At 36.3% G+C, this 144,179-nt stretch overlaps 2 protein-coding genes across 4 annotated transcripts; both read left to right on the top strand.

Annotated features, from left to right (window-relative positions):
• The first annotated feature begins 15,306 nt into the window (after window positions 1–15,306).
• Window positions 15,307–18,123, top strand: CER1 (cerberus 1, DAN family BMP antagonist). Its single transcript, XM_059072959.2, has 2 exons — window positions 15,307–15,966; window positions 17,806–18,123. The coding sequence occupies exons 1-2, from the start codon at window positions 15,307–15,309 to the stop codon at window positions 18,121–18,123; spliced, it is 978 nt and encodes a 325-aa protein (XP_058928942.2).
• Window positions 18,124–31,512: 13,389 nt separating this feature from the next.
• Window positions 31,513–93,595, top strand: ZDHHC21 (zinc finger DHHC-type palmitoyltransferase 21). Of its 3 annotated transcripts, XR_009336856.2 has the most exons (10): window positions 31,514–31,736; window positions 38,997–39,131; window positions 45,182–45,380; window positions 46,649–46,747; window positions 51,411–51,522; window positions 54,568–54,706; window positions 79,366–79,482; window positions 88,387–88,535; window positions 91,720–91,763; window positions 92,316–92,974. XR_009336856.2 is itself a non-coding variant. In XM_059071088.2 (9 exons), the coding sequence occupies exons 3-9, from the start codon at window positions 45,227–45,229 to the stop codon at window positions 92,446–92,448; spliced, it is 798 nt and encodes a 265-aa protein (XP_058927071.1). In that variant the 5' UTR covers window positions 31,513–31,736; window positions 38,997–39,131; window positions 45,182–45,226; the 3' UTR covers window positions 92,449–93,595. The 3 variants fall into 3 exon arrangements, 2 of the variants coding, with proteins under 2 accessions (XP_058927071.1, XP_066897582.1); XM_059071088.2 differs by lacking the exon at window positions 88,387–88,535 and having other exon boundaries at window positions 31,513–31,736; window positions 92,316–93,595; XM_067041481.1 differs by lacking the exons at window positions 31,514–31,736; window positions 88,387–88,535 and having other exon boundaries at window positions 39,048–39,131; window positions 45,182–45,263.
• The last annotated feature ends 50,584 nt before the right edge of the window (window positions 93,596–144,179 follow it).

Raw genomic sequence — 144,179 nt, forward strand, 5'->3', positions numbered from 1 at the left:
AATCTTCCAACAAACAAAAGCCCAGGGCCAGTCTTCACAGGTGAATTCTATCAAACATTTAGAGAAGAGATAACACCTATCCTTCTCAAACTCTTCCAAAATATAGCAGAGGGAGGAACACTCCCAAACTCATTCTCTGAGGCCACCATCACGCTGATACCAAAACCAGACAAAGATGTCACAAAAAAGGAAAACTACAGACCAATATCACTGATGAACATAGATGCAAAAATCCTCAACAAAATGATAGCAAACAGAATCAAACAGCACATTAAAAAGATCATACACCATGCTCAAGTGGGGTTTATCACAGGAATGCAAGGATTCTTTGATATACGCAAATCAATCATTGTGATACACCATATTAACAAATTGAAGGATAAAAACCATATGATCTTCTCAATAGATGCAGCAAAAGTTTTAACAAAATTCAACACCCATTTATGATTAAAAAATTCTCCAGAAAGTAGGCATAGAGGGAACTTACCTCAACATAATAAAGGCCATATATGACAAACCCACAGCCAACATCATTGTTAATGGTGAAAAACTGAAAAACCATTTCCTCTAAAATCAGGAAAAAGTCCAGGATGCCCACTCTTACCTCTATTGTTCAACATAGTTTTGGAAGTTTTACCCACAGCAATCAGAGAAGAAAAATAAATAAAAGGAATCCAAATCAGAAAAGAAGTAAAGCTGTCACTTTTTGCAGATAACATGATACTATATATATAGGATCCTAAAGATGCTACCGGAAAACTACTAGAACTAATCAATGAATTTGATAAAGTAGCAGGATACGAAATTAATGCACAGAAATCTCTTGCATTCCTATAAACTAATGATGAAAAATCTGAAAGGGAAATTAAGGAAACACTCCCCTTTACCACTGCAACAAAAAGAATAAAATACCTAGGAATAAACCTACCTAAGGAGAAAAATGACCTGCATGCAGAAAACTATTAGATGCTGATGAAAGAAATTAAAGATGATACCAACAGATTGAGAGATATACCATGTTCTTAGATTGGAAGAATCAACATTGTGAAAATGACTATAACCCAAGGCAGTCTATAGATTCAATGCATTCCCTATCAAACTACCAGTGGCATTTTTCACAGACATAGAACAAAAAATTTCACTGTTTGTATGGAAATACAAAAGACCCTGAATAGCCAAAGCAATCTTGAGAAAGAAAACCGTAGCTGGAGGAATCAGGCTTCCTGAGTTCAGACTATACTACAAAGCTACAGTAATCAAGACAGTATGGTACTGGCACAAAAACAGAAATATAGACCTATGGAACAGGATAGAAAGCCCAGAGATAAACCTATGCACATATGGTCACCTTATCTTTGATAAAGGAGGCAAGAATATACAATGGAGAGAAGACAGCCTCTTCAATAAGTGGTGCTGGGAAAACTGGAGAGCCACATGTAAAAGAATGAAATTAGAACACTCCCTAACACCATACACAAAAAAAACCTCAAAATGGATTAAAGACCTAAATGTAAGGTCAGACACTATAAAACTCTTAGAGGAAAACATAGGCAGCACACTCTGACATAAATCACAGCAAGATCCTTTTTGACCCACCTCCTAGAGTAATGGAAATAAAAACAAAAATAAACAAGTGGGACCTAATGAAACTTAAAAGCTTTTGCATAGCAAAGGAAACCACAAGCAAGACAAAAAGACAACCCTCAGAATGGGAGAAAATATTTGCAAATGAAGCAACTGACAAAGGATTAATCTCCAAAATGTACAAGCAGCTCATGCAGCTCAATATCCAAAAAACAAACAACCCAATACAAAAATGGGTAGAAGATCTAAATAGACATTTCTCCAAAGAAGATATACAGATGGTTAACAAGCACATGAAAGAATGCTCAGCATCACTAATCATTAGAGAAATGCAAATCAAAACTACATTGAGATATCACCTCCCACCAGTCAGAATGGCCATCATCCAAAAATCTACAAACAATAAATGGTGGAGAGGGTGTGGAGAAAAGGGAACCATCTTGCACTGTTGGTTGGAATGTAATTTGATACAACTACTATGGAGAACAGTATGAAGGTTCCTTAAAAAACTAAAAATAGAACTGCCATACCACCCAGCAATCTCACTATTAGGCATATATCCTGAGAAAATCATAATTCAAAAAGAGACATGTACCACAATGTTCACTGCAGCACTATTTACAATAGCCAGGACATGGAAGCAACCTTAGTGTCCATCAACAGATGAATAGGTAAAGAAGATGTGACCCATATATACAATGGAATATTACTCAGCCATAAAAGGAAACGAAATTGGGTTATTTGTAGTGAGGTGAATGGACCTAGAGTCTGTCATACAGAGTGAAGCAAGTCAGAAAGATTAAAACAAATACCGTATGCTAACACATATATATGGAATCTAAAAAAAAAAAAAAAAAAAAAAAAAAAAAAAAGGTTCTGACGAACCTAGCAGCAGGACAGGAATAAAGATGCAGACGCAGAGAATGGACTTGACACGGGGAGGGGGAAGTGTAAACTGGGACGAAGTGAGAGAGTGGCATGGACATATATACACTACCAAATGTAAAATGGATAGCTAGTAGGAAGCAGCCGCATAGCACAGGGAGATCAGCGCGGTGCTTTGTGACCACCTAGAGGGGTGGGATAGGGAGGGTGGGAGGGAAACACAAGAGGGAAGGAATATCGGCATATATGTATACATATAGCTGATTCACTTTGTTATATAACAGAAAGTAACACACCATTGTAAAGCAGTTATACTCCAATAAAGATGTTAAAAAAAAAAGGTAAGTTGTATGTTATAGGAAATATTTCTGAATAAAAAACGCTAGTAAAACTCAGCACATAAAAATGTATTTTAGAAAGCTATAAGTGTGTTGATGTATTAGCTGTGTGTTTACTTAATTCATCCAAAATACTTTTTCCAGTCTTTGCCCCAAGTCTCTCTCAGGTTTTTTATTTGTTAATACAGTTGGTTAAGGGAAAGACAATACTGATTCGACATATTTTAAAATTTAAGGTACTGCTTTATTGATTTTCCTCCTCTTTCCCCCTATGAATCATGGGACAACAGTTACTGATGGTGGAGTGTGTCTGGATGTCTGTAATATCCAGAGTGCCATGATTTTCTTAAAATTAATTTTATAAGTCTTAAGAAAGGATTGCACAGGAAATGAATAGACTATCCTCATAACTTACACATATAACTGTTCATTTTGAAGAGTTTTCATGGGTCTTATATTCTGCTAGGCAATAAAATTTAGTTTATCCTAAGACGGAAAGGAACAAAAATCAACCAACTCTTCCATTAAAGGTCTTATGGTAACCTGCAGTACTTTTTCCAAGCAATGAAGTATGAGTTCACCTTTCACTTCTATCCCCATCTGTATTTTTGCTTCCCACAGGTAATTACTGCCAACTTATCCTACAGAAGAAAAATGGAAAACGATACACTGTCCTAAAACTAGTCAAAAAGGAAGCTGCAGTGGCTATGTTATCAGAGAAAATTTTAGAGCAAAGAGTATTTACCAAGCATAAATAAGGTTATTTTATAATTTAAAGGAGTCAGTACATGAACGAAACATAATAATCCTAAATAGTCATGCAGCTAATAACAGAATTTAAAAATAGAGGTGTAAGGAGACATAGACAAATCTCTAATTATAGTCAGTAATGTTAATACCCCTCTCTCGATGATTGATAGAACAAGTAGGCAGAAAATCTGTAAGGATAGAGAAGTATGGATACTGTTAACCAAATTAACGTAGTAGATATTTATAGAACACTCTACCCACAGACAGCAACATATACATTGTTTGCAAGTGCACATGGAACATTTACCAGGGCAGACCGTATTCTGGGACATAAAATGATTCTCGATATACAAAATATGTTCACTGGCCACAATGGAATTAAATTAGAATTCAGTAACAGAAATATCTCTGGAAAACCAGTAAGTGTTTGGAAACTAAATTATAAACTTCTTTAATGCTGGATTAAAGAAGAAATCAAAGGGGAGCTTAAAAATTATGGTGAACTGAATAAAAATGGAAACACATCAACGATTGTAGGATACCATGCAGTACTTACAGGGAATTTTATAGTACTAAATGCCTATATTGGAAAGGAAGAAATGTATTACCCTCAGCTTCCACTTTAAGAAAATAGAAAAAGAAGAAAACATAAATAAGGAAATGAAAAATACCAGATCAGAAGCTAATGAAATAGCAAAACAGGAAATCAATAGGGAAAATCAGTGAAACCAAAATCTGATTCTCTGAGAATATCAATGAAATTGGTAAATCTCTAACCAGACTGATCAGGAAAAGATGAGAAGAGGACACATATTGCTAATATCAGGAATGAGAAGTGACATCAGGTGACAGCACTACATATTCTATAGCTACTAAAAGAAAAATAAGGGACTATCGTAAACAACTTGTATCAATAGACAGCTTAAATGGTCAAATTCCTTGAAAGAGACAACCAAAGCTCAATCAAGAAAAAATAGATAACTTGAAAAAACCCTAGAACTCTTACAGAAGTTGAATTTGTAGTTTCTCACAAAGAAATTTCCAGGCTCAGATAGCTTCACTATTGAATTCTGCAAATATTTAAGGAAGAAATAGTCCCAAATCTATAAAACTCAGAAAATCACAGAGGAATGAATACTTTCTAACTCATTCTGAGACCAGTATTACTCTGACAGCAAACCATACAAAAGTATTGTAAGAAAAGAAAACTTCAGACCAACATCCCTCATGAATATAGATGGAAAAATTCGAAAAAATTTTTTACCAGTTAAAGTCAACAATACATACAAAAGGATAATACATCTTGACCAAGACACTTAAGAAAATGACAAGCTACAGACTAGGAGAAAATATTTACTATGCATATATCTGATAAAGGACTTGTATCCAAACCATATTTTTAAAAAACTCCAATATAGAGAATATGACTATATTATATTTCTATAATAACTAGTGATGTTGAGCATCTTTTCATATGCCTCTTGGCCATCCGTATGTCTTCCATGGTGAAATGTCTATTTAGGTCTTCAACCCATTTTTTAATTGGATTGTTCGGTTTGTTTTTTATTGAGCTCCATGAGCTGTTTGTATATTTTGGAGATCAATCCTTTGTCATTTCATTTGCAAAAACTTTCTCCCATTCTGAGGGTTGTCTTTTTGTCTTGTTTATGGTTTCATTTGCTGTGCATATGGCTGATTCACTTTGGTATACAACAGAAACTAACACAGTATTGTGAAGCAATTATAGTCCAATAAAGATCTATTAAAAGACTATATTATATTATTAAGAAAACAATAATAAATTTTTTAAATGGGCAGAAGATTTGAACAGATACTTCACTAAAGAAGATATATGGATGGCACATAAATACATGAAAATATGTTCTATTGTTCAGTCATTAAGGAATTATAAACTAAAGCCACAATGAGGTAGTATTACACTCCTACTGGAATAGCTAAAATTAAAAAGGCTGACTGTACTAAGTGATGGTGAGGATGTGAAGGAACTGGAGCTCTAATAGACTGCTGGTGGAAATATAAAATAGCCCCACCACTTTGGAAAACAATTTGGTGGTTTCTTTAAAAGTTAAACTGTATATGATCCAACCATTCCATTCCTACATATTTATACAAGAGAAGAAAATACATATCTCCATTCTAAGACTTGTACATAAATGTTCATAGCAACTTTATTTGTAACAGCCAAAACTGTCAACAGCCAATTTTCTATTATGAGAATGGATAAATAAATTATAGCATATCCCTACAATGAAATACTATTCAGGAATAAAAACAAATGAGACATTGCTACAACATGGATGATTGTTAAAATACTTATGCTGAGTGAAAGAAGTGTTTATGTACTCCATTTATAGAAAATTCTGGAATGTGCAAACTAATCTATGTTGACAAAAGGCAAATCAGGTGTTATCTGGGAATAAATGAGGAGGACAGGAAATGGCAGAGGAAGGGATTGCCAAGGGACAGAAGGAAAGTTTTAGGAGTGATGGATATGTTCACTATTTTGATTGCAGTGATAGTTTCACAGATATGCATGTGTATACATATATGCACATATATGTCAAATCTAACCAGCTGTACACTTTAAGTACATTTTAGTTTTTGTTTATCATTTATTCTTCAATAAAGCAGTATAAAGGAAGAGAAACAATGAAATAATCTCTACAACACAGTGGAAATTTTTCAAAAGACAATGAAAGCTATATGCATGAGGATATATTTATTTCAGGACAATAAAAAATTTGGAGCAAAGTTATATGATTTAAATGTCCAATGACAGAAGAATGCCTAATGAAATATTATATTGCCTCCATTAAAATAATTCTATCCCATAATGTTAATTTAAAGTAGCAGAATTTAAAATAATGTATGCACAAGTTTAATAGCTATATTGCAATAGGCAAACTGACAACGGAGAAAAGCATGAGGTAGGTTTAGATCTCAATCCCACCGCTGACTAGCTATGTATCCTAAACTTAGGTTTCTTATCTAGAAAGTGGGAGTAATAATAACTTCCTAAAAAATTGTGAGAATTAAATGTGAAACTATGAAGAATATGCCTAGGACAGAGTAGGCATTCAATAAAAGATACCTTTGTAAAAGTTGAAGAGCTATAAAGTGTGTGTGTGTGTGTGTGTGTGTGTGTGTGTGTGTGTGTGTGTGTGTGTGTGTGTGTGTGTAATGCACAGTACTTGGAAGAGGGTGACAACTTCAAGCAGTGTTGTCCTTACCAGTAAGCAGGGAAGGAGGAGCTGGGGAGTAAGACAGTTGGGGTTTTAAAGTTGCATATTACTGGTAAGAACTTACGCATGTATTAGGATATTTTGTTGAATATAGAAATGTTTCTATTTGTTGGAAAAATCCAGAAGACTGATTTCTTCCTTTTTTAAAACCTCAATATGCCTCGCTTTCAGGCATGATCTATGATACACAAGTCTCATTGTAAAGAGAGACAAGTTATGGGATAGTTCTTCCCCTGACAGAAAGGATTGTTTGTTTTGCTAAAGGACTGTTTGTTGCTGAGGACTTGGATGATAGTTATTTTCTAAGAATGGCTCTGCAGTGCAGCCATATTTTCAAAATTCCCTTTTACATACAGAAGTAACGCACTTGCTGCATATACTGAGTATTCATCAGGCCTCCAAATGAACATGTAAATGGTGCTAGATGGAGAAAAAGGTGGTTTGGGGTGTACAGGAGTCAGGGAGGATTCAGACTAAAAGCTGAAGGACAGAGAAAGCCAGCTGAGACTGGCTCCCAGTAAATCACCTTCTTGCCTACAGATTTCCCACCCAGCAGAATCCTTAGGTCATTTTGGCGACTAGCTGCGAATAACAGGCTTCTAAGTGTTTCAGATTTGAATCAAGAGTCACATTTGAACTTTTGCAAATGTGACTAAGGTGTGCCCAATTTTATAGCAAACTTGGACCCAGGGTCAGGTACACAATAGAAGGCAAGCCTTACTGGAAGGTTCTGCTTTACTTTTGCATTTTATTGTCATGATTTTTCACAGTTTGTCTTATACCACCTTGTTACTTAATTCCCACACCTTGGAGGGAAAAATGTGTAATATTTTAATATTTATGTTACAGATGCTTAACATTATGTTTCTGCATAGGTGTTGCCAAGATAGCAAAGCCAACCTCTATTTATAGAGGGTAGAAAATATAAATCTGTCTAAAATCTTTCATGAAATAAAGGTCTTAATATTTCCAGAGTTGATTTTGGTGCCTACTCTTGGAGAGGCTTAGAGAAGCGTTGTCAATACAATGTGCCATTGTTTTAGGTTTCCTATCCATGACTTGCATTTTCCCCCAACTTCCCTCTCTTTTGGCAACTTCTCCTCGCATTCTGTCCTACATTTGGCCCCGAGACAGTTGAAAGCTTTGCAAGTTGCTTTTCCATTCCCATCTGAATTTTAGCTTAGCCGTGGAACTGTTTTCCATGTGTTTTTAATCATTTGTCCATGTGTTATGAGCTTATAGGGACAATATGTTTCCCCCAATCTGCCTGCATTGTATAAGCAGAAACTGGCAAGGTGGCCAATGGGGGAACAGTTTTCAGAAGTTGCCCCCTACATTCATTTCTGTTGGTGATACACCATCCCCATCTTCCAACTGGAGGGAAACAATTTACAAGCTGCATAAAGTTAACTAACACAGAGTCCACTGGCCTGAGTTGCCTTTTTTCAAAGTATAATTATCTTTCAGAAGAGATTTGCCTGGGAACTGTGGCTGGTATGACAAAATTCAAAGACCTACTCTGAGACTGTGGCCAGGCTGGGAAATAAAGTTTTATTCTGAGTCTTCTGAGATTCAGTGGAAATTTGATTTTTATTTATTTATTTATTTTTTGTGGTACGCGGGCCTCTCACTGTTGTGGCCTCTCCCGTTGCTGAGCACAGGCTCTGGACGTGCAGGATCAGCGGCCATGGCTCACGGGCCCAGCCGCTTCAAGGCATGTGGGATCCTCCCAGACCGGGGCACGAACCCGCGTCCCCTGCATCGGCAGGCGGACTCTCAACCACTGAGGCACCAGGGAAGCCCTAGAAATTTGATTTTTAAATAGGGTCTAAACACAGAGAATTAAGGATAAGTTCTCCAGGACAAAGAGATAACTCGTAGAAAGTAAAGCACAACAAGGACCCATGTCAGAAGTTGCTGTCCAAAATTTTTACTGGATTTGGTATGTTAAAGCAAACATTCATTTAAAAAAAAAAAAAGCAAACATTCATTAACCTAAGTGTAGAGCAAGGAGCCAGGAACAGGAAAGAAACAAAAATACATTAAACAAAACCCCTGTTCTCAAAGTCTGTGTCAGAGTGCTGTCAATGCAATCTCCGGCAAACACAGACCTTGCCTCCAAGGAGCCTTCTCCCCCGGTTGGGAAGACACACACACATCCAAATTAAGTCAATGCTGAGGAATTGCTAAATGGCAGAGTAAAGAAGGGACTTGGCTTCTGGAGCCCCAAATAAATCCTGGTGTTATGAGAGAGGTGACTCCCTGTAAATCCTCTACTCCCCAGAAAGCTGGCTGGATGACAGGTCTGCTCTTAGAGGTTAAAATTTCAGATTTCTCATAGCTCTTTTGCCTACTCTGACCTCCCTTTCTTTCTCCATTTTATTTAGGACCAAATTCGTGAGAAGTGAGTTTCATGTTGCAGAGAGTTCCAATAGCTACATGGAGGCTTGGGTGATCCTGGGAAGAAAGATTTAAAGGAGGGCTGCAGCAAAAAGCTAGACTTCAGTAGGTTGATATGTCAGTGGACGTGAGAAAGTAGAGTTTGAGTTTGGACAATTCTTTCCAAAGTTTTCCTGGGAAAGCAGAAGACAATACTGAAGAACAGAACCTGTAAACATTTATGAAATCAAAGAGACATTTTTAAAACAAGCACACACTATATAAATGCTAATAAGAGGCAGCCAATGGAGTGAAGGGAGTTTGATGATATGGGATGAGACTATTAATAAAGTAGGTTGGAAAGGGTGGATTTCAAGAGCAGAGTGGAAAGGAGGAATGAATTGTTGTGGTTTGATGATCAAGTCAAAGGAAACACTCCCATCTGATGGCTTCTATCCTTCTCTGTGGAAGAAGGGGTGAGTTCATTTGCTGAAAACGTTGAAAGAGGCAGAGCAGTCAAAGGTTTGAGATTATCAGAGAAGATTTTTTAAATCTACCTGGAAAATGAAGAGAGAGTTGACTAGAGTCATACAAAAGACTGCTGGGCAGAATTGAGGCTTCAGTTAAGATGGGAGATAATTTATATAGAATCACTTTTCACCATTTTGTAACTGTCTCTGCCAGCATTCCAGAGCCCAGAAGTGGTCCAGGAAAGGGGGACAGCTGGGTGTTTCCAGGGTTGGAATTTTACTAGATCATGCAAGAGAAAGAAAAAGGGACAAGGAAGTTGGGAATATTGCAAAAATTTGAAGTGATGGGCCATGGATACGAGCTGGATAGGGAAGGAAGTGAAGACCAGAGGATTTATATTCATTCATTCACAAATATTTTGAGCATCTATTACACAGAAGGAACTATTTCAGGCCCTGAGATGGTGACTAAGAAAGGCAGAGCCCCCACTTTCATGGACTTTAAAATCTAAAGTGGAGACAAATGTTAAACAAATGTTCCTACAAGTAATTATTTAACTGCAATTGTGGTAGCACTATTATAAGGATAAAGCAGAAAACAGATGCTGTGGAAACAACTGAGAGAACGGAAACAGCAGAAGGTTGTCCTGAGAGAGCGGAATGTGAAATTTACAGTTTAGAGGTGGAGCAATTCCTGGGAATAACAGGGGTCAGAATGTAAAGGGGATGGAGAGGCCAAGTGGAGTGGAATCATCAGATTTCAGCCAGGGTACTGAATAGGACATCATGAAATACTGATGGCATGTTATTGGTCAGACCCATCCATGTGGATCCTGAAGTTACCCAGGGTAATAACAGGACCTGGGGTGAAAAGAAAGGCAATGAGCCAGATGAGGAAAGCATGGCAGGTGGTATTTATTCTGGCAAGGTTTAGGGACATGAAGATAAGTACCTGAGATCATGCGGCTTAATAAACTGTAAGGCCGAGCCAGATAAAGTTTTTTTGGCTTCAAATCTGGAGTTACTTCCACTTACATTACTCTTTCTGAAAGGAGCTTTCTGCAAAATGAAAAATGATCCAGGTAAATTTTAAGGATTAAGAAGATGGAGCATGACAGATGTTTAGCATCAGTGAAGGCATCCTGGACTAGCTGTAAATAGAGGCTGTAGGCAGTGGGGGATGGATGGATGGTGGATGGTGGAGCACATAGTGAAGTCGCCTTGGCTGCCTTGGCCTACTTCTCAGATTTGTAGGAGCCCTCTATGCAATCTTGGTAAGTAGCTTATTTGTCAAATTTAGGTAGGTATTGTCCATGACTTGTGCATAGTAATAGATACATCCCCAGTTGCAAAAAGTAAAATGCTTCTTTACGGTGTGGGAGTGTTTTGGACAGAGAGCAATAAGATCACTGAAACTGCTAACAGAATAATCTGACCTTAAAATGTAACGCTGAGATCAGTGCCAAAGAGTGGAAATGGGGAAATTTTATAATATGGTACACCATTTGGTATTTGTCCTTTTCTTTTGTCTACATATTTTTTCTCTTTGAGTGATGTATTAGTTTGCTATGGCTGCCATAACAAAGTACTACAGACTTGGTGGCTTAAACAATAGAAATTTATTTTTTCACAGTTCTAGAGGCTGGAAGTCCAAAGTCAAGGTGTGGGTAAGGTTGTTTCCTTCTGAGGGCTCTCTTCTGGGAATGTAGACAGCCATCTTCTCCTTATGTCTTTACATGGTCTTTCCTCTGTGTGTGTCTTTGTTTCAATCTCTTTTTCTTATGAGGACATCAGCCTTATTGGATGAAGCCCCACCCTAACGGCCTCATTTAAATTTAATTACCTCTCTAAAGGCCCTATCTTCAAATACAGTCACATTCTGAGGTACTGGGGCTTATGACTTCAACATGTAAATTAGGGGGAAGACACAATTCAGCCCATAAGCGGTAACAATTTTAAACGATTGAATATAAATAAGTTGACAATACTGATGGCCTCCATGGCAGGACAGGAAGCCTGGGAGTTCAGAGGAAGATTTACTTTTTACCATACAATTTTTTGTATAATCTTAATTTTGTTGCTACACCTATTTATTACCTAATCAAAAATAAAAGAAAAAAATTCCATGACATCTATTGCACTACCTTGTGCAATATTTATTTGCAAATGTTTATTGAATAAAATTAGCAGAAACTCAGTGTGACAGTCCACCGTGCCTTTGGGATTTGGATCTACCTGAAAGTCCCTGATTAGTACTAGGAATGTCGTCTGCCTAGGTTTTCCTTGTGTAACTCATTTTGAATAAACTATACTCTCCCTCTAGAGTGCAACCTTCATTAGGCCTGGACAAGGACAGCCTCACTATTTTATCCTCAGGACCTAGCACAGAGTTGGCACTCAAATATATGCTGTATGAATGAGTGTATCTGTGAGTTCAACAAGTGAAGTAGCTTTGGAGAGGGAGGGCTTGCTAATGTTTTCTTTCCATAGAAAGTAGAAAGGAGGGGAGTAAAGAGGGAGAGAGAACTATGTTTTAAATAATTTACTCAACTAAATCATGATAAAGGGTTTAAGGGGAAACCACATACCCTAATTTGCTGTCTTCCGTGTCCTTTGGAAAAGAAGAGAAAGATTTTGCCTTCTTTTGAGTTCTTTTTAAATAATCTAAACTCCCATGGTCCTGTGGCTATTCTCTATTTTGAAAAGAGAAAGAGTTTTGAGGCAATGGCATGTACCCTAGACAGATTTCTTCCACAAAGCCATCAGCCCAAATTCCCCTTTCTGTCTCTCAGTTTTAACTCTAATGCCTATCTCCTACCCCAATGCTGCCTCTCACCTTTTGTTGATTTAGGTCTGGGGTTTTTACAAAAGAACTGAGTTTCTCTGTTTCTCCTTAGAGAGCACTGGACTGCTTTTAGCTCCTTTCTGAGAGTCTGTAAGAGGGACAGGAAAACATAGCTGTTACTGTTCTCTCACAGGCACACTGGGAGCTCCACCCAGTCCTGAAGACATCCTAGTACCTAGGAAGCCAGGTCAAGTTGAACTTAGAGTTCAGATCATGCCGAGCATGAGTTGTAAATTGGAAAGAATGAAGGATGAGATTGGACCCTCTGGCTCGCACAAAGGCTTGAGGTGGTCCCAGAAAGTGGATTTAGGCAGCCTTGGTCTCATGAAAGCTCAGGTCTGCCTTCTGCTGTGGCATTTGGTACTAAGGACACCAGCAATTTGCGGTGCTCTCTCCACACAGCGGCTCCCTGCTGTGTCTGGAGACCCCCTCCACACCTATATCTCCATTTGGCTTCATCCAAATTGGGAGGTCACTGTGTGCTTGTATTACTGAAGACCCACACCAAAATGTTTATGTTTTTAAGTGTAAACTATAATGTACCACATACACAGCTTTAGAACTAATGTAAGGACACAGTGGTGAAAGGAGAATGTCATCTGCCCTTAACTGTAAAAGACAGGGGTTGAAGATAGACTTCTGTACCATAGTACTCGTCACAGAAGGCTTTACTTTGCTAGATTTACCCTTCAAGATATTTGCACATTTTCTCAACAGGAATGACAGAACAGCAAAAGGAAATGCTCCATGAGGAATTTTAAATGACATTTATAAACACCAAAATCAGTATCCGAAGAAGAGGGGTTTAGGACTAAGGAAAGGAGAAATATGCATAACTGACATCCCTACAGCTAATATAATAAAGTTATAAAATGTGTGATACCACTAGACTACTTGAGGGCAGGAAGTAAGTTTTCATCATTTTCTATCATATTCTAGTATCTAATATGATGCTTGGCCCACAAAGTGAGTCTTCTACAAATTTTAATTCAAAAGAAATTATTTGAATTGTACCCTATGTTTGGAGACAAGCAACCTGAGACCCCGAGTAGAATTTCTGGAATAGTCTTCAGTCTGAGGAAAAACTGTGATTGATGGCAATGGAACTTCAGGCACGAAAAAGTAAAGTCTAAAAGGAATCAAGAAACATATCATAGTTAGCTCCCACACCATATTTATAATTAAGTGATCAGCTAATAGAAATTATGTAATTTATATTTAGAGTGGCTAGCTCTGGAAGGCCTATTGCATTGGATGGCTGAGGGGAATTAAGAAATTCAAACAGCAGGCAATTTTTAAAAAACACTTTAAAAGAAATGGCAAATACTAATGTTCATTTAGTGTGAATCAGCTGTACCTTAAGTAATACTAGCACAGGTTCTATGGGTACTTGGTACAAGTAAAATATATCTCTTCTGATAGATTTCTGGAAAAATGATGGTTCATTTAAAAATAATTCGTTATTGTAGGTAAAAGGACTTGATGCTTTGTCTCACAGAAATCATGCCTGACTATTAAGAAGAACACTAGTGTCTGAAAAAAATATTCAGATGGGTCACTTCTTGGAAAGAAAGACTAATCCGTACTGAAAAAAAGGAAGGGGCATGTTCCAGGCTTATGTGTGTTACTGAAAGCAAACAATGTGGTGATTAAATTAAAAGGGGAGAATTACAAGCAAGTACTGAGTCAATTCCCAATGGAAATACTGTTCAGTTAGTGTAGAGGGTAGATTGAACTCAATTCTGGGGTTCCATTTTTGTGGATATGTTCCTTTCTCATACCCTCATCTGATTTATAACATTTTTTGAATGATAGTCATCTAACAAATTTTCCTTTGATCCCTGAAGAGGCATATTTGCCTTCCTCCTTATTTAACCTGGTCATCAATTACTGCAGAATAAAGATGATGTGGATTCTGTAAGGTAAAGAAGGGACCAGCCAGCTTCATGCCCAGAGCTATCAAACCTGGTTCTTAGAATCCACGTTCTCAAGTCTGGCTCTTTGTTTAGAGAAATTTAAAAAAAAAAAAAGTCAATAGAGTGGCTTGAGGGAAAGACACTTCCCCATGCTCAGTGAGGGCTAATGAGTTGTCAGTCTATTACTTAGGATCCTGTTGAGAAATTTGTGAACAATTGAAAAGCTTATCTGATGACTGACCAGTTGTGAAATTTAGCACCAAGTATTTGATTCTTAAGGTGAAGGGGTTTACTTGGGAATTGTGAGTTTCCATGTGTGGAAAAGGAGAATATACTCCCTTTACTGTTACCATGCAAAAATCAACAACCCTAACCACATCTCAGTAACAGGAAGTGTCCTCTGCTCAACGAACTTAACATCCCTCTATTTCTTCCTTCCCCTTTCTTACAACGTTTATATACTTCTTTGGCTGCTTCTGTGTGTGTGTGTGTGTGTGTGTGTGTGTGTGTGTGTGTGTGTGTGTGTGCGCGCACGCGCATGTGTGTGTGTAGAGCCTAACAGCCTGATCTTTGGCTAAATGTATGCGTTAATTTTTATCTGATATACTTCTCTCTTTAAAACATGTCTGTTCTATCCCAGCACAAAGCAGATGCACCACAAATGTTACCTTACTCTCTGGTCCTTCTAACAACAGTGATGGGAAATCTGGGCAAAGAATATGTTGTTTTCACTAATACTGCTCTTTAAATATCAGACGATAAAGTGTCAGTTAATTACCCCCTGGGTCCCCGGCTTTCACTGAGGCCTTCTAAAATACACAAAACCAAAATGAAGGCAGGACACCATTAGCACTACATAATTCAAGCAAACAAGGAATGTGTTTACTCTGCCTGGCTACCGACCACCTGCCTTCCCACCCCACAAGGCAGGTATCTATATATAGCATCTCTCTGTCCACAGTCGTGCAGAGAGTGAACCTCTTTTGGGGCCTCCCCATCTGTGAATCTGCAAGAAGCTTCAGCCTCGACAGCATGCATCTTCTCTTTCTTCAGCTGCTCCTCCTGCCTCTAGGGAGAGCTGCAAGGCATGGGGACGGCCGCCAGGGTCACAATTCTGTTTCTCTCTTGCTCCTAGAAAGGCATCGTAGAGAGCTCTCCTTGGGCAACCATGAGGAAGCTGAGGAGAAGCCAGATCTGTTTGTGGCAGTGCCACACCTAATAGGTGCCAGCACTGCAGGGGAAGGCCAGAGGCAGAGAGAAAAGATGCTGTCCAGGTTTGGGAGATTCTGGAAGAAGCCTGAGAGAGAGCTGCACCCACCCCAGGGCTCAGTCAGTGAGCAATTCTTCCCTGGGACCCAGGGTCTCACTCAGCCAAAGGATGGTATGCCCGCGGAGAAATCTCCTCTTCGGGAAGAAGCCAAGAAATTCTGGCACCATTTCATGTTCAGAATGAGTCCAGTTTCTCAGGGGATCATCCTGCCCATAAAAAGCCATGAAGTGCATCGGGAGACCTGTAGGACGGTGCCCTTCAGCCAGGTATCTGTTCTGGGTGGGGAAGGGGATCCATGTTTTCAGGAGCGGGTGGATAGCTGGGATGGGTGGAAAGTAGGGGACGGATGTGCCAGGAGCCTGAGTCTCACCTCATCCCCAGATTTGGTCCTTGGGCCTTCATCAGTGGATTTGGCAAAGTATGATCATACTCCCTAAATTTCCTTCCAACCTTGGAAATGCTACAAGAATGGTATGATGGTACTGCTAATAATAGTAATCATTCATATTGATGGCATAGAGCTTTGTTTTATGGGGTTTTATTTATTTACTTTTACATCGGGGTGGTCTTATCTGGAGAGATAATTGACTGTACCCCCAGTTAGGAAATTGGAATTTAGAGCAATCACTAGAACTTCTCTCTAGCTACCTCTCTACACTCTATTAGGATATGGACGAGCAGGTGTATTCCATCTGTAGATAAGATGGGATACATTGGACTCCTCCCCAGACACGCATGTATGATGGTCTTAACCCCTGTATTTCACGCCTAACTACTTCATAGGTCTGTAAAACATGTTGAGATTGTCAGGCAGAAGTTGCCATATTAGTTCTAGCATTACCATCACAAAAATGATTTAATTTAACATATTTTCTCATAAGCTTTCAAAAAGTAATGTTGATGTGAAATCACATTTCCTGCTCTTAGAAACGCCTGTTTCCCAGTTCATGTTGTGTTGGCTGATTTGCAGTGATTATGATTGATTCCACACTATTTAAGACAAAAGAGCATTCTACTATCTACTGCCTCCAGTCAGTCCTGGCAAAGCCCACACTCCAAATGTTAAATTAAAATTGAGAAATTGCATCAGGTCCTTAAACACAAAGATACTGAACCAAAAGCAATGCAGCATAGAGTAAAATTTCACAGTCCAGTAAAGCTACCCAATTAAGCAGGCAGTATTATAAGGTAATTGACTGTGCAAGGCAGTTAAGTATTCTGAAAAGGCAAGGATATGTAACAAGTCAATGATCAAATAATAATGATTGCTTTGTTGGCCCATGTATAATTAGAAAATTGCTCCTAAGAATTGGGCAATCAAATTTCCTTTGAAGTCTTATTTTGAATTCTATCGCTAATCAATTTAAAAATGAGGTGTTTGGCTCATATATTTTGAAGGGCACATAAAACTAGGTGTATGGGGTTATGGAAGAGGCAAAGATGATGTCACACATGATGATTTAGAGGCACAGGTGCTGCAACTTTGCTCCATGCAACTTACTAGATTTGAATGTACTATGGGACAGAATTAAACTCTGGATGTTCTGATCGATTCTGAGTCATTGAACAAACATGTATTGAGAATTTATTTTGTACAATGCACTGTGAAGAGTAGAGGGGTACGACACATTACTTATAAGAAGCTAGCCATTAGAATTTTCAGACAGGTAACACCGAATTAGACAAAATTTCTTAGAGTTTGGCATTTAAGTGTAGAGTAAAATATTTTCATATTACCTTAGTTATTTCTTACAGGCTAATTTATTAATGTATCCAATAAAAAATTTAGTTAAGGTAGCTCCATGCTCTTAAGATACCATCACTTGATTATTGCAAACTGTATCCAACATTGGAAAGATTTTGAAATCTTTTTATATTTTTGGCCGCTGCACTGCACATGGGATCTTAGTTCCCTGACCAGGGATTGAACCTGTGCCCCCTGTAGTGGGGGTGTGAAGTGTTAACCCCTGGCCCGCCAGGGAAGTTCCTGGAAAGACTTTTAAATTTTAGTCTAAGTTATCCTTGCTTATAGTCTATAGCTTCAGCATCATGTATGGTAAAGAAATGACTCAAGGTAATTTAATGGAGATGTGTTTGCCTTTTAGACTATCACCCATGAAGACTGCGAGAAAGCGGTTGTACAGAACAACCTTTGCTTTGGAAAATGCGGCTCTGTTCGTTTTCCTGGGGACGCTGCGCAGCAACCCCCCACCTTCTGCTCTCACTGCCTGCCTGCCAAGTTCACCACGATGCACTTGCAGCTCACCTGCGCCGGCCTGGCCCCCGTGGTCAAGCTGGTGATGCTGGTGGAGGAGTGTCAGTGCAAGGTGAAGACAGAGCAACAACACCGCCACCCTGAACAGGCTGGCTTTCAGGCAGAATTTCACGTCCAGGATTCCTTTATCCCAGGACTTTCAACATAAAAACAAGCCATCCCACTATTATCAGCGAAAAGTTGCTGATTATTCAGTCTGAAATGTTAAGTGGGTATGTAATATTTTAAGAGAAATGTGGTTTACAAAGTAAGAACGATTCAGAGGTCATGGCATTCATCTAGTTCTCGGTGCCCATTTGGGATCTGGTCTTGACTCTGCCTCTAACTGGCTGTAGGATGTTAACAAGTTGCAGAAGCTTTCTCCCCCTTAAATTTTTCATCTATAAAGGAGGGACTTGAACTAGATGATTGCTAAGGTCCTTTCCGCTCCTAATATTACAGGATCTATTGTCTACAAGTTTTGGTAAAAGCCTTCCATCTGAAGAAGGGAAAGAAACTAGGCCATAAAAATGGGTTTCTTTAATAGCTTACCACAGCATTACCAAAAAACTATATGTATATATTTATACATATATGTATATATGCATGTATATATACATATCTGTATGGTATTTGTAGAAAGGATTCCTCATACTTATAGCTGCCTTTGCCCTCAGGCCATGTTTTATTTGACTTCTATCAGATGATTAAGTAGTTCCATAGATAGAAGGAGTAACTTGTTTGGTTGCCTCCTTATCTTTTTTTTTTTTGCCTCCTTATTTTTGATACTCTCCATATAAAATTCTTGATGTCAGATCTCCAGCTTTGAAGAAGGAACATTGACGTTACTTTTAGTGGTTTACATAGGGATAAGGAACAATCACTAGTAGCCAAACTAGTACTTAAATTATGGGGAAGGAAAAATATATGACCAGTACCAGGTTTAAAGGTTAATCCAGAAATGCTAATGCAAGTGACCAAGGAATTCCAGTAGATGTCAAATTAAATAAATTGCAGGGCTTCCCTGGTGGCGCAGTGGTTGAGAATCTGCCTGCCGATGCAGGGGACACGGGTTCATGCCCCGGTCCGGGAAGATCCCACATGCTGCGGAGCGGCTGGGCCCCTGAGCCATGGCAGGTGAGCCTGTGCATCTGGAGCCTGTGCTCCGCAATGGGAGAGGCCACGACAGTGAGAGGCCTGCGTACCACTAAAAAAAATAATAATAATAAATAAATAAATTGCAAATGATTTAAAATTTAAAAAACAATTTACAGGTGAAATCCTTATCCACATGCATTTTGGATTAGGTAGTTTAGTAAGGGTTCTGTGTTTGGAAGACTGTGTTTTTGCTACTGTATAAAAACTCCGTATTACAAATTTTATTTGCCAATGTCGCAGTTGCAAATTCTGAAAATATTCCAAATATTTTAACGTATTAAATTTTAGTGTATGAAGCATTCTGGGAAATGTTGTGGCATTCAGTTGTCTTATATTTTGTCCTTATTTGTTTTGCCTGTCCCATAATTTAAAGACACTTGGGAAATTACCTAGTAAGAGCATTTCTGAAATGGCTTCATAGGCTAATGATATTGGTCCAAGTGTTTCTTTTAACACTGAAAACAGCTTTCTGTTAAGGTCCTTCAATCACTGTCTTTTAGTCATTACATTTCTCCTGTCTGTATTTATTTGTATGAAAAATGTGCAGAACTGGTTTTCCTTACCCATATTTCTTTTTCTAAAATCATTCTCTAAAAATTCATCTTCAAAATAATTTTATTTGAATCCCTTTATTTTCAGAATATGCAAAAAAAGTATTTCTCAGAATAATAATTGTTTTTTAAAAGAAATTAATGCCTATTTAAATTCTATTCCTCTTTAATCACACCATTTAACCTTGTGTTCTGAAGAAACGAATGCATTTATATTTAGTGTATATTCTACAACACATCAAAGCAACAGGATATGTGCTACACAGATACACATGTGGCATTTACATCAGAATATATCATACCCTTTGGTGGTCAAAGACAACCTAATTGGTCAAGGTATGGTCATGAGGATAAAACTGTTAAGCATTAATGATATCCCAGCTGGTCAATATATTTTGGTGCCAAAAGCTATTGAGCAGCTGTCTAGCTTGCAATTGCCTAACCCTGATTATGTAAACCCTTCTCTGCCAATTGGACTATCCTTCTCCTCCTTACACTCTTGCAAATCCCTTTTATCTATCCTTGCAAATAGACTCCCCAGCCCAAGCCCCAAACAATCATCAGTTTTATTCAAACTCTGCTCTGCCCTTCCCTCATGTGTGAATTCAAGATGAGGTAGCTGATGGTTGTTATCAGAGGTCACATTCAAAGAGTAGCAGCATGAACCTCACAAAATTGTCCATATTCAATGATTTTTATTTAAAAAAAAGGCAATTTCTAACTGTTCAACATAACACATGACAGCATAAGAAACTGAGAGGAAACACACAAATACTGAACAATCTATTAAGTGCCAGATACTACGCTGCATCTTTTATATATATATTATATAATTTATGTCATACATAAATGCATAAATTATACAATGCTCACAAGAAGCAAATGAGGTAATGGGACTTCCCCAGTGGGGTAGTGGATAAGACTCCACGCTCCCAATGCAGGGGGTTGGGTTCGATCCCTGGTCAGGGAACTAGATCCCACACGCATGCTGCAACTAAGACTTCTCATGCCACAACTAAGGAGCTGGCAAGCCACAACTAAGGAGCCCTGGAGCCGCAACTAAGGAGCCTGCCTGCTGCAACTAAGGAGCCCATGTACTGCAACTAAGGAGCCGGCGAGCCACAACTAAGGAGCCTGCGAGCCTCAACTAACACCCAGTGCAAAAAAAAAAGAATCAAATGAGGTAAGTAAATACCCTATTTTATAGGAGAGGAAAACAAGCCTTAAAATTTTAAGCAACTTGCCTAAGATCATGTGAGGCATATTTTCTATTTGTATTAAAACATTTACCTATTTGTTATTCATCAATTTAGCTTTTCTAGATCTCTTGCCTATTGGCCTCAAAGCTAATTTTTTTTTTTTTTTTTTTACCTCTGGTCTAGCCCTCATGTTTGATGGGGCAGCGATGTTATCTCTTGAAAGAGAAATCAACCCTAGGTCAGGTTCTCAGCCAAGCATTGCCCTTATCGGCAAGCCCCCTTATCAAGCTTGGTCTCATTTTCCTCCTGTATAAAACAAGGCTGGTAATAATTAGTTCAGAATTACTGTGATGATCAAGTATAGGTAACAGCACATCAGAGAGCTTTAGATCCTGTAAAGCTAGGATAAATTTACTCTTCTCTATTCAGACCTTTAAAAAAATTGTTTTGAGAAATGTAAAAGATAGAGAAAAGTACAGAAAGCAATATAACAGACACTCAGATTCTCACCACCAGAATAGTTAATGTTTGTCATCTCGTGCTTCTTGTCTATTTTCTTAAAGAAATAAACCATTTCTCATGTAAGTAAAGTCTCCTTTAACTACCATGCTGAGTTCTATCCTCCAAGACTTTGACCGCTCAATACTTACCCCACCCCCAAAGATTCTTGTTTACACTTCCAATACCTTTTATATTTTTGCAAAGGTACATAAACATCCATAGATAATACATAGTATTATTTTTGTGAATGTGTTCCTTTATTTGGCAGGTATTTATTTGTCCACCAGCTTTGTGCAAGATATAGCTCTAGGTGTATAGTTGTGTCTATAGCAAGGAAACAAGTCACACAAGGTCCCTGGTCCTCTAGAGCTCACATTCTGGTGGGAGGAGACAAGCAATTTGAAAATCAATCAATTCATCAATAAGTCAGCTGAAAAGGAAAAATATGAGATGGTTATAAGTGATATGCAAAGAATGAAAATAGAGGAGCGTGCTAGAAATTAGTTACCTTAGACCGAATAGTTACTGAAAGGGTGACAATAAAGCTGAGTTTTTAATTACAAGCATGATATTCTATATAAATTGCTCTATGGTTACTCTTCTCTCCATATAGGATTCTGGTTTGTTTTTACAAAAGTTTTTAGAGCTGTTTTTTCCCATATATTTTACCTCTATTCTAGGAAGTTGGCATTAAGTATTCCCTTCAGAGGGTGGTTAACTTAGCTTTGATAATTTATCAAAGCTATTGGTGTACACAGTCTCCTTAACCTGTCAATTTAATTCCTAATTAAGAATGTTATGTGTTCTCTGAATTTTTACTGATCGTTTATTCTACACATGACACTATTCTGAGGACCCTCAGATAACCAAAGATAGATAAAACACATTTCCCCCTACCTTGTAGCTTATAATATAGTAGCAGAGATAATATATGCAAATTATAAAGCAATAATAGTGAGCAAGTCCTGTATATTATACATCTTTGTTATTCTTCCATTTCTAATATGTTTTATATTTTATATATTACATTATTGTAATGTATTATTAGATATATCAGATATATTTCTGTATAAACTATAATATTATGTATTTATATATTTTGAGATTTATATATTTGCATGTATACATGAACATACACCTATGCCTACAATGTATAATTTTAATGTTTTGTAAGGAATAGATGTTTAATACCTGTAAAGCTAAATAGATGAATTTTGGGAGATGCTCCTGAAAGGATAGGTAGAGTACATAGCGTGGGGCGCTTTGAAAGGCAGCCAACAGGTCTTAAGCATGTATTTGGTAGGCCATGGGGAGTTTTTGAAGGTTTTTGAGCAGATTAGATGGTAAGGATTTACAACAGTGGCTTCAGAGGGGCTCACGACCCACCTGAAGTGTGCACAAATATTGTGGATATGGATATACTTCAGGGGAGATCTCCAGAATTTTCCTCAGCTTCTACAAGATTTCCATGAGCCAAAAATGCTAACAGTGGGGCTGGTCAATTGGAATGGAGAGAAAGCATGGAGGCCAGAAGAGCTGGAAGAAAGCTTGGAAATCATGTGCACAAACCTCTTCTGCCTGAATCTCAAGAAAGTCACATTTCCATGTCAGGAACAGAGGACAAGTTTTAAGTATACGTCAGTGGGTCCTCTTCACCTTGTTTAATCTACTGTTCACATTCAGGAGTTGGCAATGGTGAAGTGGGTGAGTAATAATACCTTGAGCAAACGAATGGACTTTCCTGAAATACTTGTTTTCCAAAGCCAGGCCCCACTTATCCACCCACATATCTGGGAGAGAGCTCAGATTTTCATTTTATTGCCTTCCTCTCTCCTATTTTGTTTTGTTCCTCCTCCTTTCATCCAAAAGAAACAGTCACCAGTGACCCATCTCTGGGTGGGGAGTTGGGTTAATGTTTCTCAAGGAAATGATCACAACTTCCTCTTGTCTACCAGCTAAGGGAAACACACCTATTTATGTTCAATATACAAAGAACAAGAGTTTCCAGTACATGCTTCTTTATAAGTCACAATTCCATTACTAAAGGAAACCTGCATCCTGACCAAACCTCAGGCAAGAAATAGATAAATATTTAAATGGATACACAGATTTTACATCTTACAGCAGTTCAAGTAAGACACTAAAAGGATGCCTCCATCAGGGGCCCTGGGATCCATGGGATTTAGCAATCTTTGACCATTAAAAAAATAATATCCTGGAGCTTTTCAGGACCATGAGAACACAGTGTGAGCCTATCATGGAAGGGGCTCCCCCATGTGCAGAGATTGAAAAAAGAGGCTTTATGTCCCTCACTCTCCTGTTCGTCTGCAAAGGAGATCAGGAGTCCTGGCATAGCTCTAAGGAAGATGGCAAAGCAGGTGGAATTTTCTTTGGTGTCTACTTTTCCTCCTTGCTGCCTCACCCTTGAGCTCCCTTCCTTCTCTCACCTTGACTTTAGGATATTCAAATTATCTACAATTGCCCACGGCTCCTAATTCATGTCCATTCATCTATGTAGCTCATCAGTGTATTCATCCAGTTGACATCTATTTAGAATGGATTAAGCGTCAGGCACTGGGCTGACCCACTGGGGTACCAAGATGGCTCTGACAGTTTCCCATCCTTGAGGAGACAGAATTTACTGAATAGAGAGTTCGGGTTTCATTGTACAGCTAACTAGTTCTTAACCTTGGCTGTGTATTAGAATTATCCATGAGCATTTTAAATACAGAAATTCTGTTCTAATAGTTGGAGGTGCAGCAGGTAACACTCGATATATTTTTTAAAGCTCCACTGGTGATTTTGCCTCCAGGGCAGATAATGAGTAGGTGGGAGCCACTGCAGAATTCTGGTCACAGGAATTCTGAACACTTGCTCAGACTTCTTCTAGATACAAGAACATCATACTGTTCTCCCAGACCTTCTTGATCCTCCTGTTGTTCTCCACCAAAGCTCTCTTTTAAGTTCTTTAAATTTCATTTTCATGCAATTTATGAGTAGCATTACTCTCGTCCAGTTAACTAAATTGCACTTTTTTGCCCACAGGAAATAGAGGTGTTTAATTGAGTTGATTTTTCTCCCCCAAATCATTTCCTCTTTTTCTCATATACCTATTGCATATATACTTCCATTAGCATTTAGCACTGTAATTCAATAACTCATATTTTAGTGTACCTAAAACTTACTTTGGGTGCTCACAAGCAATGCGTTTCTCGTTTCACACCCAGGGCATCCGATTCACTGGGTCTGAGATATGTTTGGGAGCCTGCATTTTTCCCACTTTTTCATTATGAAGGTTTTCAAACATACCAAAAAGTTGGACAAAATAGATCCAAGAATACCTCCATAGCCTCCACCTTAATTCAACAATTGTTGTTTGCCATATTTGCTTTATCTCTCTGTTTGTATGAATGTGTGTATATGTGTGCTCACTACATATTTTTATATTGTTGAACCGTTCAAAAGTAAATCACAGATATCATGACATTTCACCCTTAATACTCCAGTATGCATCTCCCAAGAATGAGGATGTTTTCCTATGTAATAAAGATAATGATATCGTTATCACTCCTAAGGAAATTAGCAATATTTCCAACATGTTACCAAGTTGTTTGCATTTTAACTGATGTCTCCTGGATCTAGCTCACTCTCTCAAGTATAGAGGTGGGAATTCCTAACTTTATGGTGGGCTAGTGGGGGAGATCCCAGGGGAGCAAGCAGGACTTATGAGACAACCCAAATAAGTCTTGAGTTAGCTCTGAGTAGATTTCACAAATCAGGACACACCAATGTCCCAGCTGGCCAGAAGACCCATTCCACTTGACACAAAGCCTAAAAGAAGCCAGACAGGTCATACAACTCCTAGGGTGCACTCCCTCACACTGGCTTGAACTATAAGAAAGGCGAAATGTTTCCTGCCTTGGGGAACTTCAAAGAAAATCCTCCTGCCCTTATGTTTAAAATAGAAAGTCGGGTGGTGAGTGTACAAAAAGGTATCTACAATCATTAACTACAACCCTAGTTTAAGGGATAAGATTGGTTCCGTGGAAATGATGTTGAATGATTCTCTGCTGTGATTAAAGAGTTAAAATTGTGGTCCAGCATCAGGCTTCAGGGGAGCTGTAAGGAACAGGGATGGTGGGAGTGGTAGCGTGATACTTTTGCATGCTTGCTAATATCGTCTCCATAAAACAGCATCAACTGCTGCTGCTGTACACAGTGTAAGTTTAACATGCTCCTATAATATTTACAGCTGCCCGTAAAAGATTTCAGTGATGACTGTTGGTAATTTCTGTGGCAAGTAATGAATGACAGCACAACCATGATCAGACAGCTTCAGGAAAAAGTCTCTCAGAATGCTGGTATTCACAAATCCAGACCCGAGGATGATTCCTGGCTTCAGGATTTTCTGAACCTAAGGTTGGCACCATTTCATTATTGCCTACATGGTTCTGTAGGGTCGTATCTCCAGGTTCCCCCCAAACAGCAAAAATGGACTAGGAAAAGGTGAGGGGAAAAAGGGGGTCACTTGCTAAAACAGGTATCAGCTTGGGACAGACTTTTTGTTTTTGTAATGCAGTTACAGTGAAAGTTACTCCTTGACTAAGAGAGCAAAGAACAAAGATATCAACAGAAGTGTGTGTGTGTGTGTGTGTGTGTGTGTGTGTGTGTGTGTGTGGTGTGCATGTCTATCAGTTAGGCAGGTATTGCTATCCAAAGCAGCACAGGTATTTAATAAACCCAAGATGTGGTCAGTGCATTCTAACAGTTCATCAGTCTTTCAGATTTGCTTGCACTGAATTCCTCAATTATGCATTTGCTTGCCTCCTGCTTTTCTCCACGGTGACCCTCTGCGCCTGCATTACCTATGGAATTTTCCCAGGCATCTCTATTTGGTGGTGCACCCATGTCAATTACTTTTTTTTTTTTTAACCACCTAAGGCTACAGCTTCCTGCTGTGGCACTGCAGGGTGTCAAAAGGTGAAATGCCTCGTGGCCTCAATTTTTTCATCTATATTAGATGTAGATTCCATGAATCCAAAGTAGGTCTGTTGAGTTAGTGTATGTGGAAACCAACAAAAGTTAATCCTCTAAAGTGTTTTACAGCCATAAGTACTATTATGCAGAGCAGCAGAAAGTACTATTTTTATTATCTCTGGCATCTGGGTTTTCTTTGAAGGACGTAGAAATGGTTTTATCCCCCTAGTCAGCATTATCTCTACATGAGCCACGTGGGCTGTCCCATTTAGTCTCCTCATCCCCTGTCCTAGTGCTGAACATTCCCCTATTTTCTTTCCCTTTCAGAAAGCCCAGCACCTCCTGTTCTTGTGTCTGCACAAAGATGGAAGCCATTGAATTTTAACTCTTAGCCTCCCTCCTCTCCCCTTCAAGATTTCCCACTTGGTCACCTTCTGGCTCTTCTTTGCTCTGACTTTGAGAATTAAGTAGCTGTTTCTTCTCTACCAAACGAAACCCTCCTATTTGGACTCTTGATTCTACTGGTGCTCTGCCCTTCACTTTGTTTAAGCTCCCAATTCTAAATTGTCTTCGTCTTCTCTGTTTTTATGGTCTTGTCTTGTCTTGGAGGTTTTCTCCATCTCTTTTTGCTGTTTTCTTTATAATAACATTTCTCGATGAAAATCTCACTCAATCTTTCTCTGTCATGCAAAGAGGTCGGCATCATCAAAATTGCCCTATTTTTAATAAGTTGTTTGCATTGAATCAGGGCAGAACTTGCCATCATCTTTCTAGACCCATTTTATTTCTGTCTTGGAATTCCGTTAATTCCATTTACTTAGAATAAGCTGTTTTCTGAAAATACCACTCACAAAAATAGTTTTTAAAAGCATTTAAAAACCTTCTATTTCAATCCATATTTCTCTAAGGGATGAGGGAGATCTGCCCAAGGCATCACTTCCTCCCATGTTGGAAGAGTCCACGTGTGAAACTGCTGAGTCTCATTGCTGAGAATGGCAGCTACTTTGCTGTGCCTTTGACACAGAAAGGGAGACCTCTTTCATGAAGAACCTTGACTTTTGAGTCCTGACAACAGGTACCTTTCATTATCAAATGGGTTCTTAAAACTTACTCAGCCAAAGACTACCAGGAACAAGTCTGTAGCATGAAAAAAAGCAGATTTATTGCCTTGGAAAAAGGGAGGCACATCAGAGGAGTGCCTGCTGCTAGACAAGCAGGAAGAGGTAGGCATCTTTGGTGAACTGGGCTCTCACTGAAGGACTTTGAAGATGGTCTAAGAGAAGCAGGGATCAGTTTTGCATTGGTTGTTGTTTTGAGGTACGATTAGAAAAAGAGGCAATTAACTAGGAACTGGGTGTTGTCATGAAGTGAAGGTGTCAAAATGACTGAGCAATTGGGTATCCCTAGTACGAAAAGAAAATAGCACGTGGTCTGGGGCATCACTGGTCAGTAACCACCCAAAGAGAGGGTCGTTATTGTAATTTCTAACTGCTGCTTGATCTTGGCAGAAACAGTGTTTTCTACTAATGTTGCAGCTGCCTTCATCTGTGTCTGTCCTCCCAGCCTGATTAGTGGCAGGGCTTTTTTCTTTTTTTCTCTTTTCAGTCCAAGTTGGTTTTCCCTCTTTCAATTCCAAACAGATTTTAACTCTTTCAGCATCCCAGACTCTAAACTCACTGAAACACATTTCCCCACCTAACCAATTGTAAGTATTTGGGTTCATCTTGATTTAACTCAATAGAAAACTCTAGAGCAAACATCAAGCAACCTTAAAAAGTTGAGGCAAAGCCACGTGGTTTCACTCACAGGTTCCAATTTAGGATATTTAGAACTTTTCCAAATGCCCCACCGCTCTGCCTTTTGATGATGCCACTGTCCTCACAAATAGTCTTTCCAGATTAGAGTAGGTCTATTACCCTACTCCGAAAGCTTAATGGCTCCTCATTGGAAATCTCATTGTCTTTGAAGATCACCATGGTTTAGCTCTGTTCTACCTTTCCATTCACCTCTCTTTCTATGTGTTTCACATTTGAGCCACATCAGAGCGACACTTGTACTTCTACACTTCCATGCCTTAGCTTACACCTTCCCTCATCCTGGAGGGATCCTCTGTCCCAATCAAAATCCTATTCTCACTTATCTGATGCAAGAACTTTCTCCAGAAGCCACTCCTGAATCACCCTGTTGACACTACCAGCTGCTTCTTTAGCATTCCCATAGCACTTTGTTTACGCCTCTGGTTAGCATTGCTTTTCTTCGGTCTCCTAAGAATGCAGTGTTTTTTAGAGTTATCCTTGATATTTGTGGGGGGAAAGTGTTATTTCACAGACTCTCTACGTCCTGGGGACCATAGAACTGTCTACATTCTTAACCTGAAGTTCATGACTTCATCTCTGGGGACATGGGAAGGTGAAGTATCTTGTGAAACTTTATGTATACATCTGTATGTACATGTTATATAATTGTGTAACTTGTTGGGAAGAGGGTCTACAACTTTCAGCAGATGCTCAAAGAGATGTGTAACCCCAAAGAGGTTAAGAATAACTATTAGAATATTAGACTGTTGTGGAATGGGCACTCTGCCACTCAAACAGATGGGGGAGAGGACTACAAGCAACCCAGAAATCATGGATGTGCATCAAATGTGGGTGCTTAGGGCATGGTACCCAGCTGGGCAGGTGGAGAACGCTATCCACCCAAAGCTGCCAAGGGCTACTTGCCAGTACTGATTAAACTCTGGACTGTACTTTCACTGACTTTAGGAAATTGCAATAAAATTCTATCTTCCCCAGTCAAGGCATAGCAACACAGTCATTGGCTGAGTTTGTCCACATAGATGCCCTGACCGTGCCTTTGTTGAGAAGCCAAATTGGCAGTGGCAGCAATGCTACTTGTCCTCATCTACTTTTTCTATTCCCAGATAAATATTAGTTTGATTAATAATCACATTTCATTCAGTCACAGGCACCATGAAGACTAAAATTCTGGAGGAAAAAAATAGTGCATGACATATATCTTTTCTCCATCCTTAGACTAAATAGAAAATCTCCTCAAAAGGATTATATGATGCCATGTCTTCCTATTCTCTCACTTTAACACAGGTGTCTAAGTATATGGGTTGTGAGACAATACAGTCAATGTTGAGCATGAATGATAGAACTATGAATTGACCTTCAGTGCAAGGGATAGGCTCTTGATGATACTGCCCATGAGAAAAAGACTCATGATTTTGAGAATGTTTTTCTTGCCACTTCTCTCCTTCCATGCCTTTCTTAGAAAATTCCCTGTGGAACTGATTTTGCTAATAATAGGTTGGCATTAGAAAAAGGCATGAAAAATATGTACACTTCCAATAGTCATGTGCATTCACATGCCCATCAGCTAAGTCTCATTTTGGCACCTGTTGAGATGACACAGCTTATTCTCTCTCACAAGGGTATGCTAAGAGAGAGCAAGAGCATATGCTATTCAGTACCAGGGTTTAGGGTGCAAAACTCCATGTTTCCTCTTCCTCAAAGTGACTAGTTATCATTATTACTTCTTTCTTTTCAAACAAACCCAGTTACAAAATCCTACTACAGCAAAAGCATTATGAAAATCAATGATAATTCTTCCAAAAGCAAGTGTGACTACCTTCAAACCTAGCTATTCGTGAAGGAGCTTAGTTCTCAATCTGAAAAGCAATAAAACTTGCATATAGCCAGATCAACCCCTACCAATGAGTTCCTTTGGAATTAACAGATAATATTTTAACTCAGTAATTTTAAAATGAGCATGCATTAGAATCATCTAAAAGGCCTGTTAAAATACAGATTGCTGGGCTTCACCCCCAAAGTTTCTGATCCAGTAGATCTGGGGTGGAGCTGGAGAATGTGGCTTTCTCATGAGTTCTGAGGTGATTCTGATGCTACTGGTGTGGGAACCACACGCTGATAACCACTGATGTAGTACTTTAAAGTTGCGAGGTATTGGTAATTAATTCAGAAACCAGGACATATAACATGTTTTAAACTACCTAGTAATACAAGGTAACATAAGGGTCCAAAATAAGCTACAGTGTGTGTGTGATATTGAGAAAGAGGGAACTCTGGGCTGGCAGGATTTGAGCTGACTCCCAAGTCCAGATGAAATTAAGATCATCAGAGAGGAAGGTGGAGGGCACTGTAGGATGGGCAAAATAATCAAGTTAGTTCGAGGTAAGACTGGAGGGGTAGGTAGGGACCAGTTTGTGGAGAACGGCTTTCCATGCCATTCTATAAAGAGTTCAGATTTTATGTAGCAGGTAATATTTCTTCCGTTCCCACATTATTCCTCCCATGGCATGCAGTCACAAAGCTCTAGTTGCAGGTTACTGCAAACATTTTAACTTTCCCAAAGTACTGTTCAGCTGAGGTGAGTGGGGAGAGGGAAGGTTTTAGCATATCTCTGATGTTTGATGAAGATACGAATTGATATTGGGAGGTGGATTATTTGCAGTGTAGAGTCAATTTATTTTTCCTAGGTTGCAGGGATGGGAAAGCCAGCAACTTTTGGATGGCATCTGAAACACTAAGTAAAGCTTGTTTCAGTATGAATTTTGGTTGCCAACAGGAATAGGAAAAAATCATGGATGCCTTGGGCAACTGTGGGTCTTGAAGTGGGAACGACCATTCACTAGAGGCCAGTGCTTTTCAAACTTTAAGGTGCACGTGTAGGAATCATTTGTAGATCTTGTTAAAATACAGATACTGATTCAGCAGGCCTGAAATGGTGCATTTCTAACAAGTTCCCAGAGGATGCTGATGCTGGGGACTGCAATTTGAAGCAAGGTACCAGAGGACATCCAGAGCGCGTTAGGGGTAGAGAGGCCCGTGGGGCATCTCTCCCGAAGTACGGAAGGAGGATAAATGCGATCCTTACAGAAGGGCCCTTCTCTAGTCACTCAGGAGAGCAGGGACAATGGTGTGGAAGGAGGAGAGCGTGGGCAGAGCTGGGAAGGTGGCAGCCGGGGAAGGCGGCGGCGCCGAGGTGCGTCAGGTACGGGTGTTCGGGTGATGGCTGTCCGACAGGGCACGCTGCTGCGGCGCGTCTTCGTGCGCTCGAGGCGCGATTTCTGGTGTTTAGGCCCTCAGCGGCTCCCATCGCGGCTCCCGGGCGCCCAGCTGGGACCGCGGCGGCGGCGGCGGCGGCGGCGGAGGCAGCTGGTCACTCCACCGCGCGGGCGGCGCACACCTAACCCGCCGGCCCCGGCGCTCTGGCTCCCGGAAGCGGAAGGGGAGCGAAGCCCGGCTTGGGCGGTGGCGGCGGGACTAGAAGAGGAGGAGGAGGAGGCGGAGGGGGAAGAAGCGGAGGTGGAGGGGGAAGAGCCGTCGGCGGCCGCGAGAACAGCGGCGGGGAGAGGCGAGCCCCCGGCGCCGGTGAGTGTGTGCAGGCGCGAGAACGCCACGGCCGCCCCCGGCCCCTGCAGCCCGGCGCCCGGCCGCCCGCCCCTGGCTGCGCTCCTGTTCCCTGCCCGCACCTGCCCTCGCTCCCGCTCAGAACCCCGGGTCTTCTGCGTGCCCTGCCCGCCTGGGGCCTGGCCTTTCTCCCAGCATCTTCAGCCAGAGCTGCAGCCGCCCGCCAACTGCCCCTCCTATAACTGGTGGTGGGTGGGTTCGTGCTCCATTCAAGATGATTTGGGGTAGTTTTTCGTGTGTGTGTGTGTGTGTGTGTGTGTGTGTGTTTAATTTTTAAAAAAACCTGTGCCCTGAGCTTCTCTCGTGTGAACTGTAGTTTCCCTCTCTGTACCCGCGCCCGGAGACCTGCGTAGGGATCTGGGATTTATCCTTGCCATCACAGCCTTTCATTCATTTCCAGATCGCTGGGTGAGGCTTCAGAAGGCTTACAGGAGGAGAAATAGTTTGCTCCTTTACTGACCTTCTGCCTCCCTCCCCCAGATTCAAGTGTGGTTTTAAGAAAATGGCTTATGGATGGCAGCAGTTTGCACTTGTTACCATTCACTGTAATAGACCGCTAGATTTTAACTGGAGAGTCCATTTAAAGTTGTGGTCTTTCTCAAGCTGTATTTGGGGCGTATTTTAAGATCCCTTGTGAGTCAGTGGAGGATGTCTGTATCTCTAGGGCTAAGAGAACCTGACCAGTTTATTACTTGAAAATATTGCAATATAACAGTCTATAAAAGTACAAGAGGAAAAAAAAATCAAGGTAGTTGTGAGCGGGTCATAAATCATAGTGTAAAGTTACAGTGAAAAATCATGACGACTAACGATAATTAAGCACGCAGCTTAAAAATATTTGTCAAATGGATCCAAGGCCTAATATGTGTACTTTAAAAAATTCACTGCCTTCCTTGTAGTAAAAAGTAATAATAATTATCATCTGATGATTGCTTAGTATATGCCATTCCTGGACTAAAAGGCTTTTGGTGTAATAGCTTGTTAAATCCTTCCAACTCTTTAGATTTTATTTATTTTAAAGATAAAATCCAGAGAGATGCTTTATTTTGCCGTAGGTGTGCTAAGTTGTCACATTTCAAAAAAGGGTTTTGAAGAGATGAGAAATCAGTTGGAAAGAAGGAACCAAATGATTTGGTGTCCTGGAAAGAAAAACTAGATTTTAGTTCCATTGCTGTCACAATTTAGCTGTGGGGTCATGGGTAGGTTAGTGACCCATGCCATTTTTCATCTATACAACCAGGAAGTCAGGATAAATTCTTTAAGGCTTATTTTAGCTTTCCCATCCTTACTTGGTATATGCTAAGTTTGTAAATAATTTAAGAACTTTTAACATGTTAAAGTTACTTTTAAAACATTTACCTGAAGAAGTATTAGTAAAATTATATCAAAATATAACCAAAAAATGTATAATTCCATACTTTTAGAATAATATTTGGTGTAGTACTATTCCAGAATTCCTCATTTCGGAGGTAAAACAATAGGATTATATTAAGTCCCTTCAAACTGTTGTGACTTCTGTTAAATTTAATGTACTTTCGAAGCCGTAGTTGGAATAAATGAACTAGAGCATATTTTAAATAAAACGGTGTCACACTGCCTATCTCTGGGGTGTTTTACTTAATAAAAAGAAATTTAAGCATTTAAAAATGCAAACATGTAACCATCAGCTTAACAGATATGTTCTAAAGAAGTAACCAGTGAACCATAAAATTTTTTACTTCTTATTTACTCACTGCCTGATTTCTCTAATTCATAGAGACTGATTCAGAACGTGTGGAAAAGCACATGGATAAAATAATGTCGTGTATTAGTGAAGAAATGAATTTAGAAGTCTATTAATGTCTCCATGGAGCTTTTTTTTCAGGAATTGTGATTGAATGTGAGTCAATAAATCTTTTTCAGTGTAGAAGGCTACATAGTGGCATTATCAATACTACCAGGCACAACATGGAAGGTGGAGGAAAAGGTATTTTTATTACCAGGAAGTTGTTCCTTAAGCTCAGTTTTACTTTTATATTAAGGAATGAAGACATTGCAATATAGCAGTCTATAAAAGTACAAGAGGAAAAAAAAATCAAGGTAGTTGTGAGCGGGTCATAAATCATATCAGAAATCATAAATCATTACTTCAGTAAAACATTAGGGCTCAGTTTCAACTTTTGAAATGCACTAAATATAAACGGCATCGTAGCATGTAGTAGAATAATCAATGAATTAATACCTCTTATTAAAGTTGAAAATGTTTTGATTTGAATCAGTAAAAAATATAGGTGAATGACATGAAGAAAAATGGAAAAACACCAGTCTTGCTTATTATCAGAGTAGTGATTTTTTTTTTCTTTATTGGAGTATAATTGCTTTACAATGGTGTGTTAGTTTCTAATTTATAACAAAGTGAAGTCAGCTACACATATGTCCCCATATCTCCTCCCTCTTGCGTCTCCCTCCCACCCTCCCTATTCCACCCCTCTAGGTGGTCACAAAGCACTGAGCTGATCTCCCTGTGCTATGCGGCCGCTTCCCACTAGCTATCTGTTTTACATTTGGTAGTGTATATATGTCCATGCCACTCTCAGAGTAGTGATTTTTTTGGTTAAGAATATTTGGTAAATTGAGTTAGCCTAGTTTAAGAAGCATATCTTAATAGACATGAAATAGCACTGCTCTCCATGGTAGCTACCTTCCCCCAAATATCTTAAAGTGATGGTAGATTATTTACTTATTTCCCTCTTTTGATGTACCGTGGGAAAAATATGTGTTTTCAAAGTTTATCTTCTGCCTTTTAGGCCTCCTCTTTCCCTGTGCTTTTCCTCTCAGGTAGATTGACTTGATCCATTTAACAGACTGAATAAGTTTCTGCTCTCTTCATCTATCTGTTGCTGCCACTTCCACAAAAGGGCAAGTTAGGTAAAAATTAGTATTTTACTACTTACTGATTCATTCAATTTTAACTTAATGTGCTCCACTGTGATCTCAACCAGGCTTCTGATTTTAAGCCTTTTATCTGTAATTATGGAATGAATAACTTTTTTACCTGCTGCAGGATTTTCACCTTCAGCAAGCAAGGAGAGATTTTTTTCTTTTAGTGTTATTGGTTTTAAATCATGCCTGCTCTGGTAAAGCCTGGTGTGAAGTATATCTAATTTAGCCTTTTGTTTTTTTGTTTTTTTCAATCTGTTGTTGGTGCAGTGGGTACTAGATAGGGGTAAGTAGCTGGCTTGCCTTTCCTCCTGGAAGAACATGTCTGATTCACACCCAGGAAATGCCAGAGCCTAATTTCTGATTTTTACTGTAGCTGAAGTTTTTTCCTTGTGCTGTTTTTGGAGCAAAGGTTACCTGTGCCTTCTGTTCCTACCCTGCATTTAACTCCGGTTCTTCCCTTGCCTGTCCTGTCCTTTTTCCCACACCCATACCTTCCTAAATGAAGAGTCCTGCCTAGACATTTTGTACTGATTGAAACAGTATTTGGTAGTCTTTAATTCATATCATCACACACTTTCCCAGTTATTTTTGCTTTTTGTTGGGAGATTCTGAAGAAGTGTGTCGTTGTAGTGCAATACTTTTAATAAAGGTATTAATTTACATTTTTTTCACTCACGAGGCGGATACACAGAAGAGCAACAGCTTATGTTCAGTTCTGCCCAGAACATAGTGATTTAAAGACTTGTTCTAGGAAGTGGATTCTTGAAACCATTGATGGTATAGGTTTGATATGCTTTGACACTTTGTCTACCCACATTTTAATAGAGTCTTCCTGGAGAACTCAGCAATTGGGTCAGAATTCCCTACTTTAATTCTGCATTCTTCCTTAGCTTTTGAAATCACATCCTGATTTTCTGCCATGCTTCATTGCTTAATTTCCCAGTCCTTCCACTTTTACCTGAAAGAGATTTAGTTTACAGGCTTTAGTTCAGTCACTCCATTTTAGATAAGATCTCTATTTTTGGTTTTCTGCTTGAAGAGACCTCATGCCAGCCTTGTGGAAATACAGCCTCCCTACATGCTTATAGTGTGATGTGAGGGAAAAGGCTGTGTACTGTACTATCTGAGGTTTCTCATCTCTGACAAGTAGTTCTCAGACTTCAGTGTTAGAGAAGGTAGGCAGCTGGGTATAGTTAAATTGTATTTAATGATGGTGACTCAGAAACACTGTTTCATCCTGGAGTTTGTAAGACTAGATGTACACTCATCTTTAGTACCCCCTGTCCTCCACCCCTCACAAACGCCCCTTCAAAGTTGCCATTGTTAGAGGTGTTTATCATTTGCCAGGCAATTTCTCTTTTAAGTATGACAACCACCTTGTGTGTTGATATTTTTATTACCATTTTAGAGATGGTTAAACCGAAGCTTGAAAAGAAACTGAAGTTTGGAGAGGCTAATAAGAGGCTGTTTCATAATTTGAATGTGGCTCTCTTACGTGTCTGTATAAGATTAATTTCCTACTCTATTGAAATAAACTGAATACCTCTGATGTTTTAAAAATTGGATTACCTCTTTGGCTAATTATTAAAGACAGCTATATCCTGATATTTTAAGTAGAATTACTTGACCAATTTTTCAGAGTTGATAAAATCAGAAATTAAATAGCTGTATAAATATGTAGGATTCATTTTAAGCTGCAGTTATAAGGTTTAACTTTTATGTATTTTAAAATTTTATATATTTGTATATTAACCATTTTGTTTTGACCCTGGGGGGGGATTTTTTTTTGGTTTGCCCTGTAAATTGTTGATTGCAGTCTCAGATGTAGCAATGTTAAAAATACTTAACATTTTGTAGTTATAGAACTTTGAGATATTCTTTGTTATCACAAAATTTCTTGGGTTTTTAAGACTAGAATTGCTTTTATATCACATGGGTGAGATTTGATTCCACAGTGATGGTGATGCTGAACTAGATAAAATGTTCATCTCATTTTGGATGCTATGGCTGTGCTGTAGTTCTGATAACTGTAAATGTAAAGTAGGATTTTTTCTTTGATTTTAAGCCAGTGAGTGACTAGGGTTTGACTCATGGATGGTTGACTTCTGCTGTTACCTAATGTTACTGATGGAAACTACTGTTTTCCTGCAACAGTAAGAAGCCACCCTAGAGTCATAGCCTTAGCAGCATTACTGACTTTGGCCATGTTTCAGAGCACTTCATTGTACCACACTTAATTCTGCTTGAGATCTTTTCTAGAAGAAGATGAATTCATTCATTGCCACTAGAGTAGCAGCTCCTTTACTAAATCATTCTGTATTTTGTCTCTAAGAAGCAAATGTGCAGCCAAAGAGACCACTTTAAATTAGCTTAGAAAGTTAGAGTATAAACAAGTTATATTTCACAAACTAACAATCATGGACCATAGAAAAAGTGACCGTGGGAGAAAGTACAGTTTAAAAAAAAAGTCTGTAAGGGGAATGGAAATGTAATGATAATGATTTTGATGTTTTTTCCCACATCCTCAGTATGTAATAGATTCCTATTGCTATGGTAATAAGCAGTATGCATAACAAACTCACAACTTGTCCTTTATTTCCTTTCTTGGAGAATGGTACCACCATTCACCTAGACCCTAAGCCAAAAACTTGGGAGTCATCCTAGCATCTGCCCTTTGCATAATTGATTACCATGTCCTATCAGTTTTACTCATTAAGTTCTTATTCTGCCCTTTTCCAGCATACCTCCTGTCTTAAGTGTTCCTTCTTCACCCCCCTCCCCTCCCCACTTCCTTTAGAAGTTACTGCTTTGGGGGTACTTACCATGTACCCTCATTTCTCACCTGAATAACCAGTAAGCCTAGCTTATTCCATGTAGTCAGTCTTGGAGCTTTATCCATCCACCCAAGTTCATTCTTCAAAGTGTTGCTCTTCTTTCCAAAATGCACATTTCATCATGGCATTCTTCTGCCTTTAATCCTTCAGTACTTTCCAAATACTATCTTCAGGGTGAAGTCCAAACTCATTGGCATGGTTTAACAGTGTTTTTTATTCTTAGATCACTCTCTTCTTGTAGGTCATGAAATCAGTCTAGTAGGCTGTGACCAGCATTATATATTTTTATTAAAGTGAAATATAACAAAATAGTACAGTATCAGAGCACGTCACACATAGGGTGAATATCACTTCATTAAACTTTTTCAGTTATATATTTTATATATGTGAAATATATACTCACATATCTCATATATTTCTGTGTATATATTACCAGATGTCCTGAACTATATTTCTTAAAGATGCTTGTGGTCGAAAGGTTAAACACATTTTATCCCATTCTTCTATATGCAATGACTCTAGTCATTTCAGTTTACTTAGATTTTCTTTGTGTGCCCTTATACCTTTGTGTACTCTGCTCTCTTGTTTAGAAGAGCCTCCATTCTTCATCCACAGGTTTTACTCTCTCCAGAAATCTTTTCCTGATGGTAACTTACCAAAAGAAATAAATTTTTTATTGCAACCTCATACACACAAATATTTACATAACTGAAAAGTTCCATGAACCAATACCCTTCCTGTATGAGATGCATTATTGCCCCCTTGCCCTCTGTCTTACTTTGTCTTACTTGGTATTGATCATGTCTGTTTACTAGTTTGTCTCTGTTGAGAATAGGGATGGTCTCTTTTTTATCTATAACAGTGCCAAGGCGTAGTAATATAGATAGTGATTGAATTAGTGAGATACTGAATCAGTATATGTTTTCTAGAACTCTTTACAGTATTATTGTTTAAGCCTGAACTGTAGAAACTAACTTTAATGGTTGATTCTCTTAATGGTTTCATTATAGGAGGATAACTTTTTTCCTTAAAACATTTAAACTAATATGTACTTCTATTTTAAACTCTTTATTTTATGTTTATCAATTGTGATTAGATAGTCCAGGCCTAATATCTTGATAGATATTACATTGGATTTTTTCACATCAGTGACCTCAGAATTTATTGTCATTTTGTGATTTGTGGTAAGTTTGATGAAGTCCAAATGCTGGACATTTAATACTAATTTGATTTTATGGGAACTGAGTGGTTTCAAAAGAGAGAACGTTCGTGTATAACGGTAATCAAATAAATATTTTGGGGGGCTGGCTGGATTAGACATGAAAGCATAGAATTAAGTGGAGTTGAATCATTTTATTTCTAAATTTAAATGATTTTTTGTAATTGACATTTTTATGGTTAGAATATTCAGTTGCTTACAGTTTTTATCTTTGTTGTGAGATATTATTTGTTAAACCATTAATAGATTCGCACGGAGAACTGCTCATGAGGAGAGATCCATTTGTTGGGATGCAATTAAAAAAAAAAGAATGAATCAAAATAAAACCTCTAAATGCAAGTACCAGAAAAATTACAACACATCTCAGTGAATTTGCAGGTGGTAAGTGCATTTAAGTTTACTGGGAATATGTTTCTGAATTGTGTGGCGTAGTATCCTTAAAATATTTAGATGAATTTAACAATCTTTCATTTGCAAAAAAAATAATAGTTACTTTATGTTTATATAAAATTTTTCATATTAAATTTTAACTACACATTTTCTTAAATAAGGATTTTTTCCATAGAGAAAAACATCTGTAAATAATACAAGTTTCAGAAACATCTTCCTGAATTATAAGTTTTTTTTTTTTCCTTCGGTACGCGGGCCTCTCACTGTTGTGGCCTCTCCTGTTGCGGAGCACAGGCTCCGAAAGCGCAGGCTCAGCGGCCATGGCTCACGGGCCCAGCCTCTCTGTGGCATGTGGGGTTTTCCCAGAACGGGGCACGAACCTGTGTCCCCTGCCTCGGCAGGCGGACTCTCAACCACTGTGCCACCAGGGAAGCCTCTGAATTATAAGTCTTATATGGCTTTACAGCTGATGCTTCTGTGCTGCATTATTAAAGATATTAATTTTAAAAGCATTTCATGTAAGGATAATACATAGTGATAAAGAGAGACTAAAAGTAAAAATTTTGTTTGTGAGGTTGTAATGTAGAATCACAGCTCATTGGCTATCTTTATTTTTCAGTTGGTCGAGAAGAACTTAAAAGTGCATATGTCTATTAATAAACTTACATGAACACATAAATATATATATAAAATGTGATAGCATTCTTTCTCACTACTCTTTCCTTCCTCAGCCCAGTGGTAACCACTGTTAACAGTTTGGTAGATGTGTTTCCTTCCACCCATACAGAAATTACTTATACATATTTTTTTTCTAACAAAAAAAGAATCATGTTATACAATGTACATCTGAATACCCATCACCTAGATTGTACAACTAATATTTTACTGAACTACATCACATACTCATCCATCTCTCTGTCCACACATCAGTCCACTTGTTGGGGGGATCCATTTGAAAGTAAATTGCAGACATCAGTATCCTTCCTTCCCCCTCTCCCCAATAATACAGCATCCGTATGGTTAACTGGAGTTCATTATTCGTTTAAAGCGTTTTTTTAAAGGTGAATTTACATACCATGAAATGCACCAATCTTAAGTGTATTGCCCTTTCAACAAATGTATCACCTGTGTATCTCAGACTCGTGTTAAGATAGAGATCTTTATCAGCACCCCAGAAAGTTCCCTTATGCTTTTTCCTAGTTGGTTTTTATCCTCCCCTCCCTCCAGGAAGCTACTTTTAGGTTTCCCCACACCATAGATTTTGCCTATATAATTTGCCTCTTTTCACTCAACACTATGCGTGGGTAGCCATATGCAAATCTAGATCTACTTCGTTTTTTTCTTCTTTAAAAATTGCAGTAGCTTGGAAATAGTCTACACTATGGATGTATTATAATTTATAGTATATGACCATTCCCTTCCCTGTACATGGGCATTTAGGTTGTGCCATATTTTTGTGATTACAAATAGTGCTATATAGAACATCCTTGTATGTGTATATACCTGTTCACTCTAATGAATACTTTTGTAGATATTACTAGAAATAAAACTGCTGGGTCAAAAAGTTTGACATTTTAATAGACACTGCCAGATTGCCCTCCAAAGATGATTTTATCAGTTTACATGCATGTCAGCAATGGATGAGATTGTGCTTTTCTCTGTTGCCTTTCAACATTGGGTGTCACCTGTGTTTCTAGAATTTTGTCAGTACGAAGGGTAAAAAATATACCTAGTGATTTCACATTTTCCTAATCAGTAATGATTAACCACTGGATTTTTTTTTTCTTTTGTGAATTGCCTCTCTGTGTATTTACTTTGTATGACTCTTACTAGTCATATGGTATATTCTTTTCTTCCAGGGATGCTTTGTCTTTTAATTTTGTTTCTGGTGTGTTTTGAGCTTCAGAAATTTTAATCTTTATGTGGTCAAAGGTGGCTTATGGGTCTTGTTGAAGATCTTCCTCATTCTAAGATTATAAAACCACTTGCTATATTCTTCTACTAGTTTTGCTTTTTATTTAGAATTTTGAAGAGAAGGAGAAATCACTGTGAACTAAGGTGCCAGGAAAAATTTCATATGGCGAGTGAGATTCAAATTGACCTTGAAGTATGAGTTGAATTTAAATAGAGTAGACAAAATGGTAGAGACATTTTGGACAGAAGGAATGAGAGAGGGAATATATTTTTCATATTCATGGAACAATAATAAGACCACTGGCTGAGGTGGCGAGTCATATAAAACTGCAAGTTTAGAGATATTCATTTGGCTCCATTTCTTGTAAATTATTTTGGCTCACTTTTATCATTTTTTAAAATCTGCATTCTGGTGTTATAGTTTTCTGTCATATAATAGTTTTCTGTCACTTTCTTTTCATAGTGACTTCAGTATTCTTCCTGAGGAAAATATGTGGTGAAATTTTGTTGCCTGAAAAGGCAAAAAAGGGAAAGGTGGTTTCCTGCCAGAGTAGTTTGAACATTGTGAATATTTACTAGTCTAGTTTATTAGAGTTGAGTTATAATTTCTTAAAAAAAAAAAAGTCATGCTGTAGTAATTTGCATCATTAATGAAGTGAGAGCACTCAGGTATAGTTACCAGATATCAATCTTCAAAAATGTTGAAATACCAGTGTGTCCACTAGTTACATCAAAGAGTTATGAGCTCACCATTTAATATACAGATTAATGTGTTGGATTCTCTAGCTGATGAAAGTATTTACAGATGCCACCCTTAAGACTGAGTAGCAGCATTGTGTTCAGTTTGGTTGTTGCTCAGAATGTGTAATAGTTTCTGTTCAGCCCTGAGCCACACCTGGTAGATAATAACTTGAGTGGGGTGATCCTGCAACTTTACCAGTTACACGTTTCTGGTTGTAATCTGATTTGGAGCTCTTGGAAGGCTACTGTTTTCTTTTCTACAATCTAGTTGTAAGGATTATGTGGCACTAATTATGTGGATTAATTTTCACTACTCAGGTATTTTAAAAAGTATTCAACATCTTATTTGTTCATTGTTTTATTTTTCTCTCCTTAGCGCACTTTTCCTTGGGGATACTTGTTGTTTTAGAGCTTGTTGTCTGTGTATGTTTATATCCAGGAAAAACAGACACATTTTTAACTTTACTTTTCATTTATAGTTTCTCTTGTGAGGAACTCTTGCAGTGATAAGAAAAATTTGTTATTCTCTGGTAGAGGAGAATAAAAATAGAGTTTAAAAAAACAAATGAGTGTTTGATAATTTTGCTACTTGTTTTGCTGGCTTGTATGCTTTTCTGTTTCTAATACTAATACATTTAGAAATAAGTGATGAAATTACTCTGTTCTGTATAGTTACTAGAATTCATTGTCTGTTTTTTTAGTCGTGAATGGAACTGAAACATTTAAAGAAAGAAAGTACATGAAGTTAATGATATTGGACATGTTGAGAGACAGAGCCTTCTGTCATTCTTTTAGCACTTGATGGTTGGCAAGACTATAAAAGTAAACATTCTTTTTAATGTTTCTCTTTTTAGGTATGTTGATAGCTTGTCATTTTTATTTGAGTTCATTTAGCTTTTAAAATAATCATACCTAGAAAATTAAATCCTCTGTGACTTTCCTCACTTTAATGATACTGATCGGTCTTTTAATTATTAAATTTAAAGGTAATGAAGTTCAACTTTTACTATTTTAAAGGCCTAGGCATTATTCCTATTTAAAAATTCATACGTAAGTGCTAACTGAGACCATATCTGATTTAAAGAGTTGGGTGGTGAGTTTGAGTTCTTGTCTTTTTTTCTGCTGTCCCAGTGTTTCCAGGTTCTAGGGATAATAGGATAGGGGTGTTCTTTTAAAATTAATCCTTAATCTTTTTTTTTCTGTGTCCTGGTAGCTTTGTAACTTTAAAGAACATTGGCAAGGCCTCTAAAGGGTAGTACCCTGAGGCTCTTCCAGCTGATGATAAATTATCCTTAGAATGAAGTAGTCTGGGATATAAGCTGGAAATCTGGGAGTCATCCTCCAGAAGCTTACTGGTTTGATTCTGTTTCTTCAGTTGATCTCTCCAAAACTAATTTTGGCTTTTGCCTTCTCTTAGCCTAAATGATCTTTGTCTTTAATTTCATCCTCCACACCAGAGCTTTAATCCTTTATTTAAAATATAAATCTCGGGCTTCCCTGGTGGCGCAGTGGTTGAGAATCCGCCTGCCGATGCAGGAGACACGGGTTCGTGCCCTGGTCCGGGAAGATCCCACATGCTGCGGAGCAACTAAGCCCGTGAGCCATGGCCGCTAGGCCTGCGCGTCCGGAGCCTGTGCTCCGCAACGGGAGAGGCCACAACAGTGAGAGGCCCGCGTACCGCAAAAAAAAAAAAATAATAATAAAAATAAAATAAAATATAAATCTCATGTTACCTGCCTGCTTTAGTAGCTTTCCAGTGCCTAAGAATGGCATCTTTATATCCATCATGGTATAGCTCTTTATTTCTTACCACTTGCTCTCCACTGAAAGGTTTGTGATTTATCATGGCAGTTTGTAATACCTCCTACAATTTTGGTAGACTCTTGTCTACCTCCTGCTCTTCCTTCTGTTTGCAGTATTGTTGTCACTTTTCTTTGCTTGGATAACTTTTACTCTTTTAAGATTGAACTCAGCTCACTCCCCTGCAGGGGGTCTTGCCCTGATTTAATCAGTCCCCATCTTTCTGTGCCTATAGTAAGATCTTGTCCACATCCCTGGAATGTATTATATTAAACCCATTTTATGACTCTTTTCCCAATTAGACTGTTAGTTCCTTTAAGCAAAGACCATGTCGTATTCATCATTGTATCTACCGTGTCTAGCAAGTGACTAGTATATAGTGGAAGCTCAATGCATATTTGTTGAACTGAGTTCAGCTCATTGCTGTACATTGAAGTCTTAGTGAAGCTCCTGGATCAGTGGTTCCTGGATACCAGTCAGCTGTATCGAGACACCTGGGGAGCATTTTAGAACATTTTATAGGTTTTTGAGCATTACTCTGTAAAGAATTATGATTTAGTACATCTGGAATGAGGCCTGGGAATAAGCATTTTTAAAAGCTCCTCAACTGATTCCAGTTTGCTTATAGGTTTGAGAAACATTGTCCTAGTGTATTATTCCATTGTATTTTATGTTAAAAAGTTGCCCCCTAGACCTCATATAGTAATTTATTATTTAAGGTTTATAAGTTATAGCTACTAAAGTAAGTATATATTGTAGGTCACTTTTTAAATACCATATGTAGAAGTATCTTAACTTTAAGCCTCTCATTGTGAGGCCTATTAGCATTTTGTTAACACTGAACTGAAAAAAGCCCCATTTAAGCAGGAGTCTTCTTGAATTGATAGTAATATTAGTTGGGCTTCATTCCATGAATTTAAGTATTTTTGGCAATTTGTAATTACTTTTCACTTTTTATTATAATTTTTCAAAATGATTTTTAAGCATTTTGTTGTGGCTTAAAATTAAATTGAACAAATCCTAAGTGTATATAGCTCAGTGAGTTTTTACATATGTATATATCTGTAAGGTAACAAGTCAACATATGGAACATTTCTAGCTCCTCAGAGTTTCCCCCATTTCCCTGCCCAGTTAATAAACACCCCTCCCACCACAAGATGAGCACTCTTTTGACTTGTATTACCATCAGTTAGTCTTATGTACAAAACTTTTTAGTAGTTTTAATCATATCTTTTGGTGAATATATGCACTCATTTCTCTTGAATTTACACATGGACTTGCTGAGTTAAGGGCAGACTTGTGTTTAACTTCAGAAGGTAATGCCACTTTATACTCTATGATTGCAATTCATATGAAAATTGAAATTAAATTATTTGAAACTTATGGTGAAATTTTAATAGGCTGAACTTCCTTTTGTTTTCCAAAGTGTTCTATTTTGTCAAAAATATGAGAAAGAAAGAAAAGAAAGAAAAAAGAAAGAAAGAAAGAATATTTAAGTGTCATTTTATAATTGCCAAAAAGGTAGTTTTGTTTTATTCAAATAATTTTTCCTATATCAGTAATTTTTTCTTTTTCCCTTTCCTTAGGTTGATCTTTCCTTGTGGGTTGGCAGGCAGTCATAGGACTGCAAAATGGGTCTCCGGATTCACTTTGTTGTTGACCCACATGGTTGGTGCTGTATGGGTTTGATTGTCTTTGTCTGGTTATACAACTTTGTTTTAATTCCCAAAATTGTCCTCTTTCCTCACTATGAAGAAGGACATATTCCAGGCATATTAATAATAAGTAAGTTTCTAGATCTTTATTTATTTCTTTGGATAATTAAAGATTTTTCTCATTGTGAATGTTTTTGGAGTAAAATACCACTATAATAACCTTCCTTTTAATATTGTTAAGTGCTATTAATATGAAGTTATTTACTAAATTATGGACATTTTAAAAAAGAATGACCTTTATATATTTTGCAGGGTTAGATAAATGTGATATCTTCATATCTAACTCTACAAGATAAAGACCGTTTTGTTTAATAAAAGACTGTCACAATAGTGCTATTTATGTAGGTCTGTGTGTATTTTTAACGTTTCTGTTATATACTTATTGCGTATGTGGAAGGAGTTTTAAGAATGATTATGATACACATTACTGAGAAAAAGTTTCATGATATAAAAATTATTGATTATGATTTTGATTATGATAATACTTTGAACTTCTGGATAATTATTTTCTCTTACAGTTTAATGGTGATGGTTTGCTTTTGATTAAAAGAATAAGATTGAAGTGATATGTTTTACATGTACATGGCATTTATAGTTTTCATGTACATTATGTCATTTTGATCTCATAATAGCTGTGGGAAGTATAATCTGTTTTACAAATGATAAAACTGACCAATACCATGCAGTCAGTCCTGGAGTTAGCACTTGAACTAAGTTTCCTATTACAGGTGCAGTGCCTTTATCCCCCCAACAAAATGCCTATTTCTTTTTCATCTAAAAGGTAGAATTATGATGAATGAATATATTTTCCTTTATTGTTGTTTTTTCTAGTTATTCATTTTAAAACACAAAAATTTTTAGATTCTTTATTTTCAAATTAACTGTCTTAAGATCTATTGAAAAGAGCAATAGAACAGCACTAACCCAATGTAATTTTGAAGCTAGCCACTTAGAGTTAACGAAAAAGTTTAACTGTAGAATAGGTTTAAAAATGCTGCTTTGATTCTGTGAAATATAGTACATGTAATAATTAAAAGGGATTCATTTATACCAATATTAGTAGGGAATTTCTGTTAATAAAGAATCTGGTTTATAACAAGTTTATCAGTTATTATACAAAATAACTAGTTAAAATTAGTACATTTTAGATAATCCTCTTGGCAGTATTATTTGATGAATGAAGTGAATTAATCATCTTTCCATCTTATTTTTGAAAAGTATTTATCCTGATGGTATTAATTAAAATATACATTTATCCTTTAGATATGCTGTTGAAAAATGTTTTGAAGGGTAAATACTAATTTTATTTATTTACTTATTTGTTTGTTTATTTCCAAGTATTCTATGGCATTGCCATATTTTGTCTGGTTGCCTTAGTGAGGGCCTCAATAACTGATCCAGGAAGACTCCCTGAGAACCCAAAGATCCCACATGGAGGTATGTACCCTTCAGATTTATCAGTTTTACAATGCCAGAATTACCATCTTTATTAATGTATTTGACTGCCTTTAGTATATTAATTATATATGTCATGTAACACCACTTTCAAGTCTTTCCTCAATTGTTTCCTTTCCAGACTTCTCAGTTTAAAACTACAAATCTCAGCTGACTCCTCATATCCCCCACTCTCTGGCTCTCCTTTTCAGTTTACTTGTTTATTTATTTGTCTCTCCCTCCTCCCACTCTAGATCTATATAACCTCTGTGAGGGTGTAGATTCTTTGTTTTGTTTTCTTCATTTGTTCAGTACTGTATCCTTAGTGCCTAAATAGTCTCTGGCACTTAGTAATATGTTGAATGATATATAATTACTGAGAAATTATATTTTTATTTAGTAAAGGAATTTTTTGATGGTGCCACTTACCTCATGATATTATTGATATAATATTGCTTAAATGTAGTATTATAATACTATTGCCTATATTTCTTCAAGTTCGAACAATTCAGTGAAAATTTTGAAAGCCTTTTATTCTAGTGTCAATGATGGTAATTTTTGGTCACTTTATTGCATAGTAACCATTCAGGCAACACAAAAAAATTACAAATGTATTGCTTGTTTTATTACATGCCAGATATAGTAAACCTCCTTTACCCTCTTTCCCAAGTTTCACTTTTCCATCATTTGCTATGTAAGCTTTGAGAACTCTCTGTACTTTCTTCTAGAAATAAATTTATATGTCTTTGTTATACATTATAGAACCAGAAAATTTTATGTAGTAGTTTCCGAACTTGCTGTACATTAGAACCATGCGGGGAGCTTTAAAAAATCTCAATGTCCAGATCACATCCCATATTAATTAAATCAGAATATCTGGGGGTGAGAGCCAGGTATCCATATTTTTGAAAGATCCAAGGTGATTCTAGTGTGCCACAAAGTTTGGGAACCAATGTACTAATTATTTCCAAAATTAGATTAACTGGCAAGTCACTTAGTTAGCCTCGCTTGAGTTTCTGATTGTTTTTTGAGATCCATCATTTGGGGCTTACTTGGTCTTGCATCAGTGAAAGGGGCCAGGGAGGAACTATTTTACGTTGAAAATCTCATATCTTATCTAAAGGGAGTGGCACTATTCAGCTACAGTGAAATAGTCATACAGGCCTGGTATTATTAGATACTGCAGTTTTTGAAGAGAAAATATGTAATCTCAATTTTTATGAGATATTTCATGATTTTAAAAAATATTGGCAACTAATTCAAAATTTTTAAAGCATTGTTTTAAGATAAATACCAAACAGATTATACCTGCGGGTCAGATTGAATCCACCTGAAACTGCTGTGTTACCTTTAGCTTATAGACTCCAGTGATGGAGGACACCATGGAGTCTTGCCAACTATTTGGATATCTGCATTATATCTGGTCTCATTGACATTTGCCCTGTTTTTCTTCAGTGAAGAGTTCCCATTTGCCCAACCAAAAAAACATGCATTATTTATCACATTTTAATGTTTCCAAAGTCTCTTGGTATTGTTACAGAGCTACACTGGTAACTGATTCTGTCAGAAAACCTCTGTTAAAACCCAACCCTTGTATTGATTTTTGTAGTTTCAAGTTATATTTTTCTCCCCAAAACATTACTTTGTGATTTGAGATATAGTAATTGAAAAAGGCCCCCTAATATGTGAGTCTTTTAAAAGACTCAAATAGAAGGTGCTTCCTTCCTTTTTGAGGGATAAACCAAACCGAATCTTGCTTTATAGTCATTCATGCATTTACAGCATTAATAAGGTTTCCTGTTAAACAATGAGATGCTGTTTACCTTACATTAAAGAGCATCTATCATTTATAGAGTTTACCTTTTTTCTTTTATTTGTTTTATGTTTTGATTTTTCTTTCCTTTAAAAAATGTATCTGTTAATCTTTTATCTTCTATAGCTACCATAAATTAGCAGTTGGATTCTGTCTCCCATAGGCTTTTTTTTTTTTTTTTTTTGCGGTACGTGGGCCTCTCACTGTTGTGGCCTCTCCCGTTGCGGAGCACAGGCTCCGGACGCACAGGCTCAGCAGCCATGGCTCACGGGCCTAGCTGCTCCATGGCATGTGGGATCTTCCCGGACCGGGGCATGAACCCGTGTCCCCTGCATCGGCAGGCGGATTCTCAACCACTGCGCCACCAGGGAAGCCCCTTCCCATAGACTTTTATTTTATTTCGTTAGATGGGTAGTGCAAAAGTCTTGTAGGTGACCATCAGACACCAGAATGTATCAGTCACCAAGATCCTATTTGGACATGAATAAATGCTGAAGAAGAAAAAAGGGAGAAGACTAAGAAAGGTTTATAGATACATAGGGTGGTAGGTTAAGATGGATGGCTTTTTTTCTTGCTCTGCAAAACAAAAACATAGATGATACTTTAATTTCTGGATTTTAAAAATAGAGATTTTTTTCTTTTCTAAAAACATAAATGTGTGTGTGTACTTGTGTGTGAAAATGTACATTTTCTTTCGTATTTTTCATTTTAGATTCTTCCATCTTAAATTGAGCCTTAAATGGCTCAAACCCTTTCTTTGAACAAATTTATGTTCCAGACCATAGGTCAGCACATTCTTCTGTACTGTTAAGGGCCAGATAGCAAATATTTTTAGCTTTATGGACCATATGGTCTCTGTCACAAGTCCTCAGCTCTGTCATTGTAGCCCAAAAGCAGCCATAGAAATATGTAAATGAATGGGCATAGCTGTATTCAAATAAAGCTTTATTTATAGACACTGAAATTTAAATTCCAAGATTTTTATATGCCACAGATTATTATTGTTATGATCATTATCATTTTCAATCATTTAAATTTGTAAAAAACATTCTTACCTCATGGGTCACACGAAAACAAGTGGTGGCCTGAATTTCCCTGTGGACTGTAGTTTGCCAACCGTAGGCTACACTACAGAATGAATTACAGTCTTTCTCTGACTCTAGCCAAATGCTCTTTTCTGAGGATACCACGTTTTAAGTATGAAATAAATAATTTATTCTTTGCAGTATTATGTGCTGAAATTGCCAATAGCGAATATCCCATATTTATTTTTTAAGGGGCTGGTTTAAGAACATAAAGTTTTCATGTTGTCTTTTAATGAAAATTGGCTCATCGAAGAGAGTCTCCTTCCTGACCATATTCCTTGTAGTATGTGAATTCACAGTTTTAACATTGGGATATTTGGGAACATCTAACATCCACTAACATCTAGGGAGGAAAAAAAAGTGACATGCTTGTGACCTTGTATTATGCTATGTATGAAATATTTCTGTTTCACTAACAGTTAAATTATCATAGTTTAATTGTACCTAAATTAAGCTTTAATATTGTTGCTCTCTCATGTAATATGTTTTCATTAAAATAAGAATTGTAAGTAAGAAATAGAAGATAATTTTATTTTAAAGTAAAATATTTTAAATGTAAAAGATAATTCCTCAACTTTCATATTATTGGAATGAACAGTTGATTTGATATAGCTTTTATTCATACTTTATTGATTTCTTCAGAGACATTTGTAGCAGAATTTTTTTCCAACACTTTACTATAAAATTCCAGTATATTGATTTTACTTCTGGCCATTAAACTAGAAATAATGGAATTAAAATAGGGTATCTGGGCTTCCCTGGTGGCGCAGTGGTTGAGAATCCGCCTGCTGATGCGGGGGACACGGGTTCGTGCCCCGGTCCGGGAAGATCCCACGTGCCACGGAGCGGCTGGGCCCGTGAGCCGTGGCCGCTGAGCCTGCGGGTCCGGAGCCTGTGCTCCGCAATGGGAGAGGCCACAGCAGTGAGAGGCCCGCGTACTGAAAAAAAAAAAAAAAAATAGGGTATCTTTTTAGAAAATTGAAAACTACCCACAATTCTATTACTTATATTTAGAATCTTTCATTTAAAAAAATTTTAAACTTTTCATGCTTTAGCAAGGATTTAGTTACTACCTACTGTGTGCTAGGTCACACTTTGCATATACTAATACTCACTCTGAGTATTGGAGTTAAGTTAATTTTACAATGCCCATACTTTTAGTGAGGTTAGCATATAGTTTTCCATAAGTGATATAAAGTTTAAGAATTTTTATAAAAGTAAAATTCCATTTCAAGAAATATTAAAATGATATGTTCTATATAACAATTATCTTATGTTGGTAGATGACTGTCCCATAGAGTTTTTATGGGTCTAATTAGAGCAGTTCTTAATGAAAACAAATGACTTTTCCCTTTATTCCTATAAACTTCATGTTTTTAGCACAAAGCTTAAATGTGTGCTCTTTCACAACAGACTAGAGGAAATTGCTACTTGGTGGTAGGATAGAATTTTGTAAAGAACTTCTTTATTTCCGTTAAATAGTAATCTTCTTGTAATCTTCTTCACTTCTGAAACTATTCTAGTACCTCTTAAACCCATCTGAAATCTTTTTCCAACCCTCTCCCATAAACATTCCCAAATGAATGCATTAGAAATGTACAAAATAAAACATGCATAGAACAGAGCAGCAACATTTTTGGCAAACATTTACACTGGAGACTTAGACATATATATCAAAGAATTCCTATAAACTCTTCTAAACACTTGTTGCTAAATTTCAACATTATTCATGTGCCTTTATTAAATGGATTTTAATTTCCTTCTCTAGAAAGGGAGTTCTGGGAATTGTGTAACAAGTGTAATTTGATGAGACCAAAGCGTTCCCATCACTGCAGCCGCTGCGGCCACTGTGTTAGGAGAATGGATCATCACTGTCCATGGTAAGAAATAAGTAATTCACTTTTTGGAAAAAAAAGGTAGTAAAAAATAAATCTTAGTACTTAGCAGCTTTAAACAAAGGTTATATTAGAGTTACACAGTTTAAGAAAACCTTTTAATGAGGATCCCTTTATTTGATCATATGGTTCTGTCAACTCCCAAAGTCATTTTTTCCAGAGATCCTATATTTTCTCGCAAGGAGATATTTGAGCAGAAAACTAAGAATTAACATGCACCCAAATATACAAAAGAACTAAGGTGGTTTTATTAAATGAGGCAATGTATGTAAAGCATTCAGTGTAGTATCTGACATAGAAAACACTTAAATATAAATATAGTAGCTGTTATTGTTTCTAACTGTAATAAACCATATACATCTCATTGTTTGTATTTCCCTTCCAATTTGTTTAATTAAAGAGTAACACATTTCAGATACCCTTATACCTCATTTCACCCACTTTCAGCCTTTTTCAGTGTTATGAATTGGTAATAGGTATTAACATTACATGCTGGTTGGATGTGTAAAAAGTGGTAGTTAGCTGATTCTGCTGAACTGCCAACATTTTTGGTCAATAGGGGGCTCTCTTGTAATATTTAAAGAAAATGTTCAGTTGAGAAATAGAATTTTTGAAAACAAATGCTGTGAGAGTTCTTCATTGTATCTCATTTCAAAGCTGTCACAAAAATCTGTGAAAAAGATATTGTATTTAATTCTGCTTTCCTAGCATGGGATCTCTGTATAAATATTTAAACTGGTATGGTGTAGCACTTTATAAATATATCTATATACATATATATTTATGTTTGTACACACATACATGCATATATGCAAAGTTAACTACATGATGATCTTCTTAAATTTATAATTGCATTTATCTAAGGTTGACTCAGGGTAGAGTTTAGCTTTGCCTAGTAATGCTAATCAATTTAGAGTTTCCCTTATTTTTGATAACACAAGTTATTATTAGCAAGCTTTTAGTAAGAATTTGGTTTTCACTATAAACTGATTGTTTAAATACAAAGTAATTTCCTGAGATTAAGAAAAAGTAAAAGCACTTTGTTACTATGTAAAAAAGTTGAAAATTCCATCAACAGGATAGTTTAGTATATAACATACAGTTGGTGTTGAAAAAATGTGCCTTGACTTTAAACAGATTAATTCTCAAATGATTTTAGAAACCTCAGTGTTTTGTTTACTTTTGCAATAGTAGTAGATTTTTTAAAGCTATATAAAACATGTATTCAGGTAAGAGCTAATCACACTTAAAAACTCAATTTTATACACTTTTTAGAGTAATATTTCTGATTAAAAATATAATAAATGTTCAGGATAGTTGGTTGGATATTGATACCTCCTTTTAAGTGAACGCAATAGTTTAAGCTTAAAAAATAATCAACTAGGAACTGTTTTGGTACTATATAGATTAGTGATTTTATTTATTTATTTATTTTCAGGGAATAAAGATTGACTTGGTGACAAAATAAAGTGCTGTTTAACCAAAATTCTAAGATTGGGGTGAGCTCTCTGTTCCTAGGCCTTGCGCCTCCATAGTTTTAGTCACCTTCTCAGAACACTGGTGGGAAGAAGAGTGAAAGTACAAAGAGCTGGAGGATAGGAAGGGAGGTTAGACCAGGGGGCCTGAGTAGATTTAGGGATTTATGTGATTGAATTCCCTAATAGAGCAATGCTGACATATTCAGAGATTGAGGAAATGTACAGTATAAATTAGAAGCAAGGAGAATTTTTTATTTTTTTCAGAAACTGCATTATCTTAACTGCTTAACAGCTTTGGATTTGGAGGTCTGTTCTCTGCTGACCTCAAGGTTTACTCTGTTTTTGGCTCTAATCACTCCTTCCAAGGGACTTGCTACCAAAAGAACTCTTGCATGTAGATTATCTTAGTGTTTCTTAAAGTTCTGTGCTTAAGAAGAATGCCATGATCATAGCAGTTATTTCTCAAATTTGGGGGGGACAGAAAGGATGGGGCAAGTATAAGTCATCTTTCAAGCAACAGCTATTGAAGAGTATTTTTGAGTGCATACAGAAGCACCCTTCTCTGGTAGCCTTGCTTGCAGATAACAAAACACGAAGTTTTCTTGTTTATGAAGCATGCATTCTTTAGTCTAAGAAATGCCTCTTCCAGGTTTTCTGTTCAGTTATATATCTGATTTTTAAAAATAGTTAGACAGCACACCTTTAAAACAACAATTTAAGTTAAGAATTTGACCCTATTTATTTTTTCAAACAGTGGTAGTGTAATGCTATATTGAAATGAAAACATTTGTGAAAGGTAATTTGTAGTTTTGAACTAGGGTTTTCTGCTGGAATTATAAAATACTTTGAAAATTTAGGTATAATAACCTTGGAACAATAAAATAGCTTTCATTAATCTTGAATAGTTTGGGATTATAACATTAATCCTTTTTCCTAGTTGTGGTTCACTGTTGTATTGGTGGAAATGTAGCTCTAAGAATTTATAAATACTTTTGAATGTGTGTTTATTTTCAAGAACCAAGGTTAGATTTTAAAAGTAAGAAAAATTGTGAATGCTTAGCAGTATATCAGAGTGGCAGGTTTAAGTTATTTTACTTCACATCATTCAGATTGGTCTGCACAGCTAGACTGCTGCAGTGGAAGAGCAGTATACAGAAGAGGGTTCTTGTTCTCTTGACCACTGTCTCTCCTAACTGTACATCCTATGGCAATTGTCCTAACGCCTTTGTTCCTTTTATGTATCAGTGAAGCAAGGAGGCTGCCATCTGTTCTTCCCTGCCTCACTGGGTTATTGAGTTGAAGGGGAATCATATACAGGACTTCTTTAAAAAGTAGAATGTGCTTTACAAATGTGAAGTGGCATATTTGTGTCATATCTTATGTACTCTTTGCTTTTAGGTATGAGTGACTTTAGCTTATCTCCGTGAAGTAAAGCACATATGAAGTTTGTGCTTTATGTGAAGTTTGTGTGTGTTTGCGTTTATCTCTAGTTGTACCATCCTAAAATTAACATTAAAGTTTGAAATATTTTTTTTTTCCTTTTTTTCTTCAGGATTAACAATTGTGTTGGTGAAGATAATCATTGGCTTTTTCTGCAGTTGTGTTTCTACACTGAACTTCTTACTTGCTATGCACTGATGTTTTCTTTCTGCCACTATTATTACTTTCTTCCACTAAAAAAGCATAACTTGGTAAGAAATGTTTATATCAATTAATGTTAGAGCAACTATATTATACAGTTATTAACATGTGGTGCTTTTAAGTGCAGAAAATTGAAAACAAAAACAACAAATATAAACCCTCAAATTGGTGCATTTTAAAATATATTGGAATTGAGAAAGTGGACCCTGTTCTGACATTGCCTTTTAACCACATCTATTGATGATTATTTTTTAGTGTTGAGTTCTTTAAAAAATGACATATTAGATCTCTTAATAATATATTGGTTTAAAAATATCTACAGTAATGAAAAACAAAGTGAAAAATGTTAGCTTCTTCTTTCTTCTCAGGAATAAAAATAGACTTGTTTAATTCTTAAAGGTTCTCAAAGGAACATTAAGTTCTTAAGAGAAAGGACAAGACGAATTTGCAGGATACCTTAAAAAGTTATTACATACACCATTTGAGGCATGGCTTTTCCCATTTTGTAGAGGAACTACAATAGATGTTAACAAGATTTGCCCAGAATGGTGGTGTTAGTGGTGGCGGTGGTAATAGCATCACCTAGGAGTGTTAAGGCTTGACTGTATATCAACACTATGCTATGGGTGTGTGATTTTAATCATCACGTTAATGCTCACTACAGCCACATGAGGTGAGTATGATTTTTCCCCCATTTTATAGATGGAAACAGACTAATAGAGGTTGAATAGATAGTTACCGAAGATGCAAAGCTAGGAAGTGATTATTAAACTGGTTTTAGTTGTAGAGCTGGGATTTGAACCTGATTTTGTGTTTTATGAATCATATATTGTGTGCTTTGTGTGTAGAACTGGTATTTGAGCCTGATCCTATGTGTCATTTGGACTTAGATTGTGTTTTTAAAATGCCCTCTGTGTGTGTGTGTTTTGTGTGTGGGAGAGAGAGAGAGAGAGACAGAGAGAGTATGAGCAAGGGTGCGTGTGAGGAAACCGGTAGGGAAGAGAGAGGGAATAAGGAATAGATTCCCTGACGGAGAAGGGTGTTTTCTTTCCTATTTATATCATTTTAATACTGTTTAAATCTTTTTTATTAAAAATAACAAGTTTGGTGGTGGTACATAGAATTAAATTTTGTAATAAGAGAGCAATTGAGAGAAGGTCTTTAAGTTCTGCATATTTAGATCTTTTTTATACACATGGTCATTTTTTTAATTAAAAGAAGATATTTACTGTTGTTGCTTAGTTGCATATATTAGTGGGGCCTTGTGGTAATTCTCCTTACTAAATACAAAGTGAGCAATTAAAATTAAATACTAATAACTGAAAAAAGTTCAAAAGGGAGAACTGTAAATATAGGTGTTTGACATCATCACACTGAGACTTTAGTGCATGCTAGTACTATGGTTTTAGAAACGTTTTATTTATAGATTAATTTCTTTTTTTATGCTTTCTCATATTTTAATTTTACTTTCTAATAAGACTAGGTACAAAAGAATGGTCACCCAAAACATCCAGATCAAAAGCTCTAATGCAATAGCAGCTAATATTTAGACAGTCATTTAGGGTTGACAAGGTACTTTTTCTGCACGTGTTATTTCTTTTAATTCCCACAACAACTGTGTGAGGTGACCTAGTCATGAGTGTGACTTTAAAGCCAAACTCCTTGGGTTTGAATCTCAATTATAGGTTAATTTCTGATTTAATTAGTATTGTATTTAAATATGTAAAAGGTTATACATATTCTCCCAAGAGTAACCTGTTTCAAGTAGATTGAGCCTAATAAGAAAAGCATTAAAATAAAAATTTACCAGTAAGATTAAGGTCAGAATGTTTTAAAAACAGAGGTAAAATTTAGTGGTATTAATGAAAAGCTACTAGAGCTTCTCTAGGAGGGAATGCATTGTAGTATAGTGAAGGGATTGGCAAACTATGGGCATTGGGATAAGTTTGAACCTCTGCCTGTTTTTGTTAATAAAGTTTTACTTGAAACACAGCTGCTCTCATCTATTTACATATGTTTATGATTGCTTTTGTGCTACAACAGCAGAGTTGAATAGTTGTGAGAGAGGCATATGGCCTAAAAGCCTAAAATATTAAGTATCTGGCTCCTTTATTTTTTAAATTAATTAATTTATTTATTTTTGGCTGCATTGGGTCTTCGTTGTTGCGCGTGGGCTTTCTCTAGTTGCGTCGAGCGTGGGCTCCTCTTTGTTACGGTGCGTGGGCTTCTCATTGCGGTGGCTTCTCTCGTTGCGGAGCATGGGCTCTAGGCACGCGGGCTTCAGTAGTTGTGGCAAGAGGGCTCAGTAGTTTTGGCTCGTGGGCTCTAGAGCGCACGCTCAGTAGTTGTGGTGCACGGACTTAGTTGCTCTGTGGCATGTAGGATCTTCCTGGACCTGGGCTCAAACCCGTGTCCCCTGCATTGGCAGTTGGATTCTTTAACCACTGTGCCACCAGGGATGTCCAGACTAATTCTTGTATCATTATAAATTATACCTTTTTATCTGTAGTAATTACTCTTGCCTTACAGTGTTTTTCTTTGTTATTAATTTAGCTATATCAGCTTTGTTTTGGTTAGTATTTTCATGGTATGTCTTTTTCTATCTTTTTACTTTCAACCTTTCTCAGTTATGTCTTGTCAGTGTGCCTTGTAGACACCAAATATTTCTTTTCTTTTAAGTTTAGTTTGATAATCTTTGTCTTCTAATTGAAATAGTCCATTTTTATTTACTGTGACTGATATTAATCCTATCATCTTACTGTGTATTTTCTACTTGACCCATCTGTTCTTTGTTTCCATTTTTCTCCTTTTCTTACTTGCTTGGAAATTTTCAATTAAAAAAGATGTCCAGTTTATCCCTTCTGATGGTGTTTCTCCTTTTACTCTTTTTAAAGTGGTTTTCCCAGAGATCAAAACATTCTTCCTTGGTTTTCTGAAGTTTAATATAAGTTGGTACTTTAAACATTGCTGCGATAGTAAATGTAGTGGCCTTAGAACCCCTCCTATTATCATTTTTGATATTCTGGGTGCATAAAATAGATGTTGAACTAAAACTCATGACAACAAGAAGTAATTATTGTCGTTTATATATTATGTGTTATAATACATATGTTATATGAAGTCACTATTTGTTTAGAATTACCCACATATTGATGCTTTTTCTAGTCCTTCATGTCTTCATAAGTTTCTAAGTTTCTTTCTGGGAGTATTTTTTTTCTGCCTCTTGGTGGAAGTGTACTGGAACAGATTCTCCCAGTTTTGGTTCACCTGAAAATGTCTTTATTTCTCTTTCATTTTTGAAGGATTTATTTGCTTGGCATAGAATTATACGTTTGGAGTTATTTTTCAGGTTTTAAAAGATGTTATTTCAAAAAAATAAAATAAAAAAATAAAGGATGTTATTTCCTTGTCTCCTGGTTTCCATCATTTCTGTTGTAAAGTCAGTTGTTAGTTTTATTGTTCCTCCATTGAAGTAATGTATCTTTTCTCTGACTGCTTTTATGATTTAGTTATTTATATTATTTCAGCTTTGTTGAGGCATAATTATATAATTAACATATAAATTTATAAGATACTTAAATTGTGCATTATGATAATTTGATATATGTATACACGTTGAAAGGATTTCCCCATCTAGTTAATTAACACATCCAATGATTCACATATTAATCTTTTTTTATGAGAACATTTAATTTCTTCTCTCTTAACGAATTTCAGTTGTACAGTATGGTGATAAAACAGTGGTCACCATGTTTTACATTAGATCTTTACCTTATTCATCTTACAGCTAAAATTTGCACCCTTTTACCAGCCTCTCCGTATTTCCCACAGCCCCAGCCCCTGGCAACTACTTGTCTACTCTCAGTTTCTATGAGTTGAACTTTTCTTCCCTTAATTCCACAGATAAGTGATAACATTTGGCTTATTTCACATAGTATAAGGCCATCAAGGTTCATCCACGTTATCACAGATAGCAGGATTTCCTCCTTTCTCATGGCTGAATAATATTCCACTGTGTATATATACAACATCTTTTTTATCCATTCATCTATTGATGGACACTTAAGTTGCTTCCATATCTTGGCTATTGTGAATAATGCTACAGTGAACATGGGAGTGCTGATATCTCTTTGCTATCCTGTTTTCATTTCTTTCAGATATATACCTAGAGGTAAAATTGCTGGATCATATGGTAGTTCTATTTTTAATTTTTTGAGGGGTCTCCGTACTGCTTTCCATAGTGGCTGCACCAATTTCTATTCTCACCAGCAGTGCAAAAGGATTTCTTTTTCTCCACATCCTTGCCAACACTTACCTTTTATCTTTCTGATGATAGCCATTCTAATCTAACAGGTGTGAAGTGATATCGCATTGTGGTCTTGATTTGCATTTCCCTGATGATTAGTGATGTTGAGTACCTTTTCACATACCTATTGGCCATTAATATATCTTCTTTGGAAAAATGTCTGTTCAGGTCCTCTGCCCATTTTTTAATCTTTTTTTTTTTTTTTTTTTTTTTTGCTGTTGAGTTGTATGGGTTCTTTATATATTTTGGATATTAACCCTGTATCAGAGATATGATTTGCAAATATTTTTTCCCATTACATAGGTTGCCTTTTCATTTTGTTGGTGGTTTCCTATGCTTTGTGAAGGTTTTTAGTTTGATATAGTCCCACTAGTTTATTTTGCTTTGGTGTCAAATCCAAAAAACTCATTGCCAAGACCAACATCAGGGAGCTTACCCAATATGCTTTCTTCCATGAGTTTTATGGGTTTAGCTTTTATGTTCAAACCTTTGATTCATTTTGAGTGATTTTTGTGTATGGTGTAAGATAGGGATCCAGTTTCATTCTTTTGCTTGCAACTGTCCATTTTTCCCAGGACCATTTATTGAAGGGACTATCTTTTCCCCATTGACTCTTCTTGGCTCCTTTGTCATAAACTAATTGACCATACAAGAGTGGGTTTTTTTCTGGGCTGTCTATTCTGTTCCATTGATCTAAGTGCCTTTTTATGTCAGTATCATACTATTTTGATTACTATAGCTTTGCAATATATTTTGAAATCAAGACATGAGATGCCTCCAGCTTGGTTCTTCTTTCTTAAGATTGCTTTGGTTATTTGAGATCTTCTGTGGGTCCATACAAATTTTAAGATTGTTTGTTCTATTTTGTGAAAATAATGCAGTCAAATTGTGATAGGGATTGCATTGAATCTGTAGATTGCTTGGATAGTATGTCCATTTTAAGAATATTTAATTTTTTCCAATCTATGAGCGTGGAAGAGCTTTCCATTTATTGGTGTTGTCTTCAGTTTCTTTCATCAGTGTCTTCACTGTACAGATCTTTCACGTTGTTGGTTAAATTTATTCCTAGATATTTTATTCTTTTTGATACAATTGTAAATGGGATTGTTTTCTTAATAACTTTCTGATAGTGTATGGAAATGCAACTGATATTTGTATATTAATTTTGTATCCTGCAACTTTATGAGTTTATTAGTTCTAACAGTTTTTTGGTCGAGTCTTTAGGTTTTCTATATGTAATACCATGTTATCTGCAAATAATGTCAGTTTTACTTCTTCCTTTCTAAATGGATGTCTTTTATTTCTTTTGCTTGCCTAATTGTTCTGATATCCAGTGTTGAATATTGGTGATAAGAGTGGGCATCTTTGTCTCATTCCTGATCTTAGAGGAAAAGCTGTCAGCTTTTCACTGAGTTTGATGTTTCTGTGGGTTTGTAATATATGGCCTTTATTATGTTAAAGTATGTTTCCTCCTACACCCAGTTTGTTGAGAGTTTTTATCATGAATGGATGTTGAATTTTATCAAGGGCTTTTCTATATCTTTTGAGATGATCATATGATATTTATCATTCAGTTTGTTAATGTGGTGTATCACACTGATTGATTTGCAGATTTTGAAGTATCTTTGCATCCCTGGAATTAAATCCCACTTGATCATGGTGTATGATCCTTTTAATGTATTGTTGAATTTGGTTTGCTAATATTTTGTTGAGGATTTTCACATCTTTGTTCATCAGAGATATGGTTTTCTTTTCTTTTAGTGTTGTTGTCTGGTTTTTGTATCAGGTTAATGCTGGCCTTGTACAATATTTTGGAAGTGTTCCTTCCTCTTCAATTTTTTTTGAAAAGTTTGAGAAGGATTAGTGTTAATTCTTTAAATGTTTGGTTGAATTCATCCATGAAGCCATTTGGTCCTGGACTTTTCACTGTTGGGGGTTTTGATTACTGATTCAATCTTCTTACTAGTAATTGGTCTGTTCAGATTTTCTGTTTCTTCATGATTCATTGTTGGTAGGTTGTTTCTAGGAATTTATCAATTTCTTCTAGGTTGTCCAATTTGTTGGTATATAATTTTTCATAGTAGTCTCTTATGATCCTTTGTATTTGTGTGGTATCAGTTGCAATGTCTCCTCTTTCATTTCTGATTTTATTTATTTGAGTTTTCTCTCTTTTTTTTTAGTGAGTATAGCTAAAGGTTTGTGTATTTTGTTTATCATTTCAAAAAACCAGGTTTTAGTTTCCTTGATCTTTTCTATTGTCTTTTTAGTCTCTATTTCACTTACTTCTACTCTAATCTTTGTTTTTTTCCTTCTTTCTACTTTTGGCTTATTTTGTTCCTCCTTTTCTAGATCCTTGAGATATAAAGTTAGTTTGAGATCTTTCTTTTTTCTTAATGTAGGCATTTATAGCCATGAACTTCCCTCAGAACTGTCTTTGCTGCATCTCGTACATTTTGGTGTGTTGTATTTCCATTTTAATTTGCCTCAATATTTTTTAGTATCTGTTTTGATTTCCTCTTTGGCCCATTGGTTGTTCAGTAGTTTGCTGTTTAATCTCCACATATTTTTGAATTTTCTAGTGTTCTTCTTATAATTGATTTCCAGTTTCATACCATTGGGGTTGGAAAAAATGTTTGATATGATTTCAGTCTTCTTAAAATTTTTAAGGTTTGTTTTGCCGCCTAATATATGATTTACCCTGGAGACTGTTTCCTGTGCACTTGAGAAGAATGTTTATTCTACTGTTGTTGGATGGAATGTTCTTTAAATGTCTGTTAAGTTCATCTGGTCTAACATGTAGTTTAAGTCTGATGTTTCCATATTGATTTTCTGTCTAGATGATCTATCCATTGTTGAAACTGAGGTACTGAAGTCCCCTACTATTATTATAATGCTGTCTATTTCTCCCTCAGGTCTGTTAATATTTGCCTTATGTATTTAGGTGCTCCTGTGTTGCATGCATCATATTTACAAATGTTATATCCTCTTGTTGGAGTGACTCTTTATTGTTTTATATTGACCTTCTTTGTCTCTTCTTATAGTCTTTGGCTTAAAGTCTATTTCATCTGATATAAATATAGCTACCTCTGCTTTCTTTAGGTTTTCATTTGCATGGAATATCTTTTTCCATCCCTTCACTTTCAGTCTGTGTGTCCCTAAAGCTGAAGTCAATCTCTTATAGGCCCTAGATAATTGGATCTTGTTTTTTTTTTTACTCATTCAGCCATTCTTTGTCTTTTGATTGTAGAATTTAGTCCTTTTATATTTAAAGTAATTATTGATAGGTATGGACTTACTGTTGCCATTTAAAAAATTGTTTTCTGGCTGTTCTGTAATTCCTTTGTTCCTTTCTTTTTCTGTTGCTTTCTTCCTTTGTTTTTTGGTGATTTTCTTTAGTGCTGTGCCTGATCTATCAATATAACATTCACTCAGCTAGTTTCTGGATTTCATTCAAAGGGAATTGCTTCATGCTTAGTAGTAGATTTGTTGTGTCTATGGGAAAAGTTGAGCTCAGGAGCCTTCTCTGTTGCCATCTTGGACCAGAACTCCTATGATTTCATTTTGTTTTTGTATTTAGCAGTTATTCTATGATGTGCTTCATTGTTGTTTTCTTTGCATTCTTCCTGTTTGAGAGTGTATATAACTTCTTAAATCTATGGCTTGATGACATTTTTAAGTTATGGACATTTCTTGGCCTGTGTCACTTCAACTGTTACTTCTGCCCAACTTTATCTCCTGCATTTCTGGGATTCTGATTATATGCACATGAGATCTCACTGCACTGCATAACTTTTGAAGTCTTTCCTGCATTTTTCCTTTTTTTCCCCTCTGTGCTTCAGACTGGGTATTTCCTACTGACCCCTCTTCTGGTTTACTTCTCAACTCTTCTGCTCTGTTTAATCTACTGTCAGACCCTTCTGTTGAGTTTATTAATTCAGTTATTATATTTTTCTCAGTTATAATTTCCATTTGATATTTTTTTCATAGATCACTTCTCTGGTGAAATTCTTCATTTGTTATCTAAAGTTTTGAACATTTTAATGAAAGTTATTTTAATGTTTATGTCTGATAACCTCAGTGTTGAGATCTACTTGTGGGTCTGTTTCCGTTGACCTTTTTTTCTTCTCTCTTGTAGTTTCCAAATAGTTTGTCCTTTCTTCTGATATATCCAGTAAATTTTGTTAGATACTGGGCATTTTATTTGACAAATTGTAGAAGAGCTGGTTGATACTTTCTTTTTCAAGATATGATTTACTTCTTTTGTGGACTGTCAATAAGAGAAGACTCATCTTGATCCAGTCAAGGATTTGTATAGTAAATATTTCTAAGGCTAATAACAGAATATTAGTCTTAATACAGCAGTTCTTTTGAAGATGACGTTTACTGTGTTTATTGAGACTTTGTAAGGATTTATGATTTGGGGTTTTGTCTTCATAAAGAACTAGTTTCAGTTTGCCCTTTCTCTTATGTCATAGCCCTTCAGGAGTTTCTCAGCTGGAAACTTCAGTGTTAACAGTGGATTGTGCCTTCTCCTTGTTGTTTCCCCAGTTCTGTGGGATTGCAGAATACTCTGAGCCTCCACTTCTACTTGACCTTTCATATGTAATGTTTATGAGTTGGCAAGTACCTTTAAGTAAAAAGCACTGAGGAATGTAGGACTCACCTTAGTGCATTTCTTCCCTTTCTGGGATCTTTGTCCTTTAAGTCCTGGCTAGTTTGGCTACTTCCCAGTGTCTTCAGTCAGCTGTTTATTTACCAATTAATTGGATTTTATCTGGCTTTTAGTAAATGTTCTTATTGGTAGGGTTAGTCTCATACAATCTCTTCCTGCATAGGTGTCATTGGCAGTAACATTTTGTTTAAAAATTTCTTCCCAAGTAATTTTAATCATTGCTTCCTAACTAAACAACTCCAGGAGACCACACTCATGTCATAATCTATGTAAACAATATCCTGTGGAGTTGTGCAGAACCATACGACTATAGCCATAAGGTTTGAGAACTATTGTGCTGTAGAAAATGAGACTGGCGATGGACTTGATAGTATTGGTAGAGATTAACCAGATGGAGAGGTGAAGGAAGTCATTGCTGGACAAGAGAATAACAAAAAGCTTGAGGCAGTTAATTGGAAATTGGTTTTAAGGTCACATTTTTTCTAAGATACTAAAAAACTCTATAGCAAATATTTTTAAAGCTAAACAATAGAAAATTGCCCTTACTTATAACAGGCTTTTTTTTGTTTGTTTGCTTTTTTTGGTGTTGACATTTATTATATTTTTTTATAAAGGTAGAAAATTGCCAGTAATTTCAGTACAAAAGTCACTATTGGCATTTAAAAAAATATTGTTTTGTAGTGGAATATTCTTCAAACAATCCTGCCCCATCAGTTTTTTTCTAAGTCCTTGCCTGTCTCTCTTTCATTTTTCTCTAAAACAAACAAAGTATATCCAGGTCTTCATTTTGTGTATAAAGTTGTTCATAAACTTTGTTATTCTTTCCATTATATGGGATATGGTATAAAGATCCCCAGATATCCCTAATTATCTTTGGAGATTGTGTTATTGATTACTGTGCTGCTTTTTTATGGAGAAAAAGTACAATGAAAGTATGCCATGGACTTTGACCCTATATTCTGTCAGCCAGAGGAAGTGAAAGCTTTAGTCTGCATTTTTCTTTATATCCTTTCAGGTAGATAGATGGCAGCATAGTATCTTTTGTTAAGTTCTAAAACTGAGTGCTTATCTCTGGGTGGGAAAAGAAAGTGTTAAAAACTCTTACTTAGGTTTTTGTTTATTTTCTTTTTTCTTTTCTTTTCTTTTTTAACATGAAAGTGTTTATTCATTGGACTGACTTTTAAACTTTGTGGTGATGTCACTTAACCTGTATTTAGTAGAAAACTGGAATATTAATGATTAAGCACATGGGAAAGAAAGAGTTGAGAGAAAGCAAGCTGTTCACAAACTCTGGAAAATAAAGGGTTTGGGACCTGATTTTCTTCCATTTCTCTCTTCTCTTGGCTTTCTCTTTTCAGGGGAGTCCTTTCTCTGCTGGATTGTTTGAATTACTTTGCAATAATCCCATTGTTTTTGAGAGTAACTTAGTGCTTTTTAGATTTCTTCTTAATCTTTACTTTTAAAATATCCACCTATCATGGACTTTCAAGGATTTATGTGTTTCTACTATGTGAAGTTTTGAGGAAATACTTTAATATATACTTTAGTTAGAGAAGGAGTTAATAAGAGGTAAGGAAGATAAGGAATTTATTCATCATGAATGAGTGCCCCAAAAAAGGATTTACTTTTATGCTGTAAGTATTGATTTATATCCTAAATCTTATAAAGAAGGCCTACAAACCTAAAAAGAATTAGTATGACCATCTTCTTTATAAATAGTAACTAAAAAAATCTCTAAATTCTCAGTTAATATTAAGACAAAAATTCATATTTAGAAAATTGCAGAAATGTAAGTAATAGGTGTCTTTCCAAATAAATGGAGATAAATAAAGCATTTTTAGTTAAAATCACAGAATTCAAAATTAATAAATATTATAAGCTTGGAGATATTTGGAGAAGTTTTTCAAATGTTAGATGTCAAATTAGTTTGACCGTCATTTGTATTTTTCATGCTGCTATAATGTTAACTTTTACTTAAAATCCTCTTGAAACTAATGTCTTCCTTTAAGTAATTATTGGGATGGAAATCATTTTAAAGATTTTAAAACCTATAGAGTGGGGAGTGATGTGGCATTTTAAATGAATAAAATGGATATATATTAAATAAAATAAATTTTCTTTGGCCAAAGTCTATCTTTGGCTATTTTTCACAGTTATTCTAAATGTTTATAAGCAAATGCCTGGCCATTTGGCATATTATTAAATTACAAAAATATACTTCATCTTATTGTATGCTAGTTGCTTACCAAAACCATTATTAGAAAATTATAGCATTTTATTGGGTTGGCCAAAAAGTTCGCTTGGGTTTTTCTGTAACATCTTATGGAAAAAATCTGAAAGAACTTTTTGGCCAGCACAATGATTAAATATGAAGGAAGGTATCATTATAATTAGGGAGTATACTTTCTAAAGATTATTATTTATTGATCCATGAATATTTCATTAGTCATATGTTTCAGGATTTTTATATTATTCTCGATTTGTAAGAATTGGATTAGTGGAAAATGTCACCTTATTTAAAATATCCTTGAGAGGATAAGTAGTATGGTTCCCATTGTACAGAGAAGGTACTGAGATTCAGAGAGGTCCAGTAACTTGTTTAAGCAGAGAATTATCCCATTTGGCAGAAGTGTGATTTGGGCCCATTTCTGTCTGTTCCTAAGTCAATGTTCTTTCTATAGTATCAAGCTGCTATTTCCCTTTTTTACACTTTTCCCTGAAGATATTTTTTAGCAGTTTAAAAAATACTCAAGCATCACAAAATTTCTTCTTCAGGGAAAACTTATTGAATCTCCTGATTGGTAAATTCATACTTTGCTGTTTTCATTTTTCATTGAGGCAGTACATTTTTAGTAGTTAATCTAATCTAATGTAAAGACTGTCAAAATACATCTTATAAAGGCATTGTAGTAGGTTAAAAACATTTTAAAAATTATATACCTGCTGATAATCATATATTGTAGGCAATACTATGTCTTCTTTCTTTCTGTGTGAGAAAACAAGTTGTTTTCTTTCTTAAATAATTGGTAGCTATTAGTGTAGAGCTTGTGCAACTAATCATTTGTGGCATACTTCTAAAATTATATGTTTTAAATTGTTTTTAGATGAAGTAGGTTCAGATAATTTCTAGCTGATTCTTTTGTATCTATTTTTATGTGAAGGACAAAAACTAATATACTAACTGCATTTAAGGTTATGTGGAGAGTGATAGAAGTGGGGAAGGAAGGGTGAGAATTTGAATAAAGGACAAGCTGCCAATATTCAGAAGAGGAAAATAAATAATGTTTAGCAGTCCAGCCAACAGCTTCAGCTAGGAAGATACATTATTATTATTCCGATTAACTCCTATCTAATAGCGTTGCTAGGGATTTGATGTCGGATAGAACTATACCACAGAGTTATTTGCGTAGCTTTTTGGCTAACAAAGAATAGAAGTAGCCAGAGGACTTAGTTGCAGGTAGCTCTGAATATTAGTAAAGCTCTTTACAATTTAGTTTAATCTTTTTATATAATCAATCTCAAAGTATCCTGAGCATTTGTGTTATTTATTGCTATTTTTAAAAAATGATTTAGGCTTTACTCAGTATTTATTAGGGTCATTTATTGTGGGCACTTTAGAATGAATAAAATTGCTGAAATATGTATTTAGTTTATTTTTGGCAAGAATAGCCAAGAATAGTGTGGAATTAAGATAAATATGAAATGAAAATTATTTCATTAGCAAGTATAAGGGTAATTTGGTGTTTTTGCCTCTGTATCCTGAAATGTTAGTGGAGGTAGTAGCATCTCTTGGTAAATTTTTCTTTCCTTTTTTCTTTTTCTTTCTTTTTTTTTTTTTGCTTGGAAGGTATGGTGTCAGATATATAATTAGTTTACGTTTGTAAAAAAAAAAAAAGTATAAGACTACCCTATTATTCTAACAGTTGTCAATTCTATGTGTCATATATCCCTGTGCTTTTACTGAGAGATGGAACAAAGAAACCTTATGCTAAACCTTGACCTTGCCTTGCAGTACCAGGTCTACTGAATATATTTCCTCATTAAATTTTATATAGCTAATTATTTATGAATATTATAGTACTTATCATAAAAATTCAGCAGTTTTATTTATCTGTGAAAATGTTTCAGTCACTTTGAGTTTAAATGGTTAAACACTGGCAGCAATTTTATTGTCTCACTCATCTTTTACTTTTATCAAATGCTATAGCACTGTATTAAATGGTAAATGTAGCAAGAAAATATGGTAGCTTGTTTTCTTATTGAATAGCTATAACTTTTCTAGAGTTTTTACTGCTAAAAGATGGGAAGGCAGACAAAATGATTTTTCTGAAATATTTTACCCTCAGTCATGAACCTGGCAGTCAGGTGCCAGTGAAATTTGCTCCCTAAGAAAGCTGCATTTATATCTGTATCAAAATTGAATGTGTAATTATGGTCACTCAGTGATAGCCATGAGTCAAGTATGAATAGTGATTTTTTTCATTTAGATATTAGTTTCCATTAGGATTTAACAAGACTGAAAAAAAGTACATTTTACCTGGGGGCTGGAGGTGAGAAGGATATACAGAATAATCGTGTAACTTCTTTGCCTATAATTTTGAATGTAATGATAAAACTTAAGCTGAGGCCCATTCCCAAAAGTGCTGATAACCATACAGATATGGTGGGATTTTACTTTATGTAAGAGTAACTGCCACATGAACCTAACCTTAGCATGTGAAGTTGGTTATTTAGCCATTTAGAAAATTCAAATCTTTATACTTTAGATATCTTAGTTGTGATCTAAGCTATTTTCATTTTTGAAAAACAGAGAAAACAAATCCCTTCCAGTAGTACAGTGGGGGAAGGAGGGAGTCTCTGATCCCCCTTCCCCACCTCCACCCCGGAGACATTGGTAATGATATCTGGAGACTTTTTTGGTTGTCACAACTGGGAGAGTGCTAGGGGCATTTAGTAGGTAGAGGCCAGGGATGCTGCTAAATATCCTACAATCATAGTACCACCTCCTACAACAAAGGCTGATCTGGCCCAAGGTATAGTAATGTTGAGGTTGAGAAACCCCTTCAGTAGGAGGAAGATAACAAATACCTCACATGTTAATTTTCAGGCCAGTCTCATAAAAACACAAAATGACTTATAAATAATAGTTTATAAATAAAATTGCTTCCTACTGATTAATATAAGACTATTATTTTATATGTAAAATTTTATTTGTAAAACAGTTGTTTATTTTCAAAAATTATGAAGAACACTCAGTAAATCATTTAACAAATATTTATTGCATGCCTGCGATGTGCATGGTAGCCATTCTCGGCTCTGAGGATGCAGCAGTGAACAAAATGAAGTTCCTGAATTAAAGAGCTTACATTCTAATTGGGGGAGAAAGGCAATAAACAAATATATGGTATACCAGGTTAGTATTATGAAGTATAACAAAGGTGAGTAAGGGATAGAAAGTAATGATTGATGATATAGTCAAGGAAGGCCTTTCTCATAGTGACACTTGAGCAGAGACATGGAACTCAAGCATGTCACTGATATTGGGAGGAAGAGCATTTCAGTGAGAGGAAAGAACCAATGCCAAGACTGTGAGGTGGGAGCATGCTTGACATTTTTAAGGAAGAGTAAGGAGGCCAGTGTATCTTGAGTGGAGTGAGTTAGGGAGAGAGTTATAGGAGATAAATTGAGAGCAGTGAGGGCTGGGATTGGAGATGAGACTTTGTTTTGTCAGGATGTTTAGTGGTTGGGACTTTGGAAGCTTTTGAAGGATTTTTAGCAAAATTACACAAACTCATTTACATTAGGGAAAGAAACCTGATTGCTAGGAAGAATAAATTTAGGGACAATTATGGCAGCAAGAAGACCAGTTACTAGACTGTTAAATATAGTCCAAACAAGATGATGTGGGGAGTAGTGGAAGTGTTGAGAAGTGGTGCGTTATAGTTTAAGAGCTGATAGGATTTAGTGTTGATTTGGATGTGGGGTATGAGATAGAAAGTAACAAGTAGAGGATGATTGCAAGGTTTTATGTCCTGAACAACTGGAAGAATAGAGATGTCATTTACTGAGTTGGAGAAGCTTGGAGGAAGAGTAAGTTTTAGGAGAAAGTTAAAAGATTTTGGTTCTATTGAGGTGCATATTTGATATCCAAGAAGAGATGTTGTTAAGTAGACAGATATGGGAATCTGGATTTCAGTAGAGTGATCTGAGCTAGATATATAAATTTGGGACCTTTAGGTGTAAAGATGGTATTTAAAGCCATGGGACCTGATAGGAGATCTAGGGAGTAAGTATAGCTAGATAAGAAAGGAGGTCTTAAGACTAAGCCTGGAATACTCTTAAATTTTAGAAGACAGAAAGATGAGGAGGAAATGGAAAGGTGACTAAGCAGGAGTATCTGGTGAAACCAGGGAGCACTGGTGAAAGAGAGCATCAAGAAAGTTGACGGTATATATTGAAGGAGAAATTATAACAATGTAGTGTGGACTGTAAATAAGTAGGAAGTCAAGTGAAGGTATTGGGGGAAGGCATTGATGGACAGTGAAATGGTGGTTGGGTCAACAGATCAGAGGTTCATTGAGGTTGAGAATGTGTTAACATTGATGGTCTACAGGGAGTTAGATTGAAAGATACAAGGTGGTATTCAGAAGGTGATGTGTTTGAGCACAGTGATGGGAAATATTAAGGTAGAGGATATAATCATAGAATTTGGATTGAGATTGGAATAAGATTATTAGAAGAAATGAGTTAAAGGAATTCACAGACCAAGTATTGGAAGAATTATTTGCTAGACCATAAATAGCCAGATCTGACCCTTGGTTTATTTTAATTTAGCTTGCATCAGGAGGTGATCACTGCTCCCTAGCTGTGTAACATTTTGAAATTTTAAATGATGTAATTACCAGATAGGAATATAGGAATATTATTTCATGTAAGTGTCCTTTTCTGCCTCTCTTGGTTTGTGTGACATGTGTCTATGTACATGTTGCCTATGTGTTTCTTTTTCTGTGTTTCTGTCTGCTATTTCATGTGTGTAATAGTCTTTGTAGGTAGTACTCTGACTTTTCATGTGTGGGGGAGACTGCTTTTTTGGCTTGCTTTCTTCCTCATTTTCATTTATTCATTCAGTAAACATTTATTGAGCATCTACTGTGAGCTAGAGCTAGTTCTAGGCTCCAGGGACTCATCATTGAACAAAACAGTCAAAAGTTCCCATCTTCAAGAAACTTACTGTTGTGAGGGACAGATAGTAAATACATACGTAATACATACATACATAATTACATAAATAAGTAAATATCAGATGGAGGTAAGTACTCTAGAAAAAATAAAATAGACCAAGGCAGTAGGGAATGCTGGGATTTTCTGTAGTTTGGTCAAGGCAAAATAAGCAAATGGGCCCTGGTAAAAATAAACAAATGGGTCTCTGATAAGGTGATGTTTAAACAGAGACCTAAAGAAAATGAGGGAGTAAACCTGTGGATATCTGGGGAAAGATTTTGCTGGGAAGAATAAGTGTAATATCACTGATGTGGAGTTTGCTTCATATGTTTGAGAAATAGCAAAGAGCTCAATGTGGTGGGATCAGAGTGGTCCAGGAAGAAACTGGTAGATGAGCTCAGAAGGCCAGGCCGACTCCTTCTCTCTCTTTCTTCCCTTTGCCTCTTGTACCCTTTTCTATAACTTATTTGACATTTTTTGTCTGTCCTTTCACAGGCCATATGTAACTAAACTTTTTCATTTTGCTATATATATTTTTTTTTTTTTCGGTATGCGGGCCTCTCACTGTTGTGGCCTCTCCCGCCGCGGAGCACAGGCTCCGGACGCACAGGCTCAGCGGCCATGGTTCACGGGCTTAGCTGCTCCGCGGCATGTGGGATCCTCCCGGACCAGGGCACGAACCCGTGTCTCCTGCACCGGCAGGCGGACTCTCAACCACTGCGCCACCAGGGAAGCCCATTTTGCTATATATATTTTAAAAGTGTTCTGCTTCTATTCTAAAATTAAGAACGTAATTTTGTATTTTATATTTCATGATCACAACTTTCTTTTTACTGCAGTTTCAGTTTTAGTACCTTTTGTATTGTAAAATATAATACACATATATAGGTGTGCACAAAAATAAAAATATACAGCTCATTGAATGATGGCAAAGCCTCTGAGCAATATTTATAAGATTTATTCTTTTGTTACATTAGATACAGTTTATTTTCATTGCTATGAACATTGCTATAAATATTCATACTATTTCATTTTTTAATAAATTTATTTATTTATTTATTTTTGGCCGCGTTGGATCTTCGTTGCTGCGCGCGGGCTTTCTCTGGTTGCTGCAAGCAGGGGCTACTTGTCTGTGCAGTGCGTGGGCTTCTCATTGCGGTGGCTTCTCTTGTTGCAGAGCATGGGCTCTAGGCACATGGGCTTCAGTAGTTGTGGCACACAGGCTCAGTTGCTCTGTGGCATGTGGGATCTTCCCGGACCACGGGTCGAACCCGTGTTCCGTGCATTGGCAGGCGGATTCTTAACCACTGTACCACCAGGGAAGTCCATAGTATTTCATTTAACGTAGAATAGTTTATATATCCATTCTATTGATGGACATTTACAATGTTTCCAGTTTGGGGCTATTACAAATAATGCTGCCAGAAGCAACCTCGTTCATGTCTCTTGCTGTACAGGTGCATGTGTTTCACTTGGATGTACAGCTAGAAGTGGCAGTGTTCAAAGGTTATGTGTATGTTCCTTTAGATACTCTTAAAGTTTTCCAAAGTGGTGGTACCAATTCAAAACCCCACTAGTAGAGTATGTAAGTTCAGGTTACTTCAGAGTGTTGCTAATACTTTTTCAGGTTTTCCTTTTTTTTCTTTTTAATGACATAATATTAAAAGTATCTCCTTTATTTTTCAATTGAAGTATAGTTGTTGTACAATATTACATAAGTTATAGGTGTACAATATGATTCACATTTTTAAAGGCTATACTCCATGTATAGTTATTATAAGATACTGGCTATATTCCCTGTGTTGTACGGTAGGTACCTCCTTGTAGCTTATTTTATACCTAATGGTTTGTACATCTTTTCCCCCTACCCTTATATTGCCCCTTCCCCTGCCCTCTCTCCACTGTAACCACTAGTTTATTCTCTGTATCTGTGAGTCTGCTTCTTTTTTGTTATATTCACTAGTTTGTTGTATTTTTAAAGATTCCACATATAAGTGATATCATACATTGTTTGTCTTTCTCTGTCTGACTTATTTCACTTAGCATAATACGCTCCAGTCATCTTAAAGTTTGTCATTTTAGTGGGAATGAGCAGTACTTCGTTGTGTTTTAATTTTCATTTTTCTAACGACTAATGGTATTGAGACCCTTTTCATATGTTTATCGACCATATGTATAGCCTGTTTGGTGCAGTGTGTCTGTTTATTTTGCATGTTTGGTAGGGGGGTTATTTGACTTTTTTTTTCCTGGTAATTGTAGGATGTTTTAGATTTGAGTCCTTTTATGAGTATGTATGTTGTAAATATCTTCTCTGTAGCTAAATTTTTTACTCTCTTAATGCTATTTTTTGGTGAACAGAAGTTTTAACTTTACTCCAACTTATCAGTCTTTTCCTTTTTAGTTAGTGCTTTTGGGGTTCAATTTAAGAAGTATTTTTCTATCCTCAAATCATCAATATAATTCTCCTATATTGCCTTCCAAGTATTATATTTTTTATATTTCCACCCGGAATTGATTTTTATAATGCTTATGAGGTAGGAGTTAGGATTTCATTTTTTTCACAGATGGATATCCAGTTGATTTAGCACCATTTATTGAAAAGATAATTCTACTCTGCTCTGCAGTACCATCTTTGTCATAAACCAAGAGCCATATATGTGTGTATCTGTTTCTGCTTTTTTTTCTAGTCCATTAGTCTGTCTTTGTGTTTGCACCACACTGTTACAACTGTAGTTTTGTAATAAATCTTGCTATCCAATATAAGAGTGTTTTTCTGCCTTTTTTTTTTTTCATTATTATTGCTCCCATCAGGAGCCTTTTTAGACACTTTCTCTTCTTTTCTCTATGAAGTTAAATACTAAGGAATAAGATTTTGTAAGGTAGGATTGATTTGTGGACAGCCACAAATCACTGTAATAGCTAAGTTTTTTTTCCTCCAAGAACCAACTTTCTCCCTCCTGGGGGCGATACTACCCCTACTGAGAATGCAGTAGAGCAGATCCTCCTCCTTGTTCTTTTATTTAAGAGTGGTATGCTACCCTTTGTTTTTGTCTTTTCTAGTGAAATTTAGAAACAGCTTACTTAGCAATTTACAAATCAAAACAAAGTAAAAAACTCCTACCAGTATATAACAGTATATACTCTACTGGTGGGGGAATTTTATTGGGATTGTATTAATTCTATACATCAGTTTGGTTAGTTGACATCTGTACCTTACTGAGTTTCCTGATCATAAGCATAGTATAGCAGCAAGAAGAAGTTGGAAACATGGGTAGTCCTATGATCATGAGTGAGTAGTTCAAACTTTTCCTGAAAAGAATATTCACACATTTACCAGTGAGTCCTAGCTCTATCATATATGAAAGGAAACAGTAATTCCAGTATTATGCATACTCTTCAAAACACTAGAAAAAGAGGAAACTCCCCAACTCATTTTATGTGTATAGCATATGTTGGATACATAACCTATTAAGGACAATAAGAGAATGAAAGGAAATTCGTCTGATTATGAACATAGATAAACAACCCCTAAACAAAATTTTAGCAAACTGAATCTGGTCATATATAACCAGCTTGATCAAGTTTAGTTTATCTTAGGAATGAAAGGTTGTTTTTACACTAGAAAATCAGTCAGTATACTTTATCAATTAACAGATTAGGGAAAAAAAACCCAGATGTATGGAGACTGTATGTATTAGTGTTTGAAGACAAAGATAAAATTCAGCCTCCATTCATGTTATAAACTGTTAACAAACTAGAGCTAGAGAACTTTTTTAGTGAGATAAAAGGTTCCAAACCAACCAACCAACCAAAAACCACACACAGAACCCAACACAATAGCTGTAGCATGCTTAATGATGAAATGTTGACCTTTTTCCCTCCAAGTTGAAGGACAAGGTGTTGATGCCTTCTGTGCCCCCATTGCCATTGTTATTAAACATAGTGCTAGGAATTCTAGTCCACGAGGTGAGGCAAGAGGAGGAGACGGTATAACTGCTGAAATGAAGAAAACCATCATTACTCTTAGATGGTATGATCATGTAAATAACTTATCTGTAGATTCTTTGGAATTTTTAAGAAAGTTTAAGAAGTGTGACTATAAAACAATATTTTTAAAAAATCAGTTTTATTTCTATATGCTAGCAAACAATGCTTTAGACAATGAAATTAACAGCAGAACCATTTATAATAGAATCAAGAAACAAGAATTAAATCTGACTTTAAAAAGCACAAGACCTCTAGGGGAAAATTGTGACTCTTAGTGGAGAGAATATATCATATGTGTGTGTATGTCTGAGTGTGTTGTAACTCGAAATCTAATTTAAAAATTTTTATGGGAATACAAATTACACTTGACCTTTGAACAATACACATTTGAACTGCACAGGTCCACTTATATGCGGATATTTTCACTAGTGAATACTCCAGTAGTACAGGATCGATGGTTGGTTGAATCTGCTGATGCTGAGGAACCGTGGATACTGAGGGCCTGCTATAAGATATATGCAGATTAACCCCCGCCTTGTTCAAGGGTCAGCTGTATCTAGAATAACCAATACATTCCTTCTTTTACATTGAAGTGTAGTTGATTTACAATATTATGTTATTTTCAGGTATAAAACATACTGATTCAATATTTTATAGATTATACTCCATTTAAATTTATTACAAAACAAAGGCTGTATTTCCCTGTGCTGTACAATATATCTTTGTTGCTTATCTGTTTTATACTTAGTAGCTTGTGTCTCTTAATCCCATACCAAGATATTCTTGAAAAAGAACAAGTTGGGATGAGTTGGCTTACTAAGTTTGGAGAGTTATTACAAAGCCATAGTAACTGAGATGTGCTCACTAGTACGGGGATAAACAAATAAACCAAGAGAACAGGATAGAGAGCCTACATCAGACTCAGGCACGTATGGACACTTGACCTCTGATCCCTGAGGAAAGGATAGCTTTTTAAATAAACCGTCCCGGGACAATTGAGTATTCATATAGTAAAAGTAAATTCAGAACCCTATATTTCACAGTGCACAAACATCATTTCCAGGTGGATTAGTGACCTAAATGTGAAAGGCAAAGCTATAAAGCTTTTAAAGGCTTTAGAAGGTAATATAGGAGAATGTCATCATTACGTCGGTATTGGGAAAGATTTCTTAAACAGGATATAAAAAGCAATGAAAGAAAAGATTGATAAATTGGACTACATTAAAATTAAGAATTTGGGATTATCCAAAGATGCCATGAAGAGAATGAAAAAGTAGACTCAGAGTAGGACAAGATATTTGTAATATGCAACTGAAATGTATCGAAAATATCTGAAGAACGAATCAGTAACCTTTCTCTTTAAGGTAGGGATGTGGGAGAGGATGTGATGGGGAAGAAGTGCACTGAGGAAAGCGTCTGCATGTTTTCAAATGTTTGCATTCTTTTCTCTAAACTGAACTTATGTTTTATGCATTTATCTATATATAAGCACATTTCTTAACCAAAAAATGGAAAGGAATGAAAATGATAAAGAAATAGTTACTGTATTAGTTTTCTAGGGCGACATAAAATACCACAGACTGGGGGCATAAACAACAGAAACTAGTTTTCTCACAGTTCTGGAGGCTGGAAGTCTAAGATCAGGATGTCAGCAGGTTTGGTTTCTCTGGAGGCTTCTCTCCTGGCTTGCAGATGGCACCTTGTTGCTGTGTCTTTGCATGTGTTTGAGCATCCGTGGTGTCGCTTTGCGTCTCTGAGTTTCCTCTTCTTATAAGGATACTAGTCAGATTGGATTAATGTCCACTCTAAGGGCCCCATTTTTCTTGATCTCCTTTTTAAAGGCCCTCTCTCCAAATACTCTCACATTCTGAAGTGCTGAGGTGAGAGTGGGGTCAGGGCTTCCACATACGAATTTCTGGAGAGACACAATTCAGCCATAATAACACTGATTATGTCATAAAGATTTGAATAGCAAATGGATGCTTGTGATTTAGATAAAATTTCCCAAGCCAATTTTTGGATTCAAAAAGTGCTAGATCTAAAAAAAAAAAAAAATCTAAGATAGAAGTAAAGATGTTGTGCTCTGGAGAAGTATGTTAAATGACTCAAAATATGGATTTAGTACTGATGTTAATTATGTGTGTGTAAAGTTGGGATGCATTTTTTTGAAAATGTAAGAGTGATAAAAAGCAATTTCTGAATTAATTTACTATTTTACACAAGTACTCTCTAACATAAATGTATACCTAAGTGAATAAATGTAATTTTAAGTAGATCTTTTAGTCTCATCTTCATCCCTAAACATGTATAAATTCTAGTGGACAAACAAGTTTTTTAATCTTTTCACTGGGAGAAAAGAGGATGCATTTTATTTGGTCATATATGGCTCAGATCTTCCTTGACTTACACGTGGGGTACATCCTGATAAACCCATTCTAAGTTGAAAATGTCCAAAGTTGAACCATTTTAAAACTCGGCAAATTGTAAGGTGAACCGTTGTAAATTGGGAACCATGTGTATTTTTATTAGGGTAAGCTCTACTATAACACAGTATGTTCATTCCTAAAATTTGCCCCACTGTGCAAAATCACGTGATGAAAACCATAGGGCTTATGGGAAAATGAAGACACAACACTCAAAAACTTTGTCAGTGACACTTAAAAGGGTTCCTAATAAAAATAGCAGCACAGTTTTATACATTTAACTAGTTAAGAAATACGTAAATACTATAACAAACATTGCACTTTACCTTAGAAGAGACGTGAAATTTTCTTGTGGAAGTGGGCATCAGAAGGGTTGCGTTATGTGAGTTATTACGAAGTGATGGAAGGAGAGTCATATGAAATTGGAGGGAAAATTGTGATACCAGGTATGGATGAGTGTGGCTCATAACACATATGACAAATTGAGTTAGCCGGTAGATGTTTGGGGGTGTGTGTTTTATGTATTCCTGTATGGCTTGGTTTAGCTGAGTGAAGTTTTTACTGTTCATCTTGGGTTTCTTGCAGATAAAATCACACATAAACAAACACAAGAGTCTTGCTATGCTCAAATTGTTGCTTAATGTATCAATCATTTTGGAACATATTTGTGTTTTCATACAGCATAATAGCAGAGTTTACAGTACTGAATTTTTAATATCATTCATAGCCCCATCTTTTCCTCTTTACATGTTTGGTAAGGATTTTTCATTAGGCCCTTTCTGGTGAAATTTTGAAATAGTCAAAACTAATATGTAACTGTTACATAACACCTTAAGTGCCTTGGTGAATTTTAAGTTTTCCCTGGCTAATAAACGAGTGGTTTGGGTGTGGACTCAGAGTTTTGCTTAAGTCAGGTGGATGATCACTGTGCCACACAGAAAAGCATCAGTTATTTTGTTTCAAACAAGATCATTATATTCGGTGACCCCCCCTGTTTCTGGTATTGCTACCAGGGTACCTTTAAGCCTTAACCTGAATCAGTATTAAAAGAGCATGTGGGTGGTTATGTTTTGGGGTCCTTCCCATTTGTTTGTTGCTTTTTATCCACTGTGGCTAGTTTATTCCAAAGCTTAGTAACTACAGGTTTCCAGAAGTCTTTGTTCTTTCACTCTCTGTCCCTCGACTGAATGGTCTGGCCAGACAAGGGAGAGAGAGTGAAAGAACAGTGAGGGTAAATGAAATGGCTTCTCTTGGTTTTCCTGACCTCCTGCCACAGTTTCTTTGGATCACTTTCAAGACCCTCATTTTCATGCCCTGGGCTGGAAAATCAGTTTTCCCTCACAGCGTTTCCTTTTATCTCTCCTGTCTAGGCATTCCTTTATGTTTCTACTGTCCTCTGTGCACACATTCCTGTTAAAGCATGTATCACATTGTTTTGGAGTTTTGCAGAGTTGGGCTCTCTCTCTGAATAAACTGCATACTTCTTGAGGGCACAGACCATATCTTTATCCTTTTTACATTTCTACTACATAGCTCAGTGCTTGGCAGTGGTAGTTGAGTGACTGGATGGATGAATGAATGAGTTGGTCTTGAAGAGAGCTGTTCATGTGATCCTATTATTTGTGTTACCCCCTCATTTTGACTAAAATACATAATCTCTAGGTATCTTGGCCACTTGAACTTTAATATTATGTTATCAGACTTGTGCATTCAAGCTTTTTAGCAGTACCATAATAAAATTTCCTTTTGTTGAACCAGAGATTGTACACCATCTGTTATGTTTTTGTTTTTTGATTTTTAGAGGGTTTTTTGTTTTGTTTTTGCTCCAAATAGTAAATGAGCATGGCTAATTTGCAACTTTAGGATTGAGGGGTTTTTATGACAATCGAGTAGTAAAATCCCATTTTTCAGCTCGCTACTATGAATTAAAAACAATTATTTTTGAAATTTTCAAATATTTATTAAGTGGAATAAAATAAAAAATGGGGAGAGTAGTTCTTTTAAGATAATAAGGGAAAATGTTATGGCTCAATTCTTGATTATTATTGCAACTGTAAGTAATTTTTGAATTGTTTTTAAGATTTTTTTTTTTTCTTATAGGACCTCTTTGTTGTTAGACATGAATTGGCCATAATGAGACTAGCTGCCTTTATGGGCATTACAATGTTAGTTGGAATAACTGGACTCTTTTATACTCAACTAATTGGCATCATCACAGTAAGTATATTTTTAATGTAATGTATTTGTGAACATATTCCCTAATTATGAACTTAATTCTAAAAAGTTACAGGAAGTTTAGAAATTAAAGAAGAAACTTATCCATAGTCATTTATGTATTTCCATTTCCGTATGCATATGTAATTTTAAAGTAGTTATAATCAGTGTACAGAGTGTACATATAATTTTGTATCCTGCTTTTAAAAATTAAAGTATTTTTATATGGCTACAGACATCATGTTTATAGTTTTTACTATTTGGATATACTATTTAGTGAACATACTATATTTTAATTAATCATTTTTCTGTTGATCAGCATCTACTATGCAATTTTTTTTCTATATTACAAAATAGGTCTTTGAACATCTCTTCTTCCTCTTTAAACTACTCACTTAAGGTAAATTCCAAAAAATGGAATGTTGCTGTTAGAAACATTTTATTAGTAATTAAACAGGTTTTTTTTTGCATGTATTTATTAGCCAAAGTGGATTTGTCACAACAGAAAAGATTTTTAAAATGAGAAAAATAACATTGGTTAAGGATTTAAAAGTTTGGAAATACACTGCATTGCAGAAGATGCAGAGTAAATAGGCTTTTTCGTATGTTGTTGGCGGGGGTATAAATTGGTATAAACTTTTTGAAGGGCAAATTGTCAATGTCTATCAAAATTTTAATTGCACAACCCTTTTGACCACCCTCTAGATACTGTTTTTCCACATGTGTGTAAATAAGTGTGTATATTAAAAAAGATCTTCATTGTTATATTGATATATATATAGTGTATGAAAACTTAAGTGTTCACAAGACTATATTCAGTGAAAAAAATGTAAGAAAATGCATCAAAACTTACTTTAAAGCAACAGTAGTCAAGAAAGTGTTGTACTGGCATAAGGATAGATGAAATAGAATTGAGAGTCCAGAAATATACACATATATCTATGGTCAATCAGTTTTTCAGCAAGAGTAGCAAGACTATTCAACAGGGGAAAGAAAAGTCTTTTCAACAAATACTGCTGGGACAGCTAGGTATCCACATGCAGAAGAATGAAGTTGAGCCCTTACCTCAATTTACCATATATGTAAATTCACTCAAAATGGATCATAGACCTAAATATAAGATCTAAAATTATAAAACTCCTAGAAGAAAACATAGGATTAGGCAATAGTAAGGATTAGGCAATAGTAAATCTTAGACTAGGAAATAATATCCTAGATATGAAACCAAAGTGTAAATAAATAAAGAAAAAAAGATAATTTGGACTAACTCAAAACTGTAAACTTTTGCACTTCAAAGGATGCTATCAAGAAAGTGAAAGGACAGCTCACAGAATGGGAGAAAATATTTGCTAATCGTGTATCTGATAAGGGACTTGTATCTAGAATAGATAAAGAACTCTTAAACTCAGTAATAAGAAGGCAACCTAGTTAAAGCATGGGGAAAGGATCTGAATGGACATTTCTTCCAAGAAGATACAAATGGACAATAAATACTACATGAAAAGATGCTCAACATCATTAGTCTTCAGGGAAATGAAAATCAAAGCCATAATTAGGTATCACTTCTCATGCACACTAGGAGGCTATAATAAAAAAAGATAATAACAAATGTTGGTGAGGATGCAGAGGAAGCAGAACCCTCATGCACTACTAGTGGGAATGTAAAATGGTGCAGATACTTTACAAAATAGTCTGACCATTCTGTAAATAAACATGAGTTATGTTTTGATTCAGCAATTCCAGGTCTAGGTATGTACCTAAGAGAAATGAAATGTATGTTCACATAAAAATTTGTACATGAATATTTATAGCAGCATTAGTCATAATAGAACAAAACTCTCAGCAATCCAGATATCTATCAGCTGGTGAATGGATATATACAAAATGTGGTATATATCCATAAAATGGAATATTATTTGACCATAAGAGGAAGTGAAGTACTGATGCATGCAACACCATGGATGAACCTTGAGAGCATTATGCTAAGTGAAAGAAACTAGTCACAAAAGGTCACATATTTGTATGATTCCATTTATATGATATGTCCAGAATAGGCAAGTCTGTAGAGACAAAGTAGATTAGTGGTTGTGTAGGGTTGGAGAGCTAGTGGGGGCTGGAGATAATGGCTAAAGGTTACAGGGTTTCTTTCATAGGGTGATGAACATGTTCTAAAATTGATTGTGGTGATGGTTGTATGACTCTGTGAACATACTAAAAAAAATTGAATTGTATACTTTAAATGGGTGAATTTTATGGTATATGAATTATATGTGAATAAAGCTGTTATCAAAAAAAGAATATTTCTAGCATAAATTAAATGTTAACTGTTCATTTGTTCACATTCATTCATTTATTTATTCATTTTGTATATGGTTTGTTCATGTCCTTTGTCTGTTTTCTGTTCAGGTGTTCTTTTCTCTTATGGTTTAATAAGAAATGTTAATAAAAACATTAACTTTCAAAAAAAAGAAATAAGGCAGAGGTAACTATCTCTCTATCCCTCTATCTATATGCAAAGACTATCTATGGAAAGACACATGAGATACTAGTAATGGTACTGGCCTCTGAAGAAAACTGGAAGAATGCAGTCAGAAATGGAAGGAAAACATTTATTATGTAACCATTGTTTCAATATTTTGTAAGGTACTCATAATAACCTTTCCCCTCTAGATTTTATAGGAAGAATTTTAAACACACAGGAAATTTTAAAGAATCTTACAGAGTATTTGCTTTATCTCACTTCAAATTGTCCATCAATCAGTTATATGTTGTAATATATATCAAAGTAATTTGCAGCATCAGATAGTTCACCATACAAATCATTAACTGGAGCTCAGTGCTTGTTATGTTTTTTCCTTTGAGGCAAATTTTACATACAATGAAAGGCATAAATACACACATGTGCAACCCAAACCCCTTTCACAATAGAGAATATTACCATCACCCTAGAAAGTTCCCTCATGCCTCATATCAGTAAATCCATATCCTCTGCAGAGGCAGCAGTGATCTGTTGTTTTTTTCCCCATCCAGCACAGGTTAGTATTGGTTATAGAATTTCATATATACCCATTAATATGTCTTCTTTCTTTCAATATAATATTTTTTGATTCATCCATGTTGTTGCATGTATTGATAATTTTTTATTGCTGAGTAGTATTCCATTGTATGGCTACACCACAGTTTGTTTATCCATTCTATTTAAAGACAACTGGTCTCGTTCCAGATTTTGGTAATTATGAATAAAAATGCTGTGAGCATTCTTGTTCAGGTCTTTTTGTGGAAACATGTTTTCATTTTCTTGGGTAAATACCTAGGAGAAGAATTGCTGGTCACTTAAGACAGATTTATCTTTTATTTCATAAGAAACTGCCAGGCCTTTTCCCCAAGTAACTATCATTTTGCACTCTCACCAACAATGTATGAGAATTCTGGTTGGTCCACATCCTCATCAACATTTATTGTTGTCAGTCTTTTTAATTGCAGCTGTTCTAGTACATTTTAATAGTATCTGGTTGTTTTAATTTGTATTTCCTTGATAAGTAATGATATTGAACACTTCTTCATGTGCTTATTGGACATTCATGGATTGTATAATGTCTGTTTAAATATGTTTTTATTATTATTCAGTGGCTTGAAATGTTTTCTAATATCTCTTGTGATTTATCTAATGATGATGATAAATAACATGATATTAATCACATTCCTGTGGATGAGAATAGGTCTTCCCCTAACATCTTTTTTCTCTGCTTTTATACTCATTCATAATTACTTTATAGCCTATTCATAAGTCAAGTCTAAATTGCCAGATTATGCTTGCATTTTTGAATTTCCACTTTTGAAGTTGCCCAAATCATTTATATTTCCTGGAATGAAGTTTCTCTGATATCCCCCAATTTCTTATGATTAATGACTGGAAATGGACGTTTGAGAGTGTTGCTGTTAAGACTTCAAGTTACTTCTGAGAGCCGTCAGAGGTTTATAGCTGAGGGTAACAGTTTCCTTCTCACCTAAGCAGAAAGTGGGGTTTGGCAGCAAAGGCTTCAAGATATTTTAAGAATTCCTATTCTCAAATTTTAGTATTCACTTCTGAGTTGGACATGAAGTTATTTATAGTATTTGCTGGTTTGTAAAGGGTATATAATATCAGGTTCCTTTCTGAGTATTCCGTACTACCAGTATGTTAATATTAATTTTCAAATTGCATGATTTTCTCTTTTGCTATAATATTGGACAACATTTCACCATTTTAAGACAGGGAGATTGGTTCTGATGTTGTGATATTTCTAAAACTGAGTAGAAACCACATTTGTTAAATAATGCTCTCTCCCCAAGTCTCATCTCTTTCTGTATACATTTAGTACCCTCTCAGAACACTCTGTGCTAGACAGGTCTCATGTCTTTGGAAATTATACATTTGTGAAACATTTAAAAAGGAATGCAAGCATTAAGAGAGAGAATATATTCCATTTGTTAGTCCAGCCTTTAGGCACTGTACTTCCTCTTGAATCTAAGTACTTTAAAAAATTACAGTAAATTTCAATTCCATTTACCTGGGCTTTCATAGTGAACTTCAAGTACCACTCTTTTTGAATGAAAAAAACATTTTTTTAAAGGTTTCCAGAATTCACTCCTCCCCACATTGATTTAAGGTTCTTTAGGGCTTAATTATTTGAAGTTGTTATGCATTCAGTATTTAATTTTAAATCTAGTGAATTATTAGTATTTAAAAATAGTATTTAATATTAAAATTTAAATTTAAAATAGAGATTTTGCTTCCTTTCTTTATAAAATATGCTTGCTGTTTCATTTTATGAAAGAATTAATACTGCCTACAGGATATTTCACATCTGGACATGTTTTTGTCATAATCTGAATCCATGAATCTCTCTTTACAGTGTGAAAGAAGTGACGAATTTGTCAGTTAGTATAAGAAAGAAAACGGGGAGAAAGAATCACAGTAAATTTAATTACTTCATTGATGTCTTCCTCCTTCCCCTACTCGTGCACCCCAAAGACCAAGAGGCATTTTGGGAAAACACTGGTGGGAGTATCATTTCATTATAGAAACTATATAATTACATAGCTTGAATATAGGCCTGTTAGACAACAAACAAGCAAAACAAGTGCTATCTGTATTTAGGTTTAGGTTGAGGTTTTGAGGAAGCAGTGTATTAATTTTCAGTAATTTTTCCCCATTATTTGTTCTTACTTGGAAAAATCATTTCTCTCCTGTATAAGAGGAAAAATCCCATCTTATTGATAGTAGAAGGTAACAGGATAATCATAGTAATGATAATCTGATGTCATTTTAGACCTAGTAAGAGCAGATTATCTGTGACCCAGATAAAATAATTAGAAATTACTTAAATTTAAAAACAGTGGATTTCTAATCCCATTTCCAAGGTTAAAAGATCTCACCACAACCCGATGTTTCTATGGAACACACTAATCTTAAACCCAATTTTAAAGGATTACCTTTGATTATTTTTAGATTTAATTTTAAACAAGATTTAACTATATATGCTTGTTCCTTTTTACTAAAATTAATATTGAAGTTAAAGTGTTTTCAAAGTCTGCTTTGAAGCATTCTTTATTTAGTTAAGGAACAGATTATTCTAATTATTCCTTACTTAGACCCTTTAGCCTTTTTCTTTGTTTCTGAATGAAATAGATAGTGATGTCATTATTGTAATTGATGTCAGAATTTCTTATTGAGCAGTATTTCACACACAGCCAAGAATAATGTCAGTTCTGATGAGCACCAACACTAAGAGTGCTGGGTGACTGTATTAGTCATGTTTTGAGTTGCTGGGCTTGGAGAGAGTTAATCAAGAAGCTCTGTAACAGCTGGTACAGCGCCTTCTGGTGAGGGTCTGACAGTGAGCTATTGTGTACCATGACACTGCTCTGACAGTTTATCTAAATTTTGTATACAAGCATTTTTGTTTTCAGGGCACCGTGGAGTTTGTGTAAAAGCTTAAGCTTTTGATGGCATCTCTGGAGCTTAGTGCTTTTCTCAGTTGTGGTGAGATTGAGGGTGGGGTGGGGAAGATATATTTAGTTGAAATTTTGTAAAAGGCTTTAAATTCTCAAAGAAAAAAATTGAGCTTTTTATATTTGGTCTCACAGGTAACTATTGTTGGACGCTACTTGAGTTACTAAAGATAGCTTAAAGCAAAGCTTTTCAAAATAAAGGGAGAAAATGTTTTCCCCCCTAAATACTGGCTCATGATTACCTAAATAAATATAGACAGAATCACAGATGCAGGAGTGACTTAATTTTAACTTGATTATGTTATACAATGAAAAGTATCTTGTGTTCAAAATGTTAAATTAGTTTAAATGGGATTATCTATTAAACAGCATTCTTATTAATCAGATGATTAGTGGACTTACCTGCCTTTTAACATGTACCCAGAAATGTAGTCCTGAGATTATTAATCCTTATAATGAAATTTTGCTAAGTATCCCCCGAATCTGTGTGGTGAATTAACAGCATTCGGTATAGTCTCTGTACAAATTATGTTTGGTTTACTCAACTCCATATCAGCATTGCATATATGGAAATCATTGCTAATTATGCTGAACCAAGCTCACTTACATTTCTGTAAAGGGAGCTCTGTACAGCATTTTGTTTTCCTTTCTGAATTATGTTTTCATTTAATAAAAACAAAATATATGTTTAATACAGTATTTCTAATTATAATATTATGGGAAGTATCTTCTCTGTAGCTTTTCTAAAACCTAGAAAAATCATTAAAATTTAAATTGTTACTTCTTAAATGATTTTAATGTCATATTCTAATATTGGCTATAATATTTCTTTGAATTTTGGATACAGTAGAGAACTTTATAGAAACTAGGTTACCCCTCGCTAAGGAATTAGTTTAAATACATACTGTGTTACATTGCATAGTAATAGAAAAGCTTTCTTTCTAAAAATTCCTGCTAGCATCATGATTATTATGTGTGGAAGTGGATTGCTCTTTAGCATAAACGTGTTCCTATGTGAAAATGGATTTATATTGCATCCTCTCTCTTTACTCAATGTAATAAACTTCTTGAAAGTAGTTTAAAACAACTTAAATCTATTTCTATAGATTTTTTTCAATAGGAATAGTGCATTTTAATTTTCTTAAAGCACGATGAATAGCTTGAGTGATTAAATAGATGATTTTTTTTTTTTGGTAAGGAAGCTAAACATTTATGAGTTGTACTTGCTGTTTTTCCCATTTTATTGTTCATGTTCTGAATCTACGTGAATTTTTAATCTGAATTTACAACTTTATAGGGTTGGAAAAAACTGAATTTTATATTTATAGTTAACTTTTAGATCTTTTTCCACAGTGATTCATATGCTTCTCTCTGTCACAGTCTATCACTATATTAATTCTCAAATTCCAGCCAAAGGAGCACATAAGCCCATCTTACTTCTCCTGGTAACCAAAAATGTTATGCAAGTATAGTTTTGTAGTAAAAATGTAAGAGTAGTTGACCTTGATTTGATTGTTGATTGCAAACGTAAGTTTTCAGCTGTTTCTAAATAGTGTATGGCTTATTTATATATGTTATTGTATATAATCCTCCTCTCTGACATCCTCGGTATATTCCTATATAATTATTTCTTGTATGTTTAACTACTTTCACTAGACTGTAAGCTCCTTGTTGCTAAGGACTGTGTCATAATATGTACTTAGTAAATTTTTGATAGACAATAAATGAGTAAATGAATCATGTTTTATGTACTTAGTACTAGATTGTAAGCCCCTGTGGACATTGGATTTTATCTGTGTAGTCTCCTACAGTCCATGTCATTTTATCTTTGATTATAAAAACCACTTTTTTGTTTAAACATAAATTTTTCTAGTTACATTCTAATGTAATTAAGATATCTCCAAGCCCTACAATAAAAACTTAGGCCTCTCATTTATTGAGGAGTTATTAAGGGCTCTAACATATTAACTCATTTAATTTCTACAAAAACCTATGAGGTAAATAGTAGTATTTGAAAATTGAGATACAGAATTTTAGTAACTTTCTTAAGGTTTTATACAGCCAGAAAATGGCTTGATGAAGAGGAGTATGGGAATTATGTTGGAAAGAAATGTTTTAAGTGGCTATAAAAGTAACATCTACTGCCTTCTCAGTTTGGTTTCATGATTGATTAAATGTCTTTGTTAACTTAAGATCTCTAATAAAAGATATAGCTGGTCCTTTGTTGGAGATGGATGCTTATGAACCATTTATTTCAAGTGAGTAATATAGTAGTGAGTTCTGGCTTCAAAGGAGGAGAGAGAGCTAAGGCTAACAGAAAGTTTTCTCTCTTTGGATTGAAAAAAATTAAAGATAAGGAATCATGTTATTTCTGTCCATGTTCAATTAGTTTAGTGCTGCAAACATATATTGAGTACCCACTTTGAATAATCTGTGCTGTTAGGTGCTATGAAAGATACAAAGTTAAATGAGTTGCTCTCTGTATGTTGAGCAGAAATTCTAGGAAGTCAAGCAAAAGTCTATTTTAGAATTAGCAGAAATCAGTAGTAAACAAAACAGGTATATAATCTCTAGTTGTGATAAACTTTCCTTAATAGTGTTTTTTACTCCGGGTTAAATCAGCAGAGCCATTGAATCAAGTATGTGCAGTAGAGTTAAAAGCATCAACAAGAGCTATGATAAGACTAAAGAGTGCAGGTGATCCTTGAGGTTAGATCGAACTGTCTTCAAGGAGACTTTCTGATAGAATGTTCCTACTTTCCTCAGATCTTCAGTTTGACAGATCTGGAAACTTCATTTTGAAAATGTTTCCAGGGTTAATCAGGCCCAGAAGCAGTGACTCTACTTCTAGACTCAAAAGTGATAGTCATATAAACCAGGTTGACTATTTATTCCCTTATGTATGATTGTCAGGTACCAAAGGACTCTGCAGTACATTCTTTCTCCTGTACAACAACATATATGACAAAGTGTTGCTTTGTGAGAATGAACTCAAAGCAGAATGAGTTAGTTGGATGGATTGTATCATCAAGCTGTGTATTCCAAGAGGACTAGATTCTCAGGTCTGTTAACCAGGAAACGTCTGGTGCTAAATTCTTGCTCTTTGCCTCTCACCTCCCCCCACCTCAATTTTTCCAATAGGCAATAAATACCTCCCTCTCCCTTCCTATTAGAAACTTTTTTTTCCATTCCAGTTATAATCTTATTAGTTGAGATACAGTTTTCTTTTAAGTCAAACATATTTCCTTAGACTGAACCTGAAAGATCATTTCTTAGAGTAAGATGAACCATCAGGAGAAGATAAAGTATAGTTGATAAAATACTTGAGCCCTATATTTCTGTAAGTCTTTCTTGTTTCTAGTTTATTCTCTTTTTAGAAAATAAACTTCTGGTTTTTAAAATAGGAAAGCATTCTCATTTATCTCAGTTATGCAGACTGGCAGAAGTCTTGGATATTTTGATCATTAGACCATATTCAAGACATAAATATTTCTTTGGAAATAAGGTATTTTGATTGTAGATAACACAATAAAAATGTGTTTCTTATCGTTCCTTGAAGAGTGAGTTTTTCTAGGTAGCTGTTTTACATATAACTAAGAATTTATAAGATATACTCCGTGAAGATAGCAATTACCTTTTTGGTCATTTTTGTGATAATCACTAAAGGTATTGAGTCGTTTATGTTGAATGGAATTAGCTGCACTAAAATCTATTTTAAATATTTTTAGGTTATTTTTTTCATGTGTGAAATAAATATTCCACAATTCCCTGCTTAATAAAACAAAACAAAAAGTTTATTAAACCTAGTTTGGCACTTGAAAATAACTATGGTTGTCAATATTCCTGCCATTAGTAACCTCTCTTCTCTTCTAGTTTGCTGTTTCTATTGTGCATATAAATACAATAGCATGATAACTTGTGTTGCCCTGAGTATGCTGTATAAATGCCAGTGCAAAAACTTTGTGACATGTTTGGCTGTTCTTTTTTCTTATAATAGTACTCTGGATAGCTGAGAGATAAGAATTTGCCATTTCTAGAGGAAAAAAATAGTCTTTTTTGGCTAGCCTCACAAATCCTGTTCATAAAGTCATGGTAAACATCACATCCTTTGATTGAATGACAATCTGTTTATGCTGACTTGAAAGGTAGTGTTGCTCGTATTTCTTGAACCAGATTCTAGAAAGATGTCAAAAGCACTTGAAAATAAGAGCTTTTCCCATATGCAGTCAAAATTCAAAGCCCTTAAAATTGATTACTTTATTGTCACAAGTACATTCCTTAAAGTTATAATCGAGTTGTAAGTTTCTGCACAGTGAAAATATCCTGTAACATTAGCTAGTTCTCGTAGTCTAACCTTGTAATTGCCTTCCTTATCCTGAAATAGTTTCCACTTTTAAGTGTTATCTACACCTGCAATTTGGGGCCATTTATATACCTTTCCTGATAACACCTTTAAATTTCTTTCCTGTCTTTTCCTTTGTATTTTTGCGCAAGCTGTCTTAATTGTTTTGGAATAACCTGTCACCATCAGTTCTAAGAAACCATTTAAATTATTTCCTTCATTTTTTTTTTTCTGATATGGAACCAGAACCCCAGCTTTCCTCTAAGTCTTAAATAAATTTTTTATGTATTTTCAGACTGTGTTTTCACAAAGTAAAACATTATTTTGAGGAAATTATGCAACAGAACCGGGAAAGGTTAATTATAAATAGAATCGTCATTGGAAACCATGAATTTCAGGAAATGCTAGGAAATCAGTGAATATAGAGTGACTAATCTATAGCCTCCTCACAGATTCCTGGGAAATCTGGAAATGAAACTCTGTTATTAGTTACTAGTCACCTAAGAAATGATAGATTTGTTTTCCTGTATGTGGGCCAACTGTAGTTAGACAACTGTTCATACATAAGAATTTAATGTTCTGAGCCGTTCGTGTAACTTCTTTAAAGAGTTTTTTGAAGTAAAGGTGCTTTTCAGTAGTATTATTGGAAGAGAGTTCTATAGCTAAAGAAGTTCTTGCAATTGGAGTTGCAGCCACAAATATTTGCATGAATAGTACTGCTTAATAACTGCAGTCTACCTGCTATATCTGAGGAAGCTAATAAAGGAAAGGATAAAAGGAGGAAGACTTTTTTGTATATTTAAAAGAATATATTTTCTTTTGTACTACGTAAAAGTATATTTAAAATGTAAATATATATCTAAAATAAGATTATATAATTTGTGTTTTGATTATTTGGATATTCCTTATCATCACTGTTTCTCAGTCTAATGATAGGTCTTCCATTAACATGAATTAGACCAACATGTCTAGAAGCTTTCTTCTCTTTATTGAGTTGTTTTTCTTACATATTTGTGTTAACAGCTTTATGGAAAACACATAATGAGAAATTGCATTATTATGAAGAGACTGGTTTTTCTCTTGAAAAAGAAAACAGTTTTTTACCAAAGAACACTAATCAGTTAGCTTTCCTTTTCAGAGTAATAAATGTTGTAGTACGGCAAATGCATACATTGCCTTGTTGAATTTGGCTTTGTTTACAGAAATCCATAACCAGTAGTGCTCTTTGGCTCTTGACAGTTTTCTGTTCAATATTGTCTTTCATTTATCATTTTGGTATTTATTTTTTAATGCATATTTAATGACATTTGAATTAAATATAGACTTTTAAAAGAATTATCAAGAAGGCAAGTGTAATAAAAGGTTATTTTTTAATGAAGTGAGACTCCTACAATTTGGGGGGGTTGTAATTGAATAAATTGGGTTTTTTTAGCACAACGTAATGTTGATTCTGTTTTTCCAAGGAAAGTTCAGCAATGTACATAGATAATTTAAAATTCTTTTTTAAAACATCTTTATTGAAGTATAATTGCTTTACAATGGTGTGTTAGTTTCTGCTTTATAACAAAGTGAATCAGCTGTATGTATACATGTATCCCCATGTCCCCTCCTCTTGTGTCTGCCTCCCGCCCTCCCTATCCCACACCTCTAGGTGGTCACAAAGCACTGAGCTGATCTCCCTGTGCTATGAGACTGCTTCCCACTAGCTATCTATTTTACATTTGGTAGTGTATATCTGTCCTTATATACACTACCACTTTCTCACTTTGTCCCAGCTTAGTACCCATACATAAACTTTGTATCTTTAGAATATTCTCAGAATATGATTAAAAACATCATGAAATAGATATAGAATCAAGCCTTGATAACTGTTATATCTGAGTATTTTTTTTAATTTTTAATAGGATACAACATCTATTGAAAAGATGTCAAACTGTTGTGAAGAAATGTAAGTATAAAAGTGAAGTCTGTAGTGTTCTTATTTAAAAATGCAAACAACTGGTTACATTTGAAAAATGTGTGCATGTAGTGGAAAGATAATATAATGATGGCTTTTTCTTGGTGCCTTTTGTAAGACTTGAACTAGCAAGCATAACCGAGTCTTACCGTAGGGGTAGGGGTCTTCTAGCCGTGATAGTTTTCAAACAAAATAAGTACTGATCATTCTTGTTCCTTGTCCTACTAAAGTAAGTTAAATTATTTGTCCTGAAAATACATCAAAAGAGATTTGCTACTGTGTTGTTGACACACATTCTGTTAATCCTGAGATCCTCCTCTGCTTCAAAAGTTGCCCTAGGTTGATTGACGACACAGATACAATATCTGCTATCCAGAGTTAAAACTCAGCTGCATGCCATAATGAAAGAAAAGCTCTATTTGTGATGCTGGGACACAATTCATCAGAGTCCAGTAATGGATCCCCAGCCAACCTGTATTGTTTTAGCTGACTGAAGTGCACCATGGGAGTGCTGTCTTTCACTAATAATGCTGTCTTCTGTAGATCGAGGCCCCGAAAGCCATGGCAGCAGACCTTCTCAGAAGTTTTTGGCACTCGTTGGAAGATCCTGTGGTTTATTCCTTTCAGGCAGAGGCAACCACTGCGAGTTCCCTACCACTTTGCCAATCACGTCTAAACAGATGGATGGTGGGCACAGATGGGTCCTCCATGCTGGAAATGCGTTACAGGTTTTCTGATAATAGAACTATGACAGTCTTCAAGTCAATTAAAATCCACCCACCTATCTTAAGCATCATAATGTGCCCCAGGCTTTATTTTAATAGTGATCTTGATCCTGATGTGGGACTAATACATGTTCTATATTTAAGTTTTAAAGCATGTTTACTTTCAAATTAGCTTTCCACAGGGATTTCTTTAAATGCTTTTGTTATTAAACTCAAAAGGCAGTGATTAGGATGAAATAATTGTACATAATTTCTTTTAGTACTGACAGTGTTACAGATTTTACTTTATGGGAAACTTCAGATGTTTATTTAAAATTTTCACCCTTAAGCAGTACTAACCAAATCTGAATTTCATTCTTTAGGTTTTACAGAAGTTGATACACCTTATATGTAAATTTTCTTTTTCAAATACAATTTTATGTTATACTTCCTTTTATATGTGCTGCAAGATATTTTTTAATGCAGCATATAGGATTGAACAACAACAAAAAAGCAAAAATAGAAACAAAAAAGGACAGTGTTTTCTTAGAAGTGGCTTTCTAATGTTTTTTTTTCTTTTCACCAAAAACAAAATAAAAACACCACTGAAGTAAAACACCAACTACCTACCTTATTTTAAAGGAAAGATTCATTTTTTTTCACATTAACTTTCCCATTTCTTTCCCCTGTACTGTTGTAATTATTGATTTTTGTTAAAATATTTGCTCCAAGGGGAAATTTTTGACCAAACAGGCATGTGTTCCTATTTTACCCTAAGATTTTTATTAGCAAAAAGGGTAAAGAATTTGCAATAATTCCACTGATACCTTTTCTAGTGTGTTTATGTTAGAATGCATATGTTTTTAAAATGCTAGTATAACTAGATAATATATAATGTATAGTATAAAGAAGAATATTGTGCTTTTAAAAAAATATGTATACTTTTTACTTTTGTTTACCTACTAGTAGATCTAAAATTACACCTTGAAGGTTTTTATATAATAGATATTGGCCAACTAATATTGAAATTTTATTTATAGGAAGTTACTAGTAAAAGTAAGTAAATTTTGTGTACCTGTAATCACCCAGATTGAAATTAAATTGTAATTGACCAACTATAATCTGGATTGAGAGACCTTTTGTTAGTAGCCAATGTTAGGAAATGACCTTAAAATGAGAAAATATAATAATCTATATTCATTGTTAGCCTTATACAAATTTAAATTGCTAATTGTGATGGTCTCTTGGAAAGCATAGAATATTTGTGTGAGAAAAAATTTAGCATGGTTTGAAAAAAATTCAGTTAAAAATTTTTTTCCATTAGAATACTGCAAAATCCATATATCTTTAAAAAAATAATTATGTACTCAGCCTTTCCCTTGAAGAGAAGATTGAAGGGGTATCTAGTGTTCTTGGAGCATATCAATATTTTCTTTTTGGTTAGTTTTGGTAGTAAGGAGTCATACCTGAGAAATCATGAAACAGAAGATTACCATTGTCAGCTAGTTAACTATATTGTGGTTGTATTTTAGAAATTATAAATATCTCCTAAAATAATAGAATAAGGTCTACTCAGAGATACAAGTACCATGTCTTTCATGTTCTGATTACAATGCTTTATTATTTAAAAACTTAGTGGCAGATGGAAATATTTATTGGTGCTGATAAGATTCATAGTAAATTTAATATAAGAAGTATATTTATAGAGCTTAATGAACTACAAAATTAGTACATATATTCATTCCAGGCAGATGGGTTGGGTTTTGACCAAATTTGGCCTGGTGACTGAACTGTTATAAGGAGTAATGTATAGATAATGTAGATAGATGTCAGTCAGATGCCTTATGCTGTATACATTCCTTTCAAATAAGGACACTGAGAAAACAGCAAAGCCAAGTGAAGACCCCCTAAAGAGCTTTATGGACGTATTTATACTTCATATGGTAGCAGTAGCTACCTTGAAAAGTACCAGGGAGGTACTCAGTGCCAACCTCTGCCTCAGTAATGAGAATCAAAGATGGTCTCTTTCCCACTCTAATGGTTTCTGGTTTTGGTTTTCTTAGGTTTCCCACTTCTAGGGCACCTCTTCCCACCTTTCTCTTTACTTTCCCTGATCCTGATCCCTCTGTACCTGATTTCTCTATATTACTGGAATACAAACTAATGCACTAGGCAAGGCATATGTTTATTTTTGTTTGAGTGGCAGAAATGCTACATATCAATATATTTATGTAGGAATCTATATAAAGTATATCTATATATACTTATGCTGTAACTTTCAGTATTTCAAAGTTAGCACACCTAACTGGGTTTTATGATTCTTGTTAGACAACTTGAGAGAGAACACCTGGCACTTTCCTAGGGAGTCTATAAACTCTAGTGTGCTCTCTGCGCCCTCTTTTGGCTAATTGATGTAATTATACTGGCTCTAGAGATTTATTGCCCAAGTGAAATGTATACCCAAATTCTGAACATTTCAGAGGTACAAACTTAAGGGAAGTCTATGTACAAAACTGTAAGGTTTTATGAAAATGAATGTGTTCCTATTTATGATTTGATGTCTGGTTCATACATATATGACTACTTTGCTTCATTTATGTATATTCACATTATATTTTTTACTATCAGACAAATTTATATCAGATCAGGATAAATAAATATAAACCATTTCATGAATTTTATTTTGAACCTTATTTTGGCAAACTAAGCCCTTAGAATTAAAAAGTTATTACCTTAAAATTACCAATTTATTATAAAACAAATTTATCATAGTTACAATGGCAAGCCAGTGTCTAATGTGTTTTACTGAATATCTAAAAAAATACATTCAGTTTTTTAATCCCAGTTTTGGAATGATTTTTTTTAAACTGATTCAATTGCATTAAAATAATAAGAGATTAATAATTCTTTCTATACTTCTCTTCATTCTTTTTAACTTTCCTACTGTGAGTTAGAGCTGTAGCTTTAGTAGCCAATTTATTATATATTCTGGGTAACCATGAAAATAACTAGTGATGTTGAGCATTAGAAAATAATTATGAGCAGTGAGATTACTGATGTAATCTGTATATTGGATGAAGTATTTCCTTATAAACATTTCATTTCATTTTAAACGAAATGTATTTTAAAGGATGTTTTACATTCAGCAAAGTCATTAATTGGACTTCTGGAAATGAAAGTAGTTGTTAAGTAGTTGTTATAAGTTGCACCTCTTGAACAGTTATGTTTGATGCTGTTCTTTTCTGCAAACAAAAATGTTTATGGGCTCAAGATTGTAGGCAAAAAGTGACTGTGTTCAGAATTTTAAAAATATTAAGTTAGCTGATGTTCCATTGTGAGAAAAATACGATTTTGCTTCAGAGTTGTAAAAATATTTGTGGTTAACATAAGAGATAGGTATACTTAAAATATTAATATATTAATCTCTTTGAACAGAAGAAAGCGTAGTTTACTTTTAAGTAATAGAAATACAGAACATAAGCATAAAGTTTACTGTAACAGCTAAGTTAAAACTTCTGTCAGAATGAACATCAGTGAATGTTAGCTAATGCTTAGAGGTATTTTTCTCCAAGGATGGTGGCTAATTATAACTTCTTCATCAGGCTTTTTCAAGTCACTTTCCTAGAAATAATTAGTTGAAGGTGTGTCACCCAAAAGGGTGTATTAATGCTAATCATAAAGACTTGAGTTAGGACAACACCTCCACCCAGGAAGTATGAAGTAGTTTTGATTATAACCACATACCTTTCTATGTGTTAGATAATGGAGCAGTTTGAATGTTCTCACATATGTTGGTATAAAATCACAATGTATCCAGCTCTAGTTTACAATGGTATTAATATTAACAGAGCTGCTAGTCTTTCCCTGGACTTTTCTCTAGTGTCTACTTCCCTTGTGCTTCACGTATGAATAGACTACTTAGCTCAAGTTTACTAAACTATTGCTGCTTCATTAAATAAGTTTTTGACATGACCTCTATATATGTAGATATATCTAGAATTTACTTGGTACAGTTTACACGTAGAAACATTAAATAATTTATTAATAGATATAAGTATTAGATTGTTTACCCAATTCTACTGCTGTTGCTTTCAAAAATATAAGTACTGGCAAATGTAGTTAGTAAGTCATGTACATTTAGTATGTTCTACTTGCTAGTATTAGTAACCATATAATTAACAAATGAATGAGTGTATTATTTAATGTCTACATTTGTTACTTTCGAGCCTAAGAATCCTCTGAATTTCTCTGTAAATCACAAATTTCATTATGCTCTGAATTTAGCCATTCTCAATTGAATTCTAGAATATTCTTCAGCAGAATGTGAGAAAGTAATAGAACCAACTTGCTTGAAGTATTTTGAACCGATGTTCTTCTGTATATCAATCAGTATTTAGCATTTCAGCTGCATTTAGGATGATGATGGTTAAACTTCAGGAAGTGTTTTCTCTGATGTCTCCTTTCATTATCATTGTGCAATTTTTAACAACAAAATTTACTACATTTTTGTCTGTTCTTCAGATGTTGTAATACTGCCTGCTAGTGCTAATCTGAAACAGAAATAATAATGCTGTTTATCCTTATGTCATTGGTATTATTGGTATTTTCCATTATCATTTTTTTTACTATTATTTCCTTTTTCCCTTGTCTACCATAGAGGACAGGTACTAATGAGTAGTGAGTAGCCAAAATTGGATAAAGAGAGTATTAAGATGGAGAGAAGCTAGACAGAGCATGTATAATCAGCATCTCAGCAGCAGGGTTTACTGGATACAGAATCTGTAACGTCAGAGAATTCCTCTGCTACAATCATTTTAGCCTTATCTCTTGTTGACACTGTTTCACTGTAAGAGTTGTTGATGCGTATAAGCGTTTAGTTTGAGTTATTTTATCCAAGGAGTGTATATTGCTGATTCTTGTCAGCTAGTCAGATGCCTTTAAGAAATTATTTTGAATTTTAAATATCGTAAGTGTACAGTGTATGCTAACATGAAGTGTCAAGAATTATGCGAAAGTACAGCTACTTAATGCCAAGCAGAAATGAATAGGTTGCCCAAGGTTTGATTAAAAAAGCTGGGACCTTTTTATAAGTCTCCTCTTGCAGAGAAAGGATATACTAAGTATTGTGGTAAAATCTGTCAACAGAGGGAAAATCAACAGTTTGTATATAAAGGGTGATTTTCACTTTAAAATTTGGACTATTTCAGTTTTTCATATCTTGAAGGTCTCCGTAGCTATTGGTATTGTGAATCCCTGTAACATGTAATGTGGTGCTTACCATGGTTGTTCAACACTCTGATCTTTTGGGTATTGATAGCTGTATATCTAAACAGATATGGACAAAACAGTAGCAATGAAAGGTGGTCTTTTTGTGGTTTTGCTTGTCTGTTGACTAAATACAGGGTTTACCTGGGTAGGCTGTCAACTAAAGGGAGAGCTAGTCTGCATATTGCACGCTCAGTGTTCTTGCCAGGGTGTGTCAGGTGACATTGGAACTACTGGTGCCTGAAGTTAGTGTTTCACAGCCTCAACAGCGAAGACATCCTGGTGCTACTCACTTTAACATTGAGTGACATTTTTAATTCCCGTACCAAAGAGTTAATTTTCTTTTTGGTTCACTGAGTTTTCTTCTCACATCCTTGTGTTTATAAAGTAGAATTGAATGTCACTAAGAACAATTTTGATTAATAGATCTTAGTTTTTGCACACTGCTGCCTCAATTTAATTGGCTTTAAATGTCTGTCACTTGGTCTGTTGTTTTCTTTTTTTTTTTTTTTTACTTAGAAAGTAAATTTTAAAAAAAAAGAGTTTTTGTTTTTTACTTAATATGGTCTTTAATTTTGTATTTTCATATAGATTGGCTACTTTAAAAAGTAGTTTAATAGGTCGAACTTAAAAAGATAATTGAAACACTTTACAGAAGATTTTTTTGTTTTATTCTGTAGGAATAAATGAAAAATAATAACATTTCTACAGATGAACTCTGTAGCTTGTTGGACCCTTTTAATAAATGCTAAAGCAAAATGCTAAAAGGAGAAGTTAAGGACCCATTCTGATTACAGATGAAGAATTCTGCATCTGTGTGTGTGTGTATGTGTGTGTGTGTAATCCTTAGTGGTATTAAAAGAATGATAATTGCCATTTGTCTGTTTTGCAAATAAAGATAAAATTAAAGAATGTTTTAAAAATATACACATATGTGATATATGTATGCACACACACACTCTTGCCCAAGAGGAAATGCAAAACTTTGATTTAAAAGCAAAACGAAAATTGAACTTTACCAAAAAAAAAAGCCTAGATGTTGTTACTTACTTTACGTAAGCTAGAGTTGAGTATTTTTAAAACTAATTCTGCTTAGTGATTCATTTTACAAAAAATGGGAGAGAACATCCTTTAGAAGTAGTTGTCCAAATGTAATACTGCTATGTGTACTATCCTGGTTCCCTATTTTTTTTCCACAGACTTCTAAAACACTCATTTAGTGTCCTTAAAAAAACCGTAGCTGAAATGATTAAAAATTTTGGCAGGAAGATAACTGTGTCTATGTATTGGAAAAGTAGACAATCACATTTGAGAATGTTTTGCATAGTTTTCAATCAACTAAAATCATTCTGTCTTTGAATGTAGATATAATATATGGTTTTGCAGTGAATTCTGAATGGAAAAAAATCGAGTCAAACTAGTGTGAGATGTGACTTAGGATCATTTGAATGATATGTAGAAATACAGATGTACATATTTTTAGGGGTAAAGACAAAATTTAAAAGCAAAATGGGAAGAGACAACATTGTCTCTCTCTGTCAACAATATATTTTCTAGATTTTGTTGCGGCAATATCAGTTCTGAGTTACTCAGCTTGTTTATGTGTTACTTAAATTAATGTGGCTGAATGCATTTATTTGTTCAAGTTATTGGTTAGTAGAAGATTCACAACTATCTGCTCTCCTCCAGAGATGAATATTAAAAAGAAATATCGGGCTTCCCTGGTGGCGCAGTGGTTAAGAGTCCGCCTGCCAATGCGCAGGGGACACGGGTTTGTGCCCCGATCCAGGAAGATCCCACATGCTGCGGAGCGGCTGGGCCCGTGAGCTATGGCCGCTGAGCCTGCGCGTCCTGAGCCTGTGCTCCGCAACGGGAGAGGCCACAACAGTGAGAGGCCCACGTACCTCAAAAAAAAAAAAAAAAAAAAAAAAAAACCTACTTTATCATAGGTACAATAAAGCGACTAAATGATACAATAGGAAGAAGTTTCTCCACAATTGGAGATACTCAGACAAATAAGTTGCAGGTCTAACCTGGGGGAATAGAATAGTCTTTGGGGAGAACTGAGCATAGATGATCTTGCTTGTAGAAGCTTTATGCCCCTGGAATTAGTCTTTTTAAAATGTGACTGGCAAGTTTAATGAATAGGCAAAATTTTTGATATTTCAAGGCTTCTAAAATTTTGTGTCAACCTCAAATGGTATCTAATGTTATATCCCTAAAATAAAAGACTTATTTTAATAATGGTATGTTCCAAGTGCCATATGACAATCCTGTTTTTACATGTATCAGGCATTTTTTCATTCAGTGCATATGTTTAAATCTGAGTGCTGTTTTGCTGCATGTCTGTTTTACCTTGTCAGTTCCCCTAAGAGCATTTAAAGAAAAATCTTCACTGACATTTCTTGTGCTAAAGGTAATAAGGAAAATGGTAGTTGAGGGATATGAGAATAGATTGAGAAGAAGGAGGAAAATGACAAGTGGGAGCCATGTATCTGAGATATACTTGTTTAAATGAAAAGTCGACACTGGTTCTTAAAATGAAAAACCATGTATCTACCTTAAGAACAGTGTTTTGTTTTGTTTTTAATTTAACGATTTAGTTTTATTCATGTAATATTTCTGTTTTATTTGCAGATTGTTTTTAATTTAAATTGTGGAGTTTTTACTTCTCTTGAAACGTATTATGTACTGTATTTTTAGAAATCTTATTTTTAAATAAATATTTTTTAAAAACATAGGACTGTTCTTCTCCCCCACCTTTGTATTTATTAAAATCAACCCAAATTCTAGATTTCAGCACTATCAGTGTGGCAGACCGCTTTGTTTAGTTTTATGCAATTTGGATAATTATTCATACTTAGTAGCCTTAGGATTTTGTTCTATTATAATCTCAAAATTGTTTATATATTCAAGAAAAACTGGGTATACATAGTAGGGTTGAAATTGACAAATGCAGTATTTCTAGTTAGGCATATTGGTTTAGAGATGACCCAACTGGCTAGATTCAGTCACCCTGTTTATTTAACATTTATTTTGCCAGACAGTATTTTATGAAAATATTTTTTCTTTGTGGCATAATTTAAAATGCAGAGAGTATATATCTAGGCATTGTTTTAGATCTAGGGGTATTAAATTACCTAGAACCTTTGCTGTTATGGAGTTATAGTCTAAGAGTATCTGAGTGGCTTTTTATTGACACATTTCCTAAGTCTCAACTAGTTGCTTTATTTGTATATGCAAGAAGTGAGAACAGAGATGTGTATATTAGTGGGTATAAATTGGTCAAAAATATCTGAAAAGACAAATCAGTATGTCTTAGAAACAATGAAGGTGTAGAAACTGAGATTGAAAGATAGGGGCTTAACTTTATTTTAAAAATCCCTTCTTAAATTTTTATTACCAGAAAAGTAATGTTGATAAAGACTCTGAATTAACAGATAAGTTAAACGACTTGATAGAGTTTCAGATAAAACTATAAACTTTGCTGCATTGGCAAATGAAAGCAAATTGTTGCATGCTGACAAACCTTAAAGGATTATAAAACTTTATTCTTGTTCCTTTTTCAATTTCCTTTGCTCTGATTCAAAGCAGCATTTAAAATAATTGTGCGTTCTCATTGATGATAAATTATAATTCTCAAGCTTTTTGGTCTCAGAACTCCTTTGTATTCATAAAAATTATTGCAGGCCCCAAGGAGTTTTTGCTTATATAAATAGTCTTTATCAATATTGACTATATTAGAAATTAAAACTGAGTATAAATGCTTATTTATTAATTCATTTAAACATACCAATAATAAACCTATTGCATGTTAACATAAGGTATTTTTATTTAGAGATCTATGATTTTAAATTTTTTTCAAAGTTCTAATATCTGTCTTTATAAAAGAAAGTTGGATCCTGATACTCTTCTACACTCAATCCGTTGCATTGTTATTTGGGCTGAAGTATCTAGAAAAATCTGGTCTCATGCAAATAATGGAATTGGAAAAAGGAAGAACATTTTAATAGTCTTTTCAAGTGCCTGTGGATATTCTTTGATAATATAAAAATCTCAACAAGTTATGATTTCTTAAAGTTTAGTTGCATTGTAGAACCGGAAACAATACCAAGGAACTTTTCCTACTCTGTTACATTAAAAGCCATTGGTCTCTTTTTTACTTTGGAAAGTTCTCTTCACTCATACATGATTTTGTGACATCATTCATTAGTCATTTGGAAACTATTGGAGTAACACAGATCTTCCAAGTGTCACACATTTCACTCGATAAAAATAAGATAAAATTAGATCAAATTAAAAATTTAAAACTAATATTACCACTGATCTGGTCAGAAAAGTAAGTACTAGAAAACTGTTAAGCTCATAATGACAAATTACATTTTGTAAAATCCTAATTTTCATGTAAAAGCTTGAGTTTTATTATTGGTAACCACAATGTCAGTGATTTTCCTTAAGGTGACAGGTTCACTTCACTCATTTTGAGAAAATGTTTGCCAGATACCCATGTCTGAAAAATGAAAGTTTGTCAGTTATTCTTTCAAGTAAAAACCGACGTTCCATGAAAAATGTGGCTAGTTCAGCTTGCAACTCAGTAGCACCAGTGCTTTTTTCCTCAGGAATGAACAGTCATACTTGGGAATGCAGGTAAAGGGCTTCATGTTTACTTCCCGTGTTGTCAAACAGAATATTCAAAATGTACTCAAAGGACAAAATTTAATTAAAAAAATATTTATACTGATTCATCAAGGGCATATTAAGTGAAACTGGCTTGTCATTTTCTTTTTTAAGCTGAGGTTTGTTTGCGTCTACTTAAAGGAGGAAAGCAATGGGGGGTGGGGGGAGGTAGGACAGAACACTATGCATTTGAGACTCCAGTTCATTTACTCTATATATTTGATAAGTGAAAAGGAGCATTAGCTGCTTAAAAAGAGAATTTGTATTTCTGTATGCCTGCTTTTGAAGTACTTAAAATGCAGCGTTCTTAAAGATTCACATCTATTTAGCCTTGTTATAAAGAGACAAAAACTAAAAATACATGATAGTATTATAATACTGCAAAATCATTTGAGAAGCTGCCAGATACTGTAAGTGAACAAATGCGTACAAATGCTGCTCTAGGCTGATCAATTATCCATATGAGCAGCAATTACATTAGTGTGCAAGGGCAATTGGAGGGAAAATTGGACCCTGTGGACAGCCAGCTGAGCAAACAGGACTGAGGAAAGATAGAGGATGTGTGTTGCTTTGGAAAAAAAAAAAAAAAATCTAAGCTTACTTAAAAAAATATTTGTATCAGTCACAGCACATTCTTTATATGTCCTCTGGTTGCCTAGTATTTTTCAAATTAGCCCTTCTCTCCAAACAAAAACGTGCCTCTGTTTAAAGATCAAACACCCAAATAGCAATGTGTTTTGCATGTGAAAAAGCCAGAATAATTCAGGAAATAGAGAACTTGGAATATACAAATCCAAACATTCAGATGCTACTGTACGTATATGCTTAAGTATGTTGTTAGTAGTAAATTATGGAATGGTCTGGATGATATTTATCTTTCTTAATACTGAAATTTACTATTTTTATAATTAGAAGTGTTCCCTCACTCTAATGAGTGATGGTTCTTGGCATAAACTGAATGATTGAGGATCTAATACAATGTGGAGTTGTTATAGTTCCACCTTGAAGCTGTGGGTGAGTAATCTTGATGAATAAGGAATGACCATCAAGTTAATGAAATTTGTTCTATAAACTGTATAAGCTGTGTAGCTGTTGGACCAAATACCCCATTCCATTTAACAGGTTCACATTTTAATGGCAACTAAAAATAACCAATATCAAATTTTTGGGGTGGTCTACACATGTTGTAACTTGATGTCTGATTTAGAGAGTTCTCGAGTGTTTGAAAGCATTTCACATGTTCTCAACATGGAAAAGCATCCACAATATAAAATACCAATCCATACAAAGTGCTCTTAATTTTTGCCACTCATTTTCCATGTGTATTTTTTATATTTGAAAAATAATTTCAGTAATTTGGGTGATCCCAGTGGTGGATTATCTCTAAAAGAACCTCGGGTGTTCCCCACCTCCTGGTATTCAAACTCTTGTAGAATTTTAATTTTCCCCTTTTTCCTCCCTGGAAATAAACACTATTCTAAATTTGGAATGTATTATTCCCAAACATGTTTTTGTACTTTCACGTGTGTAAACATGAGAAATATTTTGTTATTTGATGATGTTTAAAATTTACATAAACGTCCTCACAGCAGTTCTTATCTTTTGTTCTTGGTATTTTCTTTTTTTTTCTCCATAGCACTTACCACCATCTAGAACAAAATGTGAAAAATCCCCTCTTCCACTGTCCACTCCAAAGGTAGCTACTGAATAGCCTGGTATCCATCATTCCTCTTCCTTTCCTTCACATCTATCTATCTATCTATCTATCTATCTATCTATCTATCTATCTATCTATCTATTCTCATACACATGGTTATTTGGCTTTCAAGGGAGACCCAAGTAACTTTTCTGTGATTTGCCTTTTTAACAATATATCTTGGTGATCATCCATGTCACGACATAATAGTCTATCCCATTCTTTCTAACTTTTCTGTAGATCTCATATTAATATCCTATAAGTATAAAATAAATATAAATATATAAAATAAATAAGTATATTCAACCATGCCTCTATAATGAACTTCAAATATATTCCTTTTTTTGCTATTGGCAACAATGTTACAGTAAACACTTGTACAAAAATCTTTGTGTTCATTTGCTAGTATTTCTGTAAGTAGATTTCTAGAAGTGAAATAAGTCAAAGTATGTGCATATTTTTAATTTTGATAGGAAATACCAAATTGTCTCCCCAAATTCTTTAATTTACACACAGCCTCACTTGGTACCATTAATCTTTAAAATCTGTGTTAGTCTAATAGAGGTGGGCATCTGTTCATTTTTTTTTGTCTCCAAATTCCTTGTTTATGGCATTTGACTCTTTTCCTTATTAAGTATTATTAATTCTTTATATTTTCTGGATATTGTTTTTTAATGTATTCAATATGTTTCTAAATTTTAGCCCAGTCTCTTGTTTTTCTTTATGGTTTTTCTTTACTGCTGTGTAACAAATAACCCCAAACTTAGTGGCACAAAACAACCAACCATTTTCTTATGGTCACAGATTCTGTGGGTCAGGAATTCAGAAAGGGCACAGCAGTTTTTCTCTGTTCCATAGTGTCTGAGGCCTCAGCTAGAAAGTTTTGAAGACTGTGAAGGAATCTATTACTGAGAACTGCAATCAGCCAAAGCCTCATTTACTCACATGTCTGATGGTTGATGCTGGCTGTCAGCTGGGACCTCAGCTGGGGCTGTCATTGAGAACACCTGCCTGGGTCTTTCCATGTATCTGAGCTTCCTCACAGTATTATGGCTAGGTTCCAGGAGAGTAGCCCAAGAGAACCAGGTAGGAGCTATATCACCTTTTGTGACCTAGTTTCAGAAGTCACAAGCCTGCTGTAGTCTTAACCCTGCCTGAAAGAGAATGTGGATTCCACTTCTTGGGAAGAGTGTCAAATTCACATTTAACAAGAAAATCATCTTGGAAGGGAGGTATTGTTGAGGACATATATGGAAAATAAAAGCTGCCACAATCACTATATTTTATGGAAAAATTAAGTTACCTTGAAATTTAAACATTTTAAGATGTCTGGGGTTTTATCTTGTTTTAAAAACCTTTCCTCAATCAAGATTATAAATTTTCCTTTATTTTTCAAAAAACTTTGATAGTTTTGCTCTTTTGTATTATGCTGCTGAATCTGTTTAGATACTTTTATAAACTCCAGTGTAACTTTAATTTTTGTAAACTTCAGTGTTTTTGTGTATTTCTGTAAACTTTTATTTTTATAAAAAGTGTATAGTGGGAGGCTAACTTTAAATTTTTTTAGATATACAAAATATCACCAACAAAATTTTTGCAAAGTTCATTTTTGCATATATGATTTATAATGTCATTTGTATTCTTAAAGGTAAGTAGCATGCATTTTATTCTTCTAATAATTATTGGTAAAAATTTCAAAAGCATTCACCTATATTTTTCTAATTGTAACCTTCATGTAAAAATAGTGTTTTTAAATTCCTCCACTCATTTGAAACAATAATTTTTTTATGTTTTAATTCCCTATTTCCACTTATTTTTTAGTGAATATAATTTGGAATTTTATAGATTATTATTTTATATCATCCATTTAAAAATCAATTTTATTAAGGTATAGTTTATATACAACAAAAGGTACCCATTTTAAGTGTACATTTCAATTAGTTCTTAACAAATATATACACACTGTGACTACCAGCACAATTAAGATATAGACTATTCATTCAGTCACCACAAAAAATTCCCTGGGGCTGCTCACTCCCAACTCTAGGAAACACTGGTCTGCTTTCTCTCACTCTAGGTTAGATTTGCCTTTTCCAAAACTTCACATAGATGGACTTATATAATATGTCCTCTTTTTTTGACAGGCTTCTTCAGCATTATGTTTTTGAGATTCATTCATGTTGTGAGTATCAGTTTGTTTCCTTTTCTTACTGAGTGGTATTCTGTTACATAAATAAAGCTCAGGTTTTTTATGTGTTCCACTTCCTGAAACAGTTATGAAGCATTGGTATTATTTATTTAAATGTTGGTTAGGTTTCACCAGTGAAGCTAACTGGACCTTGACTTTTCTTTGCTAGAAAATTTTTAGTTATTCACTTTGTTAACCTGTTATAGGTCTACTCAGGTTTTCTATTTCTTCTTTTTTTATGTTTTTAACCATTTTTTAATTGAAGTATAGTTAATTTACAATGTTGTATTAGTTTCCGGTGTACAGCAAAGTGATTCATTTATATATATATATTCTTTTTCAGATTCTTTTCCATTATAGGCTATTACAAGATGTTGAATATAGTTCCCTGTGCTATACAGTAGGTCCTTGTTGTTTATTTTATATATAGTAGTGTGTATACGTTAATCCCAAACTCCTAATTTTTTTCTCCCCCCACCCCTCGCTATCCCCTTTGGTAATTATGTTTGTTTTCTATGTCTGTGTGTCTATTTTTGTTTTGTAAATAAGTTCATGTCTATCATTTTTTTTAGATTCCACATGTGGTATCACATGATACTTTCCTTTCTCTTCCTGACTCATTTCACTTAATATGATAATTTCTAGGTCCATCCATGTTGCTGCAGATGGCATTATTTCATTCTTTTTTATGGCTGAGTAACATTCCATTGTGTGTGTGTGTGTGTGTGTGTGTGTGTGTGTGTGTGTGTGTATACATATATACACTACATCTTCTTTATCCATTTATCTGTTGATGGACATTTAGGTTGGTTCCATGTCTTGGCTATTGTAAACAGTGCTTCTATGAACATTGGAGTGCATGTACCCTTTCGAATTAGAGTTTTCTCCAGATATATGCCCAGGAGTGGAATTGTAGCATCATATGGTAACTCTATTTTTAATTTTTTAAGGAACTTCCAGACTGTTCTTCATAGTGGATGCACCAGTCATTCCCACCAACAATGTAAGAGGGTTCCTTTTTCTACACACCCTCTCCAGAATTTATTATTTTGAGACTTTTTAATGATGGCTGTTCTGACTGGTGTGAGGTGACACCTCATTGTAGTTTTGATTTGCGTTTCTCTAATAATTAGTAATATTAAGCATCTTTTCATGTGACTGTTGGCCATCTGTATGTCTTCTTTGGAGAGACATCTATTTAGCTCTTCTGCCCATTTTTTGATTGTGTTGTTCTTTGATATTAAGCTGTATGAGCTGTTTGTATATTTTGGAAATTAATCCCTTGTCGGTAGCATCATTTGCAAATATTTTCTCCCAGTCCATAGGTTGTCTTTTCATTTTGTTTGTAGCTTCCTTTGCTGTGTAAAATTAGGAAGAAATAGAAAATATGAACTGACCAATTACCAGTACTGAAATTTAATCAGTAATTTAAAAACTGCCAACAGACAAAAGTCCAAGACCAGATAGCTTCACAGATGAATTCTACCAAACATTTAGAAACGAGTTAACACCTATCCTTCTGAAACTATTGCAAAAAAATTTCAGAGGAAGGAATACTTCAAACTCATTCTATGAGGCCAGCTTCACCCTAATACCAAAACCAAAAATACCACAAAAAAAGAGAAAATTACAGGCCAATATCACTGATTAACATAGATGCAGAAATCCTCAACAAAATACTAGCAAACCAACTTTAACAATATATTAAAAAGATCATGCACCATGAGCAAGTGGGATTTATTCCAGGGATGCAAGGATTTTTCAATATCTGGAAATCAGTGTGATACACCACATTAAATAATTGAAGAATAAAAACCATATGATCACGCTGTAGATGCAGGAAAAGCTTTTGATAAAGTTCAGCATTCATTTATGATAAAAACTCTTCAGAAAGTGAACACAGAGGAAACATACCACAATGTAATAAAGGCCATATACGACAAACCCACTGCTAACATCATGAGCTCAATGGTGAAAAGCTGAAAGCATTTCTTCTAAGATCAGGAACAAGACAAGGATGCCCACTCTTACCACTTTTATTCAACATAGTTTTGGAAGCACTAGCCACAGCAATCAGAGAAGAAAAAGGAAACCAAATTGGAAAAGAAGAGGTAAAACTGTCACTGTTTGCAGATGACATGATAATATACATAGAAAATCCTAAACATGCTTCCAGAAAACTACTAGAGCTCATCAATTAATTACGTAAAATTGTTGGATACAAAATTAATATATAGAAATCTGTTGCATTTCTATACACTAACAATGAAATGTCTTAAAGAGAAATTAAGGAAACAATTTCATTTACCATCTCATCAAAAATAATAAAATACCTAGGAATAAACCTACCTAAGGAGGCAAAAGACCTGTAGTCTGAAAACAATAAGACACTGATGTAAGAAATTGAAGGTGACATAAACAGATGGAAACATATACTGTGTTCTTGGATTGGAAGAATCAATATTGTTAAAATGACCATACTACCCAAGGCGATCTACAGAATCAGTGCGATCCCTATCAGATTACCAGTGGCATTTTTCATGAACCGGAACAAAAAATTCTAAAATGTATATGGAAATACAAAAGACGCTGAATAGCCAAAATGATCTTGAGAAAGAAGAACAGAGCTGGAGTACTCACACTCCGTGACTTCAGACTATACTACAAAGCTACAGTAATGAAAACAGTATGGTAATGACACAAAAACAGATGTATAGATTAATGGAACAGGATAGAAAGCCCAGAAATAAACCCACACACTTATGGTCAATTAATCTACAACAAAGGAGGCAAAGATATACAGTAGAGAAAAGACAGTCTCTTCAATAAGTGGTGCTTGGAAAACTGGACAGCTACATGTAAAAAAATGAAATTAGAACATTCTCTAACACCATATACAAAAATAAACTCAAATCGATTAAAGACCTAAATGTAAAGCTAAATACTATAAAACTCTTAGAGGAGAACATAGGCAGAACACTCTTTGACATAAATCGCAGCAATATTTTTTTGGATCCATCTCCTAGAGTAATGGAAATAAAAACAACAACAAATAAATGGGATCTATTGCTTCTTAAGTCTGTTTTGGGAATTTATGTCTTTCTAGGAATTTGTCTATTTCATCCAAGTTGTCTAATTTGTTGACACAAGTTGTTTGTAGTATTCCGTTAGATACCTTTTAATTTCTTTTTTTAAATTAATTTATGGCTGTGTTGGATCTTCATTGCTGCGTGCAGCAATGAAGTTGCGGCGAGTGGGGGCTACTCTAGTTGCAGCGAGTGGGGGCTACTCTTCGTTGTAGTGCACGGGCCTCTCATTGCGGTGGCTTCCTTGTTGCGAAGCACAGGCTCTAGGTGCCCAGGCTTCAGCAGTTGTGGCATGCGGGCTCAGTAGTTGTGGTGCATGGGCTTAGTTGCTCCATGGCATGTAAGATCTTCCCGGACCAGGGATCGAACCCGTGTCCCTGGCATTGGCAGGCAGATTCTTAACCACTGCACCACCAGGGAAGTCCCACCTTTTAATTTCTGTAGTGTAAGTAGTGATGTCCCCTCTTTTATTCCTAATGTTGGTAACCTGTCTTCCTTTTTTGTCAATTTTGTGATCTTTGTAAAAGACATATTTTGTTTTCACAGATTTTCTTTATTTTTTTCTATTTCATTGATTTGTACTATAATTTCTTATTTCCACTGTAATTTCTTTTCTTCTCTTGTTTTGAGTTTAGTTTGCTTTTCTTTTTCTAGTTTCTTAAGGTGAAAGTTTAAATTACTGATTTGAAACCATTACTTTTTTAACATAGATTTTTCAAAGCTATAAATTGCCCTCTTAGCACTGCTTTAGCTGTATCCCATAATTTTGATATGGTGTGGTTTTTTCATTCCATTTTAAATACTTTAATTTCCCTTGTGATTTATTTTTTGATCATAGATTATTTGGAAGTATGTTTAATTTGCAAGAATTTTGGAATTTCTCAAATTTATTTCTGCTGTTGATTTCTAACTTAATTTCATTATTGTTGGAAAGTACACTTTTTTCAATTCTTTTAATTTTTTGAGACTTATTTTATGGCCTAGGATATCATGCATCTTGAAGAGTGTTCCAAGTATGTTTGAAAAGAATGTACATTGTGTTGGTTTGGGGTACAGTATTCTATAAATGTCAGTTATAGAAAGTTAGTTAATATGTTTGTTTAAGTCTCTCTCCTTGGTGGTTTTTTGTCTAGTTCTTCTGCCAGTTATTGAGATTAGGCTATTGAAATATTCAAATATATTGTTGAATTGTTTATTTCTCCTTTTAACTCTTTCAGTTTTTGTATCATTTATTTTAAGGCTCTGTTGTTAGATGAAAATGAATTTATAATTGCTACATCTTCCTGGTTGTATAACTGTTTGGTTTATAACATAGATATTTTATAAAATATATATAACACAATAATGCAAAGGAGGAGAGGAAATGGACCATACTGAAACAAAGTTTCTGTATTTTATTGGAGTTAAGTGTCATTCCCTAGTAGATTGTGATGAGTTACAGTGGACATTCTAGTAGCTGAAATAACCACTGAGAAAACAGTCCCCCCAAATACAGTTTAAAATCAGTAGAAGAATTAAAATGATACACTAAAAATATATATTTAAGACAAAAGGAGGCAGTAGCAGAGGAACAGAGGGGAAAAAAGGTGTAAGACATAGGAAACAAATAGTGAAATGGTACCTGTAAATATAACCATATGAATAATTTCTGTTATAATGGTACCTGTAAATATAACCATATCAGTAATAATTATTACAGTGGTACCTGTAAATATAACCGTATCAACAATTACTATTATAAATTGAATAACAACTGCAATCAAAAGGCACAGATGGTCAAATTGGATAGAAAAGCAAGATCCAACTATTTGCTGACTACAAGAGACAAAATTTATGTTCAAAGACATAAATAGATTAAAAATAAAAGGGAGGGCTTCCCTGGTGGTGCAGCGGTTGAGAGTCCGCCTGCCGATGCAGGGGACACCGGTTCGTGCCCTGGTCCGGGAAGATCCCACATGCCGCGGAGCGGCTGGGCCCGTGAGCCATGGCCGCTGAGCCTGCACGTCCAGAGCCTGTGCTCCGCAACGGGAGAGACCACAACAGTGAGAGGCCAGCGTACCGCAAAAAATAAATAAATAAATAAATAAAAATGAAAGGGTTATGCTTCCCTGGTCGTGCAGTGGTTGAGAGTCCACCTGCCGATGCAGGGGACACAGGTTCGTGCCCCGGTCTGGGAAGATCCCACATGCCGCAGAGCGGCTGGGTCCGTGAGCCATGGCCGCTGAGCCTGTGCGTCCGGAGCCTGTGCTCCACAATGAGAGAGGCCACAGCAGTGATAGGCCCGCGTACCACAAAAAAATAAAAATAAAAATAAATAAAAAAATAAAAGGGTTACAAAAGATATACCATGGAGACAGTAATCATAAGAGAGATAGAATAGCTATAATGATATCAGACAAAGCACATTTTATGCCAAGCAATATTACAAGAGACAAAGAGGGATATTTTGTAAAAGAGGTACTTAAGGGTCATGATTTAGTAATATCAGTAATTTTTACTTCTTCATGAAGAATTTTCTTAAGTGAGACTGACTTTTTTCTGTGCAGATTTAATGATAATGAATAATACAGTTATTGCCAGTACAGTTTGATGTAGTATGTTGATTTCTGCTAAGGGACCATAAACCTCAGTTTTAGAACTGCTTAGGCCATTTACACTTAACGTAATTATTTTTATAGTTGTGTTTAAATCTGTCATCTTGCTATTTATTTATTGTTTGTCCTATCTGTTCTTTGTTCTGTTTGTCCTAACTGTTCTTTATTCTGTTTAATTAAATTAATTAATTTTCTAAATTAATACTAAAATTAATTTAGTATTTTCTTAATACTTCATTTTATCCCCACTCTTGGTTTATTAAGTCTACCTCTTTTGAATTTTAGTGGTCTCCCTCAAAACTGTAATATGCCTCTTTATCATTCTACTTTTAAATATTATTCTACTTCATGTATAATATAAAAATTATATAATATTTTGCTTCTGTTTCCCTTTTTTCCATTTTGGATATTGTTGTCATATATTTTGATGATCCATGTGTTATAAACCTCACAATACATTGTTGCCACTTTTCTTGTACCAGTCAATGATCTTTTAAAGAAATTTTAAAGTAGGAAAAATATTTTAAAGATTTTCCCATCTCTTTACCATTTCTGGTGCTTTTCATTGCTTTTGTAGATCTTGCTTTCCCTGTGAATGTTTTTCCTTCTACCTGAGAATTTCCTTTCACATTTCTTATGATGTAGGCCTACTGATAATGAATTCACTGAACTGTTGTTTGTCTGGACAAGTTTTATTTCACTTTAATTTTTGAAGGATTTTTTTTTTTTTTTTTTTTTTTTTTTTTTTTTTTTGCGGTATGCGGGCCTCTCACTGCCGCGGCCTCTCCCGCCGCGGAGCACAGGCTCCGGAGGCACAGGCCCAGCGGCCATGGCCCACGGGCCCAGCCACTCCGCGGCATGTGGGATCCTCCCAGACCGGGGCACGAACCCATGTCCCCTGCATCGGCAGGCGGACTCCCAACTACTGCGCCACCAGGGAAGCCCTTTGAAGGATATTTTTGTTGAATATAGAATTCTAAGTTGGTGGGGTTTCTATGTCCCCCAACACACACATTCAGCCCCTTCCATTTCATTGTTTTCTGGCATGCATATTTTCTGGTGAGAATTGTGTTATAATTTTTCCCCCTTTATCTGTAGTTTTCAGCAGTTTAATTACAATGTATCTTGGTGTAGTTTTCTTTGTGTTTATGCTGCTTGGTTTTCTTAAATACTTTATTAAATCTATGGGTTTATTATATTCAACCAATTTTGAAAACTTTGACCATTATATCTTCAAATATTTTGTCCACCTCATCATTTTTAAACATATGCTGTAACACTTTGTGTTGTTCCATAGGTGACTTAGACTGTGGGGTTTTTTTTCAGTCTTTTTTAAAATCTGCCTCTTTCCTTCTGTTTGAATAGTTTGTATTTTGATATATCAAGTTCACTGTCTTTTTTTCTGCAATGTCTAATATACTGTTAATCCCATGTGAATTTTTCATTTTAGATATTGTATTTTTTATTTATAGAAGTTACATTTAGTTCTTTATGTCATTCATTTCTCTTTTTATTATGTACATGTTTTCCTTTAAATACTTAAACATGCTTATAACAGTTGTATTTTAGGCCCCGTGTCTGTTAATTCCATCATTTCTGTCATTTTTGTATCTGTTTTGATTGACTAACTTTTCTCCTAATTATTAATTATATGTCCATACTTCTTTCTGTGTCTAGTGATGCTTGGTTGAATGCTGGACTTTTTGAAATTGATTTTTTTGAGCAATGAATATTGTCTTTCTTTAAGAGTGTTGGACTTTGTTATGCCAAGCAAAGTTACTTTGTTATGACAAGCAAAGTTACTTCTGATCAGCTTGATCCTTTGGAGGCTTTGTTTAAAAACGCTAGTTTGATCCTAGTACTGAGGCATGAGTGTTCAGCTTGAACTTCTCCAATCCTGTGTGAGCTCTGAAAATTGTTCAGCTCACAATTTCTCAGTTATCTTTTGCTCAATCTTGTGGAGTCTCATCTTATACAAGTATGGCTCAGTATTCAGCAGTAGTCTCAGAGATCCTCAAAAAGACTTCCTGGAGTTCTTGTTCTGTGTGGTACCTTTCCTGTGGTACTTTGCCCTGCAAATCCCAGCCTCCTCTGCCTCTCTGAATTCAGTGAGAGTACCATGCTCTGTGTAGGTTTCCCTTCCTTATGTAGCAGCCTACAAAGTGACTACAAGCAGAAGTCCAAGGGGATTTTAGGATTTACCTCATTTGTTTTCCCTTTTTTAGGGGTCATAGTCTTGTACTGCCTGTCAACCAACGTCTCAGAATGGTTGATTCATACATTTTTGTCCACTTTTTTAGTTTTTGGGGGGGGAGTTACATTACTTTTTTAACATTAAAAACATTTAAATTCTTCACCATCAAGTCTATAAACATACCCATCACTATGCAGAGTTTCCTGCCACTTGCTTTATTATCTTGTATGTGTGTACTAAAAACACTAAACATGAGATCTACCCTCTTAGCAAATTTTAAATATACAATGCGGTATTGTTAGCTGTAGGCACTAAGCTGTTTAGTGCATCTCCAGAACTTATCTTACATGTCTAAACCTTTGTACCATTTGACCATCACTTCCCCATTTTACCATCCCCACAGTTCCTGACAATCACCATTCTACTCTGCTTTTATGAATTTGACTATCTTAGATTCCACATGTAAGTGAGCTCATATAATATTTGTCTTTTTGTATCTGGCTTATTTCACCTAGCATAATAGCCTCCAGGGCCATCCATATTGTTATAAATGGTAAGAAAGATTTCTTTCTTGTTTATGGCCTTGATGGCGGTGCTGGTTTCACAGCTGTATACCTGTCCTCAAATTCATTGAGTTGTATACATTATATATGTGCCACTTTTTAACCTGGCAATCATACCTCAATAAAGAGGTTTTTTAAAACATTAAAAATCTTTTATTTTAAGAGTGCTTTGGACTCTTGAATGCATTCCCTAGGTATATCTCTGTTTCAACTGGTCACAGGTTTCACTTGACTCATTTGATCTTTCTTCAGCTAAGAGACAAATTAGTGTATATTGTTTCCCTTCCAATTCTTTTTTCCCAGGAGACTTTGACCTAGTGAACCTCTGCTCTGAGCAGATGCTCCTTCTTTACTGTGTGATTCTCTGGTGTTCTGAGCCAAGAAAAGGCATGGAGAAATACAGTGATCAGGGTGCACTTCTTTTGAGGCTCTCTCCATTAACCATTACCAGTGCTTTGTGGCATGGGCTGTAGATTTCAGACAGCACCACAGTTTGCCCTTTAGTTTCCGAGCCAGTTCTTTGTGTGTGTGTGTGTGTGTGTGTGTGTTTGTGTTACCTGCTTGGTTGCAAGAAGATGCTAATGAGGACTACTGCAAGAAAAATTGTTTTTGTAGAGCATTCCTAATGCATAGAGAGAGGGATAGTAGCCTGGTTTCCTGGTTTGTACAGGCTCAATCATCTGAGTCAATGGGCTCATAGTGGAAAGATCGAGACTCTTTTACGCCTTTTCTCAGGCTATTTCTGTTTCATGATTTAAAGCCAGAGTTGGTTGTGACTTGAAGCCTTTATATGTGGTTCTCTTTTTAAATCTTGCCCCAACAGCCTTATAACTAATAATAATAACATATACTTTATTGAGGAGTCTCAACATAATGAAGCAAAAACATGAAACTTTTTTTTCTAAATAATTATGCTCTGTTAACTGCCATTTCCATCACGGGTGGTGGGTCCCTTGATGATATTTTACCCAGTTTCTGCAACGTTTTCAGTCACTTTTGGTTATCAAAACAGATTAATAAGCCTTGCTCATAATCAGTTTAAAATGTCAGTCTTACATTCAGTTCAAAGCTCTTTCTATCCCCATCCCTACCACAAATCGGGCTGGAGATGGGACTTCAGAGCTGCTTCCTCTCCAGGGGTTTGAGTGGGAGAGGACAAGAGGCAGGTCCTTTCACTGTTAGTTGTTCCTGCTTCTCTGGCTACCACTAGCGGGTTATAGACACTTCTCTGTGGCCAGTTTCCCCTTGCCGGCTTTCTGATGGTCTCTTTGGAGGACCCTGGGAGAAACAAAGGACACTCTTCTCTGCAGAGCCCTTGATTTGAGGGATCCGGTTTCAGCTTGGCCTCTTTCCTCCCTTTTGATTCCAGTGAAAGACAGTCCCAGCAGCCTCTGTAGCTGGCATGCTTTTACATGGTAGATGGGGCTCCTTGTTGAGATATAGGTGAAATGAAAAAAGTCCAGCCACCTCTAAGTGGTATCCATCCAACCATGGAACATTCTTGTATCCTTGCTATGAATGCAGTGCAAGTGTAAGCAGCTTCTCAGTCACTTCTTCCCTCAATTCCACCATCTCTTTCACATTCATTTCTCTAAGCCCAGGGAACACTTTAGATCCTCAGCTGACCTGTCGCCTCACCAAACTTCAGAGTAAGGATGATCATTAAATCTCTGGGTTAATGCAAAATGGGGGTGTTGGAAACCCCCAAACTTAGTTAGAATTTTTCTTAGGATCCCCCTCCCTTAGCCTCTTAGAGAAGAAACATCAGGTATCCACCCCCATGGGGAAGGGGAGGTTGTTATAGACACTTTTTCTGAATATTCACCCGGAGGTCACACTTCTCTGCCAGTTCTTCCTTTGTATTAGTGGTGGAGGGGGGTTTGGGGCTAGGGGTGGGGAAGACTAAAATGAGCACCTCTCAGTAAACGTAGAACTTTCTGTGCCATTACTTCTGCATTTGCTACAATTCCAGGACAGTGGAGGAAATCCTGTTTTACAATGACAACATTAATAACCATGAAACTATGCTACTTGTGCTAGCGTTTGCTAAGTATTTACTTGGTGCCAATGCAGGGCGCTGAGGGCTTTACAGGCCCTCAGAACAAGCCTATGAGATTGTCCCCATTATCTCTACTCTGCAGGTGAGAAAATTAAGCTTACTCAACTATTAAATAGTAGATTCAAAATTCAGAACTTGAATCTGCACTTTTAACCATTTTCCCCATATTGGGCATTGGGCTGGCAGTCTTTTTCATGCTACTGAGAGTTTCTGTTTTGGGGTTTATCTTTACACATATCGATTGGAGAAATTGCAGGGGAAGCACTGGTACTGTTAGAAGCCATTCTCAACCAGAAGTCTCATTTTCCCCCTTTTAACTTTAGGATTCTGTGACTCAGACGTAAATATAAATATGGTTTAGCAGAGGTTAACAAAACACTCATTGACTTACTTCCAACTTCACTCTAAGTCCCAGGGTTTTTTTTTTAGGGAATAACTACCTCTCTGGGAATTAATTTTCCCATGTATATTTGAATGAATTCCCTCAGGCCACAGATCTGTAATCTGGAAGAGTTCATTTAGCAAATGGCACCCAGCTTTTCTCACCCTGGTTTGCCAAAGACACTGTGAGGCTCTGTTTGAACACAGGCAACAGTACTGGACAGCAGATGTTTGCAAATACAATTTGTTTAATTGCTCAGGCACTTTATAATATATTTTTCTCCTAAGCTGTGGGAAACACATTATTTATCAGTTTTAAAACAGTGCAACTTTGCAGAGCCACTCTGTCTGCCTTTTTTCCTTGTGCATTGGTCCAGACAGATCGAGTAAACAAAAAGAAGAGAAAGGGGAAGCTGTTGGCAGTTACCCTCAACTTTACCTCTTAGTAGCAGCAACAGCAATATAGAAATGAGTACCTTTTCCCATACAGCTCCCCACCCCCTAAAAAAAGAAAAAAACAACCAACAGAAAAGCACTCATGACTATCAAGCTGAAAAGATGAAAAGACAGTCAAGGAGAAGGAGATTCGCATGGCAGTAGCCCTTCCTAGCAGCCCATCTTACAGTATCTACAGTTAGTGTCTGAATTCTGGGAATTTCACAGGGACTGGGCATTACCTTGGGGCTGGTGCAAGAGCTAATGGGAGGTTCCCATGGGTGCAGTGAGTGCCCAGCATGGCCTTTCAGTCTGTGCGCTGTCACTTCAGCCTCTTAACACGTGCTACAGAGCCCCTGACAGTTGCACCCTAGAGGACATGGGTGTGTGGTAAGTTGGTCTAGGTTTCAGGAGATTTGGAGAAAAAAAATTTTTAAGTGTTAGGAATCAACATGAAGGAGACTTATAAGGCAATTATGCTAAAGAGGATGGATGAAAACTACAATACCGCAGGATGGCGATGAACTTGCAGCTTAAGAAAAGATCACAACTTTGGATTTTATACCACATTCCACTAATATTAGAAGAGAGAAAACGATAGCTTCTGGGGGAAAAAAATACTCAAGTCATTTCCAACCCAGACTCCAAGTTTCTGGAAACAGCTCGTAATGCACCTGGCTACACATGGCCCTTATCTTTTAGATAAACAAGACGGCTTCCTCATAGCGACACAGTATTCAGTGTTCTCATATTAAATGCTTCATTTCAAAGCATTCATCTCATCTCATCCAACAGATTACAACAAAAGGACAACATCCTTTTGTTTTCCTTTATTATTATTTTTGCAAGCTGCTGTCTCTGTAACATGTTACAGTGATGGTCAGATTAAAACAGACCCTTTCAAAAAACACCCAGTTGACATTGGAGTATTTGAAGAAGATACACAAACTTCCAGTTCATAAGCTGTGTGGATGTGGTAACTCTGTCTTGTGCTCTGGAATAAAACCAGGTTCTGCAAAGAGACAGATTCCAGATGGTCCAGACTTACCTCTGACTTCGAAAGACACACACACACACACACACACGCACACACACACACAAGCTAAAATAGCACAGTTAGTGAATCAATCCTCAGTTCTCTCCTTGAGGTATCAAGACCTATCCTTCTTGGGGCGTATGGAAGTCTCAGTTTTTTATCATTTTTACATATGGCTGCCTTTAGATGGGTTTGTCTTCTCTCATCCTGTACATAACCAAGAATCAGGAAACCAACAAAATGCTCATTGCTTACTTACCCAACCTTCCTACTTCAGGCCCTTACAACTTGAGACCAGGGTTTGCCCTATTCTTAAGTGTTCTTTTATTTAGAAAATTATAGAATGTTAAACAGTTAGTTCATTTTTAATGTTTTTTTTTTTTTTTTTTTTTTTTGTGGTATGCGGGCCTCACTGTTGTGGCCTCTCCCGTTGTGGAGCACAGGCTCCGGACGCTCAGGCTCAGTGGCCATGACTCACGGGCCCAGCCGCTCCGCGGCATGTGGGATCTTCCCAGACCGGGGCACGAACCCGTGTCCCCTGCATCGGCAGGCGGATTCTCAACAACTGCGCCACCAGGGAAGCCCTAATGTTATTTTTAATAAAACTACATTATAGAGGATCCAAAAAACAAGAAAAAATTATCCATAACTACATTCTAAGAGAGACTACAATCTTTAAATTGGTATATTCCCATCTAGTCTTTTTTTGCTATGCATATTTATTACATAATTGTACTCACAGTCTAATACAGTTTTATACTATTTTTCATTTAATTTTATGTCTGAAGCATCCATTCACTCTCCATGCCTCATCTTAAGGACTGACACAAAGATTTCCTACCTTGTCAAGTAAAGTTAGTGGGATACTGGTATTTACCAACTCATCTCTCTTGAGGGAAATGCATTGGTTGGTTAGGTCTCACCCACCAGTAGCCTGTTAACATTTCTTCTGGTTCCTTAAAAACAAAGGGACTACATAACCATCCAGAAGGCCTACTTGCCTCTCCTTCAATAGTGTGATAGTTCTTTTATCTTCAGGAAATCTAGAGAGAACTATGTTCTCACTTTTCTATACCATCTAATACCTGCTGTCTAGACTCTTTATCTTACACTTGCTAAAAACAAGGTCAGAATTGGGATCATCACTCGCTTCAGGATTAGCCTAGAATCACGACATGGGTTGCATGATATGTACTGAGGGTGACAAATATTCTCATCAGTTGGCGGTTGTTGAATAGGAACCTGGGGTCTGTTTTACGTCAGTAGTAAAGTGTGATTGGTTGTTTAGCAGTGTTTGCCTCAGATACAGGGGAGAAGTTATGTGCCGAAAATTTGCCATCCCTTGAGAGAAATATTTACTTTAAGCCTAATATATGCTATGTATAGTACTACTATATGCATATAGTATATGCTATATTCCTCATAGCAATACTAGGAAATGGTTTCATTTTCCCAGATGGGCAGTACAGGAGAGCAAAAGTGAGGTGTTCATTTGAACTCAAAAATTAGGAAAATTACCTCAGAGGGTTAAGCTGTGAAATCAACACAACGTGAAATACAGAGAAAGTATTTACAACTTCATGCTAAAGAAACTTGTCAGAAAGGCTCCCAGGATAACAATATGATTATTTGCCAATAACTGTATCTAATGATTAAGCATATTTTAAAGAATGATTGTCAGTCAGAAGGTGATTTGATTAATAATGGAAACTTAGATAAGCAGGAACCACTGAATCCCATGTTGGCTGTATAGTCCCAAGTGAGACCGTTCAGTTTCTTATATTCAGCAAACATTTATTAAACATCTACTGTGGGCCATGCATTGTCCTCAGTGCGGGGCATGCAAAGATAACTAAGATATAGTGATGTAGTGCTTGCCCTTCAAGAAGCTCACAGTTTATTGGAGGAAACAGTTATAAACAGATAATTAAATCAACTGCACAAGGTCAGCTTGGCTATGTGGAAGTAGGGAGGAAAAGTACCCACCCCACCTGGGAGAAAATGGTGAGGTTTCCTGCAGGAGGTGATAGTGGAAAGGAGTCTTAATGTAGCTTTTCAAACTATCTATACTAAAGGACTAATCCTTTTCTCTTTTTAATTTTCAGTCTGCCATGCAAATACAATAAAAATGATTGACTAGGAAAGCAAAATAAAATTTAAAAAAACTCAAGTCCAACTTTGTGATTAGAGTACAAAGATATGCAATTACTCTAACATATTACTACAAAACATTTCTAAATGCTGTCTTTCAACTTGCAGACTTACCTCAATTCACTGGTTTAAAAAACAAACAGAAAACTGTTCCTAGACTGGCACACATCCACGGACCACACTTTGAGTGGCCTGATCTTATAGGATGAGTTGGCATCGGCCATCGGCTAAGGGAAGGAACTGGTTAGCGGGGAGGACAGACTGAGTGAAGATCTGGCTGTGAGATTTCCGAAGTGGATGGTATGGTAGGGCTGGGGATGAAGTGCAAGCATGTGGCAAATTCTTTTGGCCATTTGAGTGACTTAAATGTCCTTCCTTCCTTCTGTCCTAGTTGTGTTTCTCATCCTTCTCTCCCCCACCCTTCTTTCTTTTGTTTGAAATAATATTTTGGTGTGACTTTTTAAACACAGTCTTCCCATCTGTCCTGATTTCTTCACTTACTTATGACTGGATATGTTTTTACAAGTCATCTTAGATTCTTTTTATCAACAAGACTAATTACAAATCGATAAAAATAAATAAAGGGAGAAAATTTTTGCCTTATGAAGTGGCTGTAATTTAATCTCCACTCCCCACCTCTCTGCATGTTGGGAATGAATGTCTTCTGAATGCCCAGCGTTAAATTAAGATTTAGCTCTGACCTCAAAAAGCCTAAAGCCTAGTAGAAAGGTAGGCAGTCGAACAGATAACATTACAGGTAAAACGTGGTTAAATGTCTGACTGTGTTCTCACCAACGTATTCATTCACGAATGTGTCAATAAACTAGTCCTATGAACATAGTCACAGGAAGACACATAAAGTAGAGCTATGGACTTGCTTGGGAGATGGAGAAGTCTTTCAAGAAGAGAGGATGTTTAAGTAGGATTTGTTTATTTAAAAAAATAATAAATTTTTATTCTGGCAAAGTAGTACATGTACACAGTTTAATCCATCTAATAGTTGTATAAGCCTTTTCGTGAAATCAGCCAAGCCCTCTCTTTCCTTCTTAGAGACAACGATTTCCAGCACTTTTCACTTTTAGTTCTGCTACCAATATATTTCTAACCAATATACCTATCATGCTATTGTTTAATATTTTCAGAGGTAAGTATTGTGTGTTGACTTTTGTTTATTGGAAACGTGGACTTACCTTTCTTATTACCCAACTGCTGCCTCCCACCTCCCCATCTCTTTGGTTGATGTTGGTTTTGTTGCTGTCTGTCATAGTAGAGGCTTTGTTCAAATGTCTCTTGACCTTGGCAGGTTGTTCCTACTTCAAGCTTCCTGGAACAATCTGTACAGAAGAGCTAAGCCTGTGGCTGGAGGCTTCCCTATGGGGGGAATCAGGCAAGTATCTTGACATTTTACTGAGCAGCTTACAAATGTCAATATTTTTACATCTTCTTTTTGAGTTGGTCCATTTCCCTAAAGAGGAATCTTACGGTCTCTTGCTTGGGGTGTATAAATCTGGTTGCCTGCTTTCTCAGAGCCAGAGTGGGCATGCAGCTGGAAGTTTCACCTTCTAGTGTGTAGACATCCCCTTAATCCCTCTTTTCAGAATGGCACCCCTGCCATGAGCTATGCCTGCTCTTTCCAACTGCAGAGTTCCTCAGGCTAAGCCTCTTCAGGATTAAACCTCTAGGCCTCTGGGTGAAGAAGGGTATTCACCTGGCTGTGTGGGGAGGGTGGGAAGATCCAGGGATTGACGGCTTCCTGTACATTCAACAAATTCAGTGTCCGGCCCCTCCCACTCCACCTTACTAGGCAACCAGCCCCTGGTTCCTGAGTCCTCTGGGTTCTGCAGGAGATTCACTTTGTTGCTTGGCTGCCACACCTTTGGGCACACATCTCTTTCTGGTCTGCTAAGTTAGGCACCGTGCGTGGGCTTTCCATATCCCGTTTTGTTGAAATACTTTATCACCTGTCATTTTCTCTTCTCTCTGCCCTTGTGGGTTTATGCATCTTTATTAAAAGTCCCCTTTATATCCTTTTAGTAGGTTTTCATGAGGGAGCAAAGGGGAATGCATCTTCAATCGACCTCTTTTAACTTGGAGTTGTAAGTCACTCTTTCAAGGACAATTTAAGTAAGGGTTAAGGCATGGGGGGATGAAAAAGGCATTTTAGTTCAAGGAAATAGCAAGTCCAGAAACATGTATGTCTGAAAGTGTCTGGCATCGTGTTTGGGATGTGAGGATTAGAGTTTGGCTGGAGTATAGGGTATAATGGACAGGGGGTAAATAAGGGAGTAGATGGCCCCCATGATAGATAGTTTGTAAAAGTCGACCAAATTATTTTCCTCCCTTGATGCACAGTTCTTGCAACGTGACTTTGAAGCTTCCTCCATCAAGAGGAAGAGTCTTTTCCTCAGCCCCTGGAATCTGGGCTGGCCTGGTGATGGCTCTGGTCAATAGAATGTGGCAGAGGGACAATGTACAGCTCTGACTAGGCCACAAGGGGCCTTGTATCTTCTACTCACCATTTTGGAACATACCCACGTGCCATGAGCTCAACTAGCCTTCTGGAGAATGAGTGACATGTGACCCAGTCTTCTCCATCCCCCCAGCCAATAGCCAATTGGTCCCCAGAAGGACCGACACACAAGGAGCTTAACTGAGACCAGAAAAAACACCCCCTCCTAGGACAAACCCAGGGGTCTCTCCATGCCAGGCTGGGTGCCGGGACCACAGTGTGAATCAGACACCACATGGGGCACAGCAGCAAAGAGGGAGACAGGATGCATTGGTGCTGTAGGAATAAACTAACTCAAATCAGGAGCTACAGGACTTAGGACCATAAATACATTCTTCAGTGATTCTGTGTCATCTCCATTTCTTAGTAAAATATTTTCCAAACTTCAGGGGAGGTGTCTTTTAAAGAAATGTGTTTGATAAAAGTACTGTGCAGTTAGGTAGTTCAGAGAGAATATGGAAGCGTGGGCATGAGTGGAAGGACATAAGTGCTATCCCTCACTGAGAGTGACAGATGCCAGGGTTTGTGCATTAGAAAACCGAGCCACCCCCTCGCCTCACCCCGCCCCTTTCAGGTAACGTGGCCCCAAGAGGATGCATATAGTGTGGGTCTTCAGGTCACTGGTGATATTGTTCTCTTATTTTAAACCTACACACCTTACATTTACAGTACAGCAGGACACTTGGAAACCCTCTCAAAAGATCTTCTGACATGGTCTTAAGTATACCTTAAAAACAGTCAACACTGAAAACAAAGCAGCTCTGTGGAGGAAATACACACGAGGACTTTCCAGAGGCTTATCACAGGATCCCTGAACATAGGATACTTTTAACGTAGGTGATTGGAACTTTTACTTTTGAGGGAGAGCCTTGGTGTTACCAAAACCAGTTTTCCTCCAGCGTAAACGTTGTTTCTTACTCCTTTCCTTCCCTGTTTGATTCACTCCAGACTCAACCCTCTCTAGGAGTTGCCGTCGAGGAGCTGCAGTTCCATTCAGGGAATGTGTGCTGAGCATCTGTGACTTACTGCCCCAAGACTAAATCCCAGAGTTGCAGAGAGGCCCCAGAAATGGCTTGCCTCCACAGCATTCACCAGCTCTTAAGGCAAAAAAAATTTCTGTCTACTCTTTGATGTCATTACCTCCAATCTCAGACCAGGGGTTGACAAAGTATGGCCTGAGGGACAAGTTTGGCCATTCACCTCTCTGTTTCAGGAACATTTTTTTTAACTGTGGTAAACTATATGTAACATAAAATCATCTCACCCATTTCTAAGTGTACAGTTCAGTAGCGTTAAGTACATTCACACTGTTGTACAGTCTTCAGAACTCGTCATCTTGCAAAACTGAAACTCTATACCCATTGAACAACAATTCCCCCTTCCCTTTCCCCCCACCCCTGGTAACCACCATTCTCTCTGTTTCTATGAATTTGACCCTACCCTAGTACCTCACATAAGTGGAGTCATACAGTATTTGTCTTTTCGTACCTGGCTTATTTCACTTAGCATAATTCAACCATGTTGTAGCATGTGTCAGACTTTCCTTCCTTTTTAAGGCTGAATAATATTCCATTGTGTGAATATACCACATTTTGTTTATCCATTCATCTGTCGATGGACATTTGAATTGCTTCAACCTTTTGGCTATTGTGAATAATGGTGCCATAAACGAGGGTGTACAAATATCTCTTTAAGATTCTAATTCTGATCCTTTGGGGTATATACCCAGAAGTGGGATTGCTATATCATACATTAATTCTATGCTTAATTTTTTGAGGAACTGCTATACTGTTTTCCACAGGGCTGTACTATTTTATGTCCCCACCAACAGTGCACAAGTTTTCCAATTTTTCCACATCCTTGCCAAGACTTGTGATTTTTCTTTACTTTTGACGGAAGCATCCTAATGGATGGGAGGTGGTATTTCATTGTGGGTTTGATTTACATTTGCCTAATGATTAGTGATATTGAGCTTTTCATGTGCTTATTGGCCATTTGTATATGAGCAGCCATTTTCAACTTTTAGCTGTTTTTTATGTGTTTACCTCTGTACTTCTAAATAACATGATCAAGCGCCCTGTTTTGATTTTTCAGATTTAACACTGTTACCTTTATTATACCCTCTCCTACATTCCCAATTCATGCACATAAACTTTCCCTTCCATATCCTCTCACTATAATTATATCATAAATTTGATAGATACATATTGTCTTTACATTAATATAACTAGGTGAATATTTTCTCACAACTAAGCCATGTTATATATTATGACTACATTTCTTTTATAGAACAACTTTTAATTTTCCCTGGAGTTAATAATTGCCATGATTTTTAAAATTGTTTACTTTTCTATGCACCAATCAATGATTTAGCTCTAAGCTCATTGCCAGAAGTTAAAATAGTCCCTCAGTATATTCACACATGTCAAGTAGTCCATCTGTTTTATTTATATTCTTCAACTTCAGCTTCCCGCACCACTCTGTCTCCTCATCTGATTTTCCAATTTAGGGGGAATAGAGATGAGGTTAGGGGGAGACACTCAGAAGCAAAATACATATATCACTCTGGCATTGGAGAGAAGAGAAAACACTTTTCCTCTTTATTTATTATTATTAGTAAATACCCACTTATTTTATTTTAATAAGTCAATAGTTTATTTCCTATGTCAAGGTATTACATGTCTCTTTGGACTATATGGCCTAGAGTTTACTCTGTTACTGGTTTGTGTAACTTACACAAACTTACACACAGCTGGAAAGCACTCATAAACCATAGATTTCTCCATCAACATATAATGGGATGATGACAATGGCTCTACAGAAGATAATGAACAAACATCTCCAAATTATGTACATTTCATCTTGCAAGTACATAGAGCAGTCCCAGAACAGGAACAGTGGGCAGTGGTGGTTTCTTCCCTGTGGAGCTGCACAGGATGCTCTGAGGAGCCACATGGCTCTTCCCTGGAACATAGATGCATAACACGATGTGTTCCAGTTCATTAAACCTTGTCATTCCCTCACCCTTCCTTGTGTTTTGTACCTCTGGGCTTCTGTTATTGCTGTTCCACCACCATGGAATCCCTTCCTCTCCATCTCCACCTGGAAAATGCTTATTCACCCTTGTGAAGTTTTAGATGTCACCTCATCCAGGGACACTTTCTATGAACCTCCCAGAGGATTCCCTTCTCTGTGTTCTGCAGGGACACACTTTATCTGGCCTCCAGGAGAGCATGCCTTCTACACCAGTATCTAGCCCAGCACTTGGTTCTCTGAAGGTATGTAGTAAAGGTTGACTTAATTAATGTGCAAATGAATGTATGGGTGAATATTCTTAAGTTAAACGTTCTCCATGGACAAAGAACCTTTCAAATTCTCCAGAACCACTTTCCCTGAATAAGAAAAATTTCCAAAGCTGTTCCCCCTCCATGATCCTTCTCCTATCTTTATTTTTTGTTATTTATTAAAAGTATTACAGAATGGAAAATGACTGACCCTTAATTTCTGACTTTTTATTAAGCCCAACTGGCGACTGAGTGCAAGTAATCCATTTCACTACTTTGTTATTTTGTTCAATATTCAACACACACATTAATCATAAAAATGTGACTTCCTGCTTTATTTCCAGTGTGACACATGAGGGTTCCATAAAATCTACCAGAGAAAATGAAATGTAGTGCAGACAGGAGATTTTATCTATTCACTGTGGCTCCCAACTGTCGACTCATATTGTGTAATTCTACTTAGCACTTCTGGGCCCATTTCCTTCAAAGTACTTTCCAAGCATTACCTAAGTGATGTGAGCGGATGGGACGCCAGGAACTTGAGCTGTAAATGTAGAACTGTTAAACACAGTTCTGAGGAAATTAGATTTTGGAATTGGAAAAGAAATATGGTCCTGACACTAATGCCTACCTCAATTCAAATGACCAAACCTCCACCTTCCTCTAGCATCTCCTCCGTGAGAACAAAGGGGTATTATATTAAATGCAAGAGCAACTGAGAAGTGGCGTTCCAAAGATTATGGAAAGCTATAATCCCTGATGGGCAGCCATATTAAAGGACACTTTTTTTTTCCAGGGTTGTCGGAAAAAGAACTGCCATCACTGCATAATCAAGACACAGAACACTACACTTGGAAGAGCCAGTGCATTTTAAGAACAACCAATATTTTAAATTGTAATCATAGCAATCACTATTTATTGCCTACTGTATGCCAGGTGTTTTGCATGCAGTACTTTTAATCCTTTTCACAAAACTTAGAACAAGGTAATGATTCTACAAAATTGAAGAGTTTTGCCCAGTGATTCCTTGTAACTTCAATCTAGGAAGGTTCTCTCACATAAGACAGACACCTTTTAGAAAATGCCATCGAGGGGAGAAGAAGGCAGGAGACTAAAGGAATTCTGCTCAGAGAATGAACTTATTCAGAGCTTTCTGATCTCATGGAAAAGTTTGGAAGATTCAAGTCACAGTTGTGACTCCTGAGGAGTGGGACTAGAGGGTATTGAGAGGGGGTAGCTTTCAGTTATTAGTTTGTAGACTTCTGTATCACTTGCAATTTTTTAAACAATAAACGTAGTTGATTTAGGAATTTTAAAGTATTATAATGAGAAAAAATATAAAGATTCTTTATAATCCAGGTCCTGTTTTCACGTGTTGCTTCTCTGTCCCAATCCGGTGTCACCTGCAAATCCTAGTATTCCTAGTTCAGTTCATCCTGTGGGCAGGAGCATGCTCTGTGTAGTTCATCACTGTACCTACAGCATCTAGCAAATGCCTGGTGCCTAGTCAGTGCTCAGCCATTCTTTTTTAAAAATTTTTAAAAATTTAATTTATTTATTTTTGGCTGTGTTGGGTCTTCACTGCTGCATGCGGGCTTTCTCTAGTTGCAGTGAGCGGGGGCTACTCTTTGTTGCGGTGCGCGGGCTTCTCATTGTGGTGGCTTCCCTTGTTGCAGAGCACAGGCTCTAGGCTCACGGACTTCAGTAGTTGTGGCCCATGGCCTCAGTAGTTGTGGCTCGCGGGCTCTAGAGCGCAGGCTCAGTAGTTGTGGTGCATGGGCTTAGTTGCTCTGCAGCATGTGGGATCTTCCCGGACCAGAGATCGAACCCATGTCCCCTGAATTGGCAGGCTGATTTTTTTTTTTTTTTTTTTTTTTTTTTGTGATATGCGGGCCTCTCACTGCTGTGGCCTCTCCCGTTGCGAAGCACAGGCTCCGGACGCGCAGGCTCAGTGGCCACGGCTCACGGGCCCACCCGCTCCGCGGCATGTGGGATCCTCCCAGACCGGGGCACGAACCCGTGTCCCCTGCATTGGCAGGCGGACTCTCAACCACTGCGCCACCAGAGAAGCCCTGGCAGGCTGATTTTTAACCACTGCACTACCAGGGAAATCCAGCCATTCTTGGTTGAATGAGTTCTCTACAGGAATCTTATATTTTCTCTTTCCTTTCAATGACCATATAAAAAATGAAAAGCTCTAGTTGTCTTGAGACCAACATGGTATTTTGGTGCATGGGTTTGCTTTAGTGTTTAAGACTGTGCTTGTAACAAGTGGTCCAGGCTGATGAGAAAAGAAAACTAGGCAACTGGACATGTAAATGATGCATGTGTGCTGAGCTGAGGCCAATGACACTGTATCAGGCTGCAGAAGGATGACTCACAGACATCCCCAGCCCCTTCCAGGATTGCCATGTGGAGCTCAAAAGCACCTACCTGTCGCCGTCAGGACCACTTGAGGTAAGCCAGTGATTTCATGTCAGCCAGAGAACATCACCTGTCACATTAATGCTGTTCACTTGACTTTCACAGGGTTTGCATTTTATTTTTAACGTTTAGCTTTGGAGTTATATAAAAGCCATCAGCAACATTTAATCTTATTTGTGCCTTTATTTAAGTAATATCATAATACTATAATTTAAGTCCAACACTGAGGTCCGTCAAAACTTTCTTTAAAAAAGGAATTACTTTGGAGAAACAAAATTTCAAATTGTGAAAATAGTAAACCAGACAAAACCAAAGACAGAGCCCTATGACTTATACCTTGAACTATTGATATTAATCCACAGTTTGGGTACACTTGGTCAATCAGATAAAAATACACATAATGGAACTACCACCCATGCTGTGCAGTGCCCTTGTCCATAGGATATACTCGCAGACCTCATCTACCGTTTATCAAAATCAAGACACATGGTATCTTGGGCCACTTCCTCACCTGTCAGTCTAGTCACCCTATTAGGTGTTCATGTGATGGATATTTGCTGAGGGCTCCCTGGGTACCAGACCCTATTCTGGGGCTTGGAATCCCAGCTGTTCGGGCTTTTAGCATAGCCCTTCAGATTCCTCCTCAGACCTCCACCCGGTAAGGCCCTACCACGTATACTGTTTACTCAACTGCACACAGTTTTTAATCATTATATGTTAACTATCACACTAGGCAACTGGAAGTGGGATGTATGCAGTTTCCGCCTTCCCTGAGACTTGAACTCTACTAAGCTAAGCTTCCATTTTGTTCTTCTGGCCTCAGTCCTGAGGCCAAGCACTGCCCACCTTGCTGGGCTTTCTCTTCCTGCTCAGCCACTTTCTCCATTGGGCCCAGGAGACCTGTGTGATTTCGCTTGAACTTAACACAGGTGAATGAGCCCAGGTCAGCCCACCAGAGGGAGAGAAGCTGTGTGGAGAGAGGCCCCGATTGTGTCAGCTGTGCCAACTCTTGCGGTTTCCTCAAGGAATTGTGAGCTTAAAGAAAAAAAAAAAACGGTGGTTATTTATCTTTTCCATATTTAAAAAAATTTTTATTTTATATTGGAGCATATTGATTAATAATGTGTTAGTTTCAGGTGTACAGCAAAGTGATTCAGTTATACCTATACATGTATCTATTCTTTTTCAAATTATTTTCCCATTTAGGTTATTAGAGAATATTTAGCAGAGTTCTCTGTACTATACAGTAGGTCCTTGTTGGTTATCTATTTTAAATATAGGAGTGGGTACCTGTCAATTCCAAACTCCCAAGCTATCTCTCCTCCCCTTTCCCCCCAGTTAACTATAAGTTCCTTCTCTAAGTCTGTGAGTCTGTTTCCATTTTGTAAATAATTCATTGGTATCTTTTTTTAAAGATTCTTCATGTAAGTGATATCATAAGATATTTGTCTTTCTCTGTCTGACTTACTTCACTTAGTATGATAATCTCCACATCTATCCATGTTGCTGCAAATGGCATTATTTCATTCTTTTTAATAGCTGAGTAATATTCCATTGTATAAATGTACCACATCCTCTTTATCCACTCCTCTGTTGATGGACATTAGGTCGCTTCCATGTCCTGGCTATTGTAAACAGCACTGCAATGAACATTGGGGTGCATGTATCCTTTTTTTTTTTTTTTTTTTTTTGTGATACGCGGGCCTCTCACTGTTGTGGCCTCTCCCTTTGCGGAGCACAGGCTCCGGATGCGCAGGCTCAGCGGCCATGGCTCACGGGCCCAGCCGCTCCGCGGCATGTGGGATCTTCCCAGACCGGGGCAAGAACCCATGTCCCCTGCATTGGCAGGCAGATTCGCAACCACTGAGCCACCAGGGAAGCCCGCATGTATCCTTTTGAACCATGTTTTTCTCCAGATATGTATCCAGGAGTGGGACTGTTGGATGATATGGCAACTCTATTTTTAGTTTTTTAAGGAGCCTCCGTACTGTTCTCCATAGTGACTGTACCAATTTACATTCCCACCAACAGTGTAGGGGGGTTCCCTTTTCTCCACACCCTCTCCAGCATTTATTGTTTGTAGATTTTTTGATGATGGCCATTCATACTGGTGTGAGGCGATATCTCATTGTAGTTTTGATTTGCATTTCTCTAATAATTAACAATGTTGAGCATCTTTTCATGTGCCTCTTGCCCATCTGTATGTCTTCTTTGGAGAAATGTCTATTTAGGTCTTCCGCCCATTTTTTGATTGGGCTGTTTGTATTTTTGATATTGAGCCACATGAGCTGTTTGTAAATTTTGGAGACTAATCCCTTGTCAGTTGCATCGTTTTGCAAATATTTTCTCCCATTCTGTGGGTTGTCTTTGCGTTTTGTCTGTGGTTTCCTTTGCTGTGCAAAAGCTTTTGAGTTTAATTAAGTCCCCCAAAAAACAGTTGTTATTTTAAGCTGTGAAGTTTTGGGGTGGTTTTGTTACCCACTGAAAGCTAATTGATAAGGCACTTTTGGCAAAAACCAGTCCACTTGCATGTCCAACAGGTGACTGGTTAAATGAAATCTCATTCATTCATGCATTGAAAAAATGAGATGACCATCAAGAATAATGGCATTGATATATGTTTACCGACATGGGAAGCTATTCTTGATGTGCTTGTTAAGTTGAAAAGAATATTATAAGACATGTAAAATATCACCTTTTGTGTAAAAAATCAAAATCTAAGTAAACAAGCTCTGAATATGTCTGGCAGGTTATTCTCTAATGTGAACATTAGATTATTTTTAGTGTTTTGTTTCTGATGATTTTAAAAAGGTTTTAATATTAATTCTTTGGGTATCTCTATTGTCTCATTTGTCTGCTTGGATTAAAAGAAATAATAAGGAGAGTTCTGTTTTATGTAGAAGAGATAGTGAATGTAGTTTGATTTCTACAGGTAATATTTTAATTAACTTTTTAAAAAAGCCATTGTCTGTATCTATGCCCTAGTCCCCAATACTGTGCTCATTTCTTTTCCTGCCTGACCTCTGCTTTGTGTCTTTTGTATCCCTACTCTTGGGCTCCCCTTTTTTATAATTAATTTTTTTTTGGAGTATAGTTGCTTTACAATGTTGTGTTAGTTTCTACTGTATAACAAAGTGAATCAGCCCTACGTATACATATATCCCCTCTTTTTTGTATTTCCTTCCCATTTAGGTCACCACAGGGGCTCCCCTTTCGTGTCTCTCTCTTTTTCTGCTTTCCTCCCTGAGGTTGTTGGCCTCCATGAAACATTCATTACAATTTTATTCTTTGCTTCTGTCACAGCACCTTTCTATCTTGGGTTCCCATGCTGGATCTGTGTTTGTGGATGAAACCTGAGAGCACTTGGCTACAGACAGACTTTTGTCTTCTCAGTAAGCAAAGTAACCTGAGAAGACTGGGGACAGGACTAATGCTGCCAAGTGCATGGGGATGGCACTGATGGGGAGGTGGGAGATGGCAGAGTTAGTGGATAGGGAAAATGCGTTCAGGCTCAACATCAAAAAGGAATGCAGAGATAACACATTGCACCACACGCTCTCCCTAATACCTGCTTAGTATTTATACTGTGGCTTTTACTAACAAGCTGAATTTCCTTTTTTAAATTGTGACTAATCTTGAGGCAGGCAGACAGCCCCTTTCTACTGATGGAAATATTGAGTACCAAAAATGACTAAATGATATATCTTAGGTCAAAGGAGAATCTATTGTCAAACTTCAACATCTGATCTCTACCAGTGGTCTGTGTATTTTCACTACAAATAGACACTCTGAAAAGAATAGTGTGGCAATACTGCTGGGTATTTTTACAAGTAAGATGACAATTTGCTATTAAAAAGGTAAAACACCAATGAATGCAAAAATAATAATTAATGGACTTAACGGGAAAATAGCAATAGTATTTGTCTCTTCATTTCTACTTATCTCCCTCTTTCTGCATCTATCTTTGCCTAGAGTTTACATAAGTAAAGGCACCATGATTATGATGCATTTTGGGGCAGTTTCTGAGTCTTTGTATCAGGTTTTTCAAACAATCAAAATGCTAAGTGATGCAGTGTAATTATGTGGTTTTGTGAGCTTCAGGATAGTTTTATTTTTTTAATTGGTTCAGCCTCACATTTTCCCTAATGGTTACAAATGATTTGAGACTTGGAGCTATGAAATCTGCTTAGTGGAAGGTAATCCTGCACTGGGAGTCATTCACTGTGCCTGGGGAGAAGGAAAAAAGGAGTGTTTCATCTATTATCAGTGTAAATGGCTGCACTGATGCTAAACTGTAACAACTGTTAACTGTGGGTATGTGTTAATCCATAATTACAGTTGAACCACTTTCCTGGAGTAACCAAAGATTTATCTATTTTGGGTATACTTTAATACCATGTGGTAAGTATGGAAATAAATTCCTCAAGCTATATAAAATCAAACTAAAGCACATTTCCCTTAAATGTGCTCTCTAAAATCTGTGCTTAACTTTCTATTTTCTATTGGAAATCCATATCTTATTGAGTTATTCATTTTTCTGGCTGTTTTTCTTTATAACTTATTACCTTTAAGTCCAAATATATTGAAGGAGCAGGTAGCAGTGATACTAAAATAATGTTTAAACTAAACATTTTATTTTTAATCACATAGAACTTGTCTCGTAGTTCCAGTGAACTCCACTTATTGCCCCCCACCCCTCCCCATGAGTGAAGGTTGGAAGCTAAATTACCACTATGTGGGGGGATGGTAGGTGGCAGTACTTAAATTCAAAGGGAGAATGGTGTGCCAGTTTACTAAGTCAAATTAGTGCTTTCAAATATGATGTGCAGAAACTATTTGCTTATTCATTACATCCTCATTACCTATTATGTGTCCAGACTTTATGAGGACAGAGTCCTAGGAGGATGTAATCCAAGCCTAATTGGAGATACAGGCCATCAAACATATCTGCACTGCAGTGTGATAAGTGAAAACCATGGAGGAAAGTATGCATTACAGTTACTTGGTCAACTTTGGTTGGAGAAGGCCAAAGAAGGCTTCAGAGAAGAAGTAATGATTGCACACACAAAGGTCTCCAACATAGGCACTGGAACAGACAGCCCTGGATGTAAATTACACTCTTCAAAAGAGAAACTCACCCCATGACCTTGGGCACACTTACTCATCTGCACTCAGCTTCAGTTTCCAACAGTAGAAATATGATAAATAATACTAGTGAGGAAATTCATGTAAAAAGCTTTGCACAATCCTTGGTACATAGTAAATTCTCATTAGATGAGAATCCAAAGAACTCTGTGGAGTTCTTTGATAAGAGACCCTTGTACCTGTCCAAGGGTCCAGAGTCCCCTGGGAGGCAACAAGAATGGGGGAGGGCAGTTGGAGTTGTGTTTCTTGGTGACGTAAGGAGAAGGGAGCAAAGAAGGACCCTTGTGCCTCCTAAATCATCTTGAAACTCTGAGAGCTGAACTGCAGCTGGTAGCACCCATGTCTCCCTGTCACAGATGAGCCAAACTGACCTCATTCAAACTCCATCCTCCCAGGAAATTTATATTTGTGCAGCGCTCCACAGCTTCTTATCTGAACCTCCAAAGAATCCATGCAACTAGCAGGCATGGAACACTATCCTTCTCCTAAAGGCCTTGCAGTTCAGAGAAGTTTAATAATATATGCAGTTGATAAAGCTTATAAGGGTTGAGCCAGGACTTGACTCGACATTGATGTAATGAGGAAACTGTGTTGGTTCATACACAATTTATCCTTGGCGAAGGGACCTGGAATAGTGAGAGTAGAATTATATTCTTCAGTGGGAGAGAGAAATAACCCGTAGCTTGCTGCTGCACTGGCAGCAGGAGTCCCTATCATTTGTAGTTTTAAATATTCAAGATAGAGACTTACCCCTGGGCTCCCACCCCAGGTTTGCATGGCCTCCAGTTCATAGCAGGTTGTACTCGTCCCATGCTCACCTTCATGGCAGCCCATGGCTCACACCTCCACTTCTGATTGCATTGTTTCATCTCTTTTCAGCCTTGCTCTAATTTCCAGCATTTCCACTGTATTACTTTTATATATTTTTTATATCTAAGATGACAGCCCCCAGCCATACTGACCTGCCTACTGGGCAGTCCAATTTATCTCCCCAGCTACCATGGAGCACCTTTTTGTTGGTGCTCTGGTTACAAAATTGCATAGGTTTTGAATGGACTATCTCTAACTTTATGTTTCCCATTAGGCTTGTTACTTGATCCCTCAGCTTCTGATAAGGAATATGTATTTACTTTATTAAACACTTTATTCACATTATCATTTGAGGTCATAACAAGAACAGGTAATGTAAATCGAATTCTGTAATTGAGTTTTATTATTACTCCCATTTTACAGAGGAAAAAATGGAGACTCTGAGAGGTTAAGTAATATTTCCAAGTGGCAGAATTGGAGTTAAAGCCAAGGTCTGCCTGACTCTGTTCAGATGTGTAGCTCGTGGCTACCATATTGGATAGCACAGCTCTAGACCATTGTGATGTGCTCCCTGGTGTCAGTTCTCTGTGTTTAATGGCACTCTGGACTTGCGGTTTGTGAAATTTTAAAATAATGCCAAATGACCTGCCAATTGGGAATGCAGAATCAATGCTCAGAGTCATAAAATGGTAGTTTTATAAGGAACCCTTTGTTTTGTTCATATTATTATGAAGTATGGTGTTAGGATTTAAACGAGTATTTGATTTCCTGTTTTTGTTTTGTTTTGTTTCTCCCAAAGTCACATAGATGTGGTTAGCCTGAAAAAGAGAAAACTGGGAAATATTATAAAGCAAAGTACAAGTATCTGAAAGGCAATTTAATGAGAAAAGACTAGATTTCTATGTGACCAAAGGGGCATGACTGGGAACAGTGGACATGACCACAAGGATAACAATGGATAAAGGACAGTCAGCTCTATTGAGAGAGAGAGAAGGCCAGCGTGGAAGGCAGTGGACTCCTAGCACTGGAGCTGTTCGTGCAGAGTCTAAACAGCCACTTGGTGGGCACATTGTAAAGCCAACCCATGCACTGGAACATAATTGGCTTGCATTCTTATATCACTAAGAGTCTGTGAGTTTGGAATGACAAAATATGTTTTTAAACTTTGCATGATTCCCTTCTAAATCTAAATTTAGACCTCAGTATATAGATTTTGGCACCATAGTGAAGATGTCTGTCTAGTGTAAATGTCCAACATACAGTCAGTAAACTCCCTTGAAAACTCCCTTGTGTGATGCCTACCATTGGGTAGAGCTTGGATCTCTGCAAAAGAAAATAACATGCCTTCTTGTTTTATTTTGGAAACATTCAATAAGGATCCTTTAGCTTTTGAATTGATGTAGTGATTTCAAGACCATACCACCAAAATGAAATCTGCATTTCAGTAGATGTATCATTGGTTTGTTTTCAACCCTAAGAAGCAGAATATGGTTGCAACCTGAGGATTACTTCTTCCAAAGACAGTGATGGAAAGGTAAGTCTAAATAATGATAAAACACCCAAAGTCAGAAGAAGCCTTGTAGTTATCTTAGTGTTAAGTACAAATCAGACCACAGTAGTCATTTTAGAGTCTCAGGATGACTTGCTATACATTTTGGATAGATTAGGTCAGTGTTCCTAATACATATGAATTGTTAGGGACTGAATTGTGTCACCCCCCGAAATTCATATGTTGACACCCTAAACCCCCAAATACCTCAGAATGTGACTGTATTTGGAGATAGCGCCTTTAAAGAGGTAATTAAGTTAAAATGAGGCAGTTAGGAAGGGTCTTAATCCAATCTGGCTAGTGTCTTTATAAGAAGAGGAGATTAGGATAACACCATGAATGCATGCAGAGAGAAAAGGTCATGTGAGGACACAATGAGAAGGCAGCCATGCAAGCCAGGAAGAGAGGCCTCAAGATAAATCAATCATTCTGACATCTTGATCTTGGACTTCCAGCCTCCAGAACTGTGAGAAAGAAATTTCTGTGGTTTACGCCACCTTTTCTGCGGTATTTTGGTATGGCAGTCCCAGAAAACTAATACATGAATTATCTGGGGATCTTCTTAAAATGCGCATTCTGATTCAGGAGGTCTGGGGTAGAGCCTGAGACTACATTTCGAATACTTTGAGTAGCAAAGAGCTAGGTTGGGTTGCAGCAACAATTTTATCCTGAAATCACAGTGGCTTAACAAAATAAAGTTTACTACTTGTTGTGTATCTAAAGATAGTGGGCTTGAGTGAAGCCATCCACATAGCCAGTCAGTAGCCATTCAGGAACTTACACTGACAAAGTCTTTTCACTACCTGCAATATCATTTGTTGCCAAGTCGGGGAAAGAAGGCGTTGAAAGGTTGCCTGTCCACATAACTTCTGCTTATATCCTGTTGGCCAGAACTAGTCATGTGTTCTTGCCTAGCTGCAAGAAGTCTGGGAAGTGTAGCCTTCCTTGTGCCCAGAAATGAGAGGCTACCTGTATACCAATGATGGTAATTCCACTACACTAGTAATTTCCACTACACTTCCATTCTGATTTTTCCCTTTCAGACATTTCACTGCTATCTAGCAATAGTGCTGATTGGGAACAGGAACACACTTGTTTTCCACTGGAGAGACGGAATGGTATTATGTTCCCCTTACAACCCGCTAAGCTAGATTGTAAACAGATGTTTGGGGTGGTGAATACAGTCTACACCCTCAAGATATTAATATTAGGCTCTCTTTCCCTCATGATGCTCTTTCAGAGACCATTCAAGATGCAAATCATGGGGAAGATGTTAAAGAGTTTCACATTTTATTATTATTAGTTTATTACTGTTATTATTCTCAGTCCATGTATAAAGAGTTTCACATTTTATTATTATTAGTTTATTACTGTTATTATTCTCAGTCCATGTATTCTTCCACGATATTTTAGAAACATAAACTTGCCCCCAGATTTCCATTTCCTTAGAGATTTGGAATATATTCCTAGAAGCTATCTTTCAGAGAATCAGTCTGATTGCAAGTCTTTGAGAAACTCTAAAGTCTAGTTTACAGAAAAGAAAGACAGGCTTGTAAAGAAAACAAGGGTGTGAGTTTGGCCCTTGACAGGTGTCTCAGTAAGATGAGAAGCTTAGAGATCAGAATGTGGAAAAGGGTGGGAACATGAAGGCATGAGCAAGAGGTTCAGAGGACCACTTTTTAAAGGCTCCTCTCTAAAAGCAAAGAATAATAGTATCCTAGTCTAGGCCATAAAAGAAGTCTCAAATTTAAAGGAATTAAAATATATAGCAAATGTTCTCTGGCCACACACAGTATTAAATTAGGAGTCAACATAAGTACACTATCTAAAATATCCAAATATTTGCAAAGTTAAATACACTAGAATGTAATCTATGAACTAAAAATCATGAGATATTAGAAAATATTTTGAAATAAATGATAATAAAAGACAGTATATCAAATTTGTTGGATGAAGCTAAAGCAGTGGTGAGAGGGAAATTTGTAATTTGTAGGTTTGAGTGATTATATCAGAAAGGAATACATGTATAAAATCAGTGGTCTATGGTCAACCTTAAGTAATTAGGAATAGAGAAAATTAAATCCAGAGTTAATTTTTAAAAAGGAAATTTTAAAAGTAAGAGTGGAAATAAATGAAATAGAAAACATGAGCAAGGAGGAAACAAAGTCAAAGCTGGTTCTTTGAAAAGATCAATAAAATTAATTTAACCTTAGCTAGACTGATCAAGGAAAAAAGAGAGAAAAATAATTACCAATTTTAGGAATGAAAAAAGTTGTTATGATATATTTCACAGATATGAAAACAATAATAAGGGCTTCCCTGGTGGCGCAGTGGTTGGGAGGGAACCCGTTTTTCCGATGCAGGGAATACGGGTTCGTGCCCCGGTCTGGGAAGATCCCACATGCCGCAGAGCAGCTGGGCCAGGGAGCCATGGCCGCTGAGCCTGTGCGTCCAGAGTCTGTGCTCCGCAACTGGAGAGGCCACAACAGTGAGAGGCCAGCGCACAGAAAAAACAAACAAACAAAAACAATAATAGAATATGGTAAATAATTTTAAGAATTATCAATTTCATGAATGAAATATATTTTCCACAGACATGAAAATAATAAGAGAATATTATAAGTAATTTTATGCCAATTAATTTGGAAACTTAGATAAGATGAATAAATTTCTTTAGAACATTTTTTATCAAAATTGACACAATAAGAAATAGGGAGTCTGAATAGCCTATAGCTGCTAAAGACATTGAATTAAATTTAAAACTTTTCCAGAAAGAAAACTCCAGGCTCAGATGGTTTCACTGGTGAATTCTATCGAATATTTAAGGAAGAAATAACATCACTCTCTTTCAGAAAATAGAGAGGAAGAGAACAGTTCCCAATTCATTTAATGAGGCTGACATTACATGGATATCAAAAACAGACAGAATTTTTAGAAATTTCATGTAAAAATCTAAAATTCTAAAAATCTTATATGTTCTGGTATAATGTTATAAGTCATAATTCTAGTTATTACTTTAAAGTGTATATCTCAGAAATAACTAAATTTCCTTGTCAATTGCATTATTATTAACTTCCATCAAACATTTAACCATGATCATTTTTAAGTCTTTGGTCATTTACAGACAGTTCTGAGTGTACTCTGATGCTTTCACAAAAATGTTCCTATAAAAGTGTTTCATCTTCAAGGGATTCATGGAAAAGACTCTGACAAGTACAGATTTCTGATAACTGACTATACTGCTGACCTGAATGAATAAACATTTTCAGAACTCTAATGGAAAACTGATGAATTCATAAAAGTGCTAACAAAAGATCAAGATAAAAAAAAATTAATTACATGGGACTGAGTGAACTGATGAGGATGATTATAATTTTTGTGACTTTCTGTTTGAATAATAAAAAAAAAATCCCACAAGGACTCAGAGGCAAAAAATATACAAATCAATTTTCACTGCAAAGTAAAGGTGCTGTTACAGTGGAGGATTACTGGACTGAATATCAATATTATGACATAGTATGAGTGTGTTTTGTGTTTGGTAATTGCAATCATTGTTGCTTTTCTTGTGGTCACCCATTTACAATGCTTGGTGTCAGTTTATTTATATCTTGTAAAAATAAAATACAGTGTGTGTGTGTGTGTGAAAAAAATAAAATAAAAAGTAAAAAAAAAAGGGTGATTACAAGAAAATTACAGAAAATACATCTTATGAATACAGACACAAAAATCCTTATCAAAATATTAGCAAATTAAGTTTAACAATGTATAAAAAGAATAATAGGGCTTCCCTGGTGGCGCAGTGGTTAAGAATCCGCCTGCCAATGCAGGGGACAATGGTTCGAACCCTGGTCCGGGAAGATCTCACATGCTGCGGAGCAACTAAGCCCGTGCACCACAACTACTGAGCCTGTACTCTAGACCCCGCAAGCCACAACTACTGAAGCCCACACGACTAGAGCCCGTGCTCCACAACAAGAGAAGCCACCACAATGAGAAGCCTGTGCACTGCAACGAAGAGTATCCCTCGCTCACCACAACTAGAGAAGGCCCGCGCGCAGCAACGAAGACCCAACGCAGCCAAAAATAAATAAATACAATTAAAAGAAAAAAAAATTTTCACCAACTGGAATTTATCACAAGAATGCAAGATTGGTTTAACTTTCCAAAATTATTAATTCAAAATATTAGGAGTTTAAAGGAGAAGAATTCTATGATCATCTCAATAGATGCAGAAAAAGCATTTGACAAAATTCAACTCACATTCATGATTTTAAAAAAACTCTCACCTAACTAGGAATAGAAGGGAATTTCCCCAATGTAGATCACTATGAAAAACCTAGAGCTAACATCATACTAATGATGAAATACTGAAGCCTTTCCTTCCAAGAATGGGAATAAGACAAGAATGTATTTTCTCACCACTGTTATTCAACATTGTAATGGAGGCTATGGTTGTTGAAATAATGTAAGAAAAAGAAGTAAAAATATACAGTTTGGAAAGAAGGAAGTATAACTTCACAGTTGACATGATTGTGTACAAAGAAAATCCTAAGGAATATACCACAACACAACACACACACACACACACACACACACACACACACACACACCAACTACATAAATATGAGCAAATTTAGCAAGGTTGCTAGAACTTGGAAATCAATATATAAAAATCAATTTTATTTCTATAGTCTAGCAATGAACAGTTGGAAAGTAAAATATAAAAATTCCATTGACAATGGCATCCAAAAACGTAAGACACATGGAGATAAATTTAAAGAAAGACACGTGAGACCTCTACACAGAAAACTATGAAACATTGCTGAGAAGAATTAAAGAAAATCTAAATAAAGGGAAATATGTAACATATTCATGGATAGGAAGACTCAAAATTGTTAAGATGTCAATATTCTCTGAAGTGATCGAAAAGTCAGTGCAGTCCCAGTGAAAATCTAAGCAGAAATCGGCAAGCCAATTATAAAGTTCATATGGAAATGCAAAGGACCTACAATGGCCATTTTTCATTTTTGAAAAAGAAAAACAAAGTTGATAGGCTGACACTTCTCAAAAGTGATAATAATCAAGACAATGTGTATTTTTTGTTAAAGGATAGACAAATCTAGCAATGGAACAAATAAAGTCCAGCCATTCATCCACGAGTATAAGACCAAATGTCAAAAATACAAAAGCAATGCAACCATCTTCAACAGATTGTTCTGGAACAATAGGATATTCATATGAAAAACAAAAACACTGATCTCTACCTCTCCCCAAACACAGAAGTTAACTTGTGTTATAAACCTAAACATAAAAACTAATATTATAATGCTTCTAGAAGAAAGCAGAAGAATATCTTGGTGAACTTTGGGTAAGTAAAAATTTCTTCAATAGGAAATAGAAAGCACTAACCATAAAATGAAAAGAGATAAATTGGACTTCATCAAAATAAAAAACATGAAAGTAAAGAAACTCTGGACTGTGAGAAATAGTCACAGTACAAATATTTAACAAAGGACTTGTATCCAGAATTTCCAAAGACTTCTACATCTCAGTAATAAAAATAAAAGTCAAGTTGAAGATAGACATTAGACTTCAGGACACACTTCACAAAGGAAGAGATACAAATGGCCACATGAAAAAGGCCTCAAAATTATTAGTCATTAGGTACATGCTTGTTAAGCCGTAATGAGATACCTTTATGCACTCACCAAGAAGGCTAAAGTTTAAAAGTCTGACAACACCAAGAATTGATGAGGATATGGAACAATAAGAACTTTCATCTATCACTTGAAGGTGTGTAAAATGGTACAACTCTTCTTGAAAGCTGTATGGCAGTTTGCTATTAATTATACACCTATCTTATGCCAAGTAATTTCATTGCTTATTTACCCAGGAAAAATAAAAACATTCCCAGAAAAAGATTTGTCCATGAATGTTCATAACTTTTCTCATAATAGCCAAAACCTGGAAGCAACCCAAATGTCCATCAACAGGATACTGGATAAGCAAATTGTGTATAGTCATACAACAGAATAAGATTCAGCAGTAAAAAGTAACAAGCCAGTAATGTACAATAATGCAGATAAATCTCAGAAACATTATGTTGAGTGGAAGAAGCCAAACACAGAATAATCAATACTGTATGATTCCATGCGTATGGATTTCTAGAGAAGATATACGTATATGGTGATAGAAATCAGAACAGTGGCTGTGTATGGCCTGGGAGGAAGTGGGTGTACCTTGGAGGGGGCAATAGGGAGTTTTTCAGGACATTAGAAATGTTCTGTATCGTAATAGGAATGTGGATTGTCCAGGTGGATACATTTGCAAAAACTCATCACTTATGACTTGTACAGAACGCTGTATGTGAACTGTACCTCAGAGGAACTTTACTGAGATGATAAATGGCAGCAGGAGTCCTATCTTTATGGCTTATAGTCCTCCTGGGTACATTGTAAAAGGAGTAGCTTGGGAGGACTCTCAGCAGAACTTTTCAGTTCTAATATTCATTTTCTCAAGACAGAACTCTCCATAGAACATGGTGAATTGAAGGTGCTTTCATCCCAACTTCTAGTCCCAGAACATGATCACTCTGTCCCCTGGTTCTAAGGAAGACCAGAACCTGAGACATAATATCAGCTTCTGAGATAAAAGCAGTATGAACTTCAGGAACAATGATTGGTTTTAGAGTACAACAGACCTGCTTTGGATTACAGGCCCCAACACTTAATCTGGGACAAATGACTTAATTTGTCCCAAGCCTCCGATTTTGTAAAATGAAGACAATTATCCTTGCCTTGAACGCTATTGTGAGAAATAGTGGCCAGGTCTGTCCTTTGGTCACTTCTGGGAAGACTTTCCCCATTTCCCGGACTCTTGGAAACCAACTACCTTCCCAATTACACGTGTTCATGGTACATCTCTGTCAAAGCACCCATCATAGATGTTATTTTGTATTTACCTGTGTGAACGTGTGGTTAATGTCACCCCCTGACCCCCGCCCCAGCCCCAGACTATTAGTGGCTCCAGGGAAAGGGGCATGTGTAGTTTTGCTCACCAGCACCTAGCACCGTGCCTGGCACGTGGCAGGTAAACAATAAATATTTGCTGGAGAAATGGTGACTGGCAAAAGCAAGTGAAACAGTGGAACTCTGCCGTCCATCCTTCCCTCCCTCCTCTAATTCCAAACATACACCACCCTCCCCCAGACTGCCTTTGGAAGCTTTCTCTTCCCCTTTGCCCTTTCCCTGAGTTGGTTAGTACCAGCCTTTACTTGTGTACAGTGTGTAGAGGAGGGGAGTGGAGGGGGCAGGTGTTGGGGCAGCAGGGAAATTTGTCTCTTAATGGCAGCCTCAGAGCCGTAACCTTGCCCTTAAGGAACCCTGCAGTAGGAGGCTTTGACAGTGATTAAGAAATCAGCAGCCCTCTGTATTCCCTCCTAGGAACTTTTACACGGAAGGGCACTCCAGGCCGCCTCTCACTGCTCTCCGGCTTGGGGTTTCATGCTTATCTGTATTATTCATATGTTGAACTTGTACTGCCTCCCTGATTGCCCTTAGCAGCCTTAGTTGTGAAACTCTCCTATCTTTTGGCAAGATTTGCCTTGTTAAAAAGGGGCAACATGGCAATATATTGTTACTCTGCCTTCACTGCCGCT

Source organism: Kogia breviceps, chromosome 8 (genome assembly GCF_026419965.1).
Source record: "Kogia breviceps isolate mKogBre1 chromosome 8, mKogBre1 haplotype 1, whole genome shotgun sequence".
NCBI classification, from domain to species: Eukaryota; Metazoa; Chordata; class Mammalia; order Artiodactyla; family Physeteridae; genus Kogia; species Kogia breviceps.

What these genes read in the sequence shown, in the direction of transcription:
- ZDHHC21 (XM_059071088.2), top strand. Translation starts at nt 45,227, where the DNA reads ATGGGTCTCCGGATTCACTTTGTTGTTGACCCACATGGTTGGTGCTGT. An exon ending in CCCAAAGATCCCACATGGAG is followed by an intron (nt 46,748 to 51,410) that starts GTATGTACCCTT and finishes TTCCTTCTCTAG; the next exon opens with AAAGGGAGTTCTGGGAATTG. An exon ending in AACTAATTGGCATCATCACA is followed by an intron (nt 79,483 to 91,719) that starts GTAAGTATATTT and finishes AATTTTTAATAG; the next exon opens with GATACAACATCTATTGAAAA.
- CER1 (XM_059072959.2), top strand. Translation starts at nt 15,307, where the DNA reads ATGTGTTTACTCTGCCTGGCTACCGACCACCTGCCTTCCCACCCCACA. An exon ending in GGACGGTGCCCTTCAGCCAG is followed by an intron (nt 15,967 to 17,805) that starts GTATCTGTTCTG and finishes TTTGCCTTTTAG; the next exon opens with ACTATCACCCATGAAGACTG.